At 33.9% G+C, this 121,820-nt stretch overlaps 2 protein-coding genes across 6 annotated transcripts; one reads left to right on the top strand and one right to left on the bottom strand.

The window, feature by feature from the left end:
- Nucleotides 1–6,121: 6,121 nt before the first annotated feature.
- Nucleotides 6,122–7,507, bottom strand: LOC136982203 (uncharacterized). The gene has a single exon (XM_067278638.1). It carries the CDS (start codon nt 7,505–7,507, stop codon nt 6,122–6,124), a length of 1,386 nt encoding a protein of 461 aa, XP_067134739.1.
- Nucleotides 7,508–18,260: 10,753 nt separating this feature from the next.
- On the top strand, nt 18,261–119,402 carry LOC136982259 (serine/threonine-protein phosphatase with EF-hands pef-1-like). Of its 5 annotated transcripts, none has more exons than XM_067278730.1 (16): nt 18,261–18,279; nt 76,095–76,243; nt 104,071–104,198; nt 104,809–104,905; nt 105,103–105,269; nt 106,421–106,582; nt 106,669–106,835; nt 107,232–107,268; nt 107,869–108,018; nt 108,118–108,183; nt 108,252–108,437; nt 113,380–113,525; nt 113,591–113,697; nt 118,418–118,581; nt 118,654–118,738; nt 118,897–119,402. In XM_067278730.1, exons 2-16 carry the CDS (start codon nt 76,165–76,167, stop codon nt 119,148–119,150), a joined length of 1,995 nt encoding a protein of 664 aa, XP_067134831.1. In that variant the 5' UTR covers nt 18,261–18,279; nt 76,095–76,164; the 3' UTR covers nt 119,151–119,402. The 5 variants fall into 5 exon arrangements, with proteins under 5 accessions (XP_067134831.1, XP_067134832.1, XP_067134830.1 ...); XM_067278731.1 differs by having other exon boundaries at nt 18,279–18,298; XM_067278729.1 differs by lacking the exon at nt 18,261–18,279 and adding an exon at nt 29,296–29,365.
- Nucleotides 119,403–121,820: the final 2,418 nt, after the last annotated feature.

Here is a 121,820-nt window from a genome sequence, read left to right as displayed (position 1 = left end):
ATAATAAAATATTAATTTTAATTAATTCAAGGTACGTTAAAATATGAAAATAATGGCACAATATGTATTTATATTTTAAAAAATACGAGGAAAGGGGCGCTTCCCACGCCACTGATCCAACTGCTGTATTAGATTCAACACTGAAGTATTCGTTATATTACGAATTTAAGCATTATAATTATTACAGAGTCTGCATTTTTAAATAATAGTTTTTAAAATAGAAAATAATCTAGAAAACATTATAAGAGCAAGTTATCGGGAAAATTGCGATAGACTTATATCGGTATCGGTGACGTCTGTAAATAAAAATATTTAGGTAAAATGAGATAAATTTTTGATCATTAGATGTTAATTAATTAATAAGCACTAATTTTCTCTATTTTGGTCAGATAGTTTAAATAAAATATCAATGCTTTCTATTGTAACTTAAAAAATATCTATATTAAAGGTTTCACAGTTCTATAAAATATTCCTTATATCATTTGCCAGAAAATTTTACAGAAAACGCCATAGTGCGAATACCGTATTTACTCACATATAAGACGATCTCGCATATAGGACGAGGTGTGACTTTAAAGATCAAAATAAAGAAACTTAGATTTATTAATACAGTTCTAATTTTATTTCGTTTAATCACAAATAAAATATGAAATGCACGTAAATGCACACATTGTTCTGCAATAATTACTGACATTTTAATCTTTAAGGAAAAATCTTATAAAATCGACAACATAATTTGTTCACGTAAACCTGGACAATCGGGAACATTTTTTTGCCAATTCTTAACAGTCGAATCCATTCTTTGTCGATTACACGTATGAGTTTCCCCGAATTCTGATTTTCGAAAAATAACATGTTTTCACATGGGAATGGATTAAAACTTATATCAGGCTCTTGCGTGATTTTAAAATTTCAATTTTGAATTCAATTCAACAGGAATAGTAAAGGGAGCAATAGGAATAGTAAATGGACCAATAGGAATAGTAAAGGGAGCAATAGAAATAGTAAAGAGAGCAATAGAAATAGTAAAGGGAGCAATAGAAATAGTAAAGGGAGCAATAGGAATAGTAAAGGGAGCAATAGGAATAGTAAAGGGAGCAATAGGAAGTGTATAGTTAGGAGTAAAAATATATTTTTACTCCTGACTATACACAAGAACAATTCAAACGGCCCAGATAAAATACTTTTGTGTTTAAACCAGAGGGTGAGCATGTGGTGGAAAATGCAAATATATGGTTTACAAATATTTCAAAAACTCAAAAAATCCTTCGCTCGCGCTTATAGGACGACCTTCGTTTTTTGAGCAGTGAAAAGTGAATAAAAACCTCGTCTTATATGCGAGTAAATACGGTCTTTAGTATACCAGAGCCCCTTTAGCTGCCACTCGAAATCATCGAGTGACATTTCCACTTCCCAGGACGAGGACCTAGGGATTAGATTTTGGGAAGCAGTGTAGGTGTTATATGACAGTGTTGGGTACAGCGACGATGCGTGATATGTAAATGAATGAGTGCGCTGAAAAAATGAGATAATGGTTCAATTGTGAATGTTATCTTGAGGGGTGTATGTAAGGATGTGTTGTGGTGAAACCGCGAGCTTACCGAATCGTTAAAGCGTCTACTCTGAGCCCCTAATCTCCCCGTCTTCGGATTTCGGTCCCCGGGTCCCACGCCGAATACATCTTGCCGAGGCATGCTGCCGGAAACTCCAGTGCCGAATCTTTCCGTTCGTAAGGTCGTTTTCAGATTTCGTCCCCGGGTCCCACGCCAAGTACAGTACATCTTACCGAGGTGTGCTCTTAGAATGAAATGTTATTCGAAATTTTCCAATGGAAAATTTCAGCCTCCCGAAATTCTGTTGCAATACGCGATTTATTTTAATTGTGAGAAGTATTGTTTAACAATAACTGTAAAAACCATTGTTGGAATGATAACATTTAATTATTAAATTCTGTATAAAAGTATTTTAAGTCAATTATACGAATTATTAATTCGGCTTTTTGTTTTTGTTTTTATTTTCAAAAAGTTTCTATTATATTGTAAGCAGAAAATTTTTCAGATAAAGCATTTAAATGTTTATTAATAAGAGTTTAGAAGGAGTTTGAAAGCATATAGAAAGGCTCAGTCTTCCTTTTTTTTTCATGGACGAGCTGTATTGACAGGCGTCATTCGTACAGTGCATGTTATGTAGGCTACTTACAAATGTGATGTATTCTAGAATTATCCCTCACGAATCTTTAATTTACGTCTTCAGATTTCTTCCCCACGAATGTATAATGATTACTGGAAAAAAACTTTTATAAAATTAATAAGCTTTAAAGTAAGTGTACAAAATCTTGCCATATGCCTATATAAACAAAAGACAGATGTCAGCAGACCATCGATAAATCTTCATTCACACTGTACAAAATATATTTATAAGTTAAAATATGTAGAGTTAATTAATGTAAGAAATGTAATTTTTTATGTCAAAAATAGAAAACTATTTTATCCCAAGTAATACTTCTCACTGTACTGAATCGAGTACAGTGAGAAGTATTACTTGGAATGAATTGTATAGCGTACTTTATGTAAAATTAATAAATTATTTAAAAAATACTTTATCTGGATTAGATTTCTATGGTTATTTAAATGTATCAGAGGATAAGCTATGGTTTTTCTAATTATATTGTCATACATATGTAATAAAACAAACCAGCAAAATGTAAATTTATTTACTTATTTTACCATTACCTATTTACTAAACAGATATATTACACACAAGCATTATGTACAAAACTTTTATTCACAATATGTAACAACTAACAGGTAGGCCCGGCGTGCTCGGGCAAAAGTAACGGTAGCAAAGATTAAGATTATTACGTTATAGTTAACCTTACCCGTTTTCACAGAATGCAAGAATTGGATCTCTCTGTTTCTAGACTAATTACAGAATTGTTTAGATGGGTCTAAAAATATGTTTGATTTCCCGAGAAAACGAAAAAACCACATCTGCGTCTTGCACGTCGCTTTCTCTTAACAATTTCATTGTTATGTAACACTTCCATTGTTGACACTTCCATCGTTACTTAACACTTCCATTGTTGATGGAATTGTTAAGATTTAATCCTGTCCCACTCTCCCGTGGGGAGGAATTTCGAAAAATCCCTTCTTAGTGTGCGTCCTCGTGACGTACCCTAACTGTGTACCAAATTTCAACTTTCAACTCCTTACCGTTTGGGCTCTGCACTGATTATTATTATTATTATTATTATGTTGGGTTAAGTGAGAGATACTCGGTTAACACCGGTGGCTGTGTACTATGCCGGACCAAAGTCAAGGCATAGTAACCAAAACAGAAATTAAAGAAGTGTATCAGTGTGTGTGTCTGTATTCAGGAATTTTCTCACAATATGACATGTATTCAATATAGTAGCCTTCTGTACTGTGATGTATGTGTTTCTATTCAATTCTAATGTGCCCAGGCTTTTGTGTAGTATGTGTGGTATGACACCTGTAGAGGAGAGAAACGACAGGTACAATAAGCACCCTATCCATCCTCCACAGATGCCTTATTTCCTGGGCGAGTTCTGTGTACTTGCTAATTTTTTCAGTGCATGCGTTTGTATATTGTGAGTGTTTGGAATGGATATGTCTATAATGTATGTGATTTTATTGTGTTTGTCAATGAGGTTGTGATGTCTGGTCTGTTGTGGTAAATTGTTTTATCTGTGATTATGGCTCTGTCGTAGTACATTTTGTGCGTGTTGTTTTCCAATACTGTCTGTGGAATGTATTTGTAGTATGGTTCGTGGATGTCTGCTAATTTGTGTTTCTTTGCAAGCTCTTGGTGTATTATATTTGCTACTTGGTTATGTCTGTGTAAATAATCTGTCTGTGCCAAGAGCTTGCAACCAGAGGTGATGTTTGTATAGTTTCTGGCATGATGTGACATTTTCTGCATGTGTCATTTGTGAGTGTTGCATCTTTGAGTATGTGTTTTCTGTAGTTTTTAGTATTTATGACCTCTACTGATCCTGTATGGCAATCATGAATCCTTCCGTCTCCCCAAAGAGGCATCCCTGAGCTAACCAGCTGTTTGACGCAGTTTTGTCAACAAAATCCTGGGCCAGATCGTAAGGATGCCTGCCATGGAGTGCCTTTCGAGCCCACGATTGCTTAAAGGTGTCTATGCTTTTTATATGTTGTGTTGTGTCCATATGATGTGAGTGTAAGTTTAATGGTGTGTTATTTGAGTCTGCTAGAGTTACTGCTTTATGTAATTGTGATGTTTCTTGTTTCTTGTAGAAAAACTCTCGCAGTGACTGTATTTGTTTGTAGTGAAGGTTAACTATGTCAATCAGGCCACGTCCGCCATCTTTACGTGGAAGGGTTAATCTTTCTGTGGCAGATTTAGGATGATGTTGTTTATGCTTAGTAAGTGTAGTTCTTGTTTTCCTTTGGAGTTGCTCAAGATCATGTGTGAGTCCAATGTATAACTCCAAAAGAATATGTGAGTACTGGGATGACATATGTGTTTATTGCTTTAACTGTGTGTTTTGCATTTAATTGTGTTCTGAGAATAGCATTTAACCTACTTTGGTATTCTTTAATTAATCTTTGCTTTATTTGTGTATGTTCTGTTAGTTTGCCCTGTTGGAATCCTAAATACTTGTAGAACTCGCCCTCTTCCATGGATTCAATAATGTCTCCATTTCCAAGTGCAAAATCTTCTTTCTTCAGGATTCCTTTTTCTATGTGAACTGTTTTGCATTTATCTAGGCCAAATTTCATTTGTATGTCCTTGGTGTATGAATGTGTGATTTGTAGGAGTTGATGAAGTTGTTTTTGTGTGGATGCATAAAGTTTTATGTTATCCATGTACATGAGATGTGACAGTGTAAACTGTGTTGTTTTTTTCGTGTCTGATATTGTAACCATATTGCGTGTTGTTTAACATGTTGGATAATGGGTTCAGGGCTAAGCAGAACCAGAGAGGACTCAAGGAATCTCCTTGAAAAATTCCTCGCCTAATAAAAATTTGGTTTGTTTGTATGGAAGTGTTATGGGCCCTGAGATGTAGTGTTGTTCTCCAGTGCTGCATAGTGTTTTGAAAGAATGCAATGAGTGATGGATGTATTTTGTACATGTGTAGGATATGTAGCAGCCAACTGTGTGGAACACTGTCGAATGCTTTTCTGTAGTCTATATATGCCATGTGTATGTTTCTGTGTTGTCTGTGTGCTTGCCGTAGAATGACTGAATCTATGAGTAACTGTTCTTTGCATCCCCTGTGGTTTCTACGACAACCTTTTTGTTGTTCTGTTAGAATGTCGTGTTCTTCAACATGTTTGTATATTTTGTTTGCAATACAGGATGTCAATAATTTGTAGAGTGTTGGGAGACATGTAATTGGTCTGTATTGTGTGGGGTCTGTGGTATTGTTGTTTTTAGGTTTCATGTAGGTGATGCCCTGAGTAAGAAAATTTGGCATGTCTTGTGGATTGATGATGATGTGTGTCAGATGTTTAGCTAGTTCCTGGTGCAGTGATGTAAACTTTTTGTACCAGAAATTGTGAATGTTGTCTACACCAGGTGTCTTCCAGTTGTGTGTTCTGTTAACAGTGTATTGGAAATCATGTATGTTTATTTCAACACAGGGCATAGTTGGTATGTTGTGCAAGTTTCTGTTCTCCTCCTCGATCCAGCCTGCATCAGCATTGTGCGTGACAGCACTGGACCAAAGAGAAGACCAATATGTTGTGAGTTCTTCTTCTGTTGGTGTGCCACTGTGCTGTGTATCAGTGTTTGCTTTGTTATTAATTTGTCTGTAAAAGAGTTTTTCATTGTTTGTAAATAATTTATTTTGTTGTTTTCGTAGTGTACATGTTTTGTATCGTTTGAGTCTACGTGCTTTGGCAGCAAGTTTTTGTTTTAGTGTATCAATGTATTCTGTAATGTGTGTGTTGTGATGTTCATGTTTTGTGTGTGTTTTTATTTTCTTGAAAATGTTTTTGAGCTGTTTCCTTAATTTGGGTGTTATGTTGTTTTTAGTGTATTGTTCTTGTTCTTGTTCTTGTACGTGGGTTTATGTTGGAAGGTGTGGCCGTTGTCGGCTTTTCTTCCGATGCGCCGCCTGGTGGCTAGGTGAAGCGGCCGGTCTTATATATGTACCGCTCAAGGGCTGAGATGTGGTGGCGCGGGTCTAAGCCCGCGTGAGGCCAGTAAAGTTGGCTGAGGTGACGAGTCTGGTGCAGATCCAAAGAGAGGGCTTGGCCCAACTCCCGACGGGCCTCGTTGTACGCCGGACACACCAGCCAAAAGTGATCGGGGGATTCCTCCTGCCCACAGTGCTGGCAGTCCGGTGAGCGGCTAAGGTGACGAGAAAAAAAGAAAGATTGAAGAGGTGCCGTATTTGTACGTAGCCTCGCCAAAAGCGATTCCGCACGGCGCGAGGAGGCCAGATGGTAGGGCCAAGGGGAGAACGGCCGGAGGTGCTCCCTCCCCTTGTGCCGGAGAGCTGCCGACCAATTGTCGGTGAGGGCGAGCACGATCTTGTCCCTGTTGAGCCGTCGTAGGTCTCTCGGGGTCAGGGAGCGGCGCCAGGAGCCAGTAAGATCGGCGTGACTGGCTGCCCTATCGGCCGCTTCGTTAATCTGAATGCCCGAATGTCCTGGGATCCAAACGAGGTCCAGGGGGGCAGGGAATCTGCTGACCATAGATGCAATGTCTGAGATGATGGCCGTCGAAGAGAAAGAGACGTTCGCGATTGCCTGCAGAACAGAGCGGCTGTCTGAAAAAATTACAGTCGGACGATTATATTGGGAGGCGATCGTCAGCGCTCGCTGAATCCCGATAGCTTCTGCCGTAAAAACGCTGCAGGCGTCGTGGAGGCGCCAAGTCTCCCGGATACCATCGTTCGGAATGACGATGCCGATCTGAGTCCTGAGAGTAGTTTTCGAAGCATCGGTACCGATGCAGTACCTGTCGTACCATAGTTTAGCGTGGAGCTCGGAGTAAAGGCTTATCAAGCCCTCGGCGTGGTCCGCACCCGCTGCGGACCACTCATTGAGGTGGATCTTGGGCCGGACCTGATCTGCACACGGGGGGTGGAAATTCTGGCGGTAAAGGCTGGCGACCGGGAGACTCTCATTATCGAAATGGGTGAAAACCCGGGCAACATAAGGAGACTGAAAACGGCGCCAATGGTGAGAGGCCAGACTGGGAGCCGCCTGGAAAAGGTGGAACAGAGGGCTAGATGGACCCCGAGATAAGTGGGTTACCGCATGCGCTATTGCTCTATGACGAAGGCGAAGCTGAAGCGGGATATACCCGGTTTCCGTGTAGAGGGAGATCAGGGGGGTCGATTTGGGGACCCCCAGCGCGGTACGAAGGGCCTCGTGTAATGGGCGCTCCATACGGCTAATGCTGGAGGGCGGAGCCCCCTCCAGGAGCGGGGCGCCAAATTCCGCCATTGGGCGAAGCACCGAGTAGACAAGGCGCAAGAGGTCGGACGGTCCGAGCTCCATTCCGGCGGGAAGCAAAGTATTTTAAGTAGGAGCAGGACCGCGTAAGTTTGGTCCGGAGGAATTGGGCATGGTTGTCCCACGTGAAAGTATGAGAGAGTTGGAGGCCCAAGACCCGGACTACCCTTTGCTGGGGGATGGATCCCGAACTGAGGGTGAAAGATAAAGGTGAGCGATTGGTTTTGGCCGAAAAAGTCGATTGACGCGCTCTTGGTAGCAGAAAAGGACATGCTCCACCCCGACGCCCAATGTTCCAAGTGGTCTAGAGCTTGTTGGGCGCGGGCGTGGGCCTTGGTAGGGCTCGAGCTAGCTGAGAGAAGAAAGATGTCATCGGCATATACTATCACCGAAACATCCGGTGGAATAGCCCTCCAGAGATCGGCCATATATAAGGTAAACAGGAGGGGGGCCAGTACACTCCCCTGAGGGATACCTTGCCGGAACGAGGTGGGGATGGGAGAGGATTCCACGCCAGCGAACCTGGAATTGGCGGTCTAGCAGAAACGATCTAAGCCAAGAAAGAAACCTGCCCCCAATGCCATAAGACCGGATCTTGGCCAGGAGGCCCTGCTGGCTGACCGAGTCGTAGGCCCCCTCCAAGTCGAGAGCCAACATAAAGACCCACTTCCGTTGGGCCCGAGCCACTGCGACCTGATGGTGAAGGAGGAGCAAAGCTTCCTCGGCGCCCCGATAGGGCAGGAACCCAAAGTGGTGTGGGTGGAAGAAGGTGGAATTAGCCGCAGAAATATGGAAACGGTGCAGAACCATTCGTTCGAATAGTTTGGCCATGTGGGAAGTTAGAGAAATTGGCCGGTAGGAGGCGCAATTAGTCGCCGGGCGACCCGGTTTGCGAATAGGAATTATATGGGCTAACTTCCACTCCTGGGGGCATGTCCCCGCCAACCATGCTCTGTTCAAGGCTGCCAGGAGGGCTGCAAGGCCCGACGGAGGGAGTGCACGAATGGCCTGGGCCTGGATGCGGTCCGGGCCCGGAGTGGTTGGGCGAAGGCCCCGAAGGGCCCGAAGCAACTCCGCTGGACGGAACGGGCCGTCCTCTAGGGTTAGCTGATCGTTGTGGTTCGCTGTGATTGGGGCGAACGCGCCCGAAGGGCGGTTCCGACCAAAGTAGGCGGCCAGCGCCTCGGCTTGCTGGGCTGGCGAAGTGATATCTTCCGTCGTACGCAGAATGAGGTGAGACGTTGGCGCGTCCGCGGGCGTGCGGAGGCGGCGAAAAATCCTATAGATCGTGGACGGAGAAGGAGGGGAGGAGCAGAGTCGGCCCCACCACTCCCGACGCGCTTGTCGGGATTGCCGGCGGAGAAGGGCGCTGAGTCGTTTGTAGCGAGTCCAAAGGGCCAAGGAGGCAGATTGGCGGGCTTTACGAAAGGCCCTTCGTTTCTTAGCCCGAAGGAGGCTACAAGCCGGAGTCCACCAAGGTGGGGACCCAGGGGGAGGAGGGGCGCGCCACACCGAACAGTCCTCCACCGCCTCCCGAAGCAGGCCGGCGAACTGGGAGTACGAAGGGGGGCGGTGGGCCAGTGAAGAGATGGAGTTCTCGAACCGGGTGGGGAAGCCGGACCAGTCAGTACTACAGCGAAAACGTACCCGAGGCCCCTGCCGGGGTGCTAGAGCGGTAATGGAAAGGGAGACTGGGGCATGATCGCTTGATAGAGTGTCTGAGAGGACGTCCCAAGTAGTCGAGCCGAGCAAGTCCGGAGAGCAAAATGATAAGTCGAGGGCTGAAGCGCTAGAGGCACTGAACCGGGTAGGAACCCCCGAGTTCAGGCAACAAAGGTCTGCTGTGGAAAACCAATCGAAGAGTGCGCGTCCCGCCGTGTCGGGGTGGGTGCAGCCATCATCCCAGTAAGGATGATGCGCGTTCCAATCGCCGCAGATGATCCGAGGGCGAAAGTCGTCCCGAAGCAAAGCGTCAAGATCCATGTCCGGCTGAACGCCTTGAGGGGCGTAGACGTTCACGAGGGAAAAAGGGCCCCTCGGGAGAAAGATCCTGAGCTCCTGGGTCTCCAGGCCCGCGATTCCCGGGCCGGCCGGAAGGAGGCGCGCGGGAATGGCCGTAGCCACCGCCGCTAAAAGACCGCCGCCGCGGGAATTGGGACGGTCACACCGGAAAATGGTGAACCCAGGGAGGGAGAAGGAGGCTGACGGGACAAGCCACGTCTCCTGGATTAAAAGGACGTCTACCCCGCGAAGCCATGGTTCCGCCAAAAGAAGGTCCTTTTTAGCGCGTAGGCCTTGGGCGTTCCAGTGAACGATGCGAAGGGCCGAATTGAATTGGGCCGGACTAGGCATTATGTGCCGATTGCGCTGACTGACGGTGACGAAGTTTTACCTTTTCCGCCGGGTTGGCAGCGCCAAAGTCTTCCAACGATACCGTCCGGGTTGGGCCAGGCGGGAAGGAAAGGTCCATGTCCGATGCTGGTCCGTCTGAGTCGGAAGTAGCCTTTGGGGCCGCCTTCCTCTGTTTATTTCCTTTTTTCTTTCTAGGCGGGCCAGAGAGCGTAGGGCGTTCCTCCCGCTGCGGCGGACGTTTTTGAGCCTGGGAGGTAGGTAATTGTTGGGGTTGCGACGAGACGTTTTCGGGGAGAAGGAGTTCCGATTCCCTAGTGGGAGGGGTAGACCGAAATTCAGATCTAATTTGTCGGAGTTCTGCCCGTAGCGAGTCAATAGCCGCTTCCAGCCGGGCGATTCGCCGGGTCAAGGATTGGTGGTCCGGGCCCCGTGCTGAGTCGGCCTGATGGGTAGACTCTACCCTACCGCTGGGACCACTCTTGGCCTCCGGAACCTGGAGGGGTTTAGGCTTTGCCGCCACCTGGGCATAGGATGATTGCTCCGCAGGCCGGAGACGCTTAGCCTCCGCATGCGAACAGCGGTGGATAACACTCAATTTGAGTAGCCGCGCTTCCGAGAGGTATGCCGGGCAGTTGGGCGAGTCCGCTCGGTGAGGGCCCCCGCAGCGAACGCACTTCTCCGCCGGGCGCGAGCACCCCGTGGGGTCGTGGTCCTCCCCGCAGTTTAGGCAACGACGGCGCCCACGGCAAGAAGCCGGAGCGTGGCCGAAAGTAAGGCAGCGCCCACAGAATCTGGGCTTAGGATAGAAACGCTCGCAGCGAAACCGTTGATAGTACAGTTTCACCGACTCGATCGGGTCCGCACTGGCAATGGAGAAGTAAACCGTCGTACTAGGGGTCACCTCTGCCCGGTCGATGACTTTCCGCGTGAAGCGGCGCACCTCGACAACAGGCAACATGGCCTCCGTGAGCATTTCGTAAATCTCGGACGCGGTTAGCGAGACATCCACTCCTCTCAAGAGATACGCCGTTTGGGAGCATTCCGGGGCCAACCTGCCCCACACCGACAAATCCCCAAGAGACGTCAGGGCGAGAGCCGTTTGGGCGGTGGAGAAGTCCCTTGTTTTCAACAGAAGAAGCCCACTTCTGGAATAACGAACGTCCTCGATGAGCTCCGGGCGTGGGAATCGCGTCCGGAGTGCGGCGTGTAGCTCGGCCGGACGTAAACGACGAAGGGGGCCCTGGCCCTCCAGGAAGATCGTGAACAAGAAGTCCGATGGGAGGGACGGCCGAATAGAGCGGAGTTTATCCGCCTCCGCGAAAGGAGCCAAATACCGCAGTCCCGAGGGATCGGGGCCCCCCGGGCCCGACTCCGGGGACCGGAGGCGAATGCGCGGGGGCGAGGACGCCTCCGAAGCCATGGAGCAGTCCACACCGGATAGGCCCGTGAATCGCGCTCCTACCTGGGAGAAAGCTGGGAAATACTTTAATTCCGGAAATCCTTTTCCGATGCTGAAGTAGCCACTCGGGGCACCAGCCACCAGGAAGTAATCTCTGCCTGGGAATGAGCAAAAACCGAACAGTCGAAAGGCCACCAAAAAACTTTACACTCCCAAAAACCAAAATATGAGAGAAACCAAAAAGCACAAGTCTAGCACTCGAATCTTCTGACAATTCGAACGTCGCGCCAAAACCTGTACGCCATCTTGGATCTCCCTTTAGTGTATTGTGTTAGCCTGCCTAATTGCTGTCTAATGTCATTTATTTGTGTTTCTATTCTTCTCTGCCAGGCAGGCTTGTGATAGAATTGTGTTTTCTGTGTATTTGTCTGTGACTGTACTTTCAGTCCATGGTGTGTCACTACTGCGACTGCCCCAGCATAAACTAATGTATGAATGTCTGAGAGTGTAGAAATTGAATGAATGTAGTGTGGTATTAAGTGAGTGTTTACATAATTTAGTGTTTTTCCTACTTCCTTTGACGTGTTGATTTTTGGTATTCGTGCTCGTTGTGTGGGATCTGTGCCTGTATATTTAGTGAGTGTTTCCTGAAATATAAGTGAGAGCGTATTAACTAAATCCATGTCTATGTTATCAGTGATGGACGAGGAAGTGTCTGTAGTATCATTAGTGGTAATTGTTGTATGTGTGTTATTATCAATGCTTGTTGCTGGATTATCCTGACAGGTTACATGATCTTCATTAATGTTAGATGTTTCTGTCTGTTGATGTATTTGATCAGCAACCTGTTGTTTGATAAGTTCAAGTGTTGTTTGTGAGATAAGGTTGTTGTGTATAATTGTTCTTTTTTGATCAACAACCCTTTGTTCGGTAACAGTGAGGTGAGGATATTGTTGTGTGAATTTATGGTGTAGTTGTTGTCTGTATGCTGTCATGTTTGTTTCGAGTTTTGTGATAATGTAATAATTACGGATGATAAACTCGTTCATTTCTACTGTCCATTTCATCCGTTGGCGTGGTTTTCCAGCCTTTGTGGTCTGTGGATGCATTGCCACAGAAACACCAAGGCTGGGTTGATTCCTCACATCTGTTGAGGGCATTGCAGTAGCCATGCTTGGGCCGGTGCTGCTTTCGCCACCGGTAACCAAGGGAGACTGTGGCCTATTTTTCGAACGTGAGCCTCTGCCTAACCCACGAACGCGGACCTTGTTAACCCGGGCGACGTCCGAGCCGGTATCACATTTAGATCTGGTTACTACCATGATATATATCTCCACAGAATGTGGGTGTGTGGTCACTCTTAGCTTTATTTCTCCCCATAGACCTTACTGGCATGGGCATGACCTTACTACCAGGAGCTTGTGCTCCAGCCTGCATTGCCCTATGGATCAGTAAAATTACTGGGCTCTCCCACCACAACCAGGTGGTGACCACAGGAGAGTTATTATTATTATTATTATGTTGGGTTAAGTGAGATATACTCGGTTAACACCGGTGGCTGTGTACTATGCCGGACCAAAGTCAAGGCATAGTAACCAAAACAGAAATTAAAGAAGTGTATCAGTGTGTGTGTCTGTATTCAAGAATTTTCTCACAATATGACATGTATTCAATATAGTGGCCTTCTGTAGTGTGATGTATGTGTTTCTATTCAATTCTAATGTGCCCAGGCTTTTGTGTAGTGTGTGTGGTATGACACCTGTAGAGGAGAGAACAACAGGTACAATAAGCACCCTATCCATCCTCCACAGATGCCTTATTTCCTGGGCGAGTTCTGTGTACTTGCTAATTTTTTCAGTGCATGCGTTTTGTATATTGTGAGTGTTTGGAATGGATATGTCTATAATGTATGTGATTTTATTGTGTTTGTCAATGAGTGTGATGTCTGGTCTGTTGTGGTAAATTGTTTTATCTGTGATTATGGCTCTATCGTAGTACATTTTGTGCGTGTTGTTTTCCAATACTGTCTGTGAAATGTATTTGTAGTATGGTTCGTGGATGTCTACTAATTTGTGTTTCTTTGCAAGCTCTTGGTGTATTATATTTGCTACTTGATTATGTCTGTGTAAATAATCTGTCTGTGCCAAGAGCTTGCAACCAGAGGTGATGTGTTGTATAGTTTCTGGCATGATGTGACATTTTCTGCATGTGTCATTTGTGAGTGTTGCATCTTTGAGTATGTGTTTTCTGTAGTTTTTAGTATTTATGACCTGATCCTGTATGGCAATCATGAATCCTTCCGTCTCCCCAAAGAGGCATCCCCGAGCTAACCAGCTGTTTGACGCAGTTTTGTCAACAAAATCCTGGGCCAGATCATAAGGATGCCTGCCATGGAGTGCCTTTCGAGCCCACGATTGCTTAATGGTGTCTATGCTTTTTATATGTTGTGTTGTGTCCATATGATGTGAGTGTAAGTTTAATGGTGTGTTATTTGAATCTGCTAGAGTTACTGCTTTATGTAATTGTGATGTTTCTTGTTTTTTGTAGAAAAACTCTCGCAGTGACTGTATTTGTTTGTAGTGAAGGTTAACTATGTCAATCAGGCCACGTCCGCCATCTTTACGTGGAAGGGTTAATCTTTCTGTGGCGGATTTAGGATGATGTAGTTTATGCTTAGTAAGTGTTGTTCTTGTTTTCTTTTGGAGTTGCTCAAGATCTGTGTGAGTCCAATGTATAACTCCAAAAGAATATGTGAGTACTGGGATGACATATGTGTTTATTGCTTTAACTGTGTGTTTTGCATTTAACTGTGTTCTGAGAATAGCATTTAGCCTACTTTGGTATTCTTTAATTAATCTTTGCTTTATTTGTGTATGTTCTGTTAGTTTGGCCTGTTGGAATCCTAAATACTTGTAGAACTCGCCCTCTTCCATGGATTCAATAATGTCTCCATTTCCAAGTGCAAAATCTTCTTTCTTCAGGATTCCTTTTTTTATGTGAACTGTTTTGCATTTATCTAGGCCAAATTTCATTTGTATGTCCTTGGTGTATGAATGTGTGATTTGTAGGAGTTGATGAAGTTGTTTTTGTGTGGATGCATAAAGTTTTATGTCATCCATGTACATGAGATGTGACAGTGTAAACTGTGTTGTTTTTTCGTGTCTGATATTGTAACCATATTGCGTGTTGTTTAACATGTTGGATAATGGGTTCAGGGCTAAGCAGAACCAGAGAGGACTCAAGGAATCTCCTTGAAAAATTCCTCGCCTAATAAAAATTTGGTTTGTTTGTATGGAAGTGTTACTAACCCTCAGATGTAGTGTTGTTCTCCAGTGCTGCATAGTGTTTTGAAAAAATGCAATGAGTGATGGGTGTATTTTGTACATGTGTAGAATATGTAGCAGCCAACTGTGTGGAACACTGTCGAATGCTTTTCTGTAGTCTATATATGCCATGTGTATATTTCTGTGTTGTTTGTGTGCTTGCCGTAGAATGACTGAATCTATGAGTAACTGTTCTTTGCATCCCCTGTGGTTTCTACGACAACCTTTTTGTTGTTCTGTAAGAATGTCGTGTTCTTCAACATGTTTGTATATTTTGTTTGCAATACAGGATGTCAATAATTTGTAGAGTGTTGGAAGACATGTAATTGGTCTGTATTGTGTGGGGTCTGTGGTATTGTTGTTTTTAGGTTTCATGTAGGTGATGCCCTGAGTAAGAAAATTTGGCATGTCTTGTGGATTGATGATGATGTGTGTTAGATGTTTAACTAGTTCCTGGTGCAGTGATGTAAACTTTTTGTACCAGAAATTGTGAATGTTGTCTACACCAGGTGTCTTCCAGTTGTGTGTTCTGTTAACAGTGTATTGGAAATCATGTATGTTTATTTCAACACAGGGCATAGTTGGGGCATTATTATTATTTTATTATTATATTTCAACACAGGGCATTATTATTATTATTATTATTATTATTATTATCATCATCATCATCATCATTATTATTATCATCATCATCATCATTATTATTATCATCAAGTCGTCTCGATTATATATATAAATATAATAGTTTTAAACATTATAAAAGAGCTTGTTTTGAAAATGGTTGAAACTAATATTTCAAATACTATAGTAGAGATAACAGACTTATCACGATGCTACTAGTAACGTTAAAATGACAGAAGATTACATTCTGATGATAGAAGTGTCAATTTTATGTTACTAATAGCAGGGTGATAAGTCTCTGTTATCTCTACTATAGTGTTGAGATATTAATTTTAACAGTTTTAAACATCGATTTATCCACATCCTCATCTGTAATTTAAAATCATGTTATTAATTTTTTTTATAAACCAAATACACTTTTATACATGATATGAAATTTAAAAATGTAATTACGAATAAGATTTTTTTGACAGAACAGTAGAAATAAGTTACAAAAATGCTTGAAAACGGGAAAACTACCTACTAACCAAATAGATAAACAAAGTTCTTGTCGCCTAACGGCGACTCTCATGCCAGCTATCGGCAACCTGAGATTAACTGGAGAGCACCAGTACATCTATTGACTCTGATAATACATGTGTTTCTCGATCACGTGTGATTGTGACTGGTGATGTGAATTGGCGGTGGTTTACACAAGGGATATATGATCTTACACTAGGCTTTTTTGATTCTTTTATACTACTTTTTCAGCCACTACCATTATCATTCACCCTGATGACCCATGATGGATGTAGAGACTGGTTAAACTCTGTAGGAAGCGAGACATGTGGATATTCAACCAGCAGCAGATTAAGCGGTAAGCGAACAAAGCGGCCGCGTAGGGTCCCGAAAGGGCCCCGAGATCTTGAAAATGCTACTGAAAAACGAGATTGAGAAATCGCAAAAGTTAGAGATAGTACAGACGCTTCGATATAGACATCGAAGTAATAACTGATACAGCTTTATGGCCGACAATATTAATAGATGATATTATTGACCATATTCTTAAAAACACACCAAAAAATATCTGGAATTTGAAATCAGTGTATAAAGACGGAGTTGAAGTGTTTTACAGTGAACTTTCTTACGATCATTTTCATAGAAAGAAATCAAATAAAATTATGGAAAAGAGAAATTGGCTGATATTTTCAGAAACAAGCGAAAGTGTTTACTGTTATTTTCGCACTCTCTTTCCAACATCAAAATCTAAATTAATAACTGGTTTGCAAAATTGGAGATTAATTATTGTTATTTTATCGGACCACAAAGTTTCAAAAGAACACATATCAGCCATGTGTACTATGTACTACTATGTATAAAATATCAACAAAATTCAATAGAATTTATACTCAACTATTACAGAAAAAGGAAAAAGAAGAATGTTACTGGAGAGATGTGTTGAGAAGAACTGTAATAACATTATTGAATCGCTTATAATTAGGGTTTAGGAGTCACGATGAAGTCAAAGATGCTAATAGGAAAGGAAATTATTTGCTTGGAATACCTAAGCGAATACGATGAGTTCTTGTAGTTACATCTACAAAAATATGCCAACCAAGGATGAGGAAATGTAAATTACTTATCTTATAATAATACTTTTGACGAATTAGTAGGTCTTATTGGTAATCAAGTAAGAGCGGAAATAATTGAAAAAAATCAAATCTGCGACTTATTATGGTATAATTGTTGACTCTCCACTCGGGGTCCCTACTTGACTTGATCAGCCGCTGTATTCAACCCAATCTTTCTGCAAGTTAAGGAGAAATTTGCAGGATGTAAGGATATGCAAGATGTCTGCAGGTAGATGACAAAATGTTTGAATGATTTAGTATTGAGAAGGGCCCAAGCCAAAGATGTTTGATGTCTGATTGGGTATTTAATTAATGTATACATGGATACATATATGAGGAGAGCTAGAAGAGTGAGAGTGAGAAAGAGAGCTTGTGCCAATAGTTGTAGACATACTGCTGTTAGCGGGGAGTATGGAAGAACTGAAGGCCCGTATGTCGATAATGGCTGAAACATGTCATTGGATGTGAATCCAATGACATGTTTCAGCCATTTTCGACATGTTTCAGCCAGTAAGACAAAAGGTCTCCCGAAAAGTCGAAATTGTGTTAAAAATTATAAAAAATAAATAAAAATCTTCGCGTATTCCTTTGATCGCCAAAATTGTGGTTTAAAATTGAGATAAAAAGAGGAATAAAACTACTTTTTTGTATTTTTAATTTAAAATTTTAGACTATATTAAATAAAAATTAGGTCACAGGTTTTAAATTCTTAGAACAATGATTAAAAAATTGTTTACATTCTCGATAGATGATGATAAAGAAGAGGAATTTTTATTGTAGATGATACAGGTGCTGTAAAAATCCATATACTGTACAATCGAACCTCCAATACTTCCACCTGTTATTGGTGGCCACCTTTAAACTGGCTATTTTCTCGGGATTTTTTAAAAAGAACTGTATACAAAATAACCTTCAAACAGCAGCCACTCCGAATAACGAGCATTTTTTAAGATCCCATCAGTGGCTATTGTTCAGAGGATCGTATTATATTTCTTTATTAAATGTATAAAAATATATTTAAAAATTCTAAAACATATATTTATATAATCATAACTTAAATATATGAAATTGCATAAACATTTTAATATATAAAAACGTAAAAAAATAAAGTATTTCAGCAAGAAAAATATGTGGCGCCATCTAGGACTAATAAACATAAGTACTAGCTTTAATTTCCTGATGTCACGAGAATACTCACCATTCGCCAAGAGATAAGGAAAAAAAAGGGGGGGTAGAAGAAAAAATATCTGTATTTTTAATAATATTTATTAACTTAAATATCAAATAAACGCGCTTAGAAGAGGGTTTAATTGTATTTTATCAACTTTTTACACAACCAAAACCCCGCCTTAATTAATTTATGAAAGCTTAACTTAATACTTCCATGTATATAATTTGCATATAATTAAACTGGTGACGTCAAACTTCAACAGTTGTCACAGATGGTGACGTTTTTTCTGTAGTGTCGAGTGCTGAAGACATAAACAGGGACGAAGTTAATATAATTCTGAGGTAAAATCAATTTTTAAAGGTAATTTAAGTCGATTTTTAACTGAAAAAAATGACCTTTTTTGTGTGTTAGATAGAATAAAATTGTCTTATATTTACGTATCGATACACATACCAAGGGAAATCATGTAATCGGTTTTATCTTCATTTTATTTTCTATATATAGATATACAATCCTATAGCAACTATCTATACATGCCTTATATTAAACTTAAGATATCAATGTTTACTGTAATCTAGGAAATTCCTGTATAAATAATACGTGTATTTATTTATTGTATTAAATTTTATTAAATGTAGATTTGCTCTGGTTTCCTGTTTGCTTGGCTCTTAAATTAACCCCCCAAAAATGAGGATAATGTGCAAAATTTCTTGTAAAATTATGCTGTTATAAGAGTTTCTAAGATGATTTAAATAAAGTTTGACTAGTTTAGTGGTTGTTTTCTGTGTTGGGCATTCCCCACTAGGTCTGTGTATCGCATGCCTAGTGGGGCCCGAAATTGGAATGAATATAAAACAGTTTTACTGTTGTAATTCTATAATTACAATTAGATCCTTATTAGTTTATTATGCCTCAAGATTATACACAGGGACTCCCAATCTTCTATGCCTGGGGACCTCGGAAAGTCTTACTTCATTACTAGCTGTTTAGTTAAATCGTTTTTCCATTCGTAGAATGTTACTTTAATCTTCCCCCATTCGTAGAGAACCATCTTGAAACCCTTTTCCATTTATAGAGTACCCTTGAAACAAACCCTTTTCCATCCATAGAGCACCCTTGCATTTATTTAATTATAATCGTAACGTATGGTTACGGTTTAAACGTGGTTACGCGTGTATTTTGTTAACTCACTTGTAGCTAGGGTGAATTTCTTTGAAGCGTTATCATCATTTAACAATTAATTCGATTTATCCCGAATTGCATCATTAATTCGTAATTAATCGAAGTTTCAATTATTAAATAAAATTAAGCCATTTCCATTTAGCCTCTTAATTATATTTATCTTAATTTGTTTATCGTGTTAATTGAAAATTCCTCTAAGTGTATCGCTAGTATTGTGATTCAATTCGAGAAATCGTAGGCCTAAGTATCTATATGGGTGTTAAAATCGATCGAAAAACAGTGTTTAGTTGTTTTCCGCGAGGCAGACAAACAGACAGGCAGGAACAAATCACTATCGATAGTTCGCTGTTTCAACTCAAAACAACTGAGCTATTGTAAGTCGGCGTATCGAGTTCATTACACGGATTATCGATGTAGTGACCACCCGATATAGTGAATATTCGATGTAGAAAACAATGTCGTTGATGTTTGCTACTGTTTATAATGAGCCCTTGGTATAATGAATGGTTAAGGTTTACTATATCGAGTAGGCACTGTATCAAGAGTCTACATTATACACTTAATGAAAGTTTAAAAATAATTAATACTGTTTAAATCAACGAAACGCATAGTTTAAAATGGCCTACAAGTAATTGCACAGACCAACAGACGAATTTAAAAAGAAAACAGAAAAAAAGGCGTCGAGATTCATCGAAACTTGATGCTTTAACGTAACTTTAATACGATTTTCGTTTGTTTCGAGTCAGTCGGGCAGACAAATGGACGCTTTTCTTAAGTAATTTACATGGTATATTTAAAAATTTTAAAAAAATTGAAGTAAATGAGAGTTTTTCCTTTAAAAATTCGATGGAAAGAATGTACGTTAAAATCGAATTCCGGTAAGGAACGATCAATTATTTCGTTAATGGTCTGTTTTCGCCTTCAAACGAGATAAAAATAAAATAAAATAAAATGCAAAATATTCAATCAAAAAACATTCTGTTCCATCAAAATTCCATATTTAACACGATTGTTAAACATATAAATATAGGTTTTGACTTGGAAATTTGTCACTTAAGCGTGCAAATCGATCCAGAAAGATTCGTCCAGATTAAACTGTAGGATTGAAATTCGATTCCGGATCGAACAATTTAATCCGCATTAAGAAAGTTGTGTAGTTGACAAATTAATCTTCCAAATAAGGATTTTCTAGTTTAATTTAAAGCCAGTTGAACTTTCTCAATTGTAAGTTAGAAAGCGCATCGCCCGTATTGAATTTACTGTTTTAGAAAATTATTCCATCGCACATTTTTTGGAGCCAAAATATGAGAAATACAAGTCTATAGAGCAAGACAATACGATAGACTAAGGACAAACTGATTATCCCATGCTTAGAATGAATGAGTGGAGCCAAAAAACGAGGCATACATACTGTTTGTGGTCCTTATCCCCTGTTAGTCATAGGTTTCACCAAGCCCACTATAGAAACGCTCGAATGGTGACGAAGAGAACTCAATGTATCCGAAAATTTTTGAGTATCCTGCTCGAATTCGAACTCTTATCCCTGAGAGCAGCAGTTGACGCCAGTTCCTCCTGAATCAACTTCCGTTCGAATTTCCAATTGTAGGATAAATAAAATTGTATGAACTCGAAGAGTTAGGTACACAACTCTTCGCTTGCCTTTCGTCTTTTTTTCGACGAATGACAACCCAGAACTCACCATGTGGAAGTGGAATAAGTGTAACTCAGCATGTTGACCATCACGTATAGTTGCACCTCTCCTAATTCATACAATCGGAATGTTCATTACTATTATAATACAAAACTCAAACTGAATCTTCTCATTTTGATCGATAGGTATAGCTAATTTATGGTGAGGTGTGATCTACTTTAAGAGGCAAAACTGCTATAGCCTTATTCATTTACATTAATCCATTCTTATAAAATTATGCTGCAAAACATAGTTATTTTAAATTAAGTTAAAAAAGGACACAGAGGCATAATAATAATACATAGTTATATTTATGTATTCCACAGTAGCCTTGAACGAGGTCACCTTTTTTGGTAAAGCAATACAGTGGGAGACTATCAACTGCGACATTTGACACGAATCGTGATTCGTGCTGAGACGAGACACAATCTTTGAGCTTGCTGCACAGCTGAACTATGGTCACAATGCCATACAGAAAATTAAGGGTGCAAAGTGGGTACCAAGGCAGTTGGAAAAGAGAAAAAGTCTGCTCTGATCTGACGAAAGCGTTTTATGCCAATGAGATACTTTTCCCCCATCTGATAATGGCTTTGTTCAAATTTTTTCATCTTTCTGTGTACATTGCTCTTGTTACAGGTGTCATTTCCGCAAACGTTCTGTGTGCCTTCTGTGGATATCGGACAGCCTGCACCCTTCCTTTCTCAAGAAATCAATAATGACACATTGGGTCTTCTTATAATTCCCGTTTACCTGTAATGAAGAAGAAGGCTTACTATAGAGGAGGAGTTACTCTACCAATGTGCGTAATTTAAACGCCTTGCATCAGTTAATAAAAAAGTTCTGTTCACTTTTGCATTACTTCTGTACAACTCCCGTATTTCTACGAGAGTTCAAATAATTTTCGCATGACAACAGCCCGTATCATTTGGAAAAAAATGACGCCACAATCGATTTGTTAGCCATAACTTACGTAATACACACAATTCATCTGCGAATATAGAGTCCATGTTCTACTGTAGACGAGAAATCCTGTAATAAATCTGAAAACTAAAATTTGGGATAATTAGTTATTAGGCGAATCAGTTAGCCTATTAACTAATTATTACAAGAAAACCTAGACAAGAAGCATTAATCCTATAATTAAGGAATGAATGGTGAAGATCACAGAACTACTTTTAAGCTGGACTTGTGGCGAATCCAAAAACTAAAATCATCGAATGACTAGTGAGAAATGCTGCTCCAATCCAACACGTTTGTTACATAATTTGTCAGAGTCTGTACCTTCGATTGACGAGGAGGAAGCTCCCTCATTGGCTTACAATCACAAATTATGATAAATGCAGAAAAGAATGATGGACAGTGAGTTAAGATACAGGGAAAACCTTCATTGGGATCATGGTCTCATTCCAACATGATCAGAATCTCCTTGATTTGATTCTCCTTAGTTTGATTGCCGTGTATGATTCATCTTCGATAATGTAGAGCCGAAATATCACTGTACCCTGAATAATTGTGATATTTCTCGAATAATTGATAAAACAATTTCATTGTTAATCGATTTTTATTAAACAATAATGATAAAGCACATTATTATTCATTGTTTGAAATATTTCGATTATGTATTGTAAATTCGAATTAATTAACTTTGTGTCAAATAATTTTTGATGGAATTAAATAAAAGATTCTCTCTAGCATTAACTTTTCTATTTGTGGTGTTTAATTTTCGTAGATTGAAGGGGTAATTGCACTCTTGCTCTACTCTCGTTGAACACGGAAACGAATTTTTCACTGTGAGATGAAAAATCTTTGAAATGTCAGTTTCGAGAACAATAAAACATTAACGAGTAACTATTGTGGCACCGTCACAATGCCTGGCTACCATCTTTTTATTTAGAAAGTTACGTAACTTCCATTCCACACCGAAAATTCGTATGTAGTCAATTGGGACCTTTCGCCCCAAGCTTTCTATATCTGGTCTCGACTTTTATCTAACTCCATTGTCGAGATTAAGAAAGGACAGACAAACAGGCAGATTATCGATGTTTTAAATGTTAATTTTTTGGGTTTTTTTCACAAGTAGATTATAGAATAGAATATTACGTCGATACAAAAAGACAGAAAAAGGTGATCGAGGGAGTAAGGCTACATACAGTCCAATTACGATTCTAAATTGTGGAATTTTTTACTCCATCCCAAGCCCGTTTATCTCCCTTCTGCCGACGCCATGGTCCCATGCAACTGTTTTTATACTGTCATTTGTTCGTCGTATGTTAATCAAAACAACATTCCTCGTTTTCAAAGTGGCGCTTTGATACAACGTTGCAGAGTATCACAGCGTCACCTTTTGGGAGCTCTGATACGACGTTGAATCATAGTTTGAAGCTTCTTGCATAATGTATAATGCCGTTTTTTATGGCTTATAAGGGCACGTGCCCTCTTTTTATAGTCTGCGGGTGCCTCTGTTCGTTTCCAAGCTTTCTCCCCCACAGGCGTAACTAAAGGGGAAAGTGGGCACGTGCCCCGGTCACCGACCTTGGAGGCCCCAAATGAACCGGTAGCATTTGTTTGTAATTAACATAGAATCTGGGGCGCCGGATATGTGATTTGCCTCGGTCCCCGAAATTGCCCGAAATGCGCCCATGATGTACCCATATTATATTATATATATTCTATTATAATATATATTGTAATATTATTTAATGTTTATAAAAGTATATGAGTAAATAAACTTAAAAATTCGACTGAGTAAGTCGAGTACTTATCTATAAATTTAATATTTGATATATACTAGTATATAATTGAATCGCTTGTTACAAATATATAAAAAGGAAAAGAACTTCAAAACATCTGTCCGTAACTGAATATTGTCGTAAAGATCTGTTTTATTAGAAATCATTGAAGATTTTATTGATTTCTATTGAAAAAGTTTTATAACTGGAATTTCTTTCCTTTCCTGATAAAGTCGTAACGAAGTTCAAGTGCACCTTTGGGATTGGGGATCACGCACATCCGAAACTATCGGAAAAAATCGATATAATAATGATAATTCCGTATAAATCTCGAAAATAAAATAAGAAAATTCGGTTCGTGTCGTAAATTTTATTACTGTATATACAATGGGGACTGTCGATATAATGAACTGTCAAAGGGCTAAATCATTCACCATATAAAGAATGGAGAGGAGCAGCAAGATCGTTCACTATATCGAGTGGTCACTATAGCGAGAGAATTGTATAAGTAAAAGTACTGTTATTAAAGTTAAATAAAGTATCAATTTAGCGTTTACAGTAGTTAACTGACTTTTGAAGAAAATCTGGGAAACTCCACGTGGTTGGCACATCGATGAAGCGCGAACTAGCCACCAACTACAGGTGTTTTCATTTACTCGGCCGCTGTTGAACTCTAATAATAATGTTAAGTAATTGAGCTGCAATGTGAAAAAGTTGTAGATCTATAAATTCCCACTGGTGTCTGTCTGTCCTTCCTCATTCTCGAGAAATGAGTTAGATAGATTAAAATCGAGACCAGATATGGAAACCTTAGAGGAAGGAGGCTCCGATTTCGAACTTCACGATACACGAACTTCAAACCGGAAGTTACGTTATTTTATTCGAAAATTCCCCCCTCCCCGAAAGGTGTTAGGTGATCGCCACGACTCTCTCTATATATATATTATATGTAAAACTTATAAATTAAGCTTTTGGCCATTTTATAATAATATAAAAATTTTAGAATAAATTATCATAACAGATGGCGCTACACACAATCTAAGATTTTTTTGCCCGGAAATTTACGCAACTCGTTTCTGGATTTTTCAAACTTTAAAAACTGAATTAAAAAATGACATTTTTAGACTTTGGCCGTATTGAATTAATATTTTATATAATTTTTTTGAAGTTTGGACAGCTTGGAGGGACTCCAAAACTGTGCTCTTGATCCGCTTTTGTCTATGCTTTAACAAAATTTCGATATATTTTAAGTTGCTTAATAACATATATACGGGTCGTTTCAAAAGTCACTTAACCGTGGTTTTTGCCAGCAATTCGACAATTTGAATTTGTTTATTGGCACAAATTTAGTCTTTATACCTGTTAACTGACTTTTGGGACAGACTTCATACGTTTCTCGTTATTCATATTATTTATACTTATATTACTAAATATATTAATTTAAAAAATATATAGAAAAGGTTTTTATTTTTATTTTTTAAAACTTTGGAAGAAATAAATGCGAGGCATTATATAACACAAACAAGCAGTAATAAAATGTAATATTCATGTGGACTTATATGCATGTTTATAGAATAGAATTTTTAAATATAACAATAGATAAAAACTGAAAATAAATTATTTCGGTATTAAGAGTGGAATTACGAGTAAAGAAAAAAGGAATATAAATAGCTTATTATGTTGAGAATCAAGGATTAAGAATTAGTTTCGTGGGATCCAAATAAAAAACAAAACAAAAAAAAACTTGTAGAAAATGTTAGATATATCACGAATTTTCATTGTAGATTATGTTAAAAAGAGAAGAAGAATAAACGAAAATAATTTAAAACAGAATAATTCTAAGACATAAAATACAAATATTAACAGGGAATATCAAAATTAAATGTTTTCCTCCATAGGAAGGATGTATTAAATATCGATGCGGGTCATTTAAAGTTAAGGTATTGCAAATTAAGTGTCGCTACTTATGTATAACACTAACTGATAACACTTAATTTATGCACCTTAACTGATTCAAAACTTAATTAATGCAAAATTTAGCTGATGCACCGTAATTGCAGCCCATTTTAAGTATTTTAAAGAGTTGTATCTTATAGATAAATAAAGAAAATAAAAAACATGCATTTCTTACAGTCTGAGAACAGACAAAGAAAAACCTCTTAAAGACACATTCCTATTGAATAAATGAAAAAGAAATATATATATATATATACATATAAATATAGTTTTGTTAGCTTTGTTTTTACTTTAAACTAGTAACTTTAGTTAGTTGCTTCGTGTTCTGTAATTGATCTTTTGCTTACGGAATGATTTTTGTGCCTGTGTTTCTATCTCCTCGAAACAGATATAACTGTCAACGAGTCTGATTGGCTAGCAAAAATATAAAAAAAATTAACCGGTTTTGGGGATTTCTAACAAAAACTGTTTGTGTTTTTTGAAGGAAAAGAAACAAACAGATCCCAGAAAGTCGCGTAAAATACGAATTTTAATTTGTATAAAGTAAATATCTGAATAATTTTGAAAAAATTCAACAACCTGTAACGAAATTTACTTTATATAAAATTTTTTTATCATTGCTTTAAAATTAAATAGGAATTTATTTAGTATTTAATATAGAATTTAAAATGGCGGATTACGAATATAAAAAGAATTACTTTTAAGCATAATTAACCGTAAATAATGTTTATAATATAGAGCGTGATAGACACTTCAAAATTCTTTATATTTTATGGAAAATTTTACTTTACGAGGTATATTTGAAATAGAAAGTATTTGAAAAGTTTACCCGAAGTAGGATGATTAAGCATCCTTTTTTCCCGGATATTTCAGTCTTTTGTCCGGTGTAGGAATTTTCAAATTAACGCGAATGGCCCGCATTTTAGGAATCTCTCTATTTCTAAGTTAAATGGTGGAAGGCTAGTAAATAATTAAAGTTTACAATAGATGTGTTAATTTACAGTGTAAATCACACTAGTGTTTAGTGTTGCTTACTGGAAAAACGTTGTCGTACATTGTCTCTTCGTGTCCTACATTTTTGGAGTGGGGTCCTGTTTCTTTGGTCATACTAACTTAGAGGACCATCATACTTGTGCATTGGCACAATTAATATCAGACGTGTTCACTCAAATAGCACTCATATTCTGTAACTTATAAATGAATGCATAATTTTAATCCTTTGTTTACATATGGAGACTTTAAGTCCTTTGTATATATTTAGTTATTTATAAGAGTAAAATCCTATTTGATTTTTTATTAAAAAAATTCATATTTTATTTTGTCAATAATAATAAAAATATTTTGAAGTGTTTAAAATATTTAATATTTACTTAAAGCATTTATATAAATATTATGTTATAAATTTAAAAATAAACATCTTATATAACATTAATATTAAATGGTATATTAAATTTTAAAAAGTTTTGATAATTCACGCACGAGTGAACTTTATCATGCATTTGCTGCTTGCTGATAAGGAATATTTAAAACGTTAAATTTAAGAAAAAAAATATATATTTTTGAATTTAAATTTTAATTGGATTCTTTCATCTTCAAAATTTACTTTCTTTTCCCATTAAATCGATTAATTTTTTTCTCTTTTTTATGTAATAAAAAATACAGTAATAGAAGAAGAAACTGTGGAAATTAACAGAAATTTATGCAAAAATTAAATTTAATGGAGAGATAAAATAAAATTACAATTGAAAGTAATTACATTCATTGACAAAAGAAATTACACATTAAAGAGACGTTGGAATTAAATGAAACTAAATGAAACTTTATTAATGCAAACGTAATGGCAATGGAAATAAGTGATTACAATGTCATAGCAAAGGGACAATTTTCTGTGCCACAATGGTACAACTTCCTGTGTCACAACGGTACCTTGTAAGATCTCTTCTTGCTTGGATACGTGTGGCGGGTATGGAGTCTTAGAGGCACTGTACACTATCCGGCAATAGATTTTCTTACAGATGTTGCAACTGTTGCTCTAGATCTGTCATACTCACAGATGGCCGAAGCTGGCGCCACATTTGGTCCCACAAATGCTCGATGGGCAATGAATCTGGAGATCGGGCAGGCCATTGAAATGTGGCAACCTGACGACGACATTTCTATGAAATCCTAGCTGTGTGCAATTGACCATTTATTATCTTGGTGGAAAATGGCTGTTTGCAGTTCTGCCACAAAGGAAACACATGAGGGCGTAGGATTCCCTGTTTCGTCAACGTTCCAGAACTACTATAAGATCACTGCTCAGACTAGCATACCAGTAGTGGAAGCAGTGTCCAGCTCAACAGTAACGACGGGATTGAAGTATTCCTCCACACTAAAAGTATTGGTTTTATTTAATTTAAAATATATGTTCTCCACCTAAAATTAGTAGTGGTTTCCCCTGTATATTATTCCTTTTCTTTAACAATACAGTCGTGCCGGTCATCTATCTAACTTCTTTCGGGGGAAAAACTTTTGAATTGAAATCATATGATTTCCGGTTTGCACCGGAAGTTCGTATATAGTGAATAGAGAACCTCCTTCTTCTACGGTTTCCATATCTGGTCTCGATTTTGATCTATCTAATTCTTTTCTCGAGATTAAGGAAGGACAGACAGACAGCCAGTAGGACTTTATAGGTCTACAAATTTTTAAATTGTGGCCGAACGATTGATTATGATTTTGATAATGCTTTTAACATATTCATATATTTTTAGAACAGAATATCGGTAATTAACACAAATTTTTCAAAGTGTTAATACACGTAGAAAAAACCCTAAATATGTTCTTAGAGTTACCTATGTTTAGTAGCTAGTCCAGGTATGAAGATATAAAAAACGTAAAAATTTAAACTGAACACGAATAAAAAAATTAAATTTTATTTGTCAAATTCCATTTTAATATATATATATATATATATAGAAAAAGACATGAATATAAAGACGAGATGAAGAAACAGAAAAGGAGGTGATGAAAGCTTAGACTGAGAAAACTTTGAATCTAACTCGATAAGACTTCCATCAACCTATTCAGTTCCTGATTCAATAAAGAAAGTAAAGAAAGTACAAAAGTACAACCTTCCAGGTGAAAGCAAAAATATATTTTGTAGATGAAAAGATGGAAAAGTGTGTCGTGTCGTCTTCATCCTTCAATCTGTCTAGTGCCAATCAACTTCTATTCTAAGATGCTCGAACGTTTTAAATCTGTCAAATAAATTAGAAAAAATATTTTTATACAATTAAATTAATTCTACTCTATATCTATTTTATTACATTATTTGGCTGCAATATTTAAATTAAAGACCTGTATGTTTCACTGTCCTTCGTTAATCTCGAGAACGGCGTTAGATAGACGAAAATCAAGACCGGATGTGGAAAGGCTAACTATATACGATTTTCGATACGAACTTCTGGGACAGACCGGAAGTTAAGTGATTTAAATGCAACATTTTCTACAGATAGATGACCGGCATGACTCGATTGTTATCAGGAGAAGTACGATTTACAGGGGCAAGGCGCCACTAAAATCCGAACAATACACGGAAAAATTAGGGGTTAGAGACTCCGATTAACCGTACACGTATTTCCGGTCTGCACCGGAATTCACATGATTTAATGATTATAAATTGAAAGATGATTAAAAATTGCACCCCGACGTCACAATAAATAATTTTATATAAATATTTTATCACTATAATATTGAATTTTTCTACAATTTATGAGATTAAAAATGTTTATTATATCTTTTTTTTTTTTAAATTTCAGAATCAGATATTGAATTGTGATATGAGAGAATAGTATCCCGGTTTTAATAACTTCTTATAGAAAATAAAAAGTGAGATTTTTATTAAACTAAATTAAATTTTGATGGCATTTTATACATGCAAATAATATCATATTCTATTGAATTCTGAATGTAGGTAATATTTTATATTCTAATTAAATTTGCGAATTTCTCACTTGACGAAGTCATCCAGAAAATGAAAAAGTATTATTTGAATGTGTATATTATAAGAAAATATAGGAAATTAATGTTTTTTTTTAAATAAAAAATATTTATAAATTATGGACGTCATTCATGCTCCCACCAAGTGATATAACACTGAACAATAGTCGGGGGTTTGCATCTGATCAATGGGTTGTTGGCCGCGTGAATTATTTCTTATTTCTTCGTGTTTAATTCGTAAATTGGACCCAGTTCCCCCAAAGTGAAAGTCCTCTCGAAAGGCAAGGTTCCCTCAACTTTAACGTTGCCTTATCCCATCACTCTACTTCTTCTCATTGAAAACACTTCATAATCTACTTTCTGATTAAATTTATGATCGAAAAATTAATCGTAAGTGTTTTAAGTATTTCCAAAATTAAAACTTTATTTATTCTCCTACTTAACGAATTTTTAAAATTTAATTTTAATATATCCCACTGAATACTATTCGCGGGTTTGCCCCTGTATAGGCTGGCCACATAGATTTTCCCGGGTTTTCTACGTGTCTAACACCTAAATAGTAATAAGTTTCCCATAAGAGTACTTCCGGTGGACACCCCTATCTTGGCAGATCGCCCAAGTGTTGCTTTACCTTATTCCATCAACCCGACTCAGAATAACGTGTAACGAGGAAACAGTTTACAATTATTGAACTAAAAGCACAGAAAAATAATTTTTGTAAACAACCGGACAATAATTAATTCTAGTTATATTCATTATTTTTGGATTTATAAACACAAGCAGCCATCTGTTAACCGCCCACAAGTGGCCGAGTGGTTAATGATTTAATAATGGAAGTAATTTCATTAAAAACTCTCTCTCCTTTCCTAAGAGAACGATATTTTCTGTTAGTTATTTGTAGAGGTCAAAGTTTAAACTGTTGTTTATTTTAGTTTGTTTACATTTTTTCTTTATTGGACTAGATAATGGGATCATCTGTCTGGGTTCTCTTTCCATCTACAGTTGTAAATATGTGTTTATTACTTTGCTTCGATAATATAACGTTAATTTTACCTCCGTATAAAAACTGTTACAACTGGGGTCAGTTTTAAATTGTCATTTTGTGTATAATTAAATTGTATTAACTCAGGAATGCGTTTACTCTGTTAATGCCTTAAATGTATCAGTGAGAATACGATTGAAATCAATACGAACAGTGAAATACAGTGATGACTGAAAGTATTGTTTGACGAAAAAGTATAACGCTTTCCATTGGCTATCGTCTCGACGGAAGCGGAGCGATAGCCAATAGGAAAGAGTTACATCCTTAGATTTTGCTTACATGGATTATTATTACATTTATTTTCTTCGAAAATGTCCTATATATTAACTCAAGAAAAAAAGATAATTGGAGAAAATTCGCCCTCTGTGATTTGGAGCTCAAGGCAACTGCACGTATTATCCTTCCCAAACGCAGTGTCACGAGTTAGTGTCTGAATTATTCGATAATTAATACGTAATATAATATTTGACGAATTTATTTCCAAAATGGCTAAATCCAATGTTAAGTTATTATTGCGTTTTAAATATAATTTTGCTCCTATTCGCGTGAATCTCTCGATATTTTAAGCCTATGTCCCAGTGTATGAAAGCTATTTTAATTCATTTAATACTAACCTTTTTAAAAATTATGTTATACACTTGACTCAAAGTTTTAAGAGTTCAGAATCTTAATTAATAATGGAATTTGGGACTTCTTTGGTTTTTAGGAAATGGGCAACCCAGACGGAAAGGGAAAACGCGCCCCAAATGCCCCAAATTACGGGCGTTCCTGCTCCTTAGAATGCTGCAATAGTGACTCTACTGCTATCGCGCCGGGAAATGGCTTTTCTTCTCCTTCTTGCCCTTTCCCAGTCGTGGTAGCTGCTCTCTTGAAGATCCCAATTCCAGGTGGATTACGTTTCATCTTCTTCGGGCCTCCTCTGAATATTGATATTACCAATTTTCAGTATTTTGTATTTTAATTTATCATTCTGTACGTTGTTCCACAGCCTTTTGTTCTCTTTCTTAACAGAATGGGCCTCCTAGTCAGCTTGAGAACCTTTGCAGTTGAATAGTCTGCATCTATGGCATCTCCGCTAATGAATCTACGTGAAAATGCGTTATACGCGTTGCTATCTGTGGTCATTCCATGAACAAATCTGGAGAACCGAATAATTTTAAATGCCCTTTTGTAATTCTTTTCGGATTATAATAGAGGCTTTAGAAAATCTGAATTTTGAAGTTTGTTTTACGGCTGTTTTTGATCATCTTAAAATTCCTCCCTAGAGGCAATACAAGATCGTTTCAATTATACCTATCACAGTTTTGGCCAGACCTACAATAGAGGAGACCGGACAGTGAGAGATTGGACCCGACATATCCGATAAGTTCCTGAGATTTACCAAGACTCGAACACGAATCCACAGAGTGGCCGACTGAGACCTTTTCCGTCTGGTTTTACTGATAGAAACTTATTTAGTTATATATTGTAGTATACATAAATTATTTGTCAGCGCGCCTATCTTTAAGCATGAAAGCCCACCAGTGGGTGAATGGATTGGTGGGTTCACTTCTGGCCAATGGGCTAACCACGTAAACTTTTCCTGGTTTTCTTCACGTTAGTAATACCTAAATAGGAGCCAGTTTCCATAAAAGACCTCTGGGAGATTAGGGCAACGCGACACATGAGCGATCTGCCCCTCGGCAGATGGCCCATGTGTCGCGTTGCTCTAATCGAACAAAACCAAACCATAAAATTTCATTAAATGACAAATATTTAACGACAGGAAGAGTAATGTATATATAAATGATTAAATATTCATTTTATTTGAATTTTGAACAAAAATTTCAGGATTAGTTAGCAGAACCTCCGGTAGATAACGCTATTCTTTAATTTAAAAATATATACCGTATTTTTCGGACTATAAGACGCACTTTTTTCTTCGAAAAATTGCCTCCAAAATTCAAGTTCGTCTTATAGTCCGTAAAATACGGTATGTATATTTTAATATCTTCATTCAAAATTTCCGAAAATTGTATCAAAATAACATAAAATAATTACGAATAAATTATAATAAATACAAAAATAAAATATAAAAATACCGTAATTCTCGTTTATTATTATTTTTTTAATATATTAAATTTATTTATTTATCGTCTGGCAAAGTTTGATTTTCGCGCCGTTCCTCGAGATTGGTTATCTTCGTTCACGTGACTCTCCGACTTCCGTTATCGTTTGGATCGTTTGGTAAAAACGGAAACTGAAAATTATAAATCTTCGTAATAACGATAAAAGGTAAATTTTAGATTCTTAAACAATTGAATTTTTATTCATTGAATACTCTTAAAGTTGTGTAATTATGAAACTGATAATTATAATTACGGAACGAATTATTAATTGCGTTCATTTGTTACACATTACGTGTTCCATATTAACGAATAACGAGTACCAACGACTGTTTTTAAAATTCAGCCCCGAAGGGCCTTTTTTTTAGCAAGCCCATTATGGGTTTGACCATGCCCCCATTGTGGGCCTGGTCGGACGGGCCCCATCTCTTACCATGAGTTTGACTAGGACCACAATGGAGTCTTCATATCCGGACAGATTATACCCTGAAAAACCATTGTTAAGTTGATTCTGGTCCTCCAGAGCGGTAGGACCAGAATCAACTTAACAATGGGTCACAATGGGGCCCGTCTGGGGAACCTGACGGGCCCCATTGTGACTCATGCCACTAAAAAACAAACAAAAAATAACCATAACACAGCACTTGACCAAATATCCGGCTTCCAGAAATCCGGAATTGCCAGAAAATCGGTTTTTTTTTTTTTAAACGCTAGTTTTGAATTTAACTTTCTGTATTGCAGCTGTAATTCGGTTTGTTTTGGTTTCCATGGCGTACGCATCGCACCACGTCAGATCCAATGTGACTGCTGGGGAACATATAGGCCTATACTTTTCATTTCGGCTGGATCGATCTGTAACATAGGATCAGTCTTTGTCACGTGATACAGATCGCTTTTGTCTTGTGTTTTAGTTGGCGGAAAGTATACAAGTCGAATCGTATTTACTTTGTGAATAAAATTGCTCACAGCGCAAAATTGTCTCTTAATACTTATTTTTTTCATTACAGTTTATCGGATATTTTAATGATGATGGTTTTACACACCATTTATAAGTTTTAAATACATTTCTTTGCTGTCAACTATAAGCTTGATTTTAATCTTTTTTATCCGATCCAAACGATCCTATCCTCGGCTCGGATTAATTTGATCGCGATCCAGTTGATCCAAAATGGCGTTTGTATACGATAGAGATTGATCAGATCGCTATAGTTCGTTTGTATATAAGATTTGAACGATCAAACTGATCCAAGATTAACCTTGGATCAATTTGATTCCAAAAGTATATACAGTATATGCACCCCTGGCGTATAGTGTATTAAAAACAGTTTGTTCTTTATTTACACTGTATATAAATAAATAAATAAATAAATATATATATATATATATATAATATTCTATTCTATTATATATATATATATATACAGAATATAAATTATACTTATAGTCTTTTAAAAAATAAATACAATCTTATTCGTACAGCTTCTAGTCTTTTTTTCCTTTTACTTGTAGGATTTTATTCTTTTATAGCTACGTATTTTTCGTATATTAATCCGGGCTTATCATACCACGTGGTATGATAAGTCCAGATTAATCCATAGCTATAAAAGAATAAAATCCTAGAATAAATAAAAGTTTGTTTTTTACTTTTCTTCGTTTAATTTTTACCCTAAATATTACACTATAAATGAAATTACTTTTTAAGACGATTAATAATGATCGAAAAGATCCTGCATTAAAAGTGCATTTCTTTGTATCTACTAAATAGGATTTCGTTCTTTACTTTCCATTATTGGGCTGCAATATTCAAATTTGAGACCTGTACATTCCCACTGTCGGTCATTTCCCACTTCTTCGTTAATCTCGAGAACGGAGTTAAACAGATGAAAATCGAGAAAAAGATACGGCAACTTAGGGACGAGAGGCCCAGTTATCTATATACGAACTATATACTGGAAGTCAAATGATTTCAATTCAAAATTTTCTCGGAATTAGATAGATGACTAGCACGACTCGATTGTTATAAGGAAAAGTTGATGTACAGGAGCTAGAAACCATTAAAATCGTGACAAGATACGGAAAGTTTAGGAGCCAGATACCCCGTTTAAGTATATAGAAACGTTCTGTCAGGACCAGAAGTCACGTGATTTTTTAAATTAAAAGATGTAAAAATTGCAGCCCGGTAATTGTTCATTTATTTTATATTTTAAGTATATATTTAGCTCGAGTCCAGAAATCCGGACCACTTCCGGTCCAAAGATTGCCGGATATTTAGTCCGGTAGTGTATATTTGTTCGGATTTAACAGAAGTACAGCAGTATGAAAAAGAGGAATGAGGAGAATAGTGAAGGAGAACCAGCCTTCTTGACTAGCACTTTATATGAATTATCGGTATTAGCCATAGTTATCAGTCGGAAAAATCAGCAGTTTTGGATCTAGTTTGTTTAGATTCCTGATGATGGCAATAGAAGAGTTATTTATAATAATCGTGAACTGAAGGAAAAATTATTATTATTATAAATGATGATGATATAATTTTTCCTTCAGTTTACAAAGATAATGAAGAAGAATCTTCATTCAGATTTATATTGATTTTTTGGGTGATTCTGAAGCCTGTGTGTGTTTACGTTGTCTAACCGTATAGATATTTATTTTTCATAATCATATATGAGTTAGTACAATTGTAGCATTACAATATTTAAATCGATCGAAATGAGCTATTTTTAAATACATATCAAAGATTTTATTGTATTTACTGTCTTTAGTTCTTGTCAAAAATGTCATTAGAGAATTACTTAGCTTTTATGTAATTTTGTATGCAACTGTCGATTTTAAGATTGTTATTGAAATTTATTTTTCTGTATTATTCCTTTGCTATTGAATGAATTATTTGACGCAAAAACTGGACAATGATATTACGTATTTATGTCCTGATTTCGGAAGAGATACTGTGCGTTGCGTTCCTCGTTCGTAATCTCAGTATTTTTTTATTGTTTAATTTTAATTTTTATAAAACAATTGATTATTAAAACTCTTATATCCTTAAAGATTGCCAGAAAACAGATTACTGTTGTGTTACTATATATAATTTGGATGCGATGGACGTATATTGCATTAAAATTCAATAATTAAAACCAATGGGATCGGCACATTCAATCAACTACTAAAAACAAAAAATTATTTTCAGTTAAAAGCAAGTAAAACAATACTCGATCTACTTCCGACTTCGAGGGCCTTATAGGTCAAAATGGCAAAAAATGACAGGAAACAAACTAAACTTTCATTACCAACGCTTTTATTTTATCCAAATGCATTTCGCCACTGTAGTAGGCCTCATCAGTGAATAGATACATCAAGTTAATAATCGCTGTTCTTGTTTTATATCCAGCAACTTTTCCCAGCATGCATCAACGTTCATTCCGGTATTTAAATTAAGTAGATTTGCATACGCGGTGATGCAAAAATGTTCAACAATTTTTCTTTCAGTACATTTTTGCATCACCGCGTATGCAAATCTACTTAATTTAAATACCGGAATGAACGTTGATGCATGCTGGGAAAAGTTGCTGGATATAAAACAAGAACAGCGATTATTAACTTGATGTATCTATCCACTGATGAGGCCTACTAGAGAGGCAAAATGCATTTGGATAAAATAAAAGCGTTGGTAATGAAAGTTTAGTTTGTTTCCTGTCATTTTTTGCCATTTTGACCTATAAGGCCCTCGAAGTCGGAAGTAGATCGAGTATTGTTTTACTTGCTTTTTACTGAAAATAATTTTTAGTTTTTAGTAGTATATTGCATTGTCGTGATGCAACAGTAAATGACATTGCAAATTAAGATATTCATTATTATTTTATCATTTAAGTGTTTATTTATAGTGAAACATTTCTTAAATGGACATTCTACAAACAGAAACGTGCCTAAGTCTCGAACCGAACGATTTCCTATTAGGACAAACTCGTCTAATTCAGAAATTACTATCTTGTTTCTAACACAAATTTGTTAAACGCAATTACATAAAGCTTGCTGGAAACCAGTTCCATAGCAGAATCTGAATAAAGTAGAATTTTTCTGCATAACAGCAATTATATTCTAAAGTAGAATGACGTAACTTGCGAGTTTAGATCACAGACAACTACTCGATGATCGGAGTTAGGGTGAACTCACACTGTATATTCAAAAACGCTTAAAGCATGCGTAGTTTAGCTGTGGGTGCACGTATAAAAACCTGTTTTATCTACTTTTGTTGAAACATGCTTTAAGCATTTTGTCTGTTAAAGATACCCGAGGTAAAGTCTGAAATTACGAGTTCGAATCTTTCGTAATGCATTATCCTAACTTTTATACGATTTTTATGAATATTTCAAAATTAGTTAAGTTGGAGCTTCATTTATCGAATATACTTGTGATAATGAAATTTCAAAAATGTTTTCTCTAATAAAATAGTTTATTAGGCTACTTGAAACCAGTGGTTCTCAATCTTTCTGAGGCCACGGAACACCATTTATACACCTTTTACTTTCACCTATATATAACAGAAGCAAAGTACGGCGATCGGTCAAAAAATGACTCCCTCCAGGATTTTACATGTTTGGACTGAAGACATCTTTAAACGTCGAGAAATGCAAAAAAAAAAACGTTGGGTTTTTTTCTGTATGCATGGATGTTAATATGTGTGGATGAGGGCACGATTTCGTTTACCCTCTTTGAAGCTTAATAACTCCTATGCTTTTTGTTGAAAATTTCTGAAATTTCGTAGAGAAGTTGTTTGTTAGGGAGTTTGATGCTATTAAATTTTAGTGAGTAAAAGTCGAGGGGTGGTGAGATAAAGGGGATCGCGCGTATCTCTAGTAGGTTCAGACTTAATTACGATTTTATTCGTTATTAGCATATACAATTATTTATAAAACCCGTCCCTACCCTGAAAATTTAGCTTTTTGCCATTTTATAATACTCGTAGTTAAAAACATATAAAAGATTTTTAATAAAATATGATAGCAGATGGCGCCACCAAATGTTACCGGAAAGGTTAAGCAATTCGTTACTGGATTTTTATTACGCTGAGTATTAGCATTAATATATTCAAAAATCGATAAAATATTTCCATGTTTACTATTCTCACGAAAGGCAATGAAGCAATAATCTAATAAACTTTATTGTATTGAATAAAATACAAACATTGAATTGTCCATGAATAACGTATTATATTATAATATATTGAAATAAATTTGCAATAAAAGCTTAAAAATATATATATTTTTTTGAACACTCGGGACGGGACAGAACAGGGTTGAGAATAATTGCTTTAAACAAGTGTACTATTTCAAAATTTCAAATTATACGTACTATTTACAGACAACACTGGCTGACTTGTTTACATGAATTTTGTATTTTGGAAAGAGAGTGGTTAGATATTTTTTTTTTTCTAAATCAGTAGCAAGTTGTAAAAATAAGGAAATTACAAAGTTTTCATTTATTTCATATAAAAATTATTATCTCTTTCTATAGAAGAAATTAGAATTAGACACAAATAATAAGCTTATTGGATATGAAAACGAGAACCTATTCAAATTATGTGTTTCAAATAATCACTATTGTATAGTTTATCCTGTTTTTCACCTTTATCTGAGAATGACTTAAAACGTCACTTATCACCTTTTGGCCTTAAATAATTACTTAAAACATCAGGTTGATGTTTTAAGTAATTATTTCTTTCTGCTGGGCATGGTTTCTATTATTCATCTGAGTATTTTTCAAACATTTCTATGACTTTATTTCAGATTATTAAGAAAAAAATGATACAATTTTCCACATATTGAATGTACGAGAGAATCTATTGGAAGTCAGCAAGGTGTAAAATCAAATACCGGTATACGTATAGAACTACTATATATCAATATATTCTCCTACATCAGTTTCTAATGAAAATCTTTATAACATTGTTTGCTTTTAGTTTAATATAGTTATGTATTTGAGCATCCAATCTTTGTAAGAAAAATATTTCATATAGTTTATGTATGCCAGAAAATTTTTCTATAATCGTTTTGAATTAACTATTTAGAAGTTAAAAAATTAAATACCTTCTAAAACCAATAACCGGTGCGAACTATCAATATTTTTCGAAATGGCGAACGTTTTCACTGCCCCTCCTGGGCTCTTCCTCAGACCAATTCTGGATTTGATAATCGAACAGCATAAATAAATGGAACGTGTTCCGTAATTTAAACGATCGAGTACGTTGGGCAACCGCGTGCCGTTCCAAATATTTAAATTTCCTTTTATTCCGTTTGGGAAAACGATGTGCGCCTCCTATGATAAATACGCGTGACGTCAACTGATTTACGACCTTTCTTCCAATAAAAACTGCCAAGCAGTGGAGAGATTCCTTTCTTCTTTGAAATTAATACATGTTGTTGTGCGATCGGCTTTATAAATTTCAATCTCCTCCAGAGTTCTCAGATGTTCTTGATGTTGGGTGGTGCGGATCACCTTTGCCTCATTAAAATTCGGTGTTATATCCGGGTTTGCTGCATACGTTGACAATGCCGTTGTGTATTTATGGCGGGTAATGTCAAATCAAAGGAAAGGCTTATGCACAGGAGAGGGGTGTACCCATGGGGAGTCCGCTATCCGGGGACCTATGTGAAATGGTAATTAGAGCATTGGAAGCCAAAACACTGTCACCGTTTCTCTCAAACATAATTTTATATGGAAGATACATAGATGACATCATTATCCTCTGGAAATCGATGCCGGACCTAAAGCAGTTTAAAACGGCCATGAACGACAACCCCTATGGCCTACAACTGGAAATGGAGCAGCACAGTCCTGAAATAATCCACTTCTTGGATATAGAAATAAGGATCGAAAAAAGGATACTACAAACGAGGGTCTACAGAAAACCTACAACCATACCATCGTACATCCCCTTCGATTCCTGTGACCCCTACTCCTATAAAATAGCTGCCTTTAGGGCTTTAATAGAAAGAGCCTACACGCACTCTTCCACAAACGATGCTCTACAACAGGAATTAACGTTTATTAATAGAATAGCAAGAGAGCACGGTTACAGTAACATCGTAAAAAAGTTATATAACCGGCACCTCCATACAAGCAGTATAACAAACCAAGAAAGCGTAGTGAAAAAAGTTACCAGAGAAGAAAACACAGAAAGGACCCCGATGACATACAACCCGCACCTTAAAACAATATACAACACAATTGCGAAGAAAAAGGGGAATTAAAATCGCTTATCGGAGAAACCCTTCCATATACAGCCTATTGAGAAATGGAAAAGACGCACTTAACCCGTATAGGCTTCCGGGAGTGTATAGTATCCCTCTACAGGACGACAGATGGCAGAAACAATTACTGTACATAGGGTCCACTAAACGCCCACTATGCACTAGAATAAAGGAGCATAAATCCGACATTACCCGCCATAAATACACAACGGCATTGTCAACGTATGCAGCAAACCCGGATATAACACCGAATTTTAATGAGGCAAAGGTGATCCGCACCACCCAACATCAAGAACATCTGAGAACTCTGGAGGAGATTGAAATTTATAAAGCCGATCGCACAACAACATGTATTAATTTCAAAGAAGAAAGGAATCTCTCCACTGCTTGGCAGTTTTTATTGGAAGAAAGGTCGTAAATCAGTTGACGTCACGCGTATTTATCATAGGAGGCGCACATCGTTTTCCCAAACGGAATAAAAGGAAATTTAAATATTTGGAACGGCACGCGGTTGCCCAACGTACTCGATCGTTTAAATTACGGAACACGTTCCATTTATTTATGCTGTTCGATTATCAAATCCAGAATTGGCCTGAGGAAGAGCCCAGGAGGGGCAGTGAAAACGTTCGCCATTTCGAAAAATAGTTCGCACCGGTTATCGGTTTTAGAAGGTATTTAATTTTTTTGTTTATACAACCCGGTGTGGGAGAAGTGTTAGTTTATTTAGAAGTTGTTGACTGACTCTTCTTGAAAATGATAAAATTTAATACATTTACAACTTAGAAGTAAATTTATGTTTGTCAGATATAATTTTAAAACATTACAAATTACTTCTAAATTTTTCCTTCCTTAATTTGATTACAATAATTTTCAGGCTGAATTTTTTGCAGTTCTCTCTCTTCGATATAAAACTCAATTGATTTTTTCAAATTGGGCTGCAATTTGAAAAAATCTTAAACCTATAAATTCCAACTGTCGTCTGTATGTCTGTCTGTCTATCCTTAATCTAGAGAAAAAAGTTAGATAGATCAAAATTGAGACAGGATATGGAAATCTTAGGAGCAAGAAGCCCCGATTAACTATACATAAACTGCAAACCGATGCAAACTGGAAGTTACGTTATTTCAATTCAAAATTTTCTCCTGAAAGGAGTTAGTTAGAGAACTGACATGAGTAATTGCTAACAGGAAAAGTATGATTTACAAGGAAAAGACACTACTAATTTGAGGTGGAGAGCATATACTGTATTTTAAATTATTTATTTATCATTATAAAATGAATGTTTTAAAATATATGATAATTTTTATTTTTCGCTCCTTACATTCTGAACTTAACTGTAAGTGATTGTGGAGACTAAAAGAAGTACTTACTGATTTACACTTATACACATTATATTACGCAATGGATTATTAAAAATGTGCTGAATTTTAAAATATAAGTGAAGGTCACCTACAGTCTTTTTTGAAATACTCTAAAGTGCTTTCATTTGTTGCAAAAATATAAACAAATACCCTATTTTACTGCATTATAAAAGTGTTTTTAAATTGCGAAACGTCTTTATAAAGCCTACAATAATCAGTACCGTTTTGCACGTATCGGGTAATTTAAAGATTAAAAATTACAGCCCGGCATTGCGACGATGTCACAATAAATAATCGCTCGTTCATTATTTATTCTTCTTAACATAAAAATTAATTATTATGTAAAGAAAACGATCATTTCTGGTACGAAAAATGAAATCGTGAGTATAGCTAACTCTAAATTTTGCAGTTTTTTTTAATAATAGGGCATTTCCATTATGTTAAACGCGTTCTGTTTAGGACCATAATCTGGTGTGTAAAATTCAAACGATTGTATAAAATAGCAAGTTTTTAGTGGGCTTTTGGTTCTATATCCACGAAATAAATTTTCATCTCACCGTAATAACTTTCATACTTTATAAGGTTAGGTTTTGAGAAAGTTTGCCTTTATCGTTGCGAGCAATGTTCTGTGATTTGTATTAAGATAAACTTTATAATATAAAACCGGTATTTACTTTCATAATAAATTTGAAACAGGCCTGCACGAAATCTCGATATATCTCCCTCCAATATAGCGCCATTCTCGTACAGCTCCAATGAATCTTTGTAAATAATTTTTTTCCTTTAATATCTGAAAATTATTAAACGTACAATTTTCTTAGCAAGCGGGAACATTTTCATCAACTGTTATCATGCCACTTTCAAACTGTCAACTTCAAACTTGTGTTAGACCTCACTCTTATACTTTCAGATACTCCGATTTAACGACACGATCAATTTAATACTAATTTCAAAGGTGAACAAATGGCGATAAATCGAAGTTTGACTGTATTTTAATTTTTCTTTTTAAAATAAATTGTGATTATATTAAATTTATAGACATATTTACGTAAAATTATATGTTAAAAAAATATATAATAGACTCGTGAAATACTACATAACATGAATTTGCTTTTCCATCAATATTTTTTGTCTACCTTTTATATTTAAAAGATGATTAACATTGACGTGTGCCACTTGTATAGACGATTTCTTAAAAATTTACGACAATTTTTTTTTATTAACTCTGAAAGCAGATTTTCATTTTTACTTCGCGTTCTGGATTTTGTTTAAAATCTATTTAGTGTTTTAAGAGTAACTTTCGTCAATTTTGTTAGGAGATTTTATGTTGCAGTTATCGAACGAAAAAACTTTTTATGTAAAATTTTTTACACTTTGAATTTTTTAATCGCGAAATTTATAACTGGAGTTGCAGAAGTTAGGAATTCATTTTAAAAGTTTCACAATAACTTTTATATTCTCATATTTTGATACTATTTTATTTTAATACAGTATCTTAGAATAATCATATACAATACAGCGCTGTTAAAATTAAAATTCAAAGAAAAAACACATTTAAAACATTAGATCCAGATATTTCTCCCTATTTTAAATGTGTTGTTTCTTTGAATTTTAATGTTTTAGATAATTTTTCAATAAATTTTGTCTACTATTTTCTTAAAAATTAAATTAAATTATGTATTATTTAATTATTGAGCCAGTCTTTGATTTAATTTAAAATTCTATTAATGTTTCAGAAAATTGACTTTTCATTTTTTTATAAAGGAGGTCGCTTTCTGAAGTTTTATAGATCTATATTTTTCATTATATTTAGATCTTTTTCTCACGAAAATGCTTGATTAATACAAACAATATAAATCTGTTTATTCAAAATTTAATTTATTATTTTCTACTAAGTACAATATATTTATTTTTATTTTTATTTAAAATTTATTTATTACAAAATTTCAACCCTATCGAATAGATTATAAGACTGTAGAAGATGCTATATCGAAATATAAATTTATTTTAAATTCGGATTATATACAAGTATGTTGCTTCAAAAACATATTAAAATTTATATATTGAAGGACCATATAGTTTTTAATGGAAATAGAACGGATAATATATTATAACGTGCTTTCAAATACTTGTTGACAATTTCAGAGTCAAAAATCTCCATTTATCAATACATGTCAACAGTTTTTTTTGCCCTATAGGGACTCTTTATTTTTAATACTCATCACGAATTCGATCAGACTTACAATGGTATGTCCAAGTGACGAAAGAAAAGGTCCAAAAATATTAAAACCCATGAAAATATCTGAAATATGATTCAAATTCGAATCTATATAAACTCAGTAGCAAACTGACACCTTTATTGTATCGTCCGTTTGGTTGCCTATCCATTTAGTCAATACACTTATTCACATAGTTTCTAGAGCCCAGAAGTACTGTACATTTCTTATGTTAATATTTTTGTATAGCTCGGAGTGCTTCAAAAATATTAACATAATATATTAAAACACTAGTTTTTTAAGAAGAAAAGAAAGCAGTACTTTAAATTGTTAATACAGTTTTTATGAATTCGGATCTGACAAAAGAAACAAATTTCAATACAGTAAAAAAAATTTAATATTAAATCGAGTCGATATTCTGAGCAGGATATTATTGTAAAAAAACCAAAGATGTTTACAAAGAACTCACCTAAACGTCTCGTCTACTAAAATATGTTTCTAAATATGAATATCTTTCTGATCAGATTAGAAAAGAAATCTTTCATAAAAATGATCGATCGGCTATCGAGACAAATATCTTGGAAATCAAAATTATAATGAGAAAGTTTTATATCAGCTGTGTATTATTTATATAATTAACATTTTAAATCCATATATATATATATATATTATATAATAATTAATAATAATAATAATAATAATAATATAGAAGAATTACTACTTTACGTTTTAGTTACTAGAATTAAGCAGATTCCCCCCTCCCCTATAACCTGACAAACTATTAACTTTTATCAGTTGTTGGCTGAGATTTTAAAATAAGTATAATAATTGCTTATTCTAAAAAAATATATCTAATTTTTTTGTAGTGAAAATTTTATATATAATTTGTTTTTACAATTAATTCATCTGCAAAACATTTTAAATTCTGGAATTTCTGTTTAAGAACATTTAAACAGTTTACGTACATTTTTCTACGGTATTTGTGCGATCGCATTTAAATGTTTCGTTATTTTTATTGACCTTTGGAATAACTTATAACTATATAATCTATTTTTTTAAAATTTATAAATATTTTTAAATGTCAAACTGATAAAAATAGGTATTTATTCATACGTGCCGATGCTTATTCTATATTTTATTCACAGTGTGTCCCGGAAAGACCCATCTCAGATATACCTCCATAGTAGATTTAAAACGTTTTGAATATAGTAAAGGAAAGAAAATTCGACAATTCATACAAAATAATGTGTAACGACCACAATTTTTTCCTGTATACATGCCGATTTTTTCCTGTATACAGTTTGCACTTTGTCCTTTCATTAAGTGGTAGTACAAAGTTCAGTAACATATTAACATACAGAAAAAGTTAAATCTTAAAATTCATTACATTGATACAAGCATGAGGGCAAAGACCAACATGTTGAAAAATAGTTTTGTCTTTTTTATGACAGGAAATATAGTACACAGTTCATGTACTGTATGTTCATGTACAGTACATGACACGGTTCATGACACAGTTCATGTACACAGTTCATGTACTGTACATGACACGGTTCATGACACAGTTCATGTACACAGTTCATGTACTGTACATGACACGGATCAGGTAAAAAAAGAGCTTACATTGGTTTTTCGAAATGTAGAATATGTGAAGGCTACTTTCAGGAAAACTTTGTTTCCTTTGTTCAGTTTAATCAAATTTTACCACAAAGCCAGGTTGGTCAGCTCGACCAACAAACATATTTTTCATGTTATCAAATTAACTTAAACAAGACACTCACTAGTGCAACGAACCCGGGCTTCATGTTGTAAAGACTCAAGGTCGAAGTAACTACAGTACTTCCCCAAAATCCACTTTGCTCCTTGTCTTTCTGATTAGTTCCAATCAGTGAACTAGTGGTTAACCCTTTTGCATTATTCTCATCGTATTCAGGTATACCTGAGATTTACATATTAGCGGGGTTGAGGCCGAAGTTTTAAACGCGAAAACGTGTACGTCGGATGTTCGGCGTCGCTTTCCTGTAAGCCTAGAAGTTTGACAATGATGTTTGGAAAGTCAGTGTAATTATGCTCGTGTGAAAATTCGAACCCACCGGAATTTAGCCGGTAATGATACATCCCTTTCCGCGCGAGTAGAAGGAAAAGGGATATGAGTCAAAAGATAGAAAAAATGAATCAGGAGGAACAAGAGTCGAAAAACGCGGGTTGGCGAACCTGGAACTCGTGACCGAGAGAATAAAAGGGCGACGACGGAGAAAAGGGGGGTCGGTTACGTTTATCTCTTAGCCTGTGCGCGTGCGGCCAAAAAGTCGAGGGGAACCGCCGGAAATCCACGAAATCGTATCGACTGTGAAGATCGACCCGGATCACGAGGTATGACCCGAAGTTTTGTAAACTCTCCCTCCGCGAATACGAACTCAGGCGACCGACGCTCGCCGTATCTGTAATTGTCAAGTTAGCTTTAATAAATCTTTGTTATTGTTTTATCCGTTGTAATGTCCTTTATTCGAATGTCATCATCCGCCGCTCTACCGTCGAACCCATTCACTTCCTCCACTCGCATCCACTCGCGTAACGCGTAACTCCTCCGAACCGCCATCTTGACGTGGGCAGGTCTCACGGACCTGTTAGCCGACAAAAAGGAGGAACGAGAAATCGGCCGCCTCCCGGCACCCACACTCGACATTCCAAAGGCCATTGTCAAACTTCTAGGCTTACAGGAAAGCGGCGCCGAACATCCGACGTACACGTTTTCGCGTTTAAAACTTCGGCCTCAACCTCGCTATTTACAGTTTTTGATGGAGAGTTAGTTTTGTGAGATCTTAGAAATTGATAAGGGAAGAGCGTTTTATTTGCTTCAGTGGTTGGCGATGTGCTTCTTCGTGTGCTCTTGTTGGCGTTTCATTGCTGATGGTCAAGTGAAGATGCATGAAGATGATGCCTTGTTGCCATGTAGACGTGGCTATTTGTACACATAAGAACGAGGCACTCCTTATGTGTACAAGTCGTTCTTTTTTCCAGTTTGATATATTGACTTTTGACCTTTAAATGTCAAAACGATTTAAAATTTCAAATGGTGACTCATATCTTATGCACGTGCAATCAGGTTTGAAATCTAACGAATTGGAGCATATTGTTTACAACAAAACAGTATTCTATACTATAAAAATTTAGGCTTCCATATTGTATAATATTCATCAAAGTTATATGTTCAATATGTTTAAAAATATTCGAAAATTTTATCAAAAATGAGACTACATAGGAGAAAAATATTTGATTATATTTACCATTCTAGATTAATCTAGAATAATTAAAAGTAAAACTACGTTATGAGATTAAATTTTCTCCTCAAAATCCTCAAAATTTTGAACGATTTGAATTCATACTTGTAAAGTTTTGTTCAATTTGTTTAAATTTCGATGTATGTGCAACTTGATTATAATCGCGATGGGAAACGTTAGTTATTAGATGAATTGCTGAAAGATAAGTTGCATCTTCACTTAGCGATTGTTGATAAATATATAAATTTTTTATATAAAGAGAGGCCCAAAAGTCAGTTAGCTATTGTAAGACTAAATTGATGTCTTATTCAAATCCGTAGGCTATGTAATAAATTATACGTGTGTGTATAATATATATTATACACACGTGTTTGTGAGCGTTTGGATAAGTGTTTTTGGAACACAAAATCAAAACACAGTTAACTGACTTTTGGCTTCTTGATCTTTTTAAATACATTTTAATACAGTTTAAAAAAAAATAAATATATCAAAATTTTAAAGAAGTTTTTCTTTTCTTATTTTTATCTGTCTTATGATTGATTACTTAGAGATCAAGCAATTGCAAGATTAATATTTTTAATTTTTTGTCACCAAATTAATAAAGAGTAGATAAAAAAATTCTTATAATAAGTTTATAAATATAAATCTTACCCTACTTTAACTTAAATAACAATGAAAAGCAGGAATCAGAAAAATATCGAAACGAATCTTTACAATCAATTTTCCTGTTGTTTAATCCAGTTAAAGTACAGTTAAAGTACAGTTTGTCGATAAAATAAATGGATGTTGGTATTCCCTGTTTACAGATTATGAAACGGCATAAAATCTAATATAAAACAACCGTTTATTTAATATACTTCGAAAAATTGATTCAAAGTAAGAACGCCTTCGTTCTGTCAATTAAAATTTCCATTAGGGAGAGTGAAGAAATTCTATGATAACACTCAAGATTTCCTAGAAGGTACTGTACATAAATATCCGCAGATGACATTTTGGATCATTTATAACGTCAACATATAATTTGGTTGCATATGCATAATGATGCAATGCAACTAAATTATACTCCATTGATTTTTCGATTGCGATACGCGATAAGCGATTGATATATGCGATATATGCAACTGATTTTTCGATTGATTAATGACATTGTGACTATTATTTTTACTAGTTTAATATTAATATTGTAATTTGGGATTGTATGGAGGGAAAAAAGCATAATTTAAATTGATAAAAATTGATTATGTATTCTTTAAGAAATTTAAAGTCAAAAAATGAGTAAATTTAATTTGAAATGTTAGTTTTTTAAACATACAGTAGAAACCTGATTGTTCGAGTCCCGATCAACAGAGGTTCCGCATTATCCGAGAAGAATCTGTAAGTAAATACTGTAATTCACAAAGTTTAAAATTTTTAGACAACACGTAGTACAAAATAACTTGTTTCTGTTACGTCCTATTATTTAACTTCAATGTGAAACTTCATTCGTATTAAAACAATACACATTTATGTTCTTATTGTAGCTGTTAGCTGTATAAGTAATAGGTGTTGAGTGATATAATGATATAAAATTGTTGTCCTTGTAAATTATTAAATTCATTAAGTTATAAAAAGAGGCTTAAAAGTGATATTACACAAATATATTGTAATCTTAATCCGAAATGGCAGCGGTCGTCCGTTCTAGTCGAGTTTTCGGTTATCCGAGCACTATTTCGGATAATCGGAGTTCTACTGTATGTTAATAAATTAATGAATAAATCATGAATTACTAAATCTAGTTTTAAATAATTTACTTACTTATTTCAGCTTCATATCGGTTTTAAAATTGTAAATCTTTCTAGATTAAAAACAACTTTTAAGGAAAAATCGCAACTTATCATTGAAGAAATAATAGAATGTGTGATCGGTGAAAATGAAACTCTATCTGGTCTAGAGCGAAAAATTTTATAATTTGTCGTATAAGATATTTCTGAATAAAACTTAATCGTAGAGAATAGTTTATAATAGTGAATAACCAAATAAAAAATACACAAAACAGCAATTGCAACTAACTTTTCATGAATATAAAGAGAAAATATTAAGTAATTCTATCAAAATACAATACTATTATGTAAGTGTAGGGCAGTAACTATTTTTATTCATTGTATTGATTCAACTGATCATTGAAGGGTTATAAATTTCATAAAACAACGTGTATTTGTGTTTTGATCTTTTATATGAATGCATATCCATATAAGAGTGCGTTTCCTACTTTATATGGATAGATAATGTGAATATACATCGTTTTGAATTTTTAAAATAGATTTGACAATCGCGTAGAATATATTGGAAAATATAAAATAATATGGAAAAAATATATAGCGAAATATATTTTTGTTCTGAAAAATGTAATATTTAAGATAGAACGAGAAACATTATATATGTTGGGAAAATGGTTTAATAATAAACAACAAATCAGGACGAATGCAAGAAGGGGAATTTTATTATTTACTAAACATTTGATATTGTTAATAACAAACGTAAATGATTATTTGTTTTTTCACTTCCCTCAATTAACAAAGTAATAAAATTGTGTTATTTTTTCCACTCCATGCAAATTGAAATCATCGGATTTGAAGGTAAACGGTTCACTTATAAAACAAACTAATGTTGCTATACTTGCATGAGTTAAAATGAATCCAGTGAATTAATCGAATTATATTTAACAAATACTGAATTAACTTTCTTCTTTACCTCGCAGAGAATTATTCTAACAAAAAGAAAACAATTTTACATAATCCACGAATACTAAATGGCTTTTTACTCAAGAAGTAAGTAAATAAAAGTACTTTAGCTTATATACAAAGTAAACCATTTTAGTTGATATCATTCAAGACGAACAAATCCGAAGTTTAGTAATAATAGGGACAGGTAGGTAAATAGAGAGAGAGACCAGATTGTATTATATTCCATTAGAAAAAAAAAACAGGAAACAAAACTACTATATACTGATGTAACCGAAAGAAATTTAAACAAACATTTTACATAACACGAAAGAGATGTAGACCTAAAGTACCGAAGAAGAACTGTAGCTTTAGTCATTCAAGATCGGATGAGGAGAAATTATTGTTTACTCCTAGAAATCCAAGAAGTTTATTCCTGGGGAAGCTTTATATATCAACTAGCGAGTAGGCCCGGCGTTGCTAGGGCAAAAGTAACGATAGCGAAGATTAAGATTATTACCTTGTAGTCAACCTTACCCGTTTTCACAGAATGCAAGAATTGGGTCCCCCTGTTTCCAGACTAATTAGAGCATTTTTAGATGGATCTAAAAATATGTTCGATTTTCCGCAAAAACGAAAAAACTGCATTTGCGTCTTGCACGTCGCTTTCTCTTAACACTTCCATTGTTGATGGAAGTGTTAAGCCTTAATCCTGTCCCTCTCCCCCGTGGGGAGGAATTTCGAGAAATCCCTTCTTAGTGAGCGTTCTCGTGACGTACTGTACCCTAACTGTGTACCAAATTTCAACTTTCAACCTCTAACCGTTTGGGCTCTGCGCTGATTATCATCATCAACTCGTCTAGATTATATATATAGATACTAACAATGCATATAATGTTTCAACATAACGATTGTAAACATTCCAGAGAATTCATAACCTGACGATGGCCTGTTGATCAGTTTGAAAACGTTCGTTTAAAGCAGTAAAGTAGGTTCTCAGCGATGTAAGGTATATGTGTTATAATATTTAATGAGTCTACGTTGAAATGTTTCAACACTTAAACTTGCAAGTTTATGGAATTATGTAATTTCTTATCTGAAAAAAAATATAACATTCTTCAAAATATTTTAAAAAAAGGATAATATTACAAATATTTTATTTTATTTACGTCACAGAAATCATCCTAATACAAACGTTCGGAATTTCTAAAGCAATCTGTAAGAGATTGTTTAATTGGCTCTTCTGGCTGCAGCCATATCAAACATTTTCATTGGTTTGTCCGAATCTGATTTTAAACAGAAACATGTTTAATGAATCGTTAACAGAATTAATGATCAGCAAATTAAACATAATACAAATAACTGTTTATCTTTCTATCACAGCTATATACTAAACCATAAATACTTTCAGAATAACATCTTCAAATATTCGATCTTATTTGTATGTTAGAAAACAAATAAATAAAACTAATAGATTTGTAAGAAGAAAGAAAGTGAGAAGTGCAGATTTCTCACTGTCTGTGAAACGAGAAACAGAAAAAATTACGGCGCTCTAAAACATTAAGAGAAATGGTAAAAAAATCAATCAATTAAGTGTTAGCAAAAGTAAAAAAGACGAATGAAATATTGGGGTGAGGGTGTTTAGTTTTGTTTAATTTGTTTAGATAACATAAGTATAAAGGTAATCTTTACTATTGATGTTTGACTATAGTAACATTATGCAAGAAAACCACCAATAAAATACAAACTTATTTATTATAAATGTGCAAAAATGTATTAGAATATTCAAATTAAATTTTATTGTTTATTGTTATAAATTATATATGTTATAGTGCAGAATTATATCCTTTATTCATTGATTTAAGTTCTTTATAAAATCAATAGACTTAGTTTTTTGTTATAAATTTATCGAAATTCATCCGAATGCTTGTTAGAGTTGAATCTCAATTTAATAAATTGAATTTATTAATAACTTCTTAATTTATTATTTATTCATGTTTGATGTTTCATATCTTTATGAAGGGTTAATATTATAAAACACTTTATACACAAACTTTCGATCCATCAATAGACGTTTCAGTCGTCTCCAGTTTTCCTAATTTAATTCAGATTACAAAATATATGAATTATATTTTATTGATAATATATTTGTATGCTGCACTGTTTTCTTAACTGGTAATAGAGATTAATTGTTCGGATGTATCGATATTATTAATTATTCGTTTATACAATTTTCTCTCTCGTAATTAATTATCAATTAATCGATATTTTTCAAATTTTCCGAAGCATTTTTAAAGGGAAAATATTGCCTATGAGTCATTTAACTTGTCTTCAGTCTAGCTGCAAACTGCAGATTTTGTTGTCGGACAAACTTGATGAACGCATTTTCGATTGTACATAAATGATTTAGGTGAATGCTACATGCCTATTTTTTTTATAATGAGAAAAATTGAATAATAATTTCTATTGATATTACTTAATCAATTAAACTCAAGATGAGTTCGATTTAATTCTTCATAATAATGCGAATTGTTTTCTTGATAAGATTAAATATTTCTAGAAAAGAATTTGAAATTCTTGAAATCTGTAATGTAATAGAAAGTTAAATGAAGAATGTACGATTAAGAGAAATATACAGGTTGTCCCAAAAGTCAGTTAAACATGTTTTGTTTATTTCAGGAACACGTAAATATGAATAATAAACTGAGTTATAAAAGAAAATGTATTTTTTCTTTTTAAAATTGTTAAAAACGGTATAAAAAGTAAGCAACAGTTATCGAAAAATATTCAACTGTCTTGACAATAGTTAATTGACTTTTGAGCCACTCGGTTTACTAAGCAATTACCGGAATTTTTTATTTTATTCTTTACATTATATTTGTCAGATAATTTAACAATAAGAAAGAAATGTACTGTTTCATAATTTAATTTTATTTCTAAGCGCTTCTAGGAGAAAATCGAGCTTAGTGGATACGTTAAATTTCAGTATAGTACTTGTAATTTTTATCGTTGAAAATTTCACTGCAAATCCACTGGTATAATTTCATCCATGCATGGTATTTTTGTTACAAAATTGAAATCAATGACGATTAATGGAATAATTGAAAAATCAGAATATCTTCACTTTGCCCGACCAATGCAAATTGGAATATTCATAGAGTTACTCATTCAAACATTAAATAATAGTTTTCGCATAGAAGAATATCTAAAAATCTTCATTATTCCCATTTTAGTGCAATCTACATTCATCACATTTATTTTAGCATAATCATACACCAGGATCATAAAATCTCTCCTTGTTCCTCCATAAAAAGGCCCTATCTACTATTTTAATATATTCGAAAGTTGTATAATACTATACAGTTAATATAATAATGCAATAAAATTTTAAAATAAAATTTTAATAAATAAAATCAATAATTTTATTTATTAAGATTCAAACAAAACGGAACAAAACGTGAATAGCAATAGAAACAGAATCCCGTGTTTATTATTTCATGTAAAAACAGGAAATTAATAGACAATGTTAACTAGTTAACCACTTGGAAAACGTTAGATTTTTAGCGAAATGTGCCAAGGAAGTTTTTAATCTAAATCTAAATTCTTGAAGCATTTTAGCGAAAAAACTTGCGACAGTTGAAACCCTGGTATTAAAAAAAACATGAAAAGTTTTACAAAACAACCCCGGTTTACCGACACAATAAGTTAGAAGAGCTGTAAGCGAATCTGTAAAAGAATGTTCTATTGTCTATCTGTCTACAAACATTTTAATAGAATTTTAATATAGTTTATAAGACAACAAACAAGACAAATATATAATGCATATAATTGTCTTATTATTTTATTTGTTGTTGTTATCACTTTGACAAGAGAAAAACAAATATTTACTTTCTGAAATTTTTAATTATTTTGTTCAAACTTACATTCAATATTTATTCATTGAACTGCAATTTGAAAAAATTGTAGACCTATAAATTCCCACTGTCGTCCTATATGTCTGTCTTTCCTTAATCTCGAGAATGGAGTCAGTTAGATTAAAGACGAGACCAGATATGATAGCTTAGGGACTTGAAGCCCCGATTAACTGTATACAAACGTCCGGTTTGAAACGGAAGTCCTGTTGCTTCGATTCAAAATTTTTACCTGACAGATGATCGATACAACTATTGCTAACAGGAAAAGTATGACGTACAGTGGCAAAACACTACTAATTTGAGGTGGAGAGCATTGTGACGATTTCACAATAAATATTGGCCCGTCAGTGGCCAAGCGATTCAGTTTCCTGAACACTAGGTTCGATCGTGAGCCAGGACGGGCTGGCCACGTGAAGTTTTCCAGGTTTTCTCCACGTATGTAACGCCTGAATAGGGGCCAATTACCCTTAAAAAGGAAGGCATTCCCCCTAGCAGATCGCCCAAGTGTTGCGTTGCCGTAACTTAGTAAACAAACAAATACAATAAATATTTTTCTACTTATTTTTCTTTCTTTTAACTCTACTATTATTGCAGAGCAAATTATATTTATGATTTATGTAGTCAAAATGATTAAACGCCTTGTTTTATCATGATTAATAACATATAAAAGCCAATTTTCGGTGCATTTTGTGTAAATACTGTCATCATCATTAGCAGCAGCAGCAGCAGCAGCAGTTGATAGTTTATAATAATATTCAAACTCTGACTATTTTTCATTTATTGATCGATTACTTCAACGTGAGAAAGCTATTTTGAGCTATTAGGCTGATTTCAATCAATATTTTCTCTTTTTTCTTTTGTTATTGAAATGATCCGGGATGTAAAATATAGATTTCATTTAACGTTCTGCTTCTAGTATAAAAACAATTTCCATTACGGACAGATTGAATTTCGAGCATTTACATTTGATATATTCGATAAAGAAGTTAGAAGGAATGTATTATAGTAAACAAACAGACGAATTTTTTGATGAGATTGTTTCTCATGCTATGTCTTTTATAGTAAAAAAATAACTAATTTCTGGAAACAAAAGTAGTCCGGTTGTTTTGAATTCAACCATTTTCAATTGTAGCTGCTTTGAACATACATTACTGTATATCCAAATATCAACGTTTCCTGAAAAATGTTTTCTATGAATGAAAAATATCTTGTAACTCTTGGGGTAATGTATATTATAAAAATGATGCATACCAGTCTGGAATTCTAACGTTCTAAGAGCATTCTAGTTTGATTCTCTATTAAAGATGACTAGAAACATTTTCAATACGTTTTATGATAATAAATTTTGATTAAAATAAGGTTAACACGTCGTCATTTATGCGGACACATCTTCATTTGGGGAGTAAAAATTACTGTCTATACATTTTTTGTAAATTCTCTGTTTTCCCCTCCTTTCCCGTCAGTGGACTTTTTTCTTCACTCTGGCGTTACTTCACATAAAAATGGAATATTTTCTTTCTTGGTAACAGCGTGGCGTAAATTTTAATATTCAGGCGTTGGCTACCCGACCAATTACATCGGAAATTGCTTTTCCCCTTTCCAAATTACATTTCTAGTATCGCTTCGTGTTTTCGGTTTCAATTCTGGTTTTGATTTCAATCTTCATATAACATAAAAGCAGCCATCTTAGCTTTTATGTTATATGTAGACCACGTGTAACCTTATTTTTTTGATAATTTACAATTTATCCATCTAGATTCTCTGAAGCAATTACTTACTCGAAACACAATAGTAAGTTGTTAAAAACATTAAATTTTAGGAAAATTTAAAATAGCCTAGGCTTAACCGTGATTAAAAATGCGGATGACCTACTAGGCATTTTTTTAATGCTCCAAAACACATTTTAAAACAAAACAGCTTAATATAATTTATTAAGTCGCGAGGATTCCAGGAGTAAAGGTTCATCCGTCATCACAGTATATTATTTTGTAGTAGAAATTTTTAAGGACTTCAAGCTTAACTTTAGGCATTTGGTTGGGGGTGTCCTCATTCTGGAGTTTTACGATATGATACTGTAGGTTAAGCAAATTTATAAACATGTAAAAAGGAACGTAGAAAGTCTTTATTGTAAAATGTCAAAGCTTGATATTAGACAATAGATAAATTTCTGTTGTTTTGTCTTTAGTTTTCTTATTTTGTTATTACCGAAAGTATTGTATACTTCTACCCGAGACATTTCTGTCAGACAAATCAGATATTAATAGATGACTTAGCACAGGGATGGGCAACCCCGGCCCTCGGGCCGCATGCGGCTCGCAGTAATATTTTTTACGGCCCGCGTGGCATAAAATATGAATAAATATATCAATTTCCCTGCTTAACGAGATATTCGACAAAAATTCAAACGTTATTTTCTACAACTTATATTTGTGAATAGTTTTTTCGCAATGAATTTAGTGAAAATTAAAACAAGAAACCGGTAACAGACACATCGAAACTAATTTAAAACTAGCAGTGACGAATATTTAACCAAATATTTCCGGTATATTACGTTTAGATCAGTGCCAGAAGCTATATTAAGTATACCTATGCTAATTTATAATTATATAAGAGTAAAGAATTGTGATTTACCGACATTTCTCCCCTCTTTTCTCTTGTGTGCGGCCCGCGTCAGTTCAAAAGTTTTGAAATGCGGCCCTTACATAGAAAAAGGTTTCCCATCCCTGACTTAGCAGATGAACGTAGTCTTTTCTCTGAAGGTATCAAAATACAAGCATATTTACACCTTTCTAAGCTGTGATTTTTCAGAAATATTATTTATACTGAATATAATTTTTTTCGTATTAAAAGTTTGTGCTGGTTTTTCTAAGAAGCAGCTTGTTATTAATGTATATAATAAGAGAATGAAGTATACTTTATTTCAATTGATATGCTCTGATTGCAGACAAAAATATTCTTACTTTTCTGAAAGATATTACTGAGATTTATATTTAGAAAAAGATTTAAACCGTAAATATTCGCTGCATTTCTCTGTATTAGCATATTTCTAATTTTTAGCATTGTAATTTAATTTTTATTTTTTTGCCAGATCTCATTTGCTTCGGATTTTTGAATGTGAAAAATTAGTCTTATCTTGTTTTTATACAATACATACGTAGAAAAGTTGAATTTAAATAATAACAAATTTAAATTCATTTCGTAGTTTATTCTTCAGTTCTAATTTTCAAACATTCAATTTATTCATATTTCTATTTTTTCTATTCGTGTGTTTAGTATTCTTGGAAAAGTGTGAAACATCTTTAATGCAATATTAAAATCAATTTTTTCTTACTCGTTAAATATAAAAACAGTTTTAACTGCGTTTTCTTCAATTTAATTTCTTGTCGAAGTTAGTAGTTGTCTAACGTTTTCTCATCATATTATCGTAGAAATATGGAAACATATGAAATAGATCAAATGAATTCATTAAAAAATATGTTTTTTTTATATATAGAGTATGTTTTAAAAATGTCATACAAAGCCTCTATTCTATCATGTAATTTCAATATACAGTAATACCTCGGTTTTCATTTACTTCGGTTATCGTCAGTTTCGGTTTTCGTCGATTTTTTTTGGCAAAAAATTTGTCTCGGCTCTCGTCGGTTGCGTCGGATTTCGTCGACGTTTCCACTTATCCTCGCTGTAAATTTTGCGAAACCACGCGTTTTCATGTCAGTGTGGCGTTGTCTGTCGTTATGTGAGCATTACCCCGCACATCTAGCCAAACAATGGGCGTATTCAAAATCTCAGCGTGCAGCCAGCACCTCTCAGCATCTCTGATATGAAATGTTAAAAATCTCAGATAACTTCCAGTTACTGCAAGCGAGCTTCCAGCAAACTGCAAGCGTCTTTTTCTGTACTCGATACACCAGCAAACAAGATGGCAGCCACCATAAGGCTCGTAAAAGCTCTATTTTCGTTGACAATTTTGAATTTAGTTTATTTGTTGATAAATAAACCTTGAATAAATTAATATTCAGTTAGTACATTAAGAGAATATTTTATTATACTGATATATTTACGTAAGACATCACATAATTTTTTTACTTATTAAAGCATAACCTTATAATTGATTTAATTGTTTGAACTCCTAGGGAAATTTAAAAAATTTTTATCCCTATTTCTCTTTTCGAAATGCAGTATTCATTTTTCATTAAGCTGTTCTCATTAAATACGTTAAATTTATTTTTAAACTTAACGTGGAAGTCATTATCATTCGCCATTTTTATTGTTTTTCTCTCCCGAAATTCCCGGCAGCCAGCGTTTGTGTTCTCTAGAAAACTCCAGCCGTTGTGTCACTTCCAGCAGCATCTCACTGGATTGGTGCTGAGATTTTGAATACGCCCAATTCCATTGCTTTCCTTTTAGCTTTATCATGGGAAATGCCATGTTAAATGTTCATTTATACTTTACATTAGTCTTTTATATTCATTTTAATACTAAAAACAATAAGAAATTAATATAAACACTATATTTATTTTTATAAAATATGTTTTTGGTATGTATTTTGAAGTGTGTAGAACGAATTAATTGGATTTACATTGATTCGTATGGAAATAATTGCCTCGGTTTTCGTCGGTTTCGAATTTCGCCGATTGTTTTCGGACGTATTATCGACGAAAACTGAGGTATCACTGTATTCAAAAATTGGTAAGACAACCGTTAGAATAATCAATTTACTGATACACTATGTGTAAATTCACTGATAAACTGCCTATAGGCTGTTTCAAAAGTCTCACATATAGGCAAAAGGTTAGCCTAATCATGCACTAACTTATTATCATAGAATATAATATAAACGAGTGCTATATAACTGAATGCACATTTGAATTTTTTCCTCAACCTCATGATGAATACAGTTTTCTCTGGCTTATTTCTCAGTTTCCTCTTCTTGGCGAACTTGTTTGATGTGTGCACAGACGTATATTAATTATGTTCCTTCGGATGGTCTGTGCTTCTATCAAGACTTTTAAATCACTCTATAAAATTATAGCACTAAAGAAATTGATTTCGTACTGTAATAGCATCAGATAATAGATAATCGCTATATACAGTATATAATAAACAAGGAAATAAAATTTTAAATATTATGACTAAATACTACATATGAAGCGTATTATTTTTTAAAATTTGTTGGCAATTTATTAGAAAAACATTAATTTTAAAATCCTTTGAGGCAATTTATTAGAAAACTTTAGAAACGTTGTGAAGATGATGATAGGTTTTATAAACACTGTATAAGATTTTCAAAAATATAATCGATTTAATTATACTGTACATGCAAGATAGAATACAAACAAATATGGTGCTACTAATTTTATGTATTCCTAAGAGAGAAAATTAAAAAATTCTTTTGAGTGTAGGTAACGTATATTACATTAAGTGTGAAAGATATATTTAGTCTACAGACGCAGTTATAATTTGTCAACGATGATTAGATTAAGAATATATAATAGAATTATGAATCATTTCGCATATTCCATAACTTCAACTGAATACTTCTTGAATCAATTTCTATTGAGGTCTTTAGTGACTAATGTGTCTTGTAAAAGAAAATAAATCTCCTGTGAAACACCATTAAAATTTCTCTGTTATCTACACTTCAATTTGTATCTGTATATATAATCGAGACGAGTTGATAATAATAATAATAATAATCAGCGCAGAGCCCAAACGGTTAGGAGTTGAAAGTTGAAATTTGGTACACAGTTAGGGTACGTCACAAGAACGCACACTAAGAAGGGATTTTTCGAAATTCCTCCCCACGGGGGAGAGGGACAGGATTAAGGCTTAACACTTCCATCAACAATGGAAGTGTTACGTAACAGTGGAGGTGTTAAGAGAAAGCGAAGTGCAAGACGCAGATGCAGTTTTTTTCGAAATCGAACATATTTTTAGACCTATCTAAAAATTCTGTAATTAGTCTGGAAACAGGGAGGACCCAATTCTTGCATTCTGTGAAAACGGGTAAGGTTGACTATAACGTAATAATCTTAATATTCGCTAAAACGGTTAGGAGTTGAAAGTTGAAATTTGGTGCACAGTTAGGGTACCAGATATAAGTTCCAAAGTGTTAAGTAACAATGGAGAACAAGAGAAAGCGACGTGCAAGATTTACGGGCGCTGGAAAAAAAAAAAAAAAAAGAAAAAGAGTAATATGTTGGAACATATTCGATTTTCAAATTTAAACAGATTAGTTCGGTTTTTCTCGACCTTTCTTCTTTAGAACATTCGATAAAAATCGAAGGATATAATCAGAACACGTCGTGAAAATCGGACAATATTAGAACATTCGATTTTCAAATTCGACCTTTCTTTAGAAAAACTTAGTTCGTTGATGAAATTACTCTTTTTTTTGTGACTATAATGTAATAATCTTAATCGAAATCGAACATATTTTTCGACCCATCTAAAAATTCTCTAATTAGTCTGGAAACAGGGGATCCGAATTCTTGCATTCTATGAAAGCGGGTAAGGTTGACTATAATGTAATAATTTTAATCTTCACTATCGTTAATTTTGCTCGAGCAACGCCGGGCCCACCCGCTAGTATATTATAAAACAATAAGCTAATTAGAGAAAATGAATTTTTCTGTCATTGACAGAATTGTTCCAATTAAGTTCTGCCTCAACAATCGTTTGATTAAATAGTTGGTAAAATATTCTGAAATATTCACTGACATTTACGATATTTTAACTCAAAATATCTGAAAATACAGGAGTTTTATTCCCTTATAGTCGTAAAAGAGCTTAATGGAAATTGATTTAAGAAGTATTGAGTTGGAGTTATCGAATATGTGAAATTATTCATAATTCTATTATATAATATATTCTTAATTAATCGTCGTTGACAAATTATAACTGCATCTGTAGACTAAATATATCTTTCATACTTAATGTAATACACGTTACCTACACTCAAAAGAATTGTTTAATTTTCTCTCTTAGGAATACATAAAATTAGTAGCACCATATTTGTTTGTATTCTATCTCGTATAATTAAATCGACTATATTTTTGAAAATCTTATACAGTATTTATAAAATCTATCATCATCTTCACAATGTTTCTCAAGTTTTTCTTAGAAATTGCCTGAAAGGATTTTAAAATTAATGTTTTTCTAATAACCTCCCAACAAATTTAAAAGAATAATATACTTCATATGTAGTATTTAGTCATAATATTTAAAATTTTATTTCCTTGTTTATTATATACTGTGTATAGCGACTATCTATCATCTGATAGTATTACGGTATTTATATTTCTGGCTAGTGTGTTTCCCAATACTTTGCCGATCTATCATTACATTAAGAACTATAATTTTTGTTAAGGAAAACATAAAAGACATGTTTTTTTAGTTTTCATCTACATTTTAATACAATTTTCCGTATTAATAAACAAATTTCAAGCAGTGATGAATAACCTTATCTGAATGCGTGCCATAAGTGAACTATTCTTCCGGCTGGCCGCATGCATTTTTCTCTTACGATGTTGCAGCTTTTCAGTTTGCTGAATATCAACATATTCCACAACCGCCAGTATACTAGGTACTAAAATAATATATGTAATGACATACAAACTAGTAATATATAGCTTATTCTTATCTTTTCATTGGTTAAGTTGTTGACCAGTGAAAAATGAGGATAAATTATATTTTTCGTCAAGAATATCAGTTTAATTTAGGAAAATAAAACTACGTTGCCAAAGCCCCGAGACCACATGATAGGACCTCACTGGCTGCGGGTTGTTCATCACAAATTTAAAGTATAATTGCATTTCCACAATAACGAATGAAAATTTTAAGATATAGTACGGAGTGATCGTAATTATAATAACTGTAATTAAAGAGATATTTGAAAGTCCAAATGCCACCAAATCCGATACAGTGATTTTCCGGACATTTCCATAAAAAAAAAATTAATATTGAACTCATCATTAAGACACTTTTGACACTGCAAACAAGAAAAAATTTGAATTTATACAAAAAACTAATGCTTCAGAGATCTTAAGAATGTGGTCCTCATTCTGAAGGTACAAATATGAAACCTAAAGGCGAGGAAGTATGTTCAACGGCCGACCGTAATTGATCCTCTGTGATACTTTTCACATACAGTGTGATACAGTCTTTGAAGGCTATCAAATTTGCAGCATGTTCTTGATAAACCATACTTTTTAGGTGTCCTTACAATCAAAAATCACAAAGACTAAGATCGAAGGCGCCAAAAGTGCTGCAGTGGTGAATTTTGGTATTAATTTTTACGGAAATGTCGCCATACGAAACTTTTTTCATTTGGACTGCTGAATTTCTTTCTAGACACTATTGAATAATTGAATAGGGTTGCTTTAATTACACAGCATTTCTATTCCCATCATTATTCCAAGATATTTTCTAAACTGTCTTCCAAAAGAACAATAATCATCATCTCTTTATAAAGCACTCACGTAATCATTTGTCTTTTTTAAACAAATGATGGCATGTATTTTTCTAATAATTTCTTATAATTAACTTATTGATTAAGGAAACGTTGTACGGCTATCGGTAATTTAGAATCTCTTTTTAAAATATTTTCCCAAACGTTTATTTTCGTAATAATTCTGTTTTTCTTATCGAAAACTTCAAATGATTGTTTTCTTCAAAGAAAAATTTCTAATTAATTTCTTGGTTTTTAATTTCAATATTTCCATTAATATAATTTAAACAGTTTTTTTACTTCGAGGTCCAGTTAGTTTTTTTCTTTTAATGAAAAATGATTCTTTTTGTTTTTTTAATTATTTATTCAGAAAACGTTTTTTAGAATTCTGCTTTTTGTATTTTATTTATTTTTGCAATTTTATAATTAATCTGAAAGGCAATTTTATTGTTATAGTAGCTATTCAAATACAATAATTGAACTAAATTTAAAGCATAGCTACTGCTTCGTATTTACTTTAAATTATCATAATGAACGGTACCTATCTATGCTTTAAAAATTCTTAGTCAAGAATTTTTTAAGCATAGATAGGTACTACATGATATGTAGTACTGTAGTTACATGATATGTAACTACAGTAGCATTTAATATCACTGCTTTCTATACCATGATGTAAATTTTTTTATTAAGATTTAAAGTATTAATAGATAGATGCATAGTGTATATGGTATAACACTTGTAGTAGAAAGGACTAGAAGCACTGTATCGTTATTAGTTCTAATTTCTTTAAATTGTATATACGGGTAGATCAAACGTCAAACAAGATATAATTTAAGATTATTGTTTTTCCAAACAGGTTTTAAACGTTTTAAAAATAATATTTAAGAAAAAAAATATATCTTTGTTAACTGACTTTTGAGTCACTCTGCAGACACACACACACACACACAAACATATATATATATATAGGATGAATCAATGGTTTATTTAACACATTATACATATGTAATGTGTTAAATAAACCAGAATAGTACTATTTTATTGTTATTTTTATCTGTGATTTGTTTTTCTATGTCGAAAAAAATCGTTATAGGCCTATACATGAGCGATATAATTTGAATAATTTATAATTTATTAATGCATATATATAGAAATAAATAATTATATAAATTATTCCTCTAATTTATCTACGTAGTCATTCAGTATTAATTTAATAATGAACTACATTAAAATACATTAAATATATTAAAATTCATTAGAATTATATCGCCATTATATAATTACGCAAATTAGCGCCCAGCTTTTTACATAAAGATGCATTATGTTTGAGTGTTATAATTAGAATAATTAATTATTAATATATGAGCCATCGTCTAAACATATTAATTTATTTATCTCATTAAGATTCGTTATGTGTAGTTGTTCGTTGTGTACTATTTAGTAAATGGCATTTTAAGTTTATTTATTGTACAAGAAAATATCCTATTAGTAAATGCCTTTATTAATCATATATTCCGTATATTTAATAGATTTAAAACAAGCGTGTAATTGAATTAGAGTTGTCAAAGTCAGAAAGACGTCATAGACGTAAATGATTTCTAAACAAATTAGGAGGAAAGCATCTTCTAATGCATTCTTCAATACTTTAACAGTGGTTTTTAAGTTGATCAGACTACAATACGTTATCTAATCAATCAAATTCTAATTAGTAGAAAGATTGATTGGTGAATAAAAGTGATTATATAAACTAAGGTACAACTGTTTTCATTTCTTTCAGTAACTAGTATTTAAGCCGGGTAAACAACTATATACATGGTTAATCTTTATTTAAAATACAATATTCTTTAATGCATTTTTCTTAAATTTGTCCTTGGATGGCCTACACTCAAAGTGCTTTTTATCGGAAGTTTCCCTTCTTTAATAATTCTTGAGATTATAATTTTTTGAAGAAAGATTCGCTCGCATATTGGTATAGAAAAGAGAAAGAAAATTACGACTTAGTGGCGATTATTAGATTATTCTTTAGTAGAAAATTCAATTATTTAGTTCTTAAAAACGAAAACAAAAGAATATTTTTTTTTAACATCCGTCGAGAGGATTTAGAAAATTTTATTTCGAAAAATTTATCATTTTATTTTATTTACTTTACTCCTCCATAATAATTATTTTTTTAAAGTCCAATTTTTTTTTTGTAGATATCCGAAGCGAAAACATACCGAGCATATAAAAATTTCAAAATTATGTAGTGAATGTTTTCAGTAGCTAAATTTATATGATTTATTATTTAAGCGATGGTATTAACTAGGATATCGTGCAACTTTGTCGTAACGCGATATACTGTAATTGAAGCGGGGCCGGAAGGGAAGAAGCGACTCCTGCACCTGTTAGGCACAGAAGAGGCGATCCTTGTACGGTACGAACGCGGACGGATGAACTTTGCACTTGCCGCCACAAAAGAGACTATTCTCGTACCTGTAGGCCACAGGTACGGAGAGACGATCCAAGAACAAAGCAATTAATGGCGATTGCTTTGTTCTTGTGTGTTTTTTTTTTTTTTTCGTTTTTCGTGCCTATTTTCCGTTAGGTGCAAGTAATACCGTTTTTATTTTTGACCCCTAGACCTAAATTCTGTAAGTGCACTCGTCACCTTCCGTCACTATAATTCCTTTGTATATCAAAAACGAAGTCATGCAGCCTACTCCTATTTTTACTTTCCTGGCTCTGTTATGTTTAACAGAGGAAAGTAAAAGAGGAAAAGTAAGAGGCGATCGGTCAAAAAATGACCTCCCAGATTTTTTATTTTTGACTCAGGGCACCTTGAAACGTCGAGAAATGCAAAAATTAGAGGTTTCCCCCCTGTATTTTTGTGGATGTTAGTGTTTGTGGGAGGCATGATTTGTTCACCCTCTTTGAAGCTTAATAATTCCTGTGCTTTCGAAAATTTCTGAAATTTTTCAGGAGGGTTTGTGTATTAGAAAGATTCATGCTATTAAATTTTGATGGTTTAAGGTCGACGGGTGGGAAGATAAAGGGTGGTCATGTGTCATATCTCGTGTAGGGTCGAACTTAATGACGATTTTACTCGTTATTAGCATTTAGAATTGTTTTATAAAACCCATCTTTACCCTCAAAATTAAGCTTTTAGCCATTTTATAATATTTAAATGTGTAAACAGTTTTTTAAAATGAAATATTGTAATAGAGCGCCACTAGAATTTTAAATGCTGCCTGGAAATTTAAGCGATTCGTTGCTGGATTTTTTACATTTAAATGGACCACATTGCATTTCTGGATTCCTCATCTCAGTTAATGGAAAATAACAAAGTTTTATCAAAATCGATTCATGAAATTTTGAGAACGAACTCGATTCTATACTTCCATACAAGACTTGCTAGCGACTGTTGCGATTCGTGCGATATCGCCTTGTCGTGCGCACTGGTGAAACGACCTTATATTTCGAAAACGAAGTCACAGATCCCTATTTTTTATTGCAGTTTTGGATTCTGCATTGTAATTAATGGAAAACGGCAAAGTTTAATCAAAATCTATCAAACCGATTTTGAGAACGAACACAATTTTGTAAGCCTCATAGAAGAAGCTTCACTAACACTCAGCTTCAAAAATTATAATTTTATTGAAAGGATTCGTTCTTTGATTATCTTCCTCACCATCTGTCATTTCAATTTTAGTTTAGTCTACAGTATTAATATATGATGGATCAGGAATTTTCAAGGAATTAATGATACATTATTAATATCACGAATACCTGAGAGCCAGTTAATTAAGTTAATAAAGTAACGGGACAACCAGCGGTGATATTCAGCCGGTTCGCACAGGTTCGGCCGAACCCGTTGTTAAAATTTTCAGTTTTCCGAACCTTGTTAAACACACGGAACATTTCTCAATGTTTTTTTTTTTTTTTAAATATATTAAAATATACGTATTATATTCTGTAATACTACTAAACTAGAGCCTTACACCCCGTCCGCACCGAGCATTTCAATCTAGATTGTGAGCAAGGTCGGGGACTATGTCTTGGTGCGATCTCTCTCGACCGTTTCAATCTCGACCGAAACGAGGTTTAATCGCGATCGATTCAAGAGAGTTCTTGAAACTAGATCCAGTCATAAGAGAGATCCCAGAATTCCACGCACGCGAGAAAATACAAGATGGCTGCGGAACACGTGTCGGGCTATGGACAGCGAAATAAAAAGGATATTGTATTTCGGGAGATGATGACATCTGTCTATTATCAGCAGTGCCATTCGGAGTGAAAAATTTCTCTGCCTAAAAAAAAAGGTCGACAGCACTAATATACTATTGTTACCTGGTCTTCGCCCAGGGCCCCTTACGTTCCAAATACGCCACTGATTATTAGATATATCGCAAGAAAAGGTATTGTATTTATTTCTAGCCAAAACTTCCATTTCGTTTGTCGGTGATTGTCAGGGAAAAATTTTCTGCTAGCGAACCCTTTGTTAACTATTTCGAATATCACCACTGGGGACAACTAATATTCAGTATCCAATAACCAACCGGCACACATGACACAATGACAATTAATGACACGTTGTTGCTTGATCCTGTTTGGAACATCAGCTATCGCCATATCCTGTAAAACCTATACCGTGCATCTAATTAGTACCATTTCAAAGAGATTTTTAAAAGTTTCTGTAAAAAGACGCAAGAAATTTATGATAATTCAAAATTCTGGTTAGGAATTGAGCCATTCTCTTATGTGGACACCAAAAACATTGATGTAAATTAATATTACCCGTAGACGACAATATACAGAATGTGTAAAATATGAATACAGGAACTTTGATACCTAATGTGGAGGATCAACCTTTGCAAAATAAATTATATTATGAATAAAAATCATAGTGTATGTTGAAGGCTATTGCTCAAAGTAACTACTGTATTATATTAAAGAATTTGGTGATGTGACACGCGAAATTTAGGATCCTTCCAGTTACCAGTTACTAGCGTTTTGCATTTTACTTTCCGGCTCTGATATACAAAACAGGGAAAATATGGCAATCGGTCAAAAAATGACCCCCAAGATTTTTACATTTTTTTGGCTCAGGACACCTTAAAACGTCGAGAAATGCAAAAGAATTCGGGATTTTTTCCTGTGTATGGCTTGTGTGGGGGACACGATTTTTTTCACCCACTTCGAAACTTAATAACTCTCGTGCTTATTGGTGAAAATTTCTGAAATTTTGCAGGGAGGTTTGTGTATTAGGGAGCGAGAAATTAAATTTTAGCGGTTAAAAGTCGAGGGGTGGGGAGATAATGGGGGTCGTGTGTCGTATTTCGAGTAGGGTCGGACTTAATGACGATTTTACTGGTTATTAGCATTTAAATTTTTTTTTTATAAAACCCATTCCTACCCTTAAAATTAAATTTTTTGCCATTTTATAATAGTTAAAAATATGAAAAGTTTTTAAATAAAATATCATAACAGATGGCACCCCCAAATGTCCCCGGGAAAGTTAAGCAACTCGTTGCTGGATTTTTAAAATAAGTTATTATTTAGAAATTCATTTTGAATTAATAACTTTTACAGTTTATAATTATCGAGTAAAATTTTACAATAATTTTTACGTATTGTTTTATTGACATTTTACGAAACCCCTTTTGTTAAATTTCTTTTAAAAATATTTATAAATTTTAAAATATTTACTGCTTCAAAATTAAGAAAACTCGACTATAAATTAATTCCATCGACGAATTATAAATCTTAAAACAAAAATCGGCTTAGAGGTGAACGATATTTAAAAATCTTTTGAGCCGAATTGTATTTCAAATAATTAATTATTAGACGATCGAGACAACTCTTATCAATTATGAAACAGAAGAGAAATTATTTAAATAATTAGTGAATTGCAAACGTCATTTATATTGATATAAATAAGCAAAATTTCCCTCTGATGATGATCTATTTCTAGTTAAGCCGTCATTAAATATAAAATGAAAAAAAGAAAACATTTCCCAGTTGACATTACTTTGTAATAAGGGCGAAATGCTACGTATAACGTAGATAAATTAATACTTAAAACTTTTTCGATTTAATACTTTATGTGTTATTTATTTTGTGAGGATGTAAATGAATGAGGTCCATCCAAACTAAAACAGAAGCTTATTTTAGAAAGTTTCTGCTACAGATTTACAGCTAGAATGATAATATTTTACTTTCCCGGCTGTTATATAGGCCTTGTATAGCAAGGAGAAAGTTCAAAAAATGACTTTACATTTTTGAAACGTCGAGAAATGAAAAAAATAAAGTTTTTTTCTGTGTGTGGATATGTATGAATGCTTGTATGTATGGATTTTGTTCACTCATTTTGAATCTTAATAACGCCTGTGTCCTTTTCTCGAAAATTTTGAAATTTTGCAGGATGATTTGTGTATAGGAGGCATTGATTTTATTAAATTTTGGTGGTTAGAGGTCGAGGGAGTGGGGAAATAGAAGAGGTCGTGTGTAGGACTGCAGTTGGGTCGGACTTAATTGGGCTGCAATTTGGAAAAAAAAAAAAAATTGTTGTAGACCTATAAATTTCCACTGTCGTCTATCTGTCAGTCTTTCCTTAATCTCGCAAACGGAGTTAGATAAAAGCCGAGACCAGATGTGAAAAGCTTAGGGGCCTCTATTAACTATATAAGAACTTTTGATGCAAACCGGAAGTCACATTATTCCAATTCAAAAATTTTTCTTGAAAGGAGTTAGATAGATAACCGGCATGATTCTATTCTAATAAAAAGTTTGATGTTCAAATTGGTAGGGGAAACCACTACTAATTTGAAGTAGAGAGTATATATTTTTTAATTAAATAAATTAAAAATATGATTAAAAATTGCAGCCCGGCATTGTTACGATGTCACAATAAACAATTGCTCGTGAAGGTTTAACTCATTATCAGCATTAACAATTTTTTTTTTTTTTATAAAACTCGTCTCTACCCTTAAAATTAAGCTTTTTGCCATTTATAATAGTTAAAAATATAAAAAGTTATTAAATAATATTTCATAACAGACGACACCATACACGATTTTAACTTTCTTGCCTGGAAAGTTACGCAACTCGTTGCTGGATTTTTTTACAGTTTAAACTAGAGCTAGTGTATGAGGGTCATATAGCTCTTCTGCATCTAGTATTGATGATACTATTACTTATTCAATTGATACTTATTTTGTCTTTTGAATAGGTCTTTGTTTGTTTATAATTCTACTCAAATATTTTAATATATATATAAACGATAGATTGAAGCAGTTAACTTTCTTTTAATTACATAACAAAAGAATTGTTCAGATAATTTTCTTTGAAGTAAAAAAAGTACAGACTAATTGTTCGATAAAAAGAAATACACTTCTCGACATTTATTTCTTTTGTTCTTATTTACAGAAGAAAGAATTTTTCCAACAGTTTGTATTGTTTTCGATGTATCCTACATATAGCGGCATGTAAGAATTTGTCTCTAGCGTGTGTTGTTGCTATATACAGTTTTTTTTATTATAATTATATATATATATATATATAGCAACACACGCTAGAGATAAATTCTTACATGTATTTATATACATGTACAGTACATATTATATATTGTGTGTTTTATAATTACATATATATATTGTACAAAGCCCCTGTGAACTCATTGTACCCATAGCAGCATATTGGCTCCGGAGTCAGATATGCACAATTGCAAGCTAATAGGATACAAGATGTAAATAATTATGATAAACTCTATTAAATAATAAGTTGTATATTTTAATTTATAAAACCATTGTATTAATGGTTTTTCATTGAACGAATTCTTGAATATTATAAACATTTTAACGAGATTACTCTATTTGATAGAAAAATCGATAGAATAGAAATTCATATTATTTTAAAGATTGCTTTAATCTGAATTAACAAAGCTTAATTAATGTTTAATTAATTTAAAATCGACACATTCAAGAATATCAGGTTGTGACAAAAGTCAATTGACCGGAAGCATAATTGTAATATTTTATTAAAAATAATTAATTAATAATACTTTCATATCTTTCTCCATTTCCAATTTTAACTTTAATTTTATTTTTCAAACTAGAATTAAACGAAAACAAAAACTAAAAACAGTAAACAATGTGGAGCAAAACGTATAAATAATAAAGAAAGCACAAATACAATAAATACACAACAAAACATAAACAAATAACAAATAAACAATATTATTGTTATTACACAACAAACAACAAATAAACAAAAACATGTTTAAATAATAATTAATAAAGACAGAGTACTTAAGCAATTTTTCCATGCATATGCAAACTAGCTTTTGTAGTATTGTACTCTACAAGTATGTACTGTATATATAGGTTCTACATGTGTATATCAGCTATATAGGCTCTACATATATACACAGCCGATATAGTATGTTTACAGACAGTATATATAGAGGGGCAAATTCAATTTATTGTATAAATATACCGTATATTTCCGCGGATAAGACGATAGTTAAATCATAAAAAAGACTCCGAAAATCCGGGGTCGTCTTATAGGACAGATACAAAAAAATTAGATTGAAATTTGTATAAATTAAAACCATTATAAAAAACGGACAAACCGTAATTATTTACTAGTAGAGAGTCGGGCATGTCCACAAAATAGAATAACCCATACGACGTTTTTCTGAATAGTCAAGGTACCCGAATGCCCGAATCAGTGCGAACGTTTGCAACAATAGCAAGGCAGAAAATAAAATTTGTTCATTCGAAAAATTACGAATAGGACATAATTCCGTATACGCTATACAGCATTATTATCCAGATGATGATCGCTGATCTAAACTAAATTCATAGGCCGTTGATAGTTTGGAGGTCGTCTTATAGGACAGATATATGCTAAAACTATAAAACTTTTACGAAAATTTATACCTCGTCTTATCTGAAGGTCGTCTTATCCGCGGAAATATACGGTATATACAAGCAGATGAGCCCGGCGTTGCTCGGACAAAAAGTAACGATAACAAAGATTAGTATTATTAGATTATAGCCGATCTTACCCGTTTTCACCAAGTGCAGAATTAGGTCTCCCCTCTTCTGAGACTAATTAGAAAATTTTTAGATATCTGCTTACACACCGGGATAACGATAATTAAGACTCACTGCAACCACTAACCGGTGCGTAGTACCACTAAGTGATGTTTTCGTAACTCTTTCTGGGTTCTTCTTCAGGTTTACTAAATTCGAAAAATAAGCCGGATCTTCCAGAATCATTCATAAATATAAATTCAAACATAAAATCGAACATTCAGACGAAGAGTTCGAATAAAGCGAAATTATGCGCTGGCGCTCCCCGTGTCAAGTTTATATACGATGGAACACTAAATATCGTTAAGAACTTTTAGAAGGGTATAAAAACATGTTAGATTTCCTGCATAAATGCAAAAAAGGCATCTAAAATAGTACAGTAGAAGCCGAGTTTTTCGGGTTAATCCTTAACCTTCTCCCTCTCCCCCCGTGGTGGGAATTTCGAAAAATCCCTTCTTAGTGTGCGTCCTCGTGACGTACCCTAACTGTGTACCAAATTTCAACTTTCAACTCCTAACCGTTTGGACACGTCTCGATAATGTATATAGAAGCTTTAATCCCGTCCCCCCAGTGGGGAGGAATTTCGAAAAATCCCTTCTTAGTGTGCGTCCTCGTGACGTACCCTAACTGTGTACCAAATTTCAACTTTCAACTCCTAACCGTTTGGGCTTTGCGCTGATTATTATTATTATCATTATCATTATTATTATAGTGAAGATCCTTTCTGCTCGTCACGTGATCTTTACAAATGTTTCGTTAGAAGGTCCGTCGGAAAGTCACACCTCCACACTCAATGATTAGTTATATACAGTTTATTTACAAATATTTACAAAGATATACACTATGTAATAGCATTACGTACACTACAGTATCGAAGCTGTGATGCAGCACGTCGACTTAGCTGGCCTGGGAACACGAGTCACTCTTCCGGAGATGGCTTAACCTCGTGGCCGTCCGTCTCTACAACAACCTTTCTCCAGAGGACTTTCCAAGAGGAGAACACTCTCTCTATCCGCCTCAAAGGTCTGCCTGTTGTTAGAGACCGCCACGTACCAGGTCCCTCGCCCTTTCTCCTCGCTTTTTTTGCCACCCTTCCAATTTAAGGGATTCTGGCACTGCCTCCTGCGACCAATCACTTCCTTCCCCTTCTTAGAGCCTTCCAAGACGTCCGCCCTATCTCCCGCCGACGTAGCTCACATTTGCGTCCGTGCTTTATTTATTCTTGTTTTCTCAAGCTGGCCGGCACGTGGCCAACACATTGTCCCTTAAGTGGAGACGCTCCACCTTTGATCCTTCCGGCCGTTTATGGCCCCGACCCCAGGTGGGAGCAATTACCTCAGTCGGGCGGTTTCTTTGACACAGGCCACCAAAGGCGACCTTTACACCTCCCACCGACAAGGTTCAAACTGCGCTTCAACAAAAGCCTGTTTGACATAAACAATACTACCGCGACACACAGCAATCTTTACCGTACAAATTATTTTGTTACACTACACTTCCTCCTTTCTTATTACAAGGATCAAGTTACTACAAATAATAAACTATACTAACAATATACAGTATTTAATATTTTACAGAAAAAGATATTTTACACAGTCAATAACATCTTCGGCAAATTGTCCCGTCACATTGCATTCAGAATCGCCTGGTAGATACTGATTACATCTATCCGAAGGACTTAATACCGAAATTAAACTGCCTTGTCTGTACGATCTGGGGGTTCCGGATTGCTCCTGACTTCCCGTCTGGATAGTACGTCGATCTCATTACGATTTTTCCCTCTTCTGTGCGCGATTTTTGCCTTATTATCCCGCGCTACCAATGCCCTAGGGACCGATTGTTCCTTAAGAGGCGTGCGGTCAACTAGCCGAAGGGGAACGCTTGCCTGCCGACTATGACCCGCCTTACAATATTTTCTAGCATCGCTCTTTTTATTTGTCGTGGGGCTCGTCCTATTTTCCCCGCTTTCTTTCGCAACCGTAACCCTCGCGACTGGTTTCCGTCGCCTATTCGTTTTCGTCCGTTCGACTCTCCTCAAAACGCAATAATCGGCTGCCGAAAGTAATGCATCTGTACCGCAGCTAAGTTCGTCAGTTAATGCGCAAGTTATCAAGGCTGGAGCGTAATCATTTTTCTTTTTATTCGACCTCCCTTCTAGTCTCACAGGTATTGTCGCTAACACTGCTGATACCTGCTGCCCAAATGCGCTGATCAACTTAACCTTTCTCGCTGCCCGCGACACGTAAACAGGCACTACAGATTTCCTAATTACCGTCATATCTACCCCCGTGTCCACTATTGCAGAAAATTTATTACCTTTACAAGTGAGCAGGAGATTTTCGTTTCTACTAACGGGTACGTTTCCGCTGATCGTTTCCCTGTTCACCTTTACCCTAGCTACTAGCTGCTCGTCCGATTCTACTGTTTCGTCTATTTTAACCGCTCGCGTTGCTTTAGGCTTTGGTCCTTCCTCTTTAATATTTCTCCGAGGACAATCCCTTCTGAGATGACCCATTTGGTCACAGACATAGCATCTCATTCTTGATCCTCCATTGTTCGCGCTCATGCCTCCAGTTCTAGTGACTGTTCTATCCCTTTCGCGTTCAGGTATAAGTCTAACGTCACCCTTTTCCACAGCCTCCGCATGCTTATCTGCGTATCTGGCTAACTCTTCCGGTGGGAACCAGCCTTTACCTTCTTGCAACAAAACGTAACGCTTAGTGTCGGCATCTAACTTAGTCTTAAGGTGATCCGAGACCACTAATTTTGTTAGCTGCCCAAAAGAATCTACGCCTCTACTATTCAGATAATACCGATACAGATCCTCCATTCTAGCTGCAAATTGGGGCCACGTTTCTTTGCTTCCCTTTTCAGCGGAAGTGAACTCTTTGAGGTACTCAGCGGCAGACAGTCTCAGCTCGTCTAGTAGGAATTGTTTTAAGGTTTGGTAATCCCTGATCTCGTCTGCCGTAAGCCTATTCAACGCCGTTTTACATTTCTCCGATAGCACCGTTAAAACAAGCTGCCCCTGAAGTTCTTCCGGCACATCGTACGTTTGTAGCACTACCTCTACGGCCCGAAACCACGATGGTACTTCCGCCTCCTTGTCTGGCATTTTGGGTAAAGCCCATCTGATTTTTCTAGCTAGGCTATCCAAGTTACCTCCCAGCTCAGAGTTGTTACTAGTCCTAGATTCACTCCGTAGACGATCTCTCTCTAACTCTATTTCGCTTTTTCTAATTTCCATCTCTTTGTGTTTAGTTTCTATCTCGGCTAGTCTAATCTGCGTTTCCATTTCCTTTTCGCTCTTTCTAACGTCCCTTTCAATTTCCTTGTTTTTAGAGTCTATTTCGGCTAGTCTAATTTGCAAGCGTAACTTCTCTAACTCGTCAGACTCACGTCCCTCTATTTCATTCTGGTTGTCTGTGACCTCGACCTCGGGGTCCAAAATTTCCTTTTCCGGCTCCGTATCCATTTCCTGGGATTGACTAAGATCAGCCCGACCTCCCTGATCCTCAGAACATGGCATACCCCTTTTTGACCCTTGAGTCCTTCCGCGTCCCGGCATTCTGAATACAAATAATCAAGAACAACTTACCAATGTTGAGTTCTGTTCCGCCTTGATTTCCGGCTACTCTTCCTTCCGTAAGTATCCAAATCTCGAATGTGGGCTCAGTACTCTCCTGTCGTCTTGCGAGAATCTCCTGAAGATTTGCAAGAATATCCTGTCGACTGCGCCAGTGAAGATCCTTTCTGCTCGTCACGTGATCTTTACAAATGTTTCGTTAGAAGGTCCGTCGGAAAGTCACACCTCCACACTCAATGATTAGTTATATACAATTTATTTACAAATATTTACAAAGATATACACTATGTAATAGCATTACATACACTACAGTATCGGAGCTGTGATGCAGCACGTCGACTTAGCTGGCCTGGGAACACGAGTCACTCTTTCGGAGATGGCTTAACCTCGTGGCCGTCCGTCTCTACAACAACCTTTCTCCAGAGGACTTTCCAAGAGGAGAACACTCTCTCTATCCGCCTCAAAGGTCTGCCTGTTGTTAGAGACCGCCACGTACCAGGTCCCTCGCCCTTTCTCCTCGCTTTTTTGCCACCCTTCCAATTTAAGGGATTCTGGCACTGCCTCCTGCGACCAATCACTTCCTTCCCCTTCTTAGAGCCTTCCAAGACGTCCGCCCTATCTCCCGCCGACGTAGCTCACATTTGCGTCCGTGCTTTATTTATTCTTGTTTTCTCAAGCTGGCCGGCACGTGGCCAACACATTGTCCCTTAAGTGGAGACGCTACACCTTTGATCCTTCCGGCCGTTTATGGCCCCGACCCCAGGTGGGAGCAATTACCTCAGTCGGGCGGTTTCTTTGACACAGGCCACCAAAGGCGACCTTTACAATTATCATTATTAAATCGTCTCGATTATATATATAGATTATAAGATATACCTATATTAGGTAATTTTTCACTAGAATAATATACTTTACTTAATATAATTTATTTAATATTAATATATACAATAAATTGAATTTTGCTCAACTCTATAGTGTAATATACACACTACTCCACTATATATATAATATACAATAAATTCAAAGCTGGAAGCCACAGTCTATAATGTGACTGGTGGGGTTATCACCGCCACAGACTGATATTGACTGCAGTAACAAGAATCCCATCTCAGGGTTTCGGCGCACCTCAGACATTTTCGTAGTATGCAATATTATATATATATGTAATAATTGAAAAAGACAAACACATTAATGGTAGTGTAATATCTAGAAAAAAATTTGGTAGTGTAATTACCAAATTTTTTTCTAGATATTGTCCATCAGAACTACAAACACATTTTTGTAAAAATTATTTTTTTTACAAGTTTTTAAGAACGTAATGGCTTTCGTAAAGTGTTAAAATGGCCCTCAATTAGAGTTTTGTTGGGTTTTTTCATTATTCGGTTCTCGTTAAATGTCAGAAAATTGTTCGAAACGTGGCGCCAAAAGGGCGAAGCGCTAGATTACATCACGGCGTGACGTCAGCGACGACAAATTATATCGTAGATTCTCTCCAGGTCTCAGAGCAGCGCGCGTACTCTAACGGAGCTGACCTATCCGAGCATCTTCCCCTCCTCACCATGGTGTGTCGCTAATTTTACCAATTCACTCGGTTTACTTTTACCTTCTCTTCAATGTAATTAACTTTTTTTCTAAATGTCGTTTCAGATTTGCAGTTTCGATTTTAAATAAACGTCGAGACTATCAAAAATAAATTTAAAAAAACAAACAAAAAAACATGGGTTGCGCCGGTTCGTCTATGAGCAAAACGGAAGGAAAAAATAAGAGCCAGGATGCCATGAGCAATGCCGAAAAATGTGAGTTATAATTTAAATTTATTTCGTTACTTGATTTTAACTTTGCCTGTTGGAAAGAACGAATTTCTTCGACCAAAATTCTATTCCTTAAAATAACTTAGTTAGTGTCGCGGTGATTTAGTTAGTTTTGGCGAGATGCGACACCCACAGACACCTCGACTGTCGAGATAACGACTCATTCAAGCTAAAATTCAATGAGAACAATGTTCTCGATACGCATTCTCTACGCTGTTTTCTACAGTACGGCACAGTTTAACAGTTAAAATACTTTTCGTTCCGTAAAAAAAAAAAATAAATAAAACATAAAATACCTTTTCGTTTACTCTAAATAGCTAACTCTTCTTCTACCTTACAGGAAAAAAAGATTAGTTAGTTTATATTGATAGAAACAACTATTTTAAGTCTAGAAAAAAGAACAGAGTAGGAAATAGCATTGAACTTCCTTCGTGACCTTTCCAGTTAAGACGTTTCTTAAATTAATTCGCATCACCGCTTTTTAAAAAAGTGTTAAGAAAGTAAAAAAAGAAAGTAAAATCGAAAACACTCATTCGAAGAAAGTAAAATATTAATGTTTAATGTCAAACTTGCGCTTGTAAAAACATTAATTTAAATTTATATATACACGGAGAAAGTGATATATTTACGAAAAGAATATTTAATTACACTCAAAATCCATTCAAACTCTTTATTACTTATTTGAAAATTCAAATATGTTATGTAGTTTGTTTTCTTATTCATCAAACAAGAGTTATCGCGTAAACAAGAATTTTATATTAAAAATATAAGCCGATAAGATAAGTAATCTTATCACATTAAGGCCGTAAGTTAAGATAATTGTGCTGTATTTCAACACAGATAACTTAATTAATTTTATTCGTATCCCGTTTATTGTTTTATTTCTCCCAATTTAACTGCAGTAGAAAATTAACTTGCCGGCGTAGAAAATTAAATCCTTCAAAAATAAGTTTCGTGTGTGTTCTTAGTCACTTCTTCCGGAAGAAATGGTTTTATTGTCATCTTATTATGAAGTATGACGGTTGTGTGACTCTTAGCTAACAGCTTTGTCGTGTAAGCAAAAGTTTTCCGAATGGATCTATCACTTTTCGTGAACGTCTTTTGTCAATATGATTACATTTTTTTCAAAAAAAGAAAAAAAAATACAGTTTATTAACACAAAAGAAGAAGTTATTTATGATGGCGACATTTCTCTTTTAGGCAGGAATTCACTTTTTTGTTATTCCATCTTGTTAGATTTTGTCGATTCGACAGGATTTAGTCCATTCCGTCAATCATATATTTTGATTCTGAAAGAAAAATTTTAAGGCTTTGGTATTCTAAGAAACGAGAATTTCAATGTTTTTTTTTTCTTATTGTGGCTCTTGCTGGATAGATTTTCGATTCGAATAGTAAATATTTGTTGACTCAATCGATGCCGCATTTTTTTTCTCGCATATATTTTTTATTCTCGACGGTTTTTTCTCTCTTCCCATAAAATTACTTGCACACTTTTCTCCTCTCCACATCTAAGGAAATTATAATATCCGGGTCTTTCCTTTCAAGCAGTTTCCATGTTGCTTAGAAACCACTCTTAGTATATAGGTTAAAGTGGTTTTGATTTGACGAGTTTGAAAAACGAAAAATTGAAGAAAAACTCCTATTTCGCGACCTTAAAGCTTTATTCAGCCAGTAAATACTACTCTTTATTCTGTTTATAAAACATCGGATTGAATAATATCAGCGAAGGAGAAGAAATATTTCTTTTTTTTCAGTACGAAATCGAATTTGACAACTTCATCTCGCCATTACTGAGTTAATTAAGTAAAGTTAAACAATTCCTCGAGTTATGTAAATATACGAAAATCATTGTATACGTCTGTTTGTAAAATTGCTTTGTGTGTTAGGAATGTCTGATAGAATTATTTACGCCATAATGTAAGCCAAATCCAGATTTGGCAGTTAATGATGTTTAAAGAGGCATTATATGCCTTTTGTTAATGGCTAATATCGCTCGTCAAATAAACTGGCGTGCCGTATATTGTCTTTTGTGATGATTCTATCCGTCATTCCAATCGATAAGACACGGTGGTCGTCACCTGTTTGTTGTCTAGAAGTTTACGAAGACAACTTTACGAGTGGCGTAACCGCAAGTTACTTAAGAAATTTCAATTACAATAATAATTTCTGCTTACACAACATTTAATAAATTACCTATTCTATTACAGAGGCGTATTTATGAATGGTGATTCTTTTTAACGTACAGAATTTAATACAAAGAAATATCTAATTCAAATAATTCTTGTTTGTACAAGAATAAAGATATTGTTTGTTTAGAAAAATTTTAATTTAGAAGAATAAAAAGTAAAAATTTATAAGAAATTTCTGTAAATAATTACAAAATATGTCGTTGGTAGCATGACAGTTTTGCAAATATTTACAATGATTATACTTTAAACTAGACAAGCATTCTAATATATATACACAATACTTATATAGCCTACTAGACTATGTAAATAGACACATTATAATAGGGAAAAGTTTTGTTAAGTATTCGTATTTAGTGCCAAATAACATAATTACTTTAACATTAAAACAATAAAAATAAGTAGAATCTAGGTAGATAAATAATAGAAACAGTTAGAGTAGTCATAACAATTTTTAAGTACTACGAATCCAATTTGTTTATCAATATCATTTACCTGTTTTAGTTTAAAAATCGAAACACTTACGAAACATAAAAATTATTATTACCCAACTATAATAAATTGTTATGTAGTTGTCGACACTTCATATATATTTTGTCTTGCCTCGATAGTTTTCAAGTTATTGCTTAAATAAGCTACGTTCGAATTGTTATACGCGTCATCGGTTGTTAAAAGTCGGAGAACGTTATTAACTCGTATAAACGTGGTCATGCGAGTGAATCTTCCTTACGAAGAGCAGAGAATCTGCATAATTAACCGAGTCGTGGACAATTGTCGTTAGTCATCTTTTACCGTTTCGTACGCGACCGCGCGGCAGACAATAAGATGGCCTTGGATGACATTCAACTTGGAATCGATTCAAAAAACTCTTCCCGTTTTACTTCTCCTCTTCCATCATCTATTTTATTTGAATATATGTTTGTGTGCCGAATTTCTTTCTGTCAAATTCTTCCGGTCAATCTTCTCCCTCTTATTAAACAAAAATATTGTTCTGTAAGAAATCAAATGCAAAAAGCCTACCAATATCGATTCTTCCACTAGCGAATTACGTGCCTTTGCACTCACTAAAGCTTATACTTTGTCAGCATAATGTAGTTTTTGGCTATATTGTCATAAATTCTCCTTCGATTAACATATATTAACGAGTTTTCTCGATGCATACAAGCGATTTTATTAAAACAAAAACGGAGAAAAAATAATACTTATTTTGAAACGTTAACAGCAATCTACAACTAAATGAAACTTACCAATATTTACGGCAAATTAAGCGGGATTTTTTTAATGTTATTAAAATAAGCTGTGGATTTTAAATATTTTAAAATTGTATCTAAAATTAGAATACGAGTCTGTAAGCATGCTTAAATTTTGATGTAATAAATATTGAAAAACAACTAAATTTATCCTCATTCTGTTTTCATCCACGTCTACATTCATCATTTAATTGAATAAATGTATTAAATTCAATTATTTACTAAACATAACTGAAATATTCAGAAGCTTTACACTAAAGTTTATGACTACTTCTATTTATTTCTTCTTTAAAAATAATTAAAATATACACAGTTAATAGGCAACATTACATTTATAAAAAAGTTTATTTCAATTACAGAATTATAGTTATTCGCGTAATTATGAACTTTATGAAATTTTATCAAGGATATAACTTTGTTAGATCATGAATCCAATTACATAAGAATAAAGAAAATTCTTAGTCGCTTATGTAATTATATGCATAAAGATTGGCAAGTGTACGTGCTAAAATTAAAATCTAAACTTTAAAAAAAACGAAAATATTCTTTGTAATTATATTTCACGAAAAAAAATCGTTTCCAGATAAAATTTAATTATTTATTTTTCTTTTTTTTAGAAACCGCGAGACACTGTTGTTACGAGCTTTTGGAATCTACTGTTTATAAATTTTAAATATTTCCGCCCCTACTTCCGGCCTCCGAATATATTCAATCTTTCAAATTCTCAGTGTTTTTATAGTATTTTAATATTTTCTGTCTTTTTTGTATTTGAGGGTCTATAGGCGTCCACAGAAATTTTTCAATGTGGGAAGCTTGGAGACAAATAACTAGATCATTTCTATTTAATTATTTAATTTTGGGTATTTTTTTCATAAGTACTGTACATCATAAAATACAATATTGGATCAATATAAAAAGACAGATAGAGTCTCTTGATCCCGGGTTACGTAAGGTTACGTATCTCAGTTACTTTTACGATTATATTTTGTGGAATTTTTTAATCCATCCCAGAAGAGGTAAGTACCCCGTTTGCCCCCTCCTTTGAAGACGCCCGTGCGTGTGTCCTACTAACTCCTAACGCCTGAACAAAGTTTTTACTTCCGATTCCTTAATAAGTTAGATCAATTTCTACTTCTCCAGTTCTCCGTGTTTCAAATATTGCGAATTTTAAGTGCAATAAACCTCAATATTGCGTCTACGTGAACATTTCTAAACGAATCTTCCCCGTAAATATTAATCAAAGAACACTCCGATATCCTGTGAATTACTAAATGTAAGATTTTGCGTCACAAACGACCAATTATTTATTGTGACGTCGTCACAATGTCGGGCTGCAATTTTTAATCATATTTTTAATTTATTTAATTTAAAGTATACGCTCTCCACTTCGAATTAGTAGCGTCTTGCCCCTGTACGGTACATCATACTTTTCCTTTAACAATAGAGTCGTGCCGGTCATCTAGTATCTTTCAGGGGAAATTTTTGAATTGAAATAATAAGAGTTACGGTTTGCATCCGAAGTTATATAGTTAATCGGGGTCTTCTACACTTAAGGTTTCCATATCTGTTCTTGAATTTCATCTAACTCCGTTTTTGAGATTAAGGAATGACGGACAGACAGAGTGGGAATTTATTGGTCTACAATTTTTTTCAATTTACAATCCAATAATTATGATTTTGATAATGCTGGAGGTCGCGATCCACGCTTTGGGAACCGCGAATCTACCTATACTGTAAAAAATAAAATACATTACGGGCGGCTCAAAAGTCAGTTAACCGAGATATATTCTTATTACGATTACTTTAAGAACAATTAAAAACCGACGAAGCGACTACATCATAAATAATATAGCTTTAACCGTTCTTAAAATAATCTTAAAACTATATATTAATAGAATATATCTCTCGATTAACTGACTTTTAGGTCATCCTGTCTACGGAAATCGCGATGTTTTCGAAGTTAATATTTTATATTTTCAGAAAATAAGCGTTATAATTTCATAAGTTACATATTAGAAAAGTTTTTGTACAATAAATAAGTTGAAGCAATTACTAAAAGAGTAATCTTTAAAAAGCTTTAGCTAGAAAATACAGGAAGAGAGACAAAAGATAAAAACGAGAAAGACCAGAGAAACCTTTCAAAAGTTATTAAATGGATTGACTTTCTGTAACTTATCTTTTTAAGTAGTCGTTTCTGTAATATCGTTTGACTGGAGGGCGATGATAATTAATTAAACGAAATTGGCGTGTATTTAAAAACAAGAAAAACCCGTGTAAACAGAAGTTTTAAGTATTGTTTGCTGTTGAATTTTATTAAGAAAATTCACCGAACTAAACAAGGTTGTTTAGAAACTGGACTGGAAAGAAAGAGAAAGTAATTCGTGAGGGGAACGCTGATTCGCTCTACTTAATCTCTAATAGGAAGAGGATGGGATTTTTGTAAATCGAAACAGCCCCGATTATACGTCCCGTTTCCATGGTAACAAAGGGAGTGCCGTCTCAGCTGATGTCAACTCGTCTAATGAATGTGTTGCCGCCGCTTGTTTCCTTTCTCCCAAACTCTATCGATACAAAAATTGTAATTCATTCGGACCGAGACATAAATAACGTAGATATTATTCTCCTTTTCTATTAATTTTAATTTATTCAGTCCAGAAAGCATACTAGAATCCATTTCGTTTTTTTTTCCCCTAGGAAAATGTTATCCCTCGTTATATCAGTCGTTAACCTCGTTGAAACGAGGACGCCCTTTCATATTCCTCGGTGCATTAAGCTTGTTTCTGCTCTTCTATCAATTCTTTCGTGCACAATGAGGATAGCGTTTATAAAGACTTTACAAAATTCCGTCTGCGCGAGCTTCGTAAATCAAATTTTTTTTCTTTTGAATGGATCTTCTTCAGTATATTATAAATTATCGCGCTCTGTTTGTGGCTACTTTGGTTTTAATTAGCATTCTAACTATTAAAAGGGCATTTTATATTAATTCTACACGAAGGTACTTGCGTGAATAAGCGACTATCTTTTATTATTTTCTTGTATTTGAATTAAATATGAAATAAATGAGTTAATTTATCATTCTTGAAATCATTCTTCGATTCTCTCTCTCTCCATTGTCATTAGCTCTGTATGAAATAAGGAAGTTTGTGTTTTGAAAACGGGAAAATGTAAATTTGAATGAAAAAAAAATTGTTTATTTTAATTATTACTTGTGCTGCCTCGTGTAATTTATTGCCTATATTCGAACTTGCCTGTCCTGAAATAGTTTGCTTAGAAATTTAGATTTATTTGATGTTTTCAAGAGTCTTATTTCTGCAAATAAGTATTATATATACGCTTATTCTTCAAGGGATTTAAGCATATTTACTTTATTCGTAAATACACTAAATGAATAAAAGTTGCATCCTTAAGAATAAAGTAATTAATTTATTAAACAATGCCCAAATAAAAATAATAAACCAAAAAATTATGAATGAAGTACCAAACTCTCAACAGATCTGTTTCGATTAATTTTAAAATTGAGGACCTATACATTCCCACAGTCGCCTGTTGTCTGTCCTTCGTTAATCTTAAGAACGGAGTTAGATAGATGAAAATTGAGATTGGACATGGAAACCTTTGGGACCTGAGACTCTGTTAACTATATACGAACTTCCGGTTCAGACCGAAAGCTACGCGACTTTTAAAATTAAATTATGATTGAAAATTGCAGCCCTGCATTGTGATGTCACAATTAGGGATTGCAATTGCTGAATCCCTCATCCAGCAATCCAGCTGGATCCAGCGCATTCTTCGGCCTGCTGGATCCAGCACCTGGTGCTGGATCCAGCGCTGCGGATCCGCAAATACTCAGTTAACTTTCTAAATGGCGCAAAAGTCTACGTTGTCGCGTTGCTAACTACTAGACTGCTACTAATTACTTACTCACTACTTTACTAACACTAATAATTGAATTACTTATAAATAAACTATACCTTAATCAATCCAGCAAAATTTAATAAAATAATAACGTACTCAATCGCTTTTAACGATATTCCTCAGTTACAAAAAAATACAACATTAACTATAGAACATAAAATGTGTTTTGAATAAATATAAAAAGAATAGTGCTTAATTACATCCAATTTTTAAACAAGATACATAGATGTACTGCCAGGTCTAATAATTTTCCTATTATATACCGACGTAATCCCACTGTTTTCAAACTTTTAAGAAACGATAAAAAGAAAGAGGATCGGAATTCGACAACGGGTATATATTCGGTGCCTTTACACGACCAACGTTTCAATTCCAAGCTTGTTTATGTGGGTGCAACGATGCGCAGTTTAAAACAAAGGCTCAAGAGCAAAATATACAGTCAGTAAGAACCTTGACAATACTGCGCTGGCATCATACACAAGACAGAAAGATGTTAACGTCCAATGGCATCGAGCGGCAATTATAAAAACGACGACGAATAAGCAAACGGTCAAACGTGTTGAGAGATTGGAAATCTGCAAGGCGCACATGACAACTGGTTGTATAAACCATAAAGATGCGGACTCATTGTCTACCGTGCCGAGATCCTTTTACATTAATTAATGTTATTAACGGACAATGCTGGTTTCGTTGTTATATCTATAATATATATATTATATATATATATATTATATTTTCCCGCTATTTATTTTGTTTATTTATCTATATTTTGTCCGTTTGGGAGTTAATTTCCGTTAATTTTTGTATTTATTCCGAACACATTTTATGTTCTATATTTAATGTTTTATTTTTTTTTGTAACCGAGGAAGATCATTAAAAACGATTGAAAACGTTATTATTTTATTAAATTTTGCTGGATTGATAAAGGTGTAGTTTATTTAACTTATTCTACTTCCAGTACATAGTTTTATATACTTATAAATAACTACAGACCAATATGTAGAGCCTATATAAGAAAACTGGTAAGACTGATAGCCACTTAGCCACTGATTATCCATCCTTACATTATTATAATATATTAATATTACCTTTGCTATTATTTAACTTAAAGATTACATTATAATTATAATCTAACTAAACATTTAAAGTTAATTATCTCTAAAGTGTTAAACCGAACCAAAGTTAAGTTTACTACCTAAATGTGTAAAAAGTTTTACTGATTTATAGTGACCAGTCTAAATAATAAAAATTTCTTAAGTATTTTAAAAAACGTTTTATTTCTTTAAAAATTCATAAATTTCTGGGTAGATAGATGACAGATAACACTTTATTGCACCAAAAATACATCCACGCTGGATCCGAGCTGGATCCAGCTGGAATGATTTCAATCCAGCAAAAATCCAGCTGGATTGAAAACACTGCTGGATTGCAATCCCTAGTCACAATAATAAATCAATACATTCGATTATTATTATTTTTTTCTCTAGAAATAAGTGTATGAAAAACTTAAAAACTTGAGGATTTGTTCGTTTTCCAAGTGAAATTTAGTCATAAGTAAATTTTAACGTTCCATCATATTCTATTTCCCCGGGGAGAAACGAAATGAAAAATGATTCGTCACAATTCACTTTATGTTCCGAGGAAAGTGAACGTAGCCAATAAATACTTCGGACGATGTTACAGGAATATATATTAAATGTTTAATTAAGGCTAACGAATAGACTAATTACAATAAATGCGATCTTTCGAAGAACGATAATTAAAAATTAATTAGTTAATTGCAGTTAGAACACATTCGAGACGGTTTCGTTTACAAATTCGTATCGGTCATGCATAGAAACCACCCCATCCTTCACCTCACGTACTCTCGATTAATTATAATAAATCGCTGACGTCTTCATCCAATACGTTATTTTTACACAACATATTTGCGCCTGTGTAACTCGTTTGATCTCCTCGTAAAATTATTTGACATTTAATTATAACAGCGCATCCCCTCTCGACCTTACAAGGTGTCATTCCAAGTATCGATAGATAAAACGTATATTTTGTAGAATTACCATTTACAATGCGATAAAGCTACACGTAATCTATGCAGAGAAGATTATAACGACCTTTCAAGAGGGTCTACGTACTTTGTTCGCTTATAAAAATAAAATAAAATAAAAATGGCTGAGTCGATCACGCACTCGAAGAATTTCCCTTTCGCTCCATAAAATTTCATTAATTTAAAAGAAAAAATAGCCAAATTTTTCTACAGACAGGCGCTTAAAATGCTTTTCTGTTATTGTTTCCGGAAATAACTCGTGTAATTCCAAGTAAGATTTTTATTTCTCAGTTAGGTGCCGTTGTATCATCGATTTTTTAAATACTTTTTTCCATTCGAAATGTCGTTAAACTTTCCAGCATTAATTCAATCCCTACGGAAAAGAAAACATCATCATCATCATCATCATCATCATTTTACATTTCCGGGTCTGTTATATATAACAGAGGAAAAGTATGGCTATCGGTAAAAAATGATCCTCAAGATTTTTACGTTTTTGGGCCCATGACAGCTTAAAACGTGGAGAAATTCAAAAAAATTTGAGGTTTTTTCTGTGTGTATGAATGTTAGTGTTTCTTTGATGCTTAATAACTCCTGTGCTTTTTGTTAAAAATTTCTGAAATTTTGCAGGTAGGTTTGTGCTATTAAATTTTGGTGATCAAAAGTCGAGGGGTGGGGAGATAAAGAGGATCGTATGTATCGAATAGGTTAATGATTTTTATTAACTTAATGACGACTTTACTCGTTATTAGCATTTACAATTTTTTTTTTTTTTTTTTTTTTTTTTTTTTATAAAACCCATCCCTGAAAATTAAGCTTTTTGCCATTTTATAATAATTAAAATTATAAAAATTTTTATTTAATAAATATCGTAACAGATGGCGCCACACACAGTTTTAAATGTTGCCGGGAAAGTTAATCAACTCGTTATTGGATTTTTAAAATTCGTGACCGTATATACAGTAAAACCAATTCAACACGGAACTTGAATAAAACGGAAACCTGCCAAACCGGAAGAAATATTCGTTACCGTCCGGTTTAAGCAGGTTTTACTGTAAATGGAAAATTGAATTATTTCACAGTGCGCGATCGATAGGAAACGGTGCGGTCACGGGGTAAAAATTCGCCCAAGATAAAAGAATACGCGAATTTCGTAAGGTAGACGTATACCACAGGGAGATAAAACTGCCGCTCCTTTTCATTATTCTCTTCGCGCGACGTCTGCAAACAAGAACGATTTGTCGGGATTTTTATGCCACGTTTCCGACGATAGAAAGTAGCAATTTCGTATCTGCGTACCTTTAACTTTGCAAACAAAACGATCCGAAGATCGTTCCACCTCCTGAAATCCCGTTGTCTCACATTACTCGCTGTAGAATGAATTTTCTTCTTAACTGAAAATGCGAAAGATTATTTCCTAAATTACGCTTTGTTAAAATTGCAATTCATTAATTCCACGTATGAAAACGTAAACAGTAATGAGTGCATTTCTATTTATACCTTAATTTACCGTTACTTAAATGAATGAGTGGAAATGAAAGTGCACCTATTTTTTCTCGTTTTCGTATACACGAAATCATTGGAAAAAAATGCATTTTTCTCCTTACCTTTTCCTCTATTTACCGTGCAGTTTTATACTTCGATGCCTTTACGTTTTTCTCTGTATTAAGATATAAAAGTCGTAATTGCTTTGGGATAATGGCTTTAAAATCAGATATTTAATATCACTAATGCAAAGAATCCAGAAACGAGTTGCGTAACTTTCCCGACAAGAGATAGAATTGCGTGTGGTGCCATTTCTTACGAGATTTTATTTTTGAAAACTTTTTATATTTTTAATTATTATAAAATGGCAAAATGCTTAATTTTGAAGGTAGGGGCGGGTTTTATAAAAATTTGTAAGTGCTCGTTTTGTGCGCCTTATCAAAAGATAATAAATAAATGAATAAAACTATAAAAAGAAAATTTTGTTTTGGATCATTGTTTTGGATACAGCAGAACTCTAATTAATGAGTTGCGTTTTTGTGGAAGGAAATTGTACCTGTACTGAATTATATTATATTCAAAATAATAGAATTTATTAAAGATAATTCTGATAAAATTTTAACTAGTCAAATTAAGCTAGTCTGCCAAGAATGGCACCACGATATTATTGCGCTCCAGACTAAAAACATACACATATGGCGACAGGCCTTCCTTTTTAGGCTTCATGTCGCCAAAGGTAAAAAAGTCCTTTAAAAAACACAAACATCCAGTTAAAACTAGGACCTAGTTTTAACTGCTCCAGTTAAAGCTAAACCTACTTTTAACTGGATGTTTGTGTTTTTTAAAGGACTTTTTTACCTTTGGCGACATGAAGCCTAAAAAGGAAGGCCTGTCGCCATATGTGTATGTTTTTAGTCTGGAGCGCAAAATAAATGGTGGTCCCTCTTGGGCAGACTTGTACTTCGAATTATGATTATATTCAAAATCATAGCAATCGTCGGAAAGATAATTCTGATAAAATTTTAACTGTCAAATTATTTTAGTTTTAAAAGAATGGCACCCGAATTATTCGATGAAATTTTATCAATAGTGGAACGAGGGCTTTACTTTACATCATCTTTTTTTTACAAATGACGTTTCGCTGTATTCGTTTTTCATTAGTTATCGACTTCGTCTTTTCTCATTCCGAACCGGAAAAGTATAGCATTTTTCAAGTATATTTTATGAGATGTTTCTTACTAGTGCAAGTGAAATACTGACTTTATTTGCAATTTTAAACATCTTTGTAATATTTCTGTGCACTTGAAACGGAATAGGAACGAAAAATATTACATTATCATAAAACTGTGCAATAAATTATTTTTATCAATAGTAAAATTGTAGTTAAAACAAATATTTATAGGGTGGAAGTTTGGATACTTGTATGCTTGGAATCGAACAAATTTATAAAAGTGCAAGTTCAAATAAACCAGCAACGAGCTGCTCAACTTTCCCAGCAACACTTAAAATTTTGGTGGTGCCATCAATTATGATATTTCATTTTAAAAACTTTTTATATTTTTAACTATTACAAAATGGCAAAAAACTTAATTTTGAGGGTAAGAATAGGTAAAAAAATTGTAAATGCTGATAACCAGTAAAATCATTATTAAGTTGGAGATACACACGACCCCTTTATCTCCCCACCCCTCGACCTCTAATTGCCAAAATTTAATAGTGTCAATCCCCCTAATACACAAACCTCCCTAAAAAATTTCAGAAATTTTCAATAAAAAGCACAGGAGTTATTAAGCTTCAGAGCCCCCCCCCCACACAAACACTCACTAATATCCATACATACAGAAATTAGCCCCGAAATTATTTGCATCTTTCGACGTTTCGAGGTGTTCTGAGTCCAAAAATGTAAAAGTCTTGGGGGGTCATTTTTGATCGATCGCCATATTTTCCCTCTGTTATATATGACAGCCGTGAAAGTAAGAAGAATATGAAGTTTATTATGAAATATTTAGTTGACTATGGTGTGTGTGTATATATATATATATATACGTTGCACACGCAAACATACATATGCTCGCACGCTCTCACGCATGTATATCAGAAGAAACATGGTATGATCAGTAACGATAGGAGTCAGTCGCGTTGACTCCTATCGTTCAATCTTTTGTTGAGCATAAGCAACTAAAAAATGTTACTTTTAATAGTTTTTGACACGAATTGACACGAACATTATCGACACAGGTCATACAATAATGCCGAAATCATTTATCTAAATTGCCTAATTTTCTTCAGAACGCCAGACATGTTTAATTGATTACAGATATTTGTATTTGTACACAGACGAACAAAAAAACATACACTTACCCAAATACAAAGACATGCACGTTGCTATTTACAGAGGCACGTAATCTGACGAATGCACGCATCCAAACACAGATAGTGTTCGTGTAGCGTAAATCACGTATGTGAAGTTTTCGTGAGAAAACTCGGCATCGATTTTTCTCTCGTAAACACCATCCAATGCGTATTAGCAGATAATAATCAAATTTACTTTTAAGAATTTTAATTAACACAAAAGTCACATTATAACCTATCATCGGCAGTTTTGATTTAATAAGCTTCTGAAGCGTTTTCAGCCGTGTTCAATGGCCATAATCAGTTGAAGACTACTCGAGTGTGGTTTTTGTGTTCATTAAGTTGTTCAAGGATTTTATTGATTTCCAAATCAATAAAATCCTTGAACTATCGGCTAAATAAATTATTATTTAAACTAGCAGGTAGGCCCGACGTTGCTCGAGCAAAAGTAACGATAGTGAAGGTTAAGATTATTACGTTATAGTCAACCTTACCCGTTTTCACAGAATGCAAGAATTGGGTCCCCCTGTTTCCAGACTAATTAGAGAATTGTTAGATGAGTCTAAAAATATGTTCGATTTCCCGCAAAAACGAAAAAAACTGCATCTGCGTCTTGCACGTCGCTTTCTCTTAACACCTCCATTGTTACGTAACACTTCCATTGTTGATGGAAGTGTTAAGCCTTAATCCTGTCCCTCTCCCCGTGGGGAGGAATTTCGAAAAATCCCTTCTTAGTGTGCGTTTTCGTGACGTACCCTAACTGTGTACCAAATTTCAACTTTCAACTCCTAACCGTTTGGGCTCTGCGCTGATTATTATTATTATCAATTCGTCTCGATTATATATATAGATTACTGCGATCTCTGGCTTTGCTTGTTGCAAGGATACTAACAAGTATTACTTTCTAAAAGGGAATCTTGGCGTACGTTATTGTACGATTTAACGTCGTACAAACTCGAAACGTAGTTTTGTTTTTTCGAAATCATCTGAAAATGTGCACGAATGTCGATATGAATAGTGCATTTGTTAGCCAAAACTAACACAAGCATTTTTAAGATTTAAAATCCGATAAGCGGTTTCCAATCTTTGTTTTTGTACGCGTAAAATTCTTAATAAAAATTAAACAATAATTTCTTATCCCCATTCGAATTTTCCAAATGATTCCATCTTTAACACAATCAATCATTTTCTGACGTCATTCAAATTATCAAATGGGAAGCGATAGGCAATTACAATTAATACAGTGAAGTTACTAACATTTATAATTCTAATAACTAATTATACTAACATTTATAATTCTATACCAACAGAGGCAAGGTGTAAGGTGTTCTGTGTATTAATATAACTCGAAACGATTAACAGAGCAGTGAATGTAACGCTCGGTAACAATAAAAATCGTCTTACACGAATCTTAGAATCGACGTAACAAATATGCACATTGTATGAATTTTGCATTTGAACTTCGAATAATAAATAGCTAGGTAACAGATTTTAATAAACTTGTTACGGAATGGTTTCGCGTCGCTGAATTTGGCAAGGAAACACAACTACTGTCTGATATTATCGAGCGGGAGATAAATTTTCGCGCACTTGGCATCTGGTGATTGTCAGTTTTTCTGTTGCTTCCTGTAATATGACTTCCCTTTTGATAAGTGATGACTCTGATAATCATTGCCATTGTCACCACACTTTTCTTCATTATAACTTGATTTTTTCAAGCAAAAGTTATACTGTGGATATCGAATCGTTTTTACGCATCGCTATTAAAATATATAGGCTATGATTCATGAAAATGTATGAGGATTAAACAGGTTATTGTGGGAAATTTTACAATTTAGAATTCAAGCGACTTTTATGTATTTTTTACTCTCCCGGCTCTGATATAATATATATAACAGAGGGAAAGTATGGTGATCGGTCAAAAAATGACCCCCTTTCAAAATTTTTACATTTTTGGACTTGAAACGTCGAGAAACGCAAAAAAATTCGGGGTTTTTTCAGTATATGTGGATGTTTGTGTGTGTGTGTGTTTGTGTGTGTCTGTGTGTGTGTGTAATCTGAAGAATTTGCTGAGATATTTGTGTATTAGAGGGATCGATGCTATAAAATTTTGATTGTTAATGGTCGAGGTGGTCGTGTGTCATATCTCGAGTAGGGTAGGACTTAATAACGAGTATAATCGTCATTATCATTTACAATCTTTAAATAAAACCCATCATTACTCTGAAAATTAACTTTTATTCCACTTTATAATAATTAAAAATATAAATTTTTTTAAAAATATCATAATAGATAGCGCCAAACACTGTTTTAAATGTTGCCGAGAAAGTTAACCAACTCGTTACTGGATTTTTTTTTTAAATATAAAGACGAAGATTTTATATAAGCGATGTCGTCTTATACATCAAACCGTGAAGCAAAACTAGTGATATAGAACAGTCAACCTCCTTCACATTTTAGTGTGTTCCTACAATACTACTCAACGCACAGTTTACATTCTACTTTCAAATATATAATATATTTTTTCAAATTGTATATAACTACAAATCTCGTAGGGACAGAAGGGGAGAATTTTACCCGATATTCTACCTGAAAACACATTATAAAACGATAATTATAATAATAATTTCTTAAGGATTGTGTTATTACCTGTATCTTTTCCGTTACAGATTGATTGATTAATTTACTTTTGCCATTTTAAATGGAGCATCGATTGCATTTGTTGAAATATATCTTTTCGTATGTCAAATTTAAAATAACGTCACTTATATAACTTCAGAGCTTTATATAAAACTTCTCTCTTTTGCCGTTTTGTTCGACGTTCATCAATATAAATAAGGAGGAAACCATCCTCATTCGTACCATCTACAGCTACAATTCGTCCTTCAAAAACAGATGATCTTACCTACTAGGATATTCTGCTTTTATAAAGGAAACGTGTCTTTGAATAGCTAGATTATTCACAATGTTATTTAAATATTTCATCGTGGAGACGATATAAGATGAATTATTTGTATATCTAGCATCTGTAATAGAAAATAGAGATACAGTATTTTGTTTTCGTAACAGAAGTTTAACTTTAAATTAATAAAAATTAAACGTGATAAAGTTGTATTTTCCCGTATCGAAAGTTAAAGTAGTGACGTTTCGTTCATTCATCGAAGGATATTATAATTTCTGCCCCCTTTTATTTTGAACGTTGTAAAGACCACAGCTTATCCCACGCTCTGAGGGATTCGGGTTCTAGTTCGGTTCAGAAATTTTCAAATGTGTGACTTGGGGATGTCAGGTTCTGTCATAATTATGGGCCTGGTTGACAATAGTGTCGATAGGTAATGAGGAATCTGTGATGGGCATGACGCTCGATGAATCCAAGATGGGCATGATGAATCTATGGACACGAGAAACACTAAAGATTTTCTCATTTAATGTATTATTTCTAGGACGATTTCGAATGTATCAATGAATGTTATTCGCTATTCGAAGGCGAAGTACCAGACCAGGACTTTATTTAAAACTAATAATTTCCACAAACCACAGACAATATCAAAATCTTGTACAGCTTTCTCATAATAAAGAAAACGTTTTATCTCCTCCTCAAGCTATAAATAGTGTACAGCCAAACACAATTTCCTCGAACTTATCACTGACGTTTACCACCTTGGTCACCTGAAGCTCTCTCTCCTTTTGGTCCTGGCTGTTCCGCTTTTAATTGTTCATCCAGTGTAGCTCCGCACTGTCTAATTTACATAGGATGATGTTCCAGGATCGGGCAACGATGCAAACTAAGTTAAAAATTTTCGTTTTTTTGTTCTTTTGGTCATTGGTGCTTGGGAGTTTGTCCGTAACAACAAAAAAAAGGAACCAAGAAAAAGAAAAGAACAAAATAAAAATAACGCCCCAAAACAAGAATTAATGATCGGACATTGATCTTTCATTTAATGTATTATTTCTAGGACGATTTCGAATGTATCAATGAATGTTATTCGCTATTCGAAGGCGAATTATATTAGTCTGAATATTTAATCTTAATTTTATTTAATAAATTGTGACGAAAGCTTGCATCTCGTGTCGTCACTGTGAGGTCACGCATCTCAGAATAAATATAAAAACATAAAATCACTTGTTTTCTTTTAATTTCTATCGAATATTTTAGGAAAAAATTAACGATTTATAGGAAAAAAATAATACGAGTTCGACCGAAAATTATATCCGAATATATATACTGTACATGGCAATAAATAATTTTATTAATTACTTGGCGAAGGCACTTGTTAAAAATAAAAATGACGCCCTTTAATTAGAAACTATCGAATAAAGTCACGATTTTAAAATGAAAATATCTGCGAATTGCGTCAAGTAATTAATAAAGTAAATTATTGCTGAGACAGATCGATTAATTTTAGAATCAAGTTCGGATAAGTGTCTTCTGCGTGGAGTTCTACTCTTAAATTGGCACGTTTTTCTTACACTCTAAATGATTTATTCAGATATACTCTACTTGTATAGCTTAAAAACAGTCCTTACTCGATTGTTAGAGTACTTAAATATTGATAAGACACCACAAATTCGCTATATTTTTATAAAATAAATCCATAAAAATCTCTTCTCTAGACCCTTCTCTGACTGTCAGCTAGTTGTAAAATTTTATTTTATAATTTAATTTCTCCGTGACTTGACAAAGATTGTAAATTGCATTATTCTCGAGTGTAATAAAAACTTTTTATCCGAAATTTCGAAATTATCTCAAAAAATTATTTTTTTTTTTAAGTTATCGTGAATCTTGTTTCGTCTCTTGTTCAAATCCACTCAATAAACTGTTTATCCCTAATAATAATAAAAAAACAAACGTGTTGCGTAACATTTTCAGAAAAAAAGTTAAAATTGTGTGTGGCGCCACCTGTTACGAGATTTTATTTTAAAAGCTTTAAATTTGTAACGAATAAAGTCTTCATTAATTCCGATCCCACTCGAGGTACAACTCGACTCCACTCGCTCTCCACCCCCAAAATTTAATAGCATCAATGCCCTTAATACACAAACCTCCCTTCAAAATCTTTAACATTTTAAACAAGGGCATAGGAGTTATTAAGCTTCAAAGAGGGTGAACAAAGTCGTATCCCCATACAGAAAAAATCCCTCTGGTTTTTTTTCATTAATCGCCATACTTTCTTTCTCTTATAGTCTATACAACAGCAAGAAAAATAATTTAATTAATGCTTTTAGTACTTTTTAGTGATGGAATTTTATAATTTCAAATAAAAACGTTAAAAGTTTCGATATAAATTTTAATTTTTTCTCATTAAATAAGATACTGTTCGGTAGATAATACGAAATTTAACTTTTTTCGTATGTTTTGTATAAAGTTTTTTTTATTTAAATATCGTTATCACATTTCCTACGCAAATGAATTTTTTTTATCAGCATTTATTTTTTTGGTTCGTTTTTATAATTTCTTGAAAATTAACGATGTGAGAGTACTCAAATTTAATTTATTAAAAAATATCATTATCTAAGGAGTTTTAATATATACTATAATTTACTATATAAATCAGTAAATTTTTTAGTTTCTTTTTCTATCGTCATATTTAATTAATTTACTATCATTTTGCGATTATATTTATATATTATGACTAATTAATTAAGCCAAAATCCAAAAGTTTTTTCATTAAAAATAATTGTTTATCCAATTCGTCAACGTGAGGGAAATGGCAAAGTATCCGTTCTACGTAAAAGGATTTAATAACAACGAACAATTAATTTTTAAAACCGCGTGACTTCCGGTCCATGCCGGAATTCCGTATATGTTTAATCCTAATCTAGTCTCAATTTTCATCTAACTCAATTCTCGAGAATAAGGAAGGACAGGCAAACAGACCGACGACAGTGGAAATCTATAGGTATGGAATTTTCAAATTGCAGCTCAATAATTAAACCGTAACGAAGACGTTCTCTTTGATATGCAAAGTTTACATCGAATAATAATCGTTCCGTGACTGGAATTATATATTATTCATATGACAAAGGTGTGTCAAAATTTGATCTTTCCTTCAGTCAATTCCTAAATAAATTATATATTAAGGGATATTAAAAAATATATTCGTTTGTATTTTTTAATTTGATTGTCAAACTTTTGTAGTACATAATAGATGATATTCTCTTGAGAATTTTGTGATGCTTTCCAAGTAATTTTTTTTTATTTACGGTAAAATATAGCCTAAACTGTAGCTTGTCTAGACCATATTTAAGGCCTTGCACTACAGAATTACAGCTTAAGGCCTCGACAAGCTTAATGCTTCTATACGTTGACTGCTCACGACAATACATATAAAATAAATACATACACAGTACGTATACACACAACAACACAATAGATTACATTACATTTCGTTCACTACATAAACTATTATAGACTGTAAATAGAACTTAAAATTCTATGAATTAGAAAGAAATCAAAGGTTTCATTTGATTGAGATTTAAATATTTATTTTGCCTTGCTTAATTCTCGAGTATTTGTTTTTCTAGTAGAGTAATATAATGAGAGACAGTTAACGATTTTATCAAACTTACGTAAGAATTTTACACAAACTACTCCAAATTAAATCTGTGAATTCTCGAATCTTTATTCCTATCAGTTACTCTGTACTTGCTCGCTTCGAATCTCCTTTCGTATTGCATTGAATAATTCATTGAAATGTAACACATGTTACAACGAAGAAGATGGAAAACGATGTTAGACGATCTTCAAGTTATCAATATTTAAAATTCTTTTAGCCTTAAGATAACTTGAGTAGAGCTTAATCCCGTAAATAGGAGATTGATGATGGTAATGATGATGATTCTATACTGTTATAAATCATCGAATCATCCTTCTTTTTTAAAATAATTTACACATATTTCACACAAGACTTTCGAAAATTACTAACTTTCGTAGGTGTCCGCAGAGGGGAAAAACTGTGCACTTCCCCTCTAGGATAGAGTAAAAAATTCCACAAATTATTTCTTGGTTTATATTATTAGAATATATTATTTTTATTTCTATCAGATAGGCTATTATCTTTTCCAGATGTGGTCTAGACATTCTAGATCCATGCTTATTCCAGCAGTCGTAAAACTCATCCTTCATATTTCCTAACAACTTTATAACTTCCGCTTCTAAATAGTTAGAGCCCACTTCCTGTTAGAATATAAATTACAATTTATAGGTCATCCGTGTAAAAAAAAATTACGAGAATAAATTATGATTCATATTTTGTGCATTTTCGTCAGTTTCCTTCCACCAGGAATGTTTCTGACACTCGTTTCCACGTGATTCTGTACTTGAATCTGTTAAATCTTTATGAATAATGTTGCCGATTCTTTCTATAAATTTATTTTTCTAAAAATCGGAGGGAAAAAATGCGATTAAATTTACTGCGACTTCCAGAATTTTTATGAAATGTTAATATTGACGATTCGTGACTCGAGAAGAATCAAAATATCGAAACGAATTTTTACACGTATTTTAAAACTCAGTTTACCCGTGATTTATTATTAAACTTAAAAAAAAAAAAAAATAATAATAATAATAATCCTGTAGAGAATCTTCGTCGTCGGAGGTCTTCCACTTTCAATCAACATTATTGGAAATGCGCAAATTTTGATAATTCCAAGATTAGATATTTCTGAACTTAATTTCGAGTAAAGTTTCCCGTTAGACTGGAAAATAAATTCTCCACGAGTTTAATTGAGCCTCGAGTATTCCCAATAATTTATCTTCTGCACATTTGCCTAATGATACACGACAAAGATTTTCGTGTATGATCACTGTGTGAAGTCCTACCATTTGCTTTTATTTTCACGCTTCTATATAAGATGCAGAGGAAAACTTTCCATATAGAACGAGCGGCGGAAGTTGGTTAACATAAAGAACGATTCGCCATTTCTGAAGTAGTTAAAATACAAATTACAGACTTTAGTTTTCTAGTTTCGGGTGTGGTCTTCTTAGACGGCACATTGCTGCCAACAGGCCATTTCCTTCCTAATAATTAATACAAGAGAATCGATTGAAGGAAAAGGACGATGATGGTCTCGTCTCAACAAAAAGAAAATGTAGATTTTTCCTTCGTATCTATATTATTATTTTAAATTAAATTATTAAAATTTATAAATAATTTAAGTCGATGGATAGTAGATTTTCGTGTAATAAATTTTTTCGTGAAGATTCTGCTGATTTGTATACTTTAATAATGCATATAGTGATTTTCTAGGATGCTCTTCACGTAAAATTTGCTGTATTTTCTTAACGTCGGCTGTTATATAATACGACTACATCTATAAGATAAAAAAGCAAATATATAATTCAACTTCACTATTTTCTATTAAAAATGATAAGCTGTTAAATGTTTAATCTTATCGACAAATGTATAGATACAATTTAGTTCTGGAGTACGAAAACTGTAAATTTCTTTGTAACGTTATAAATGTTTAAATCCGGATTTTACTTCCAGCAACTTATATATATATATTACTTAAATAAATCTTTAAAAAATTTATATTTGTAGAAGGATTGCGAATTGTATTTTAAAATAAGTTTTTTTTTTTTTTTTAATTCTATAGCTAGATTTACATAAAAGTTGGAAGATTTACAATCGCATTCTTATTGAATTTGAAATAATAATGGAGTAACTTTTAGGAAAATTTCATTCAGAGTAGAATATGTATTAGTTACGCGTTTGAAATGTTTGCTATAAACACGGACAGACAAATGGGACACACGTATACTTATTTAAAGTGAGTAGCGTAGAAATGTATAAGCGCATACGGAGAACCAAAAACATTATACATGCATGTGTATGCCTATACCATGGCGTCCGCAGGGGGGGAATCGGACATTTGCCCCTCCCTGGAATGGAGTAAAAAATTACACAAATTATAATCGTAAAATTGATTGAGATACGTAACCTTACACCCTCGAACACGAGGCGCTTTAATGCAATACTGTATTCATCTACCTGTGAGCCTATATATAAATGTTTATAGCTATACAGCGCAAAAAAGGAGGAAAAACAAACAAATTTACACCTGAAAATCTTCGAAAAACTTACGTATACCAATATTTAGCAAAAATACATATTTAGTAAATCCGATATTCGAACAAATTGTTACTCTCTCAACTCGCATTTCCGCCATTTAATTAGGTTTTTCGATTAGATGTTTTTCTTTATTTTAATGCACTGTATAATTCACTAATTTCCGTCCTTATTACAAACAATAATTACCTTCTCGACACGGCAGAATCGATAAGAGTAAAACGGAAAAACTAAAATAGGCCAATATTTTTACGCCTATGCCGAAAGACGGAGGGAAAAATGTCGAGTTTTTAAACGTCATCGATCACATTTCATTCATATTGTCATATTTAATCTAACAATCAATAAATGGATGTAATTTATAATGGATGCCAAGAGATAAAAGATCGTTCGAGGATAACTAATGAAGTATAACCAGGTGAGAAGAGATATAATCTATATTCTTTACTACACGACACATCAGCAAACGTTTGTTTAAGCCCGCGTTACGAAACTTTATAACTTCGTATTATATATTTGCTTATTTATTTTATTAATTGTACACAAAACAATACGGACAAATGGTAAACAGTAACCTTTATTCTCGCGTAATACATTAAATCCGTATCTTTCCTGACTCAAAAATAGGTCCATTATTTAGAAATGGATCGAGATTAAACTATTATAAAGTAATATTTTCTTCTCACTTTACAGCCTGTAATTTTCCTGTTTATAGTGTATTTAAATATAATCTAAAATATTCTGGTTTTACTATAAATAAATAAAATCAAATAAGTGAAAAATATGCTGCCATTTTTACTGATTTTATCCACTTTAGAATGTTTAAGAGTGAAACGAGTCATTTTTAACTTGTCCTCATGTTAATGCCCTTAAAGTTACACGCACGAATTGTTTCATACAAATGAGTGCGCTCGAAATAAGCGAAAATTATGTAATGAGTTACGTTTTTATTAGTTTATATCGTGTAGTTTAAACATTTACGTAAACGATTTTCTTTAATTAATATTAAAGTGTTTACAGTTATTGTTGATTTTATAAAATTCCTATTTATATATACTATTTTCTTAATTTACTGGCCGAGAATGTTTCCTAACAAATATTTAATTTTTCTAATAAAATAATAAAATATTATAAATAGTTATTTGTTACTCAGTATCATTTTTTAATGTAAAAAGTTCTATTCTATCCTGTTTTTTAAGAACATGTATAAGTTTTTTATTCTTTATTGCAATATATATCCTTTAGAAAACGATTTTTTTGAGCACGATATAAAATATATACTGTATATATAGTATATAAGATCTAAGGGATATTTCAGCCCGTTTGGTGTAAAAAATAGAATAATTTAATCGAATGATCTCGTATGAAAACTTGTTAAAAAAGCTTATTTCTTAAGCTATAAATATTTTATGGGTATTTGTATTGAATGCGGATGATCTTCTCTTCTTTCATTTTCGTGTATACATTTACTCATTTTTCAATCGAATGGCTTAAAAAATACCGCGCTGATATTATTTTCAGTTTTATTAAAGAGAATATTAGAAAACCCAACGATATAACCACTTAAAGGAGTGATAAAGTATTAAATTATATATGAACTCACATATTAAAGTTTCAATTATTACACGAGCTGACATTGTTGTGTACACTTTGACATTTACATTTTGAATATTAAATGTAAAGATAAACATTTAAACGTAAGCAGATAATGTTTATCTTTCTTTGAAATTTATTTATTCCAATCTTTTTCATCTTTAATTCTTATTTTTACTTTTCCGGCTATTATATGGGCCTATAACAGAAGGAAAGTATGACGATGGAGGGGGGTCAAAACATGACCCCCCTCCCAATTCTTTTTTTACATTTTTGGACTCGGGTCCTTGAAACGTCAAGAAAAGCAATATATATATATATATATTCTGTATGGGTGTTAGCGTATATGGTGTGGAACGATATTGTTCACCCCTTTGAAGCTTCATAACTCATATGTCTCTTGTCGAAAATTTTGAAATTTTGCAAGGTTTGTGTATTAGGGAGTTGATGCTATTAAATTTTCGTGGTTAAAGGTCGAGGGGAAGAAATAGAGGGATATCACGTGTCATATCTCTAGTGCGATCGGACTTGAAGATTTTACTCGTTATTTGCATTTACAGTTTTCGTTTTATTTATTTGTTTTTTTTTATAAAGCTCATCTTTACCCTCAAAATTAAGCATTTTGCTATTTTATAATATTGAATAATAAAAATAGTTTGTAAAATAAAATCTCTTAACATATAGCACCACACAATTTTAACTTGTTTTGCCGGGAAAGTTATGCAACTCCTTGCTGGGTTTTTTCCCACGAAGTTTTATCGAAATACCGTATAACATACTGCATATACGAAAACTGGAGAGAAATGAGCCCAAATACACTTCTATTTATTTACTTTCACGAGACATTTACAGTTAAGAAATAAAATTCCATAAGTATAAAGGTTTGTTTTTATATACTTCACACTTGCACACTTTAAAAACTTGATATTAACATAAAGTTTTGGTTCATAACACATGACCGATTTCTAGTTTAAACGTAAGAAAAATAAAGTATATATGGTCAGACTCATAAATGTATTGAAGAAAACGAGAAGTAAGAAATTCGACTCGATTTCATGAATTAAGTATTAGGTCCGAAATAAGAAAAACCAATTCGCACACCAAAACACAGTAACGTAACGAGATAGAATCTTAAATGTTCTATTCGATGGCACGGTTACTCGAATGTTTAATTTCAGAAATTCTACTCTTATTTCTTGTGATTTTCTTTCTACTGTTCTGTGTATTTTATACGTTTTCATACCGTTTAATATTGAATGCAATGACTTTTATATTGCCGAAATGTCATTAAGTTCTTTGAAATTCATGACGTAACTGTGTTCGATTCGGAAAATCAAAATGTAAACAGGTAAATGTTTATATATATATTTATATTTCCATCAAACTTTTTCACTTTACTAAAGTGTAAAATTTTTCTATCATGCAAGACGAACGTATCGAAATTTTTTTCATATTCAGACACGGATTTAAAATATCAGACTATTTACACGAATTCTTTTAATATTTTAGTAAAATGAATGCTAACGTTACGTCAATAGAAGAAACGACGATTGGGTGTTTTGGCATTTTCAAAAATTACAGCGTTTTTTTCAGCGTAACACGCAAAAAATGTCAATGCAAATGTGAACTTTCATTTCATTTTAAGACTTTTAGACTAACTAGACGACAAGAATTACATTAACAAATGCTTAAGAAAGTCGCAAAACTGAAATGATGTAATTAAGGCAGAAACCGGGAATCGATTAACCGGCTCTTTTGAAAACCGGTTAATCGATAAATCGTGTGTCAAATTAATTTCAAAAACTGATTTCGATTCGGTAGAATTAATGTTTTGTTATTGCATTTTATTAGTGGAGATTCACGAAAATGCCAGTATCACGTATTCACGCCAGAAAAGAAATCCGCGTTTCATCGATTTTATTAACTTTTAGAGTCTAAGTATTTAATAAATATCATTTGAAAACTGTCGTTTTAAAATTAGCTTATGCTAATTTTCACGTTAATTTTAATTTTAAAATGTAAACACGGGTGATGCTTGGCGTTATTTTAAAAAAGAAAAGGATGGTAAATTGGTGCAGTGTACGAAATGTAACGTTATACTGAAATTTTCTGTGCATCGGTTGTGTGAAAAGTAAGTCTAAGAAAGGCTAGCAAACGCAATGACACGCAGATTTCCTCTCCTGTTCAAATCCAATTTTTGCTAAAACCGATTTTGCTGCCATCACTAATAGCGACGGTAAAAATATAATTTTTTTTCAGTGTCAATAGTAAAATTATATATTTTATTCAGGTGGTATTTTTCCAGCACTAGTAAAGATACACTCATCTCGATTGACATTTGCAATTTAATTCATTCCACGCAGCGTTAGTCGAGAAATCAATTAATTGTGAGTTTGTATCCAAGAAAATAAATTGCATCTTATATTTTATAAATCTAGTTATATTCGTTTTCTTTCTGTTTGAATTTAATTTCTTCCATCTCGTTTCATTTTATTACGGTACACAAACTCGCATCGAATGCAAAGATGAGATGATAAACTCGGATCAAGAAATAAGTAAAGTAATTAATGAAACTAAATTAATAAATTAACGGGACCTTTTTTAATCTCACATTTATCCATCGTGGATTCGGCAGGCTCACAATAGGTGATGAGGACCAAACTATCCGAAAGATCCCTGGGATCCCCACAGGTGGCATACGCCTTAACCGTCATCCGCCTGCCAATTAATCCTCTTTAAAGGCGTATTTCGTAAACTGGAACTTTGCTGTCGACGTCATTTAAATGCCTTCTATCTCTGCCCGACTTGGATCGGTATCTATGCGGATTCTGTAAGATAATCGTGGAGCAGTCTTCCTGGATACGAGATAATTGTAAATTATCTGGTATCTGGGATAGTTTATTTTTCTGTATTTATTTGATTGTTTTTGAGGCGTTTCAAAATAGTTCCGAGTTATATTTTAAGACAGTTTTCTGGAAGTTTTGCAGAAAACATTTATTAAATAACTAAATGCATTTTAATATAAATACATAAAGTTGTGTATTAAAGAAATTTGTTATTTTAGGCTTATGTCACCGCATACTTATACCTTCGTTAAATCACTATATTATCGAATATTTACGATTAATTTTGCATTATATAAATAAACTTATTCTATATAATTAATTTATTATTCATTCTGTTCTCACTATTTATTATAGTTCCTTGTACTTCAATCAGTTTTAGTTTTGGTATAATGTAGTGTTATGATATTCCAAAATAACTATGCATGTTTACAAGCATTAGACCTATATGCCTTAATAATAAATTAAGTTACGTATAATCACTGTATTGCAAATTATTATATATCTATCAGCCTTATACCTACCGCATAAATAAGAACTCACGTTAATGTATTGTGTGCCTAACTCAGTACGTCCGCTAAATAGCTTATCTCTAGAACTACGAGAGCTTGTCTAATCATAATTACATCAATAAATTTGAATATTAAGTCGAAACAATTCATATCCTTAATCGAATTTAACAAATTAATCTGTCTAACGATAGAATTGAGTGTACTTAAAAGAACATAAAGGTAAGATGATGATCGTCCTTGTTTGGCTGACATTTCGGATGACTCTGATGTCACACTGTCTGTAATTAGTAGAGAAAGAATTGAAGTGCATCTCAGACAGTTTCTTTTGTTTAACTAGTTACTTGGTTAAAAGATGTTTATCGAGAACTAGAAACAGAATTAAAGGAACTGTTCTGTTGTATTGTCAGACAGAAAGAAAGGAAGTTCTTTCTTTTCGATTTTAGTGGAATTGAGAAGGAAAATAATATCAATTTATAATATATTATTAACAAAATGGAATCTGTTTGTCTCGAATTAAACAATTAGCAAACGATGATGTCCTTTTAATTATTGTTTCAGCAATGAAGGCTGCTCTTCTGATACAGAGATGGTATCGGAGATACTTAGCACGGTTAGAAGTAAGAAGAAGATGCTCTTGGACCATTTTTCAGTCTTTGGAATATGCTAACGAACAGGACCAACTCAAAGTAAGTTCCACATTGCATCAATATGAAAAAATATATTTTTTAAATTTTTGTTAGATTAGAAAATGCTGCAAACTTTTTGCTTCTATTGAATGAAGTAGAATTAATTTTAACCACATTAATAACATGAAAAATATAATTAAACATAAATGAATAATAATTTTGCTACAAAATATTTAATTATTTTTGTAGAAAAACTTTTCTTGATTAAATTTAAAATATAAAGACGTTTAGAAAAGAAAATCATTTAAATTACAATTTAATTTTAATGGGTGGTAACTCAAATTTAAGTGTTCTTCATTAGATTAAACTTCTTAGTTGGATTTATAAAGGCAATCTCCAGTTTTCTTCTCGACATTATTTAACGTAAAGAATTTTTATATTTGTTAAAGTTTAACAAAGAAGTGAAGTAAAAGCTTCTCTTGCAAAAATAAAAGAAAATATTTCAGTACATTAATATAAACTTGCATTTAAACTGAAATTAAACTTGCAATTCAAATGCAAGTCCGTAGAAAAAAAAATCTACCGGTAATTCATTTTTAGTTTATAATATCCATCATCACGTTTTTAGACGATTTCAACACAGGATTTTATATACATATATTTTTCCTAGCTTCAGCAATTTTTCAACGATCTCTTAACCCACTTTTCTGCAGCCAAGCACACATTAAGCCCTATTATAACTACGAGTCTTCAGCAGTCACTTAGAGGTAAGACATCCATTATTTATTTTAAAAACAAACTCGGGAAACATTCTCTTTTTTGTTTAAGCAAGAAACTGACATTTAGAAATGGCCCTAGGACTGGATCTGTGTCGGACGTTTCTAATATGACTCGCAGCAGTTCTCTTCAAAACTGAAAGAAAAAAGTTCGACAAACAAATAATTGATTTGGTTTTTTGTTTTAGGACAACCGAAACAGTTAATTTTGGCCGAACAAGAAGATTTGGAATTATACGAAGCCACGAAACCGGAATCGGTTAGATTGGAAGAATCATATCCAGGACCTCATTTAAAATCTCCACTTTCGGCCACCGACGTTACTAACGTAGTAGAAGCTTTTAAACAACACAAGGTAGGGCCTCGTATTTATATATTTTTCTAGAATATCCGAGCTTTTAAGCCAAAGAGAGTATCACGTTTATTCTAAAATATCCTAAAACCAAACGACAAGCACACACACACGTATATATTTTCTTATTTAAAATTTTCACTTATCTATTTTTCTATTAAAATACATCAAACAAACCTTTTAACTTCAGCAATTATATGCTTTTATTTTTCGTGTTCGGACATCTGCCATGAATTTTGGAAATTTTTAAACTATCTTATTTCCTTGAAACGTTATGCATTCGAAATTCAAATTGGTGTTCTTTTTTTTGGAATGTTACCTGAAGATGTCCTTGAATAGGTTGAAAACGCTTGTTTTAAATATATAATTGCTGAAGTTAAAAGGTTGGTTTAATGTATTTTGATTTAACTATCGGATAAGGAATCATACCTTATTTTTCTATTATGTAATAAGTCAAAAATACAATAAATCGCTGATTTGACTTTTATAATACAAATGCATTGTATTTCTCATTAAGAAATAATTTAAAACGCTATCCGATATAATATATTTGCTTTCTAAACGTCTAATTTGAGATTAAGTTTTATCTAAAATGATTTAAAAATTGTTATTTAGCTACTAAAGTATTTTTTACATTCTGATTAATATACGCTTTAAATCTAAACTTATTGTGGCTATATGCCTGAAACGTATACATACAATATATATATAATATACATATATACATAGACAACTAATAGACAAATATAAATAGGCAAATGCACGTACTTGATTACTCAACTACAATGCTCTTAGGCAAATACTCAAATATACCAACGACGTAAGCTTTACGCATGTTTATCCGAAATAACTGTTTTCTATTATTATCACCGACAATCCTCTCCTTTTTTGTCTAAAATTGCTTAAAATATTAAAAATTTCCTAAATTGTATAGCTTAGGCACACAATAACTCATTCGTTATCTATTTTATTTTTTATTTTAATTTTTTATACTAGATTGCATTTAATTACGGTTAATCACGCGATATCAAATAAAACTCTAATTAATTTCTGTCTCTTCTGTCACTAAGGCATAGTCCAAACGATTATATTTGCTTAGTAACATCTATATTTGCGTATAATGAAGAGATTAAAAAAAAGGTGCTTATTTTCAGCTACTTCATCCCAGATACGTGTTGACCGTTCTCCACGAAGCCAGGAAGGTCCTGCGATGTAAACCCAACATCAATTTGGCATCCACGGCTCTCTCTCATCAGATTACAGTCTGTGGAGATCTGCACGGCAGCCTGGAAGATCTCTTGACCATATTTTATAAGGTTCCCCTTTAGAAAAGCTGAATCGATGTCTCGTGTCGAGTCGTTCGTTATCTTTAGAAACAATCTCTTTTCTTTCTTTCCTCCAGAACGGACTTCCGGCTCGACACAACCCTTACGTGTTCAATGGAGACTTTGTCGATCGCGGCTCACACTCTATAGAAATCCTCATACTTCTTCTCATGTGTTTGATTGTATGGCCAGATTCCGTTTATCTCAATCGTGGAAACCACGAAGATTTCGCCGTTAACATAAGGTAAGTCTGCACCACCTTATACGATTCTAGTCTCTTATTTACTCGAACATTAATAAATACATAAACACTGTAACATAACTCACTCGTTAATTAGGAGTAGACTCTACAAGAGAAAAATTCGATTTTTATCATCTTAGCGACCGCTTCGATAAAAGGGAATGCGTTGTAGGAGGTTTTACAAAAGAATTTCTTTTTATTTCGACAAAAAAAGATTTTTAATTAAAAATCTAAATTAAAAACATTGAAAATATTTAATATTAAGATGTTTATTTTAGAGAGAAAAGTCTGCTTCGAATCAATACGTCTGAAAATTATTTTTAAAAAGATTCTTCGGCGTTTTAACTGTTTAAAAATTTAAAAAACTGTTTTTAAAATAGATAACTTTATTAATTTCAGGTACGGTTTCGTGAAAGAGATCATGTACAAATATATGGTGAGTTTTTCTTTTTAAATATTTTATTTTTTACGAGTTTAACTTACAGTTTTATTCCTGTTAATTCGACTTTAAAAAAAAACAATAGCAGCGTAGAAATAATTTAACTACCACTTCTTAAACTAAAATTTATCACCAACGAAACTCTATTGACTAATAATAATTAACTCAATTAATATCCTTTGTTAGGAATTGTCTCGAGTTTGGTATTTAGAGAAAGGTTTCTCATTAATTATCAGGCGAAAACGGTCGTAAAAGTTATAATTATACGAAAGTGCAAAACTTAATGTTCGTCACAGAGAAAAGAGATTTCTACGAAAATAAAGAAAGTGGGGCGTCACAGCTCTAATGCGTATTTTCTCGTTTCCCTTCTGGAAACATCCGCTTCATCGTCGACCTAGTTTCTGAAAGAACAATATTTTTATCCCCGAGTGGAAGTAAATGATAGAATTTATCGCGTCGATAACTGCAAACGAGATTTAGCAAACAGAAAAGAACTAAATTACCGCAGCATTACGTTCCTCCTGCTGGAGTTTCTTCCTCTCTTAGCGGAACACGCGAACTAGACAAAAATTGCCATTAATTTAAATATATTTGCAGAAGCACGCGGCTAAGATAGCCCAGGTGACGGAGGACGTTTATAGTTGGTTACCCCTGTGCACGGTCATCGACAACAAAGTATTCGTGGTGCACGGAGGCATCAGTAGCGACACTGATCTCAAAGTAATAACATCGCTGGACAGGCATCAGGTAAAAGGTAACATGTTTATATCTCCCTCAGACGAAACCTTATCCGAGTCGATGGTATACGCTCGATTCTGACGAGGTGGTCCGACTCACACTTTACAGTACGTGACCATACTTCGCGCCTCTTCCCTCAACGACACGCCGGCGGGTGCTAAGGAATGGAAACAGGTGAGAAACACTTTTACACCCATCTCCACGTTTTCGTACGTTCGACCAACGGTTAAATTTACCGCTAGTTGGTGGATTTATTATGGAGTGATCCTAGACATCAAACTGGGTGTCGTCCCAACACCATGAGAGGAGGAGGATGCTTCTTCGGACCCGATACGACGGACGCTTTTCTGCATAAACACAAGTTGGAGAGAATCATCAGGTCGCACGAATGTAAAATCGACGGTTACGAATACGCTCACAACAATAAGGTAATCGTTTTTTTTAATATTAATTTCGAAGATAAAAGTCAATAACTCCAAACTCGAGTGCTCGTTTATCTTAATTTTTATCGGACGGAACGTTTGAAATGTTGCCAAATATTCTCTCTCTTTCTCTCCCTCTTCTCTGACAAATATTTACTTTATGACAACTAATCGATTTTCTCCAGTCTGCTGATATGTTTATAAATATTATTTTATAGTCGAATGTCATAAACATGTTTAGAAACTAAAACCTTTTTTCCGATAAAGTATGGTTAAAACTTAGATATTTACCTGCTTCGACGGTGTTAGCCGTTTTTACTTTCCCTGCTGATATACATAACAGAGGGAAAGTATGGCGATCGGTCAAAAACTGACCCCTCCCCATAATTTTACAGTTTTGGACTCGAGGGACCTTGAAACGTCGAGAAATACAAAAAATTCGGGGGGGTTCTGCATGTATGGATGTTAGTGTATGTGTGGGGACACGATTTTATTCACCCCGTTTGAAGCTTAATAACTCCTGTGCCTTTTGTCGAAAATATCTGAAATTTGGCAGGCAGGTTTGTTTGTTAGGGGAATCGATGCTATTAAATTTTGGTGGTTAAAGTCGAGGGGTGGTGAGATAAAGGGGGTCGTGTTTATCTCCAGTAAGGTCTGACTTAACGACGATTTTACTCGTTATTGGCATTTACAATTTTTTACAAAACCCATCTCTACCCTCAAAATTAAGCTTTTTGCAATTTTATAATAGTTAAAAAATATTAAAAGTTTTTAATAAAAATGATAACAGATGGCGTCACGTACACAACAAATGTTGCCGAGAAAGTAAAGCAACACGTTGGTGGAGGTTTTTTCTTAAAGGATTTTCAATCGTTTGAAAATATTTAAACGCCACCGAACCGTTTTTAACTCATCTCTGACAATATTAATTTTGTTTACATTTTGAATTACGAAATTCTCGACAGGATTTCAATTGAAAGCTAATTTCGTACAATGGGAATATTTACTGATGTGGTCGAATGACCGATCTTAAATCATTCATTTATATTTAAAAAATGGAAAAAATACGTTTTTTTCGTTCGATTTTCTCGGTGGTTCTTTATTCTGTTCGCATTATGTAGCTTCCTCCTTCGGCTAATTTATATAAGCTAATAGCAGATGGAGGCTGTAAACAACTCTTTTCATATTTTGCTTTCGTTAATCTCGTTTAGTATCGAATACGATCGATCAAACTAATAATTCTTAATATCGTTTAATGTTTACATTTTATTAAATTGAAAATTCCGAGTCAATGTTTATCGTTTAATTTTTTATTTTAATAATTGACTTTTACAAATCTTCACAACTAATGTAATTTTACAGTTTTTCTTAATATTTGACAATTTCGTGAATATTTATGATTCGAAGACCACGCGTAACCTGAATAAATTTTTCAAGTATTTAGTTTAAATAGAATTAATTTTCTCAATTTTACTTTACCGGCTTGTTATATAACAAGAAAGCATTGAAAGTCTCACCCTCTGGGTATTTTTTTGGGGGGGGGGAATCTTGACGTCTTGATCCTTCTGAACATGAAAAAAAATCCGTAATGTGAATGTATGTGTGCGTTGGCATCTATTTCGTTTAATATCTCAAGATAGGGTAATGATTAAAAAACAAAATTTGGACCGTAGCTTGCGTATAAGAGACACTGCCGCTGTTAAATTTTAGTAGAAGGGTCAAAGGGGTCAATTTAAGGGTCAAAGGGGTGGAGAGATAGAGGGGTTATGTGTCATATCTGCAGTGGAGTAGGACTTAAGATTTTACTCGTTATTAGCATTTACAATTTTTATAACATTCGTCTCTACCCTCGAAATTAAGCTTTTTTCATTTTACAGTAATTAATAATATAAAAGTTATTTTTTAAACAAAATCTGATAATAGATGGAGCCACAGACAGTTTTGATTTTGTACTAGGGTTTCTCAAACCGGATTCCGGGATCCCGGTTGTTTTTTTTAACCGGAATATTCTTATCCCGGGAAATCTCGCAAATTTCTTAAAAATTCACTTTTTTCTTATTTTACGTTAAGGTTGAGGAAATTTTGCAAATAGACAGTATAATTAACTCATGAACTGTCAGAATACATTTCTATTTATTAATTTTAAACCTACTTATTAGGTTTTTTTTTTTTAATTTTTGCTCGTTATGGCACGTCACAAATGGTCAATAATCAATACGTAGCTTATTTGTGGCAGAACTCTCAAAATCCTTTACCAGTAATATCTGGAATAATTGTGCTTACGCTGTCTTAATTTTTAACCGTGCTTAGTAACTTCAATAACTGCGTAACGCCAAGTTGTGCAAATTGGGCAAGGATACAAACGAGTACGAAGTCAGCGAGTAGGAAGTTTTTCTTCATAACCCGATTATTAAAGACAAACGAACTGCCGAATTATCGGGCTTTGATGTTTCTATTAAAGCAGTCGAGGTAGACAAATCAAGAATACTAGAGAACAAAAGAAGTACTACAATCTCGAAAACGAACTAGAAATCTTTCGGGATACAAGTAAAAAACACATAATATTTGTCTTCTCTTAAATGCATTAAACACGATTCCAATCGCATCAATTGAAATCTCGGTAGCAAGATTTTTCATTACTAAAATAAGAATCAGATCGAGAGATCGGAGTATCGACCATCTTTGCTTTTTAAAATCTTATAAAAATTTACAATATTTTGTATTATATTTTATTTAAAAAATCAAAAATTACCTTCTAAGTTAGAAGTTTGATCTAAATTCATTTTTCTTTAAATTTTCAACTCAATTCAAAGTTATTTTTTGTTGTTGTATGCAGTTTCCGGCAAACTTTAAAAGCCAAATTTTTTTCTATTTGTGAAAATTTCTACGTAACTCAAAAGTAATTTTTAATATATATCTTACACAGCATTATTAATATGATTTTGGAAGTTACAGAACGTATTAAATTACTTTAAAAAACGATAAATAATTATATCATTTGATTTCGTGACATTTTGTATATCTTAAAAATAATTAATTTTGTCCCGGGATTTCCCGGGATCCCGGGAAACAGTTCACTTTTATCCCGGGATTCCGGGACAAGCAAAAGACCGGGAAATGAGAAACCCTATTTTGTACTGTCCTAGTGTTTTTCGCCGGGAAAGTTACGCAACTCGTTGTGGATTTTTTTACGTTCGTCACTTAAAAATTATTGCAGAAATTTTTAAAAAAAGTGTATTTTTTCTTAATTAAAATAAAATCTTAAAGATATAAACGTTATTTGATAGATTTTAGTGTTTATATGCATTAATTGACGAAGTTGAAAATGAAAAACGATTCATTAAATTACTACAAATTGCAAAAAAGAAATAATTCGATTAATTAATAGTGAGAAAAATTAAAATTCAAAATAAATATTTGATATGTTTAAAAGCACATTAATTACACACAAATAAAAATAATAATGAATTCCATCTTCTATTTTTGTCATTTCTATTAATAAATAATAACAATGAGCAATTATTTATTGTGGCATCGTCACAATGTCTGGCTGCAATTTTTAATCATATGTTTTAAATTTATTTAATTTAAAATATGTGCTTTCCACCTAAAATTAGTAATGTCTTGCCCCTGTACATCATACTTTTCCCATTAGCAATTAGAGTCATGCCGATCGTCTATCTAACTTCTTTCAGGGGAAAAGTTTTGAATTGAAATAATTTCAGCCCCTAATCTTTCCATATTTGGTCTCGGCTTTCAACTATCTAACTCCCTTCTCGAGATTAAAGAAGGACGAATTCCCACTGTCGTCCATCTGTCTGTTAATGCACCCAGAGAGGGGTGCCTTAACAGACAGCGGACGGACGACAGTGAGAATTTATAGGTCTACAATTTTTTCAAAAGGCAACCCAATAATTTCTTGGCAATTTAAAATGTTAAGTACAATGACGAGATTTAAGCGTCGTACATCCGTGATTTAATTTAGTTAATTTCCGTTAAATTAATTTAAAACTTTTCTTTCTTATTTTAAAGTAAGACATTATGAAAACTCAGAAAAATTGCTGTGAAATTCATATTATGTTTTCATGTAGTTAAATACGTGAACTTTACATCAATTAAATTATACTACGCATTACACAATTATAATTAAATTTAAACACTTGTATATATCATGCATATAGTTTGGCTCAGAGAGGGATGCGTTTAACATTGTAAAGATAAATTGCTACCTTATTTAAAATACTTTATTACTTGTAAACGTTAAAGTGAGATGTTTGTCGTTCAATACGCAAATTAAACTTTTATAAATTGTCGAATTTCTTGAAAAAATCTCGCTTAACTGACTTTTGACCAATCTGTTAATATAAATTTTACACTATTTTTATTTACATTTTATTAGCTTATAGAAGACTAATTTGTTCCCGAAATTTATTCTAGAAATAACATTAAGTTTAACGCTTAACTTAATAATATACAAAATTAACGAAACGAATTATCATAAAAGGAAGCGTTTATATTAAAGAAAAAATTAAGAATTAATCTGAATATTTCCGCATCCCTAACAGAGAAGGTATTCATTTTAAGGAAGAGAGAGGAAAATGTGGATTTTGAAGTGTTATAGAAATGCTTCGCGATGCCTCAGAAGCGGTTACAATTGTCTGTCTTTTTTAAAATCGAATCTTTTGTGTTGGAAATCATTCGACTTCTTTCATAGAAATAATTAAATTTTATATCAACCAACTAAATTAAAATGTAAAACGATGCGAGAATTTCTGAATTTTAAATTAAACTATTTATTCTTTTCCAGTATTTTTCGATTAATAAATTTTACTAGAAAGCGTTTTCCTTAACAATATCGAGAAAACTTTAATAAGGAATTCCTTTTCCAATATTCCATATAATCGTAATAAATATATATATACCTACATATATTGTTTAACATATTTAGGTGATGACTATTTTTTCCGCATCGAACTACTACGACATAGGAAGCAATCGTGGAGCATACGTAAAACTGATGGGGGAGACGTTGGAAACGCATTTGGTTATGTACCTGAGCATCAGCAACACCAAGACCACCACCATAACTCAAAGGTGGGTGTAAAATTCGAAATTGTCCCATTAATAACCGCTATTTATTACCGCACGTTATATTTTAGACAGAGTTATTTGGAAGAGTGCGCTCTGAAAGAATTGAAAAAGCGCATTTGCGCCTCGCAGACCATCATCGGACCGCACTTTCAAAAATTAGACGTCGACAATTCAGGTAATGTTCTGCTTGTTAACCTTACGCGTGTTAGACGAGATGTGTGGGGGGGATTAGCTTTTGTTTTCTTCTTTGCGAGCTCGAACTCTGTTCCAATAATGAAATAGCCGCCTGGAGACATACAAAATGTTTTCCTCGTTGCAGTTGGAAAGTGCAAAACAAGAAAGACGTGTCGATTTTCGTGTTTTCCATTTACAACGGGACAAATAGGAAGCCCTCCAGATAACTTTTCGAATTTTTAGAATCGATCGCCCGTCTCCCGAAGTGAGTTTGTATTTTTGGTCGAAGACGTTTTTCTTAAAAATGAAATAAGAACAAAGGCAAAATATGGCAGGCGGAGCGAAAAATTCGAACTTTTCTTGCGTGAAAACCAACCGTATTGTGGGAAAATCATTGTGTTTCTTCGTTCTATGAAGCGGTATCGAAATATCGTTCTATTTTTGGTACGAGAAAAAGAGAGATCAAAAGTTTTCCGAAGTCAGTACTTTACTTCAATTGGATATTCTATACAAAAAATTATCGTATCGCAGTTTTAATATAATTTTATGAATAAATGCTTGATCAGTCAATGGGTGTGCATATTTGACGTACCGGTACATAACTCGTACTAATACTTTTAACCGCAGAAAACTCAAATCTAATTGCAAAAGATTGGCATAACGGAAACATTTTATTTCATCACTCTTCAAATTTTTAACACTCGGCCCTAATGAAACCTTTATTCGTGATCATCACAGATTTGGGTAGATTCGTAAAGAGGCGATGACGTGATGGAGGGCGGGGCTCGACATATCCCAGTCAAATCACTCCTGAAAAGTTTCCTAGTTTTGCGAGTTTTACTCGAACATCAACACTATGTTTCTAACATATCTTCACATATCAGTTAGTTTGTTTCCATTGATAAATGCGAGGATACAGGGTGATTCGAGTGTCTTTACACAAAACGGATCATCAGAAGTGAGATATTGTGATAAGTGTATGCATATCACATCAGAATGTTAACACGCGTTTACCAGAATTAGGAAGAAAGTATTCGAATGTGCATTAGTTAAATGGTGCTCACGCGTCATATTCTACGATTTAAGTGACCGAGTAATAAAGCGAACTCTTTGATACGAATGAAAACTTTTGAAATCACCCTAAATTATGGATTCTTCTTACGTTATACAGCGGAATCACAGTTTCATCCCCCATACGATTCAGTAATGTATCGTAAACAAATTTTACAGAGGATTAGTCTAATCATCGAACTTCATAAATCATTCATTACCCTGAACTTTTAATTACGTTAAATATTATATTGTTGTGTTAAATTTTTAATTATGTCATATATTGATAAATAAAAAAATCAGTAACAAGTGGGCTAAGCAATCACAAATAATATAAGAATACGAATTAGAAAGTAGAACAATTATTTATTATTCATACTTAAATATTGTGATGTAGAAACTGTTTTAAAATCGATACGATCACAAATGATGCAAAGAGGCAGAGAAAACATCGGATACGAATTAAACCCGTTTAAAATATATTAATAATAGATAAACGTGGATAGGACACGGTTCATCGTAAGTAGAACTTCTACACGCCAATCAGCCATAAAAAAATATTAATTTTCGTTTCCTGTAAGAATAGTTACGTAAACGTAAGGCTAGAGTAAATAATTTAGATACCGAAATCGTTTTCATTCGATAAATCGATTTAGAAACCTTTATATAGCATTTCTCGCCATTTTCACTAATGCAAAAATCTATATAATTACACCTACGCCTGATATAAAAACATGGCGTATTTATTAGGTTTTCTATTGGTTAATCGTTGACGAGTTGAACAAAAATAATTCGATGCTTAAGCGAGCTTCTTAAACGGATATCGTCACTTCCTTTCGGAAATCGTGATATTCGATTTTGATAGTGAAGATAGATATTAAAGTATTGGGAAACGAATGTATTAATGCGTTGGCCATCGTCGTGTATTTTTCACGAGATTTTATCGATATTCGGAAATATTCATTGTTAAATATCCCGTCGGTAAGCTAAAAAAACCTAGAGAGTTGCGTAACCTTCCCGGCTGTTATGAGTTTTTATTTAAAAACACTTTTTATATTATTAAGCAAAAAATGAAATTGCGTGGCACCATCTGTTATCAGATTTTGTTATAAAAAGTTTTTATATTTTTAATTACTATAAAATAACAAAAAGCTTAATTTTGAGGGTAGGGATGGGTTTTATAAAAAACTGTAAATGACAATAATGAAAAAAATCGTCGTTAAGTCCGACCCTACTGGAGATACACACAACCCCCTTTATCTCTCCACCCTCTCGACCTTTCACCATCAAAATTTAACAGCTTCAATGTCCCTCGTATACAAGCCGACATACCAAATTTCGTTTCTTAATCTTTACTCCATTCTGAGTTATTGCGCGAAGTAGACGATAACACACGGAATTTTTTGTCTTTTTTTGGATTCAGGAGGCCTCAAAACGTGCAGATTTGAATAAAAACTCGGAGGGTCAAATTTGACACGATTCCAATACTTGTTATGGATACATATCTGCGGGAAAAGTAAAACACGAGCTTTTAGTAAACAATTTAATTTCTACAAGGTAGTGATGATTGTATAAGTGATATTTTCTGTTCTATACGAAGCTGTTTCTTTAACAGATTTGTGAGAACCGGGGGCTCCAGAAATGTCTCTAGGAACCACTTACTCGGCAACAGTCTGCAAAGACCACTCACGTTGTCGTTTCGGATGGCTTTTTATCGAGTGGCGAGGGGGTTGAGCAAGTAGGCAGGATACAGGTTTAACAAATAAACAAAGCATTTATTATATTATTAACTATAAGATACAGAATGCTACACAAAGTTCGATACATAGACAGGTTATATGCGGCTAATTGCGATTATACAGTCTAATATTTTACAGTAGTAGTATCTACTAGCTAGGCCTATTTTGCGAGAGAGTTCGCTATCCGCTGACAATTACTTCTAATGTTGGAGGAGAGCTATATGCAGCGATAACAGTCCTATATGGAAGCATTGGGCGTCTTCGGTGTGTTCTCGCTCAGGATCGGGACGGGAGACCAAGATGGACACAAATACCAAAAAAAACTTCCGAGCGCGAACTCCCGAGCTTTCTTTCTTTCTAGTTTGACAATGGTGTTTGGAATGTCAGTGGAATCACGCTCGACGTTCCAAACGCCATTGTAAAACTTCTAGGTTAACAGGAAAGTGGCGCCGAACGTCCGACGTACACGTACACGTACGCGTTGAAAACTTCGGCAGCAACCTCGCTAATAAACTGATAATCATACGAAATTTTGGTTATAGATACTATTATAATTAATTAATCTGTATTAATTCTACGCGTTAATATCTACGTATTGAATATTTTTGTTCGTAGCAAACATTTTAAAGAAGTACAATCCATTTTGGAACGTGTCTTTACGCTAGAATAATTGAGCGAGATGAGTTTTCGGCGAGAGAAAATTTCGGGTGTACTATAGATTACTCCCTATGGAATTTTAGGACTTTGATTATATATTTGAATTCAGGGACCGAGACGAGTTCAACGGTACCCTATTTTTGGACCGGAGACGAAAAATAAAAAAGTTATCACACTTTTAAGTTACCATACTTTTTTAACGCTCTCATGCAGACGGCACCGTAGTTGCTAGTATTGCCATCTTGCGGTAAAGTCTGCAAACCGTGACGTCGGACTACGGTCATCTCCCGGAGAGTTAAACACGCGATACGAGAGCGGAGAGAGCGACGCGACTTCCGATCATCGCGCGATCGCCATTTCGGTTAATGTTACTTATGGCAGCGAACATGGCGGCCCGACCGACCTCTCGTACGGGCACCACCACACGCCGCCATGTGCTAAACTAGTGATCGATTCACGGTAGTTCTTGAACAAAGTAAAAACAGAGGGGAAACGTCTACTAAAGGCAATTTTAACGGCAAGCGACGGGACTCCGATCGCGATAGCGAGGCCGACTTAGCGGAGAGCGACGCGACTCCCTATCATCGCGCGATCGCCGAAAAAAGTATGATAACTTTTTTATTTTTCGTCTCCGGTCCAAAAGTAGAGTATCGTTGAACTCGTCTCGGTCCCCTGAGTTCAGATATATACCCAAACACACGAAATTCCATAGGGAGTAATCTATAGTATACCCAAAATTTCCTCTCTGAAATATTATTTGGCATTTTCTTTTATTATAATCGTGTATTTGTTGTCCGAATATTTTTGGAAGTTTTCTTTCGGTTATTTCTGAAGCACCTTTGGTCTTTGTCGTAATATTAAAAACTGGAATGTAGTACAAATCTAACCCAAGGTATGAGAATTTCGTGTCTCGGATGTAACTTAGACTGATACAGCCATCGTAATCATAGATTCATTATCTAATTCTTCAGAATAATCCTATTTTCTGCCGCTCCAGTTGCGTGGGATATTACCATTCTTCTAATCACTTATTTACTCTCTTGTTTTGACTGGATGTAGTATAGAATCATGCCCTTACAATGCCAAGTATATTAAGAAATTATTCATTTATTCAGATTCCGAATGACAGGTACCGTACATTCGAAAATGTAAAAAATTTCGAAAGAGGCAACATATTTAGGCAAATTCTTATATAAATTATTTTTCTAATGATTTAAGTATACATTAACCGGTAAAATTGTAGAAAATAAAATTTTCAAATTATTTTAAATAAAGGTAAAATCTCAATTAGTGACTGGTGTTCGGTCATGGAGAAAGAAGTGGGACTCAATTTACCATGGAGACTTCTCTGTCACAAAATGGCGCAGTGTGATTTGGAACAGGGAACCGTCGACTATAATACGACTTTCGACGATTTTTGTTTTACTAATATTCCTTCCGTAAGTTCATTTTAAATAAATTATTTTAACTTTTTACTTAATAAAGAAGTTCGAATGAAATTTCGATCTCAGGAAGGTCCTTCTATCATGGAAACTTTGTACAGAAATAAAGAAAATCTGGAAACGATATTTAGGGTTATGGATAAAGATGGATCCGGTAAGTTAAATTTATTCTTATATTTTTAATTGGTGTAATTACAGTTTTACAATTAGAAGATGTACAGCTAATTGATGTAGAAGACGTTACAGGATTAGAGGTTCGGTTAATTGATACACAGAGCCAGAGGGAATTTTGACACATTTTCAATGCTTTAGGTCTCATCTCTATGGAGGAATTTACAGAAGCTTGCCACCTGTTGAGCCAGTACATGGGAAACCCCATATCTTCCGAAAACATAGATAACCTGGCCCGTAACATGGATCTGAACAAAGACGGTTTCATCGATTTTAACGAGTTTCTAGAGGCTTTCCGATTGGTTAACAGATCTCGTCGTCAGAGCTCTTCGAAAGGTTCCTTCAAAGAGAATTCGCTACGAGACGGCATCAACGAAAAGCTCTCGCCCTCGTGACGTTGCTTGGGAAACTTTCCAAAACACGTATCTGTGATGTTCAGTATTATGGCATAAACCAAAACCTCGTTTAGATGTTTGAATGGATATTTTATAAATGTTTATTGTACAGAAAATGATCCCTTCTCTTATACTCGATCTTCCCTTTCGATTTATCGATTTTCCATGTATAATGTCTTCTGTGTATCTTATATTTTCTGCAGATTTAACTTAATAAAATTTATAATTCTTGTTGTAAAGTTTTAAATCGGACGATGCAGTTGCCTTTATTTTCTTTCTTTTTTTCTCCCCTTTTTTCCGCAAAATTACACGCAGTAAAACTACAAGAAAAAATTATTTTTAATTTATCATCCCGGTAACGTCACGTGTATAACTCTGTTTTTATTACATCATCCTCTTTGCTACCATAAATCTGCTACGATTCATTATGACGCGAATAGCAGATTTTATGGATAATGATGTGTCATGTCGCGATTAACAAAATAAAAATGAATCTTCACACTTACGACGTACAGAAGTTAACCTTATTAAAGCCATAAATTCCTTCATCTGATAAAAAAAAAAATGAACGGATGATGGAAAACGTTACCCTAACAAACACAGAAACCGTTGTTATATTTGGATTTTGCAAATAATAATTGTTCTTTTGCAAAATCTAAATAATATAATAATACAAAAAAACGAATGACAATACAATAGAAACATAACAAAAATAGATAATAAAAACTGGCCAAAAACGAAGAAAATAATGCAGGCGCTTCCTGCCAAGAAGCTGGTGAGCACCAATTTTTGGGACAGGAAGTGTGTTACAAGAGTCTAGCTCCCCGGTAAGCATTAGTTGTAAATTATGTCGCTACGGCGAACAGCGCCAATGGCGGCAACTGGATTTGAGTCAGTTTCGGGTCGTAGTTACAGGCCTTATCATTTGTTTATCGAACTCGTTATACGCTAAATAAAATGAGATGTAGTGTGCTGTAAAATATAGTCAGAGACAAAATTTAGACTGTACGATGTGTGATATACCGGTACAATACTTGTGTTTTCTGTTCATAGTTATAAATGCTTTGTTCGAAATTATTAGTTAAAAGTGAAAATAAAATAAATGTACGAATCTGGCTTAAAATTGAACTATTCTATAAAAAAATTATTATTATAAGATTACGAGATGGAATTATTAATAAAACAAAACATGAGGGATTTAAAATTTGATATGCTAGTAGTAATTGAACGTCGTTCTATAATATACATAAATACACTAATAAGCCTAAAAAACATTACTGTTTGCATTAATTATAAATTCATTACTCGTATGACATACGCAACCATCATATTGTCTGGATGTTACTATTTTTGAAAGGATACTGAAGATAGAGAAAACACAGGGTTCAAGACCAAAACCTCCTCTCACTCACAACCAAGTATAGATGGAGGAGACGTAATGTTTGTTAGGGGGTACTCGGAATTTTTTTCTCTATTAAGTACAACTTTGCAATTTCTAAATGATTATTTTCTAAACAAATTAAAATACATAATTGCAGTATTGTTTCTTTTTCGTAAAAATTACCTGAATGCAAACTACATTTAAATAATTTTATATCTTAATCATTCCTGTTATAGTCCTTTTTATGCTTCTCTTTAATATGTCTGCTTAAACATTGCTTGTGTTTATACTTCAAATTGCATATACCGCATTCCATTTTCCAACCGTTAACGAAATTCTGACAGGCAAATCCAGTTGCCGCGATTAGCGCTGTTCGCCGTAGCGGTATAATTTAGAACTAATGCTTACCTTGGAGCTAGACTCGTGTGTTCAGTTCCTGCCACGTGGGCAACGAGACTATTTTTCAGCCAGAACGCATCCAGATAACACGAAAAAGTATTGTTAGATGGTGGGCAGTACTGACCCCATCAGCTAGTTGCCGGCAGTACTGTTTGTTCACTTACCATACATGCGTGCCGGCATTAATTTTTCGAAAAATCCAGCAACGAGTTGCATAACTTTCCCGGCAACGTTTGGTGCCACCTGTTACGGTATTTTTTTAAAACTTATATTTTTAACTATTATAAAATGGCAAAACGCTTAATTTTGAGGTTAGGGACGGGTTTTATTTAAAAAAAAAAAAATTGTAAATGGTAATAACGAGTAAAATCTTCATTAAAATCCGACCCTACTGATACACACACACACACCATCCGCTCGATCTTTAACCACCAAAAATTAATAGCATCGATCCCCTTATAAACAAACCTCCCTGCAAAATTTCAGAAATTTTCGACGAAAAGCACAGGCTTATTAAGGTTGAAAGAGCTTTTGTTATTGAGTAACAATTTGAATAAAATTCATTTGTTTCCGTGCAATTTTATCTTTACAAGCATAAAAATTAAGCCGTAAAACTGAATTAGCTCTATGGCAAACACCCGTGAACTTTGACCTATCGACCCGGAAGTTTAGCCAGCACCTCACCGATAACGAGAGGGCTTAAGTTTAAAATTTGAGCTTTCTGGATCCGGTACTCTCTCTTCTCTACCGGATGAAGAACAGAAACACAGCTTTTTTGACATTTTTGCACTTTTCAATTGCTTATATTTTGGCAACCGCATTACAGAAAATCTTGAAATTTTGCGCACTACCCGAGAAAACAATTTTCTTTCGAACGAGACCTTCGGAAT

This window comes from Centruroides vittatus, unplaced genomic scaffold (genome assembly GCF_030686945.1).
Source record: "Centruroides vittatus isolate TY-2023 unplaced genomic scaffold, ASM3068694v2 contig_817, whole genome shotgun sequence".
NCBI lineage: Eukaryota > Metazoa > Arthropoda > Arachnida > Scorpiones > Buthidae > Centruroides > Centruroides vittatus.
This window is presented reverse-complemented; position numbering and strand designations above follow the sequence as displayed.

Coding starts and splice junctions, on each gene's coding strand:
- LOC136982203 (XM_067278638.1), bottom strand. CDS start 7,507: ATGGAGCTCGGACCGTCCGACCTCTTGCGCCTTGTCTACTCGGTGCTT.
- LOC136982259 (XM_067278730.1), top strand. CDS start 76,165: ATGGGTTGCGCCGGTTCGTCTATGAGCAAAACGGAAGGAAAAAATAAG. Junction 76,244..104,070: donor CATGAGCAATGCCGAAAAAT/GTGAGTTATAAT, acceptor TTATTGTTTCAG/CAATGAAGGCTGCTCTTCTG. Junction 113,526..113,590: donor ACCACCACCATAACTCAAAG/GTGGGTGTAAAA, acceptor GTTATATTTTAG/ACAGAGTTATTTGGAAGAGT.